General features: G+C 42.6%; 1 protein-coding gene and 1 long non-coding RNA gene across 2 annotated transcripts; one reads left to right on the top strand and one right to left on the bottom strand.

The window, feature by feature from the left end:
- The first annotated feature begins 34645 nt into the window (after nucleotides 1–34645).
- On the top strand, nucleotides 34646–134900 carry LOC117506886 (von Willebrand factor A domain-containing protein 1-like). Its single transcript, XM_034166552.1, has 8 exons — nucleotides 34646–34846; nucleotides 63775–64314; nucleotides 69205–69495; nucleotides 114651–115190; nucleotides 115837–116118; nucleotides 127731–128006; nucleotides 133860–134141; nucleotides 134260–134900. The coding sequence occupies exons 1-8, from the start codon at nucleotides 34768–34770 to the stop codon at nucleotides 134283–134285; spliced, it is 2316 nt and encodes a 771-aa protein (XP_034022443.1). The 5' UTR covers nucleotides 34646–34767; the 3' UTR covers nucleotides 134286–134900.
- Nucleotides 112077–123095, bottom strand: LOC117506887. Its single transcript, XR_004559567.1, has 3 exons — nucleotides 123086–123095; nucleotides 115566–115570; nucleotides 112077–112168 (listed from the first exon to the last, which is right to left on the bottom strand). It is a non-coding gene; the product is annotated as an uncharacterized LOC117506887 (long non-coding RNA).
- Nucleotides 134901–144179: the final 9279 nt, after the last annotated feature.

The raw sequence follows: 144179 nt of genomic DNA, 5'->3' as shown, positions 1-144179 counted from the left end.
GGCGGCTCCAGTATTCCCGGGGTTCGGTGGCGGACGAAATCGTGTGGTTCCGGTTCTGCTTTGGACAGACGTCTCTTATCTTCGAGCCTGCCCACGTGACACATTTTGTGAATTGACTTCTTTGTCTATTGTTGTAATCTGTTGTGTTTGTTGTGCTTATTCACAACAGTAAAGTGTTGTTATTGACTTCCTCCATTGTCCGTTCATTTGCGCCCCCTGTTGTGGGTCCGTGTTCCTACACTTTCCCAACAGAATGCTTATGACAGGATACAGAGATATATTTTGGGATTTTATGAGAAAGTTTAGAGTGGCAGGGAATCACAGTTTGTGAAGGTGGTACATGATATTCAAGTGGCAGTGGTAAGATGTGCAGTATCATGTTCAGGTTCAGGTGACTTTATTTGTACCCATAGCGAGATTTGTCTTGCAGCACAACAACAAAGGGTATCCGTGTTAGTCAGACAAAACATTGACAACAATAACACTGACAAAGAAAATGTATATGCAAAACAAAAAGTGACAGACACACACGGGTACTCACAAGCTTACTAAAAGACTAAAAACAGGAATCAAGAGAAACCACTAAAAGACCGCCAGCATAAAATCAGTGTGCAAAAAACAAATAAATAGTTCCATAAATAAATAAAAATAAATATGAATGATGTAAGTATGAACGATGGCCTATTTTGAGGTGGATCTGGGGTTTTATAAGGTAAAGGCTTTTTTCTCAGGCTTTTCTTGTTTGCAGTGGAGATGGACAAGTTGACAGAGCAGATCAGACAGGAGTCTCCATGGACTATGATGTTTGCAGACAACACTGTGATCTGTAGTGAAAGAATTTTTCAATTTCAATTTATTTTTTCTTTTATATAGTGCCAAATCACAACAGAGTTGCCTCAAGGCACTTCACACAAGTAAGGTCTAACCTTACTAACCCCCAGAGCAGCAGTGGTAGAAGGGAGAAGGGAAAGAAGGAAGTAGGTTGAGGTGAGCCTTGAGAGGTGGAGATATACTCTGGAGCGAAGCGGAATGAAAGCACTGTGGAATAGTAAAGTTGCAAATAGAGGTAGCGAAGGGTGATTTAAATACTTGGATCAAATGTTCAAAGTAATAGAGAGAGGGGTAGAGGTGTGAAAAAGAGAGTGTAGCAGGGTGCAGTGAGTAGAAAAATATAGCCAGAGTAAATTGTGATGGAAGGTTATCTGCAAGACTGAAAGGGAAAGTTTACAAGAAGATAGAACAGCTGTTGTTTGGCTTACAGGCAGAGCTGAAGATGATACAGTTCTTTTGAAGAGTAACAAGGGTGGACAAAATCAGAGGAGTTTGGTTTCTCATTCACCCGGGTTAATGATTCGAATCTTCATACTGAAAATACTGAATAAGTTGAGGTCTCCATTAACCTGGATCCCGAGTACTCTGGCTACCTGCTGTTAAGTACAAAAGGCGACTTAGCTGACTCACAGAAGACAGTGGACTCACATGATTTGGTTCACTGGCTTCACTCCAGTCAGTGAATCTATGTAATAAGTTAAATATTATGAGCGAAGCGCCGCACTGCGGCACGAAGCTCACTCATGGTATGGGGTGTGCTAAACAGGAAGTGCCAATTTTCAAATCCACAGTAAAACAGGAAATGTTCAAATGTCAAACACTTCCTGGATTGACAGGCGAGATACCATGGAATCTCACGGGAACTCAGTGGCAAGCTCACACTCAAACAGGAAGTGCCGAATTCTCACTCACAGTGAAACAGGAAATGTTAAAATGTCAAACACTTCCTGGCATGGGTGGAGCTAGAGTGGAGGCTGGGGTTTCACTGGACTTTACTCAAATCTGATTGGACACAGATGATTGACATGTCACGGCACCACACGTCTGGTTGAAAGAGCAGCATTTTCAAATCAGTGAGTCACATTGACTGCTAGGTTCCTCCTGTCCAGTAGTTTGTGCTGTGTACCACAAAAAGTTCTAATCCACCTCAGAAGAAGAAAAATGTTTGCATCAGATTTGAACTGAACACGTCGTTTGAACTATGGACTTCTAATCACACCAAACTTATATTGGTGAGTAAAGGACCGTATTTTATGACAGAAATGAGGTCCAGGTTGTTAAAAACAGCATTTCTCCTTTAATTCGGGTTGCCTTATGTACACATTTTTAAACTAAGACAGCAGCTTGTTCATTTTGTCTTATTAGTGCAGCAAATAATATTCAGTCACAGATTGTCCAAACTGTACCGTTTTTAGAATCTTTATGATCAGTCTAATAATGTGGTGTAGTTTTCTATATGATTGGAGCATCTTTTAATTTAGACCAGGGGTGACAAATTGTTCCAGAAAGGGCCAAGAGGGTGCAGGTTTTCTTTGCAGCCACTGACTCCACCCGGTGATTAATATCACTTTGAGCAGATGGAATCAGTTAATGAGTGAAATCACCTGGTGGAGTCAGTGGCTGCAAAGAAAAACGGCACCCTCTTGGCCCTTTCTGGAACAAGTTGCCCACCCCTGATTTTGAGCCCCGTGTAAGTCTTCAACAGCCGCCACAGGAAAAACACCTCCATTGGAAGCCTTAAGGACAAGTTGGAACATGTCCAGCTGTTAAACAATTTCTCAGATACTCAACTGAAAGCCATCAAAAGCCGCCTGGTTTTTACAAATGGTTATCAACACGGAGGTGTTTTTCCTGTGCCGCAGCACTGCGCTGGCTGCGTCCCGATGCGCGGACCCGTCCGCACGTCTTTCATTAATAAAATCTCCTTTAACAGTAGAATGTCTGGATAAACTGCTGATCCCGACCTCTTCTGAAAGTTCTCTGTTCTGTCACGACGTCCTGGGTCAACAGAGGCTTAAATTTGGAAGCTTTCAGCTCGAAACAGGCAGACAGCGGCGGCTCAGGGCGCGTCGCGATGTCCCGCTCCATGGGCAGTCCTTAAAGCAACAGCAACAGTCCATAATCTCTCATCAGCCATTAAAATTTTCACAGAAAACCAGCTGAATTTCTCGAATGGTGTCCACTTCGATGTGCCTCACAGTCTTTGAAAAAAATTTTGATCAAGCAAGCGTCAGTCTCTCAGGAAGTTCTCAGACAAAGATTCCGATGGGAGGGGTGGACCACTCCTCACTCAAAGCCAGCCCACAGGCGAATGACGTAACCGACAGGGGTGAAAAAACTCATGCATGCGCACGAGGGTTCAAGGTTGTCTGATGTAATCGCACGTGATTCAAATCCATATAGTTTTTGAAAAAAATAAAAAGGTACATTAGTTTTATCACAGACCTCGTATAAAAAGTAAGATGCTGCTTCTCAGTGTTTCTCAGTTGCCCTCAAAAGTATTGGAACACTTGGTATTTCACACATTTTAATTTGTTTATTCTATTTCAAATACATTTTTTTCTAAAACTGTCTTCCTTAACTCAAACTGAAAGCAAATCTCTACAGCTTGATATAAATTAATTAAAAATATAAAATCAAGCTTCCTGATGAAGTGGTGTGGAGGAGGATTTTCTTAAAAAGAAGACCTGAAAGTTCAGCTACAATTTGACAGAAACTACATTTCAGATGAAAGCCTAGATTTGATGTTTTGGTGAAAGAAACGTTTGTACGAGATGTCTATCTCGGCTTTCAGTGCTTAACAGTCCAGTAAGTATCAGTGAAATTGTGGAGAGCTGGACATGTCCAAACTTGTCCCATGACATGCCGAAACGGAGGTGTTCTTTTGTCTCGCTTCCAAAGCGAATCGGTCTTTACGCGTGAAGCCTCTGCATGGCTTTCCATGACAAAATCTCTTGTTAAAAGTGAAATCTGCCGGAAAATGGCTGATGTCCAGCTCTTGTGATAACCACAGAAAGAGCACACGACGGTCTCATATCCACAGAGCCATCCGTTTAGAAATGGTCCGGTGGCTTGTGCCGCGTCATCGCAGCTCGGAGCGTGGCGCGCTGAGCGTCCTTAAAGGGGTCCTTAAAGCTGTACTAACAGACCTTATTCTCTGTGAAGCCCGTAAAATTTTCACCGAAAGCCAGATAAATTTTTCGAATGGTTTCCAGGTGCCAGTCTCTAACAGCTTCTGAAAAAATTCTGATGGAAAAAACCCAAATCATTCCGCCATTTCCAGACAATGAAAATCCGACAACGGGGCGGGACCACTCCTTCCATAAGGCGTGCTCACAGGCGAATGATGTCACCGACAGGCGTGGAAAAACTCACGCATGCGCACGAGGGTTCAAGCATGTCTGACGTGAAAACATATGAATCAAATCCATATAGTTTAAAAAAAATAAAAAGGTACGATACTTTATGGACAGACCTCGTATTTCTTCATAGTAAGTCCCTTCGGCTGCTCCCTTGTTTTCACTCAGGGTCGCCACAGCAAATCCCAGGTGGATCTGCATGTTGAATTGGCACAGGTTTTACGCCGGATGCCCTTCCTGACGCAACTCCACATTACATGGAGAAATGTGGCAGGGGTGGGATTTGAACCTGGAACCTTCTGCACTGAAACCAAGCACATTAACCACTTGACCACCACCCCTGTGTTTGTATTTCTTCATAATTGATGTAAATACGAGGTCTATTAGATAATAAACTGACCCTTTTATTTTTTTTTTAACTATATGGATTTGAATGACGTGCGATTACACCAATCATGCTTGAACCCTCGTGCGCATGCGTGAGTTTTTTCACGCGTGTCGGTGACATCATTTCCCTGTGGGCAGGCCTTGAGTGAGATGTGGTCCTGCCCTCTCGGCTGAATTCCTTTGTTTCACACGCTGCTCGAGACGGCGCGCGTTGCTTTATCAAAATTTTTTCTGGACCTGTGAGGAATATCCGAGTGGATACTATTCGAGAAATTACGCTGGTTTTCGGTGAAAAGTTTAACGGCTGATGAGAGATTAGGGGTGTTTCTGTCGCTGTAAGGACTTCCCATGGAGCGGGACGTCGTGCAGCGCTTCCAGGCGCCGTCGTCGGCCTGTTTCGACCTGAAAACATCCTAATTTAAGGCTTAATTCACCCAGGACGTCGTGAGAGAACAGAGAAGATTCAGAAGAGGCCGGCATGAGGACTTTATGCGGACATTCTACTGTTTAAGGACATTTTTTAATGAAAGACGTGCGCGCAAATTCGCCGAGTCGTTTCCGTGACGACTCGGCAAATCTGTGTGCGCCGCGACAGGAAAAACACCTCCGTGTTGAAAACCATTTGTAAAATTCAGGCGGCTTTTGATGGCTTTCAACAAGTGAGTAACTGAGAAATTGTTTAACAGCTTGGGCATGTTCCAACTTGCCCGTTAAGGTTTCCAACGGAGATGTTTTTCCTGTCGCGACCCCCCGCGGTCGGGTCCGGCCCGACATGCGACTCTGCCCGCACGTTCTTTCATTACAAAATGTCCTTTAACAATGGAATGTCCAAATAAACTCCTCATGCCGACTTCTTCTGAAAGTTCTCTGTTCTCTGATGACTTACTGGGTCAACAGAGCCTGAAATGTGTAAGTTTTCAACTTGAAACGGCGAGACGCTGCCGCCTCAAAGCGCAGATCGCCATCAGGCACCGTGGGCCATCCTTAAAGCGACACTACCAGACCAAAATCTCTCATCAGCCGTTAAAATTTTTTACCGAAAACCAGCTGAATTTATCGAATGGTGTCCACTCAGTTGTGCCTTACAGTTTTGAAAAAATTTTGATCAAACAAAGCAGCAGTCTCTGAGCCATTCCTAAACAATGAAAAAACAACGAGAGGGTGGGTGACTCCTCACTCAAAGACTGCCCACAGGCGAATGACATAACCGACAGGCGTGGAAAAACTCACGCATGCCCACGAGGGTTCAAGCATGTCTGATGTAATCACACGTGATTCAAATCCATATGGTTTTTAAAAAAATAATAAGGTCGGATACTTTTCTAATAGACCTCGTAAAGTCCAAGACATATTGTTCATGTTTCCATCCCCTGACTTGTCTAAAGAAACTGGCAATAAAACTGATTATTTACAGGTTTTATCAAGTTTTAGAGATTTGCTTTCAGTTTGAGTTTGAGGAAGATAATTTATAAATTTTAATACTTTTTTTTTTTTGGTATTTCTAGTATTTAAAATGGCATAAACAAATTAAAATGTGTGAAATTCCAAGTGTTCCAATACTTTTGGAGGGCACTGTATCTTTACCTTATGATGAGTGCAAAATGACTGTGGTATTATTACTGTTTTGTTCTGGCTTCATGGATAGATAAAGCTGGGTATCATCTGCTTAACAATGAAAATTTAAGCAATGCTTTCTAATAATACTGCCTAAGGGAAACATGTATAAAGTGAATAAAATTGGTCCTAGCACAGAACCTTGTGGAACTCCATAATTAACCTTAGTCTGTGAAGAAGATTCTCCATTTACATGAACAAATTGTAATCTATTAGATAAATATGACTCAAACCACCGCAGCGTCATGTCAATCATCTGTGTCCAATCACATTTCAGGGAGTCCAGTGAAACCCCGGCCTCCACTCTAGCTCCATCCATGCCAGGAAGTGTTCAACATTTCCTGTTTCACTGTGACTGAGAATTTGGCACTTCCTGTTTGAGTGTGAGCTTGCCACTGTGTTCCCATGAGATTCCATGGGATCTCATCTGTCAATCCAGGAAGTGTTTGACATTTGAACATTTCCTGTTTTACTGTGGATTTGAATTTGGCACTTCCTGTTTAGGACACCCTGTACCATGAGTGAGCTTCACGACGCTTCGCTTATATAATATAAATAGCATTAAAGCTATTTTTGGCAAGAATCAAGATAAATGAGGCACTCATGCTAGAAAGAGGAGTGAGACATGGAGGCACCTGGTCTCCACTCCTCTTCGCTTTATTCCTAGAACCACTAACCCAAAACATTAGAGATAATGGCAAAATTAAGGAAATTCTCACTAACAAAATCAAACATAAAATAGCATGCTATGTGGATGACGTCCTCCTGTACCTTAAAAACCTGAGACATCCCTGCCGGAGGTCATGACATTCTTAACAAACCTAGGTTCTATTTTACGACATAACTAAATATCAATAAACTGAAACTCTTTCATATAATTTCAGTCCATGTGAAAAATTAAAAGAAAAATATCCTGTTAACCCTGTCAAACAGAATGAATATGAAACGGTAAAAACGTTAGTGGGAGTGTGGGCTCAGAGCAACACACACACACTGAAGTTAAAAGAAATGAGGTGCGTGGCAGCAGACAGTGTGTGACATTCACAACTTTGCACACGTTTGACAAATACTGAAGACAGGGACCTGCTTAAGAAGCCCTGCAGCTCTAGTTCCAAAATCAAGAAAACACATTAATAATAACAAAAACCATAATTGAATGCGCACATGCCCAAATGTGCCTGTGCTGGTTTTTGTTTGGAACAATTACATGACTAAACTATTTACTCATAAAACAGTCACCCGTCACACATCATGCCAGCTTCTAGCCCGTTCTAGTCTAATGGAATGTGGAATTCTGTCCTAACAACAGAAACAAATTCATCATGTGACAGCACTTTTATAGCAATATGTGTGCAGTCAGTAGCTCTGATTACATTAGAGAAACTGGGTTTTGCTGCAAATTATGCTTTAATGTTGGAATGTGATGTACCTGAATGACATTCGGATGACTGCGTTCCACAACTGGCATCGCTCAGCACAAGGGTTACAGACACACTCCTGACTGATCGGCCAGCCCCTGCTGACAGGAAGCACAGTGTGGTCAGCCCCTGTGTGGGCACAGACAACCCCTGGCTCCTCACCATATTGCGCTCTTGGGCCAGCCGCAGTTCAGCGCCCAACTACAGTAACAACAGCATTAGTACACAAAATCAGCTTATGACTTAATTCTCGTCATTTGCAAGTAAATCTTTGTGTTCCGTGAATACACACTCATGTTGGATTAGAGTATTTGCAAGGTCTTCTAACAACACTAACGCAGCCATTGTTAGTGCCTTTTTCCTCATCACTTTGCGCATGATTTTATAGCCACCCATAAATTGCAAACACGTGGTGGTCATAAGTGTGTCTCTGATGTGCACATCACTCTGATGACTTCTTGTTTTCACACTATTAATGGTTCCCAGCATCACCTCTATGTGTTGGCAGTGGACCAATAGCTGTAGAAACGTGCATACGCCAGTCATGATTTGTGCGTGACACACCGCACATTTCACTTTGATACATCTGAACGTTAGTGTGGAGACAGACATACGTCATGTTTTCATGCGTACGCATGCTTTGTACATGAGGCCCCGGGGGGGGGTGTCTGTTTCTCAAGGTAAAGGCCCGGTCACACTGGGGAGAGGATTAATTGCACATGAATTGAGTATACAGATGTCGGGCGTTCGTTGTCGTCCGCCACCAAATGATCCGCCAGAAATGACAAATTACTCAGTATGACTTACGGATAGTAAGTCATTAATAATATAATAATAGTATATTAATAATGCATAGCAATATATGTTGAAGAATCACGGATGTATCACACATGTATTGAGGAAATGGTCAGACGCATGCAATTATCACAGAAATATTACAGATTTATTGAGAATGCATTGCGCACGTGTTGTGGAAACAGCGGTTGTATTGCACATGCGCGGCATCTGCATTGCGGTCAGAAAAGAGACGCACTCGGGCCTTTCAGCATCGCTATTCACACCAACACCACAGCCTCTGGAGCAATTACTGGATTTGGACAAGTTGATTGGTATGTTGTTGGATGGCAGCAACTATCACACTACGTCTTTGGGGATCCAAAACTACATCTGTACGACTGGCAATGACTGGCAGGTATGTCGATTTCTACCACATATAGTACTTTGGTTTACGTGAAGTGTTTGTTATGCATTCGCAAATTGTCCGCAAATCAGATGCAAAGCAGATGTAATACAAACGCTTTATTCGTGGCCAATCTGTATGCATTCGCTACAATTTATTTTAGTCCGTGATGTGGACGTGATAGGCACGCTATATATTCATTTTACACACTGTCCCAGTCCGCTGCCAAGCCGCAATTCCCATCAGTTGCGGATATCAGCGGATAATGGTGGATATACAGCGCATCGATTGAATATGTATTGAGTATGTATTGCGTATGTAATGCAGTTGTCAGCTGCAACCAAAGTTTTGTGCAGCTCAGAAATCCTGGCAACTGAAAAACATGCCTCTGCGGATAATTGCGGACGTGTGCAGATGTCCGCCAACGCATACAAGCATGTTTCACAGATATTGCTGATGTTCAGCAATATAAACTAATTGTGTGTGCAATTCATGCGCAAATCTTCCTAAACGCCAGTGGGACCAGGCCTTAAAACTAGAATTGTATCAGGAAGGGCATCCGGTGCAGAAGCGCAGGTCTGTGCCAGATGCATTGTGGTGACCCCGCTCAAATGGGAGCAGCCAAAGGACAAACAACAACATGCATCTGCTTATCATGGCTTGCTGCCAGTTTGAGAGTTATCACTCAGCTCCCAGTGCACAAGAGTGTAACGCCCTGAATGTACCGCCCATCGCTTAGCATAAACAGCATTAAGACATACTGGGAAAACAGCTGCAAGCAGCTAGTCATAGACTGTGATTTGATGTGTGTGTGTGTGTGTGTGTGTGTGTGTGTGTGTGTGTGTGTGTGTGTGTGTGTGTGTGTGTGTGTGTGTGTGTGTGTGTGTGTGTGTGTGTGTTGGGGGTTCACAGTTCAGTCTTTAACAGTTTCAGCTGAAGGTAACATTTCTTTAACCATTTCACATAAAATTCACAGTGTAAGCCAAAGACAACAAAAAGGTATTTTTTCCACTCACAATTTCTTGGGAGTTCAAGTGAGTGAACGAAAAAAAAAAGTACTGGACATAAAATGTCATACAAAATTCAAAAACTAGGGTGCAGCTAAGAGTAAGACTCAAGTTACTTGTGGCAGCATGAGCTGGACCTGCATGTCACTGCATCCACAAAACTAGAGAACCACCTTGGGTCCTGGGTGGACAACTGATCCATCCCCATTTCTCAGAAGTAACCATCTGTCTGCCACAGCCAGGAGAAGTGCGGGTGTCCCCTTGGCCTTCTCCAGCCACTGGTGTCCTCAACACTGAGGCACCACTGTGCTGCATCGTTCCCGATGTTAAATGTTGAAATGCTGAAGTTGACAATGCAAGTGATACTTCTCATCTGGGGGTGTCGCTCAATAACTGCTCGTTTGATGCAAAATCATTCCAACTATACCCAAGGATCCTCCAAAGAGACCTAGTAGCAATGGCATCCAGTCATCGCTTTACTTCACTGCTTAGTGTCCAGTCTCCCAACCATAAAGTAAGACAGGAAGCACCAGGACCCTACAGATTTGGACCTCTGTTCTCTTGCAAAGACATCAGTATCACCAGTCTTGTATAAAGTACCTCAAAGTGATACTTGAGTGAAAGTACAAGTATCTTACCATAAAATTACTTTGGTAAAAGTTAGTCTTCTTTAAAAATACTACTTGAGTAAAAGTCTTAAAGTATCTGACATTTACTGTACTTGAGCATCAAAAGTAAATTTCTCATATAAAATGTACTTTAAAGTATTGAGTAAATGTAAAATCCAAAACGAGTGGAGACTGAAACGGTGACGCGAAAAGAAAGCCAGTGTGGCATCTGGAGAAACCGGGGGGGCCTCAGCCCCTATAAAAGGCTGGATCCGCCTCTGACAGAGCAGTTGGTGTTGGTGACTGGATGTGAGAAACAGGTGTATATAAAGAAACTTGCCATTCTTTTTCTGAAGACACAGTCTTTTTCCTGGAAGACCCACACGACGTTTTTGTTAAACACAACAGTCAGGCTCTTGTGAAACAGAACAGTCATTTATAGCTACAAAGTTGTGCCAAATTTAAGGTAAAGTTTTTTAAAAAATTAACTTTCACAGCATCACCACCACCAACCACTGCAAAGCAACCAAACGTGGTGCTCTTTGGGCTCTCAAATCCAAAACGCAGCACTGCTTTTAGGCATCGCTTCTCTGTGAAAAAGTCAAATAAAATAAATAAAACAAACAGCTACCCCGGCAAGTTTTGTTAGTACTAAAGTTTTCCCCTTAACTCCGATCGTGTGTTGGACTCCAGCGGGAGCCAATCCATGTGTATGCATGTACATCAGCGTGTGCACATGGAGTCCAAAGCGCAGATGGTTTTCACCCTCCACAGTCTTGGGGGTGCAGAATCAACCTGTCATCTTTTATATTTTTTCTGTTAAACTTGTTTAATGTCAAACATGGCACTTGGTGCCGCCGGGGTGGAAAGCGCTGTGCTCCAACTGTAGATGACTGTATCTCTTCCCGTGTACAGCTGCACTCCGGCTTACTTTCAACCTCTGCAAACAGCATTGCCCAATCAAATTTCTTCTACTTTTATATTATAGTAACGAATAACAAAATGGTTCAGGGAAAAGTACACATTTTATTGAGGAAAAGTAGTGGAGTAAAAGTGAAAGTCACCAGAAATGTAAATAATGAGTAAAGTACAGATAGATCAAAATTCTACTTAATTCCAGCAACGAAGTATTTGTACTTTGTTACATTACAACACTGCTTATCGCCAAACACGCCCGTTTAGACACGTCATGACTCCATAGGCTCTTGCCAGTCGTCTTGCCAGTCGTCTTGCCAGTCGTCGCTCTCTCTCAAAGATCAAGGACCCAGAGCCATGAATTTCACTGCTGAGATAAGTGAACATCTCTACAAGTGTGACACTTTTTCTGCATACAGATAAACCATGTGGTGGGAGTATGACTGACAGGGACATGTAACCTCAGAGAGAACGCTGAACACATAGTGAAGCCTTCACGGAAAAATAAGAAATCTAACATTCAGTTGAGTCTCTGGACACATTTCTGACAAAAAATAATGTGAAACTCTGCAATAAAAACTTGGTTCAATATGGAAATATTATTTGTAGAATAAAAATTGCTCTCCCATTGAAATTTGCAGTTTATGTGAGACTATAAATTCAAATGTTCAAATGATGATGATGCAGTGATTTTTCTAGCTCCTGTGAGAATATTTTTTCAGACACCAAATGACCAAAAACTCTCAACCTAAACTCAGGAGATACCGGCTTCTAATGTTGTTTACTGCGCCGCAATTATCTGCACAGTTTTCAGTTTGCCCTTCTGCTGCCCAAAAAAATGTTTTATGTGTTTTGGCATTTTCACCAAATGGTGCACAAACATAAATTCATGTGCCTCCCGTTGTACCAGAAGACAGGAAGTACCCATAAAACATCCTCCTCCTCCTCCTGTGTAATTTGTGCCGCACCGAGAGGAGCGGCAGGCTCCTTGGGGACACATAAAAGAAATGATGCTGATGAAGAGGAAACAGTTTGTTTGTGTCAAAAAGCAAGGTGACAGTGTGAAGCTGAGAGGAGAGAAAGGTCAAATGAGAGGAAAGGTCAGAGGAGATGGAACATACAGTAGTGTTCAGAATAATCGTAGTGCTATGTGACTAACAATTAATCCAGGTCTTGAGTATATTTCTTATTGTTACATGGGAAACAAGGTACCAGTAGATTCAGTAGATTCTCACAAATCCAACAAGACCAAGCATTCATGATATGCACACTCTTAAGCCCATGAAATTGGGTTATTAGTAAAAAAAAAAAAAGTAGAACAAGGGGTGTTCACAATAATAGTAGTGTGGCATTCAGTCAGTGAGTTTGTCAATTTTGTGGAACAAACAGGTGTGAATGAGGTGTCCCCTATTTAAAGATGAAGCCAGCACCTGTTGAACATGAAAGCCTGAGGAAAATGGGACGTTCAAGACATTGTTCAGAAGAACAGCGTAGTTTGATTAAACAGTTGACTGGAGAGGGGAAAACGTATACGCAGGTGCAAAAAATTATAGGCTGTTCATCTACAATGATCTCAATGCTGTAAAATGGGCAAAAAAACAGAGACGCGTGGAAGAAAATGGAAAACAACCATCAAAATGGATAGAAGAATAACCAGAATGGCAAAGGCTCACCCACTGATCAGCTCCAGGATGATCAAAGACAGTCTGGAGTTACCTGTAAGTGCTGTGACAGAAGACGCCTGTGTGAAGCTAATTTATTTGCAAGAATCCCCTGCAAAGTCCCTCTGTTAAATAAAAGACATGTGCAGAAGAGGTTACAATTTGCCAAAGAACACATCAACTGGCCTAAAGAGAAATGGAGGAATATTTTGTGGACTGATGAGAGTAAAATTGTTCTTTTTGGGTCCAAGGGCCACAGACAGTTTGTGAGTTGACCTCCAAACTCTGAATTCAAGCCACAGTTCACAGTGAAGACAGTGAAGCATGGTGGTGCAACCATCATGATATGGGCATGTTTCTCCTACTATGGTGTTGGGCCTATATATCACATACCAGGTATCATGGATCAGTTTGGATATGTCAAAATACTTGAAGAGGTCATGTTGCCTTATGCTGAAGAGAATATGCCCTTGAAATGGGTGTTTCAACAAGACAATGACCCCAAGCGCACCAGTAACCAAGCAAAATCATGGTTCCAAGCCAAAAAAATTAATGCCTCGCAGATGTGAAGAAATCATGAAAACTGTGGTTCTACAACTAAATACTAGTTTAGTGATTCACAGGATTGCTAAAAAAGCAGTTTGAACATGATAGTTTTGAGTTTGTAGCGTCAACAGCAGATGCTACTATTATTGAACACCCCCTTTTCTACTTTTTTTTACTAATAGCCCAATTTCATAGCCTTAAGAGTGTGCATATCATGAATGTTTGGTCTTGTTGGATTTGTGAGAATCTACTGGTACCTGGTACCTTGTTTCCAATTTAACAATAAGAAATATACTCAAAACCTGGATTAATCTTTTTAGTCACATAGCACTACTATTATTCTGAACATTACTGTATGAAGCAAATACTGCAAATAAAAAATAGAATAAATGAATCACATATGGCAGCGAAATCTTTTTGTGTGGTGTGTGTGTGTGTGTGTGTGGTTTTGAAGCTTGAGAGCTTTCTGGAAGTCACTGTGGTAAACCACAATAAATAACTCAAAGTGACAAAACGGCAAACTGCGGCATTTAAAACAATTATGGAAGCTGTTGTAATGTGACCTATTAAAATGAGAAACACCACATTCTTTTTAAATTCCTCTTCAATACCACTTACTCCAGCCTGCAATTTTCCACAGCAAACTGTTGTACAACTGCATTATGTATTTACATTTAGCATTTTACATACTTTTCTGTTTTTTGTTTGTTTATTTTTGCATATTTGTATTTTGTATTTTTTATAAGGACAACTTGAAACATGAAAGATCTGGAGAAGGTCGTATGGAGGAGTGGACCAAAATCCCTGCTGCAGTGTGTGCAAACTTGGTCAAGAACTACAGGAAACGTCTAACCTTAAAGGTTTCTGTACCAAATATTAAGGTCTGTTTTTCTATTGTATCAAATACTTATTTCATGCAATAAAATGCAAATTCATTATTTAAAAATCATACAATGTGATTTTCTGAATTTTTGTTAGATTCTCTCACTCACAGTTGAAGTGTATCCAGTGGTGGGCACAGATAACCAAAAAAATTACTTCAAAGATAACTGATAAGTTATCTTTGATCTCTTTTTTCAATTTTTTTTCAATTTATTTGTATTTATATAGCGCCAAATCACAACAGAGTTGAATCAGAGCGCTTCACACAGGTAAGGTCTAACCTTACCAACCCCCAGAGCAGCAGTGGTAAGGAAAAACTCCCTCTGAGGAAGAAACCTCAAGCAGACCAGACTCAAAGTGGTGACCCTCTGCTTGGGACATGCTACAAACATAAATTACAGAACAATTCACAGAACAATTCATGGACGAATATACAAGAAATGCTATTGGTGCACAGGACAGGAGAATTGCCAACACAAATACAACTCCCATCTCTGGATGGAGCCGCACCTTAAACAGAGAAAAAACAGAATCAGGCATCAGAAAGACAAAAAATACTGTATAATTTGCCAGCAATAAACAACAAGAAAAAACAGAGAAATACTAAGGTGATCACCGGCCACTAGCCCTAAACTTCACCAAAAGACCCAGAATTTATGTCATGTTTTTTTGTTGTTGTTGTTGTTTTGTTTTGTTTTAAACTTTGATGTCTCCCATTGAGAGTTTTTGTAAATTAAGTTTGAAAAAAAAAGCTTACGGTTTGCTTCTGGAAACACGAGTCGACGTGTGGTTTTTGAATGTACAATGTGTGTGAGAACATAAATCGGGTGCTCTGAACTTTTACACCGTGGGGTTCTGTGGTACAGATTGAACTGAAACCGAGTACAGTGATTAAAAATATCATACAGTGTCTGCCCAGCTTCAGGACGAATACTGCCATGAACTGCCATGAACACTACTGGCCAGTAGATGGCAGTAGAGACCGTGAAAACTTGCCAAAACAAAATTCCAGATAATCTGTGTCTGCTACATTTAATATGCGTGGAATTTAACAAACGCAAATACAGTAACAACGTCTATAAACCCAGAGATATATTCACAAGAGTTTTAGGCACTAGAGTTTAATGCTGTTGTCCGTGGAGCCTGAACAGAGTGTCTGAAATGCATTTGTCCTGTCGTGAACGTACTGAGATTACCCTATCCTACCCATAATGCACTGCTGGGCACAGCATGTGCTCACTAAAACCTTAAAAATTAGCGCATTACTTTAAAACTAAAACATATCTGATATTTTCACTTTATAAAACTTCAGATGTGACAGTAATTTTAAATAACTTGTCCGAAATTAGTTTGGTTATTATTTGTACCATAAGTTAAAAATGCATGCCTCTGGATGACTTGGGAGATACTGCCAGCATTTCAGTACGGTGTTAAAAAAATGATTTTTTTTTTTTTATTAATGTGACTGGTTCTCTTTTGCCTGCAGAGGATAGAGCAGTTTCTCATAGAAGCAGCTCTTTTCTGTTTGTAGAGGGTAGAACTACACATCTGTTAGGAAGCTTTTAACAGGTAGGTACTCAATGATTTTAAATTTTAAAAATGTTTGTTGCTGTTCAGCTTTGTTTACTATGGTATCGTACAAAATGTATCGGAAGATAATTAGTCCGATAATGGTTTTTAAAGTTATCTAAAAATAATGCAATATCGATAAGATATCGATGCGATAAGATAAACCTCTTTGTTCTTTGTAGTGGGAAAACTTGCTAAATTGATAGTGGATCACTTATTTCCCCCACTGTATATACATGTATGTAGACCGCTCCTCAGCAGTGCTCGTTAAGCTCAGTGATATGTCGGCAGGTTGCCAGTGAGGCAGAGTCAACTGTTGGCTCTGCCCCACTGTTGTCAGCTTCTTGTTCCAACAAGAAATGCATCTAATTTTAAGTACAATATCAAACGATGCAGATCTATTTGTAGGTGTCATATAAACATAATGAATGTTTCTCATTCATGCAGTGGAAAGAATATTTCCATGTGTTGAAAGCTGGAACATCCCATTCACCTCACTGAATGGAATGTTCCATCTTTCAACTCGTAAAATATCTTACCACTGTACTCATGAACATGAATGTCGAAAAATTAACCTTCTGTCTGAAACAAAGAATGAATGAAGCAACATCAGAAACAAATTGTTGACAGACAACTTCAGAATCTTTATCCCGCAACATAATGCAGGGGGGTCAATGACAGCAGCTGTAAACTGTAAGACATCAAGAGAGCAGCTCTGCAGGATGTCTGTCAAAGCAACTGAAACACTGCAGCACTGCTTAGTCTTAGTTTTTAAAGAATGTTGGCCAATGATGATGGCCTTTTTGTTTTTGTTCATTAACAACAAAGTGAAAACAAACTAAAATCTCATTAATCTAATAACACTCATGGAAGTGTTTGAGTCTGTTCCATTTCAGTAATTCTGTTTTTCAGCTGTGTGACCATTGCAGCAGAAATGGAATTTAGACAAATCTGTGCTGGAACATTACACGGCTGAACACATTTGTGAAATAACATTAGAATAAGCACATCTAACTGTTGTGCACAAACCTCATAGACTGTGGACAGTAAATGTGAAGAATGCATGAAGGTCCCCGAGGCTGGCTGTAACCATTAAAGTGAGCAGATGTTTCAGACCCAAACCGTATGTGATACATGATACAGAAACTTGACGTTGTGAGAGTGTGGGAATGTCCTTAACCAGACCTCCAATCTGAAATGCTGATGTGTCAGTTATGATGGAACTCATGCCTGAACAAAAACAATTCTGTTGAATAACAGGAAATACTACCCATTTAAAATTGCTTTGTTAAAACGGCTTTACAAAGAACATCCACATTAGGCTGATCAATAAATCTATTTAAAATTTTATACTTTGTTGATGCACCTTTGGCAGCAATTACAGCCTCAAGTCTTCTTGAATTGATGCCACAAGCTTGATGCACCTATCTTTGGGCAGTTTTTCTCATTCCTCTTTGCAGCACCTCTCAAGCTCCATCAGCTTGGATGGGGAGCGTTGGTGCACAGCCATTTTCAGATCTCTCCAGAGATGTTCATCAGATTCAGGTCTGGGCTCTGGCTGGGCCACTCAAGGACATTCACAGAGTTTCCTGAAGCCATTCCTTTGATATCTTGGCTGTGTGCTTAGGGTCATTGTCCTGCTGAAGATGAAACGTCAGCCCAGTCTGAGGTCAAGAGCGCTCTGGAGCAGGTTTTCATCCAGGATGTCTCTGTACATTGCTGCATTGATCTTTACCTCAAACCTGACTAGTCTCCTGGTTCCTGCCACTGAAAAACATCCCCACAGCACGATGCTGCTACCATCATGCTTCACTGTTGGGATGGTGCTGGTTTCCTCCAAACATCACGCCTGACATTCATACCAAAGAGTTCAATCTTTGTCTCATCAGACCAGAGAATATTGTAAAATCTAAAAAAATAAAAACACTTTTTCCACATTGTCATTATGGGCATTGTGTGTGGAATTTTCAGGGAGAAAATTAATTTAATCCATTTTGGAGTAAGACTGACATAAAAAAAAAATGTGGAAAAAGTTCAGCGCTAATTTCTGGATACACTGTGTATTGTCTCAGTCCACCCAGCTGTCAGTGGAAACTGTCAGGATTTGGTATGTGCTTGTGTTTGTTTTTAGTTATTTTAGGTGAATGTTTACTGTGGGTGTTTATTCTCTTGCTGGTCTCTTTCCTGCTTGGGCTTTCTCTGTCCCTATCTTTCTTGTCTGTCTCTTGGTGCTTGGTGGTGGGCGTGTCACTCTGTTTGGCCACACCCTTGTTCTGGTGCTTTCCACACAACTGTTCCTAATCTGTAGCTCATCACCTGGATGTACTCCACTGGTTGCACTTATCTCTCGCCAGATTGATACGCCTTGTGCCTTCTCTCCAGCTCTGTTCTCGTGTTTTCTCTGTCAGTCTCATCGTGTTTCGTCTCACCAGCCTATTTGTTTAACCACGCCCTTGCCTGATCATTTTTGTACTGTGGCTCAAACAGTGGCTGAAGTGTGATGAACAGAAAACAACAAGCTATGACAAAGGCAAAATAAAGAGATGATTACAAAAGCAGACAAAAAGAAATCAATAAAGAAATTCAGAAAAGCATAACGATCAAAGACTGAGCAGGGGAAAATCATGACAGTACCCTCTGCACTGCTCGTTTTTGCATCGAACACCTTGATCGAGCCCTTACTCTCAAATATTCCCAGCATCATTTTCTGACAAACTCTATTTTTCTTCATAATTCTTTAACTAAAATTATAACTGGTAGACATTAAACCCAACTATACATTTTTGACTGCTTCAGCAGCTAAATGACAAAAATAAGTGAAACCTGCTCAGATCATTTCCACTTCAGTGAGATAAATCAGCGTCACAACAAATTGGTTTCAGGCATTCTCTCTGAGTGCGCTTTCAATGTAAGTAACTGTCAAGCTGCCTTTAGTCGGCCATTCATGATGTGTTTTTCTGCGTTTTATGAGGCTCATCTCATTTCCCCACAGAGCTCAGAATCTGGTGATTTCCCTGTAGGTGCTCCCATTCATTCCCCTCACAGTGTACAATACTGCATGTACATCAATAACAAAGCCATAAACACTTTGCAGAAACACAGCTGGGCAAACTCACAAGAATTGCAGAATTTGTCTTCCATTTTTTATTATTTTCCCTTTTTATCTTTCTATTCATCACTGTATCCATGTTCATCTGCAGTGGTCTTGTGTCTTTTTGTAAAAATAATAAAAGTGGGTTTTCATATTTCACAGGTCAACATATTATAATTAGAGAAACGTTTGTTTGATCCACACCCCCTCCAAGGTGCTTGAGTTAATTCCCCCAAACTTGCTCAATGAATCTACGCCGACACCAGAATTGCCCTTAAAGGGTTTGTTTTGACAAAGGTCAAGGTCAAATGTCAAAATTCTTGTTTTTCACACCAGTGTTTACCAAATGGCACACATATGTAAGTCTGCACAGGAATTGCCCAGACCAAAGGTTAATCAATGGGGTCAAGGGTCAAAATGTGTTAATTTTTTTCCATGCAGATTTGCACCAAACTTGGTTCATATATGGAGGTGGGTTCTGGAATTGCCTAGATAAGGTCAAATTTGAAAAAAAAAAAGGTTCACAGTCTTCAAGAAACATTTTTTTCAAACTCCAGTTTGTTTCAGACTTGGCACACATATGAGGGTGGGTTCCAGAATTGCCCACCAAGGTCAAATTTGCCAAAGATCAACCTTTGAGGTCAAGGTCATGTCTGCCTGTTTGTTTTGTTTTGTCATTTGCCCAGATCCATTTTGGTATGTCAGTGAAGTTTGGCCCTGATATTGTCATTAGAAAATGTATTTTATCAAAGTCAAGGGCAAGGAATGTGATTTTCAACCCGATTTGAGATAAATGTGGCACACGCTTACCCTCAGAAGGTCAGCCAGAGGTCAATCATTTTGGTGAAAGTCAAGGTTATCTGGGTCAAAGGTCAGGTTGCTGTACACTAGGTATTATTCCACAACTAGGTATTACACACCTAGAACCTCAAAAACCAAAAAGGTGTTTTAGAATTATTTCAGTTTACTGCGGTGCAGGGGCGGTGGCCCAGCATTTAAGTGTGCTTGTTACAAGTACAGAAGGTTCCTGGTTCAAGACCACCCCTGCCCATTCTCCATGTAACGTGGAGTTGTGTCAGGGCATCCGGTGTGAAGCTTAGGCCAAATTCATGTGCAGAGCCACCTTGAATCTGCTGTGGAAAAACATGGGAGAAGCTGAAAGGGCTTAGTTGACATTTCAGTTAACTGCGAAGTTCAACAAACATGTATACACAAACTCGAGAATTACACACACATTTTGCTCATATCCAAGAAAACAGAAAGACTTTTGCTCAACTGTTCTTCATAGGAAATTCCAGTTGTCTGTCTTATGGGAGAGCCAGTAATGGTGTGGGCCCAGACATGCTCCAGACGGCAAACGATTAAGGAGATGGAAGAAAGACTCCATCCTTATTAATCTGACATCTGAGTCAGTGCCTCTAATCAATACCTTAGTTTAATGTGTGTTAGTCTGCTTTTACAAGGCAGACTTTCCACTTCAAAGCTGCCCTTAAGGGCTTTTCTTTTCCGCAAGCATTCAGCATGAATGAAAACACACTGACAGCTCAAATATTTACAAAATGTTAGCAAGCTGTTCAGATAAATGATACAGGCAGCTGCGACATTCATGTGATGCATTCCACATGAGGTTACGTTTAGCAAACACACCATTGTCGTGTGGCCTTTATCAGCTGCTCTGTGCTGGGGATTTTGCATTGCAAGGCTGCATGTAAGCAGGCCTTTGACCCATGCAAAGAAGGCACTTATGAGTTTATGTTTTGACATGCAACCATCCCCACTCTGAACCATGGGAGGTCTGGGAGGATTAGACCCCATATTTTAAGACGTGGTCCTCCTCAAAAGAGCTAAAAACAACAGTTTGGGAGATAATATAATATATAATATATAAAAAATAAAAAATAGATAAAAATATTACAATATATTGCACACAGGGGTGGTGGCCAAGTGGTTAATGCACTTGGTTTCAGTGCAGAAGGTTCCGGGTTCAAATCCCACCCCTGCCACATTTCTCCATGTAATGTGGAGTTGCGTCAGGAAGGGCATCCGGCGTAAAACCTGTGCCAATTCAACATGCAGATCCACCTTGGATTTGCTGTGGCGACCCTGAGTGCAAACAAGGGAGCAGCCGAAGGGACTTACTATTACAATATATTGCGCATATTACAATATATTGCCCATATTCATGATTGAAAGAAATCAATTTTATTTATAGCGCCAAATCACAACAAACAGTTGCCCCAAGGCGCTTTATATTGTAAGGCAAGGCCATACAATAATTACGTAAAAACCCCAACGGTCAAAACGACCCCCTGTGAGCAAGCACTTGGCTACAGTGGGAAGGAAAACTCCCTTTTAACAGGAAGAAACCTCCAGCAGAACCAGGCAGGGAGGGGCAGTCTTTTGCTGGGACTGGTTGGGGCTGAGGGAAAGAACCAGGAAAAAGACATGCTGTGGAGGGGAGCAGAGATCAATCACTAATGATTAAATGCAGAGTGGTGCATACAGAGCAAAAAGGAGAAAGAAACACTCAGTGCATCATGGGAACCCCCCCAGTCTAAGTCTATAGCAGCATAACTAAGGGATGGTTCAGGGTCACCTGATCCAGCCCTAACTATAAGCTTTAGCAAAAAGGAAAGTTTTAAGCCTAATCTTAAAAGTAGAAGGGTGTCTGTCTCCCTGAAATGTGTAATATTATTTCAGATACCCCTAAACTGGATTATACCATTAATGTTCATTGAACATCTTGTCTGCCTGCCTCACTCTTGTCACTGCAGTGACGTCTGTGATACCGCATGTGGCACGTCAGAGGACATTGTATTGGGGTAATGTAAGTAGCAGCTATGTAGCTTGTTTAATCAATTTTACATTCTTACCTTCACAGGTTCTGGATTAAATTACCTCATGTGTACAAGACAATGCTCACATTAGGTAGTTTCTGATTTTTTTTTTTTTTTTTAAGTTGAGTTTGACTTACTAATGTGAGCTAGCTATTCTCAAGGTCGGTCATCCAGGCATGTAACCTCGAGGGGACGGTTTTGGCGGTGAACACTCGCCGATCTCAATACAGATACAAGTAATTTGGTCACTTTTCAAAGGGGTCAGACTCGTCAATAAAGCCAATTTAATGTACAATGGTTCATGTCAGGTCAGCTTGGTGTATAAATCCCACTGATCTAGGCAATGAGACCTGTCAGCTGGTAGTTAGAAGCAAGTTAAAGACAATAAAAAACCAGCTGATTTTAATATAACAACATACAGACCAAGCATGTTTTCACCAAGTGGCCAGTCACAGAAAGCACAAATTCTCACCTTCGGATTGGACTGCCCCCTAGTGGTCCATAAATATATCAAATTAATGTCATAGTTTAACTTAAAAGTGTTTCTCAAGCAGTTTCAAAATTGCTCCAAAATCTAAAAGATAGTAATATGCAGTGGTGGGCACAGCTAAACAAAAGTTAGCTTTGATAACAGTTAATCCGCTAACTAAAAATTTAACTTTTAGAAAGCTAAACCAATAAACCCCTATAAAGTTTAGTGGAAGTTACAGCTAAAAGCTAAACTGAAAACTTTTAGTATTGACTCCAGTACATTACATTACAGTACTGGCAGCTACTGACACAACGAGCCAGTATTTTTTCTCACATCAGCCTTCACTCAGCAAAAGAGACCTGATGACCACAGAGAAAGAGAGGGGGGCGCGGGCGCGCACACACACACACACACACACACACACACACACACACACAAGATCATTTATTTTCAGTCATACAGACTTGCAGGCAAAGTTTGTACAGCAAGATAGTTTTGACTAGGGATGAGTGAGTACACCACTATCTGTATCTGTATCTGTTCAACCAAATAAGCAAAGTGCGCATCTCAGGCCGATGCATTATGGGTAGGCTAAATTTTCAGCTACCAACCCACAAGCTATGGCGGCAGAAAGCAGCGAGGAGTGCTATGATTTGGATCATTTCAACCGCTGGAAAGTTGATGATTTAAAGCGTTTTGTAAGCTCCGCGGATTGCCTGTTACAACCAGGACTACGTACGGCAGTGGACAGAAATGGAAAGAAAAGCTGGTTGTGCTTGCGTGTGCTGCATCTGTACAGAAAGTACCGTTAGTGCCGACGAAGGAGGAAGAGCACACTGCTGTCGAAAATGACCGGTCCTTGTTGATAGTTGGAGACAAACAAATTTCTGACCCCTTGAAGGCAACTGACGGATGGTTAGACAAAGTCCAGAGACTGAAACTGTGGATATTGCAGAATATTTACTAAGCAGGGATGAGAAATCGCTACTCTACCGGCTTCGTAATGATGACAATGAAGGTGGGTCTCACATATAACCTCTTTGGTGTCACCTTTGTTTTGATAAGTTGACAGACATACAGTGATATGTGCATGCATGCAGTTCGTTTATAGAACATGTCAATTTTACAATATTACGCACCACGTCATTCATGGCGCGACATTACAGTCATAAGCCGATGCACGAAAACAGCGGCACGGTTTCAGGATATTGACAAAATAAATGTGTGAAACTTACAATTTTAGTCCGTCTTTTACGTCCGTCTGGATCTTTCTTTTCTGTGGCGAAATTGTGTAGAATGAACGGAGGTTTACAACCACATTTCTTCTTCTTTCCGTCTTTGTTTGGACTCAGCGGAGCTTTGCAAATGTGTGTTTTCAGCCAACTTTCAAGCCTATAAATTCCGTTCGAGCATTTGAAAACAGCACAATGCGCCCCTGTCATTAATGTATGTGTCGCTTAAGGCTTAAAGCCTTTGAAACAATCCCTGTAAAAGCCTTAACTTTTACAGTCCGCTAATGCTACTGTATACGAAATTCAATGGGAGCAGTGTGAGTGTGGTAGCTGGGATTTTTGCCCCCGTTTGACCCACGCATGCGCAGATGCAATGTGCACTTCGCTTATTATCTGTATCTGTACTCAGAGTGGGTGGGGCCTAAACCAAAAGTGGGCGTGGTTTAACCAGATATGGGTGGGGCTTAAATTGTTACATTATTTTAAGGCTGAAATTGATATAGATTGATCAGAAGTTGCTATATTTATTGTTTATTTGAAAACTATTTACAGAACAGCCTCAAAATTGAGATTCAAATTGTTTACAGAAGAAGTTTTTATGAACTCAGAACATGAATATTCTTAAGTGTATAAATGAATATTTACAGAACAGCCTCAGAATTGAGCTTCAGTGATTTTGATCACAATAATAAGGGAACTATTTTACAGAACAAGTTTTTTATAAACTCAGAACATGAATATTCTTAAGAGTATGAATGAGGAACAGAACAGCCTCAGAATTGACATTCAATGTAGTAGGAAATTATGAACTACTAAGTATGCACGAACAAGACTTGTCATACTCAGCACAACTTTTTTTTTTATTTATGATCAAACTGTGATTTTTTTTTCAATAATTTATTTATTTTTAGTACCTAACGTTCTTGGCATTTTGATTAAGGTGTCTGTGCGTGTGTATCTGTGTGCATGTGTGTGTGACTGAGTGAGAGGGAAAGAGAGAGAGGTTGTTCGAAGACTGTTTATTTTTTAATGATCTGTGTGAATTTGGTGATTCATGCAAACATCTAGTGATGGCAAACAGGGAAATAATATGTCAGAAAAGAGAAGGGAGGCACACACAAAAAGCACAGCGTTCAGTACAAGCAAAGTTTTCCAACTGACTTTATATTACCAGCCAAACTAAGAGCAAACAATTGGTTTAAAAAAAACCTGACCAGAGTGGAGGCAGTGACCAACACAACACAAGCCGTTTTCAGCTCTGTCTACTGCACCACATACGATACGAAGAAAACCTAAGGAATACTGAGAGAGCAATGTGAGGTAGAATCAAGCCAAGCACACAGAGAGATAAGTGTGTGTGCGTGCATGCGTGCGTGCGACTGAACAGCCAGTCACAGAGTGTGAATACAGTCAGTTAGCCAATCAAGATTTTCCAAGCATTTGCATTTCCAAGCATTATTGACAAGTTTTAATTGTATCATGCTCATCAAAATGCTTTATCCGTACCGGATACTCATTTGGCTCAACCCTAGTTTTGACTTATGGTTTACATTCTAAACAAGCTAATTCCGGACAAGGTACTGACATTAAAGTCACCTCTGTCATTTTACAAAGTGAAAATATCAGCTATATGTTTTGTTTTAAAGTAAGGCACTAATGTTGAAGGTTTTAGCATTTACAAACACACATGCTGAAAGGCATTATGGGAAAATTAATTTCCTGTCATCAGTGGTTGGTCAGTATATGTAAAAAACCAACACATGTAACATGTTTGTTGGTTTTTACAAATAATCTGTATTTGTAAATATGTATTTTTTTTAATTGTTAAAAAAAGGCCATTTGAAAACTAAAAATTCTGTTTAAGTGATTCAGCATTTTTAGCGAATGTGTGACAGTTGCCATGAACACTGCCATCTACTGGATGGCAGTAGCTGGCCATCCCCAGACCGCGGCTTTTTTAAACATTTGTATTTAATTGCATGAAATAAGTATTTGACCCCCTACCAACCAGCAAGAATTCTGGCTCTCACAGACCTGTTAGTTTTTCTTTAAAAAGCCCTCCAATTCTGCACTCTGCACCTGTATTAATTGCACCTGTTTGAACTCGTTACCTGTATAAAAGACACCTATCCACACACTCAATCAATCACACTCCAAACTGTCCACTATAGCCAAGACCAAAGAGCTGTCTAAGGACACCAGGGACAAAACTGTAGACCTGCACAAGGCTGGGATGGACTACAGGACAACAGTCAAGCAGCTTGGTAGAAGACAACAACTGTTATGATAATTTATTAGAAAGTGGAAGAAACACAAGATGACTGTCAATCTCCCTTGGTCTGGGATTCCATGCAAGATCTCACTTTGTGGGGTAAGGATGATTCTGAGAAAGCTCAGAACTACACAGGAGGACCTGGTCAATGACCTGAAGAGAGCTGGGACCACAGTCACAAAGATTACATTAGTAACACATGATGCTGTCATGGCTTAAAATCCTGCAGGGCAGCAAGGTCCCCCTGCTCAAGCCAGCACATGTCCAGGCCTGTTTGAAGTTTGCCAATGACCATCTGGCTCATCCAGTGGATGAGAGAAGGTCATGTGGTCAGATGAGACCAAAATAGATCTTTTTAGGATCACCTCCGCTCACCGTGTTTGGAGGAAGAAGAAGGATGAGAACAACCCCAAGAACACCAACCGTGAAGCATGGGGGTGGAAACATCATTTTTGGGGGTGCTTTTCTGCAAAGTGGACAGGACGACTGCACTGTATTGAAGGATGGATGGATGGGTTCATGTATCATGAGATTTTGGCAAACAACCTCCTTCCCTCAGTAAGAGCATTGAAGATGGGCCGTGGCTGGGTCTTCCAGCATGACAATGACCCCAACCACACAGCCAGGGCAACTAATGAGTGGGTCTGTAAGAAGCATTTCAAGGTCCTGGAGTGGCCTGGCCAGTCTCCAGACCTGAACTGCTTCTTACAGAGCCCCTCCTTAGTTGCCCTGGCTGTGTGTTTGGGGTCATTGTCATGCTGGAAGACCCAGCCATGACCCATCTTCAATGCTCTTACTGAGGGAAGGAGGTTGTTTGCCAAAATCTCACAATACATGACCCCATCCAGCCTCCCTTCAATACGGTGCAGTCGTCCTGTCCCCTTTGCAGAAGATCACCCCCAGAGAATGATGTTTCCACCCCCATGCTTCACGGTTGGGATGGTTTTCTTGGGGTTGTTCTCATCCTCTAAACATGGTAAGTGGAGTTGATTCCAAAAAGCTCTATTCTGGTCTCATCTGACCACATGACCTTCTCCCATGCTTCTTCTGGATCATCCAGATGGCCACTGGTGAACTTCAAATGGGCCTGGACATGTGCTGACTTGAGCAGGGGGACCTTGCTGCCCTGCAGGATTTTAAGCCATGACAGCATCATGTGTTACTAATTTTAAACCTTTTTTTGTTGTTGTTATATTATGTCTCTCACAGTGAAAATTTCAGACCCCTCCATGATTTCTAAGTGGGAGAACTTGCAAAACCGCAGGGTGTTCAAATACTTATTTTCCTCACTGTATACATACAAAATCCTTTCCACAGGGTTGTGAGAATTTTGGAATGTAACCACTGTGAAACAATCAGTAAATAATTTCACACATGAATGCAGCAGATGTATTTTTTTAGATTTTATTGAATTAATCGTGGACAAAGCTAAACCTGGAGCAGAGATGGTTATCAACAGGCTGCATTTATGACTCATGGCCATGTAGTTGCAAATAAACCTTCTTGGAGCTTTTACCGTGACTACACCAAAATTAACAGTTATCGCTTAAAAACGAGTCATCATAACACGACATCACACTTATGTCAACTTTGGAATTAGTCCTGTAACTCTGTTCTTAATGTTATCAGCTACATTCCATTGAAGCGCATGCTGGAGCGCTTCTAGTTGCAACATCAATTGTCGGAAACACCTGAGTACTCACGAGCACTTTGTTTTTGGAAGCCTCCATAGCAGTTTGCTTCGATGCCATATATTTTGAAACCGGACACAGAAGTGCACAAAGTAATCCCGGTCGATCATCGGATGATCACTAACAGCCTAAATCTAAAATCGTTATGATTTTGGTGCGACATGTCCTTTAATAGTTAACACGGCATTGGCTTTATGCAGAAATAGATTCAAGTGACCATTGATGACTAAGTTTTCATTTAGCTATATGTTGCTTTAAATAAATCCAGTTTTTACATGTATGTGCAAAAAAAAAAATATGAACTGATTTGAACTTTACATATACTTTTTGTCTCTGTGAACAGGATGTTTTCTTTCACTGTCTGCAGATTCCAGATACAGATCTGGTATGGCAGCAAATCATGTATCAAGTCAGAATCAACACCACAGGAAGAGACAAAACATCTTGATATCGTTCAGTCTCTCTGCCTCCATCCCCGCCTTCCCACAACATGTCTGGAAAACTGGCATGAAGCATGTGGCAAATACACTTCATCACTCACTCATCTTCAACCACTTACTCCCATTAAGGGTCACGGGGGGGCTCGATCCTACACAGCAGTCATAGGGCATGAGGCAGGGTTTACCCTGGACTGGACGGCAAGGGCCACACATAGACAAACAAACACATTCACACCCGCACACACACCTACGGACAGTTTAAAGTGTCCAATCCACCTAACCTGAATGTCTTTGGATCTGGAAGGAAGCCAGAGCCCGGAACCCACGCAAACACGGGGAGAACATACAAACTCCACACAGAAAAGCCACAGGTGGGAACTGATCCCATAACCTTCTTGCTGTGAGACAACAGTGCTTACCACTAAGCCACCATGCTGCCCAAATACACTTCATTTCGTTTTATTTTTTTCAGTCAGACAGCAAAAGTTCGATTTTGGCAGCTTGAGACCTTTAAATTCAATATGTTAAATTCAGCTGGTGAGCTTCATTTGCACACCCTTTCAGCCTAAGTTGGGAGACACACAGATGGACAGAGCTGTAGTGTCCAGGCAGTAAATGTATATGTATAGGGTGCATGTCATCCAAGTTCAGGCTGGGATAAGCAGCTGTGGAATTTACTGTAATCCAGTTTAATTTTTTCCCCCCATATGTTCCCTAAGTAGCTTCCAGTTTCTGGAGTTCTTCCAGATTGTGTTGTACAGATATTTATTTCTCCAGGATGAATTGCAGAAAGACAAAACTGAAACAATTTGATCAGAAAATTGACAGAAAAGCAATCATCAACTTGGCATTTATCGAGAAACAAACTCTAAAATTGGCTTCTGCTATTTGACTGGAAAATGTATGACAAATGGACTGCATTTATATAGCACTTTCCCATCTGCATCAGACGCTCAAAGCGCTTTACAAAAATGCCTCACATTCACCCCCAATGTCAGGGTGCTGCCATACAAGACGCTCACTGCACACCGGGTAGCAATAGGGATTAAAGACCTTGCCCAAGGGCCCTTAGTGATTTTCCAGTCAGGCTGGGATTTGAATTGAGGATCTTCTGGTCTCAAGCCCAGTGCCTTAACCACTAGAACATCACCCCCCACCTGACGCAATTGTCATTTTTATCCCCATTATCTGTGACCGGCATCATCAGGGGAGGTGATGGTCTGGTCGTTAAGGGCAAGGGTCATTTAATCCCCTATTGCTCCCAGTTTGTAGTGAGCTGCCTTGTATGCAGGCAGCCTGACATCAGGGGTGATGTGAGGGATTACTGTAAAGCACTTTGAGCGTCTGATGCAGAGGGAAAAGCGCTATATATGAGGTCTGTTAGAAAGTATCCGACCTTTTAATTTTTTTAAAAAAACCATATGGATTTGAATCACGTGTGATTGCATCAGCCAAGCTTGACCTTCGTGCGCATGCGTTGAGTTTTTTTCACGGCTGTCGGTTGCGTCATTCGCCTGTGAGCAGGCTTTGTGTGAGCACTGGTCCACCCTCTCGTCGTTTTTTTTATTGCGAATAAATGTCTGAACGATTTGGAGCTTTGCTGCATCAATTTTTTCCAGAAACTGTGACAGACGTCCAGGTGGACACCGTTCGGAAAATTAATATGGCTTCAGGGACGATTTTGTGGGGATTACACAGATTAAGGAGGTTACTGCCGCTTTAAGGACGGCCCACAGCATCTGAGAGCGGGCCGCGCTCTGAGCGCCGATCGACAGGCTCACACCCCGCTGAAACAACCAGATCATTTCCAATGTGAAGGCCTTGTTGATCCGGGACGTCGTCTGACTTTCACAAAAAGGCAGGAGACGTGGACATCAGCTCTTTTTCGGCACATTCCACTGTTACAGGAGTTTTTTTCATGGACAAGAAAAGCGGAGGGACGCGCCACGGAGCCGCTCATTGCGCGGGACAAAACCACCTCCGTGTTGGTCTCACAGGACGGCTTTCAGGTGGATTTCAGAGCAGCTTCTGGTTGCTTTTCAGTCGTGTGATTATCCGAGAAACTGAGCATGAGCGGACATGCCCCAACATGTCCTGTGAGGCTTCATCACGGCGTTGCTTTGCATCATGCAGCTCCACAGTGACGCGCGGAACTCCTCGCTTTTCTTTCCATGAAAAAAACTCCTGTAACAGTGGAATGTGCCATTAATTTCTAAACTGGATGCTGTCTTGATCCGGTATGTCATCTGACTAGCACAGGAATTGCGGAAGACGTGGACTTCAGCACTTTTGTCGGCACATGGAGACAGACATGCGGAGGAGTTCCGTGCGTCGCGTGGAGCCGCATGGCGCAAAGCAACGCCGTGAATGAAGCCTCACAGGACATGTTCTGGCATGTCCAGGCTCATCCACAATTTCTCGGTTAGTCACCAACTGAAAAACCACCGACAGCCGTCTGAAAAGCCATCTCAACAGCCGTCCTGATGAGACCAACACAAGAGGGGTTTGGTCCGGCAGCCATGAACGGCACGGTGGTCACAATCCTCCGTCTTTTGGAATGTGGTGGCAGGGTTAAAAATGCTGGAAGTATAACTGACATAGGAAATGAAGTCTGCAGTGAAATAAAAGTCAATGTAAATGTAGAGATCACTTTTACTTTATTTACTACTGTTGTTGTGGTGGTGTAGCCAAGTGGTTAACTGTGCTTGTGTCTGGTGTGGAAGTTTCTGGTTCAAACCTACACAAGCCCACTCTGCAATGTAGCATTTCATCAGGAAGAGCATCCCGTGTAAACTGCTGCCAAATCCACCTCTGAGCCTTCCTGTTGTGTTACGGTGGTTTGGATTGTAGCTGAAGCCTACAACAGAGCCTCGCTTATACTAGGCGTAAACGTGTCAAACATATCAAATGTGGGCATTCTCCCTCCCTGCTATCCCTCTACTAAATTGTTAGCTTCAAATTCAAATGTTAATTTCATGCATTTAATAATAATTCATGTGGTAGTTCTGATTACTCTGTTTTTAGACAACATAGATTAGATGCCCCAGGTGGTGGAGTATTGTTAGCAGTCCGTAGTTCATTTAAATGTAAACTTGTTTTCACGTATTCTGCTTACCGCTGTGAAGGTCTTTTTGTTGATGTTGAAATGAGCAATGCTGTGTTTCTACGAACTGGTGTAGTGTATAGACTGCCCAATGCACGTCTTGAAGGCTCCACACACTTATTTAACTTTGTATATGACAGTGAAATCACCTGGTGGAGTGAGTGGTTGCAAAGAAATCCTGCACCCTCTCGGCCCTTTCTGGAATGAGTTTGAGACCTCTGCACGAGAATGCGTAAAATTACACAACATAGCTGGCAGAGATATTGTAAAAATAGAGATGTTTTTAAATATGCAAAGTTTAAGGAGAGTGCAAATTTGTGCAAGCAAGAGTTTTACGGTCTAAGTGTGACTTTGAAAAGAAATTGTTGATGTCAGTGCATCTAATCCTAAGACCGTTTTATATTATATACGCAAGCAGAACACTGTATGTTCTTTAATACCATGTACTGAAAGGGTTCTGAAAATTCTTTAGCCACTTCTGATGCCGAAAAGGCTGATTGTTCTCTCAATAGTTTTCTTCGTGTTTGTACATGACAATGGCACCATACCTGAGTCTAATATTAGTTATGATACCAGGTTTGAAAAATTTCATTGTGATGTTAAACCCATGATAAAATTTGTTAAGAAGTTAAAGGTCCAAGGGCCCTTACCAGAACAGATAAGTTACACCTTTTTCTTCAAAACCATAATTGCTATAATTGCAAGCCTTTATGTGGTTTGTATAATAAATGTCTAGATGAGGGGTATGTCCCATCTGACTGAAGGGTGCATATATCATACCTATTTACAAGAGGGTGATACTCAGTTACCCAATCATTTACAGACCGGTGAGTCTGGACTCGGTGTTATGTAAAGTACTTGAAAAAGTGGTCGAGAACAAATACTGAATTAGTTGTTTGAAAATGGTGTTATTGTAATAACCAGCATGGGTTTTACCCAAAAGGTCAACTGTAACAAATTTACCTCGAATGCCTGGAAGACTGGACTTCTAGTTTTGATAAAGCAATACAAACCGACATTGTATACTTCGATTATTCCAAATGTTTTGACACTGTAGTACACTCTAAGATACTTTACAAGCTGAATAGGTATGGTTTTCAAGGATCTGCCTTGAGGTGGATTGATAATTGATGTCACTTATTGGTGACAGCTTATCCACATATAGAAATGTCATTTCTGGGGTTCCCCAAGGCATGGTTCTGGGACATTTGCTTTTCCCTGGGTGTTCATCAGATATAAATTCTGAGATCTACCGTATGTATGTGGATGATACCAAGGTTTATAAATCTGTTAGGCTCTATAAATGATTGTGAAATGTTCCTAGTTGATCTTTCGAGAATCCTTGAATGGGCCACCAGCTGGCAACTAAAGCTAAATGCAAGTAAAACAAAACACTTAAGAATTGGTAATGCCAGATATGTATATTTCTACCAGATGGGTAACTCTGTGATTATTGTAGAATGGAGACACGTAAACATTTCTGGTCAAATAGAATTGTAAATATTTGGAACAAACTAGATACAACCATTGTTAATTGTAAAAGTATCACTTTATTTAAAACTGCTGTAAAAAAGTTAAAATTTTAAGTTACAGTTTTAAGGTGGGGGGGTTACATTTTTATACACCCCTAGTTTTTATGTTCTGTTTATGCTTATGGTGAATAAAATATTATCTCTGTTATCTCTCATTCTCTCTCTCTCTCTCTTTCTGATCTGGTGTGGCAACCCCTGAGTGAAAGCCAGGAAGCAGCCTTGTTATTTATTTATTCTGCATTTTTTTGTATCATCACCAGTGACGCCGGTATTGCATTACTTAGTAACAACATTACTCTAATCTGACCGCTTTTTTTAGTAATGAGTAATGTGACGCGTTATCTTTCCAAATCAGTAATCAGATTAAAGTTACTTCTCCAAGTCACTGTGTATTACTATTATTTTTGTATTGCGCTTGACTATAGCATTAAAACGGACCAGTGAGTGGAGGTTGGAGTTCGGTTACTGTCAACTTCACCCACTTTCAGCGAGCTGCGAGCACAGAGCCATATCCGCTGTGCAGCAGCTCTGAGTTGGAAAAAAACAGTTGTCTCTCAATGCACAGTGATGCTCAGAACTATGGTTTTACAAAGATGTTTTTTACCCTTTTTTCCCCACTGTGTGTCTCCTCGCTAAAAACAACTAATCCGTGATGCATTATCAACAAATATTAACGCTTTTTTTCCAAACAAATGCACTGAAGGTGTCTTTCTGAGGATGGCATGACATGAAAAACGCTGATAAAACTTTCTTACCTGTCAATCTGGTGGTGCTTAGTGCATAAATAAACATTATCCATTCTTCTGCTGAAACAGCAAACCAGGGCCGAATCCATGCCGGAAAGGGGTGTTGGTGTGTGTGGGGGGGGGGGGCTCCCCACACACCCATAGATTAAAGGTCCACTTTTTAAGACATTTTTTCATACTATTACTACTACTAATACTACTTATAATAATAATAATTTCAACAACTAAAATATTTAGAAAGAATATAAATGTTAGAAAAAATGTTGGGAAGAATTTAATAGTTACATTTAGAAACAATGTTGGTTAGAAATTGTAAGTTCTACCATTACAGTGCTGTCAACAGTTAAATATGAGGTCAAGAAAGATGTCTCTATTTTATTTTTTATAAAAACACGTATTTATGTTCATTGAAGGCCAAAAAAGGTGACTATAAAGTGGGTATTGGCAAACAGGTTATCATTTTCATGTTGAAGTGGCAGAGGGGTGTTGTCTGTGGCTGCTGAAAGTAACTAATAAAATAACTAGTCATTGAACTTTGAGTAAGCAGTAAAGTAACTAAGTTACTTTTTCAAGGAGTAATAAGTAATAGGATTACTTTTTCTAAGTAACTGACAACAATGATTGCCACAACCTTTTTTGATTTGGAGTTGTAACACCACCACACTGTGTGCCTTGCATGCTCCTGTTTGCATGGATTGACAGGTGACACTCTGGTTGATGTTACAATATGCCCACAAAATGCCTACAGAATAGCCTTAAATAATTTAAAGCATTAATCCAGAACATGCACCCTCCAGATAGAAATGTGACATTCCGTAAATGCATTTGCACCATGTGTTTTTGACCATGTTTTTGACCTCAAAATATGACCCAAACCTGTGTGGAATTGATTGAGTTCATACTGTGCAGACAGGAAACCGTGTGTTTTCTATCATGGCATTCCAGTAACTTTTCCATTGTTAGATATGGCAGGCCCTTTTGTTGTTTTCTCTGTACAGTATACAGAACCACATTTTCCACATCATCACCTGTACCTTCTGAGCAACCTTTCATTGTTATGCTGAGGATACACACGCTTTATATGCTGATAAATGTAGGCAATGTCTCTCAGATTGCACATAAGCAACAGATCGGGTCACATAAAACCAGACACCGAGCAAAAAAAAAAACAAAAAAAAACACAAAGATTTTATCTCATGAGGAAGTCTGAGATAGAGGTGCACCATAGAAATGATTCCACAGGGCACAGTTACTGGGGAAGAGTTCAAACTGCCACAGATCCACTCAGCTGTGTGAAGGGATGTTATGAGAAAAGATACAGTGGTTATTTCACCAAACTTTAATTGGAGGTTTTTTGCTTTTTGGTGACAAAGAATGAAAGGCTTTTTGGCTGAAGGGCTTTTTCTCTGGATGATATTCCAGCAGGGCAACACACAGATGAGTAGAACTGAAGGTAAGTGAACCTCTCAGTGCAAAACAATATTAAAATTATTGTTTGTATAAAATTACAAATTAGACTTTATGATGATATAGCTTATCTACTGCACCAGAAAATTTGCGGGAAGGAAGTGAAGTTGAAGGCTGTGGCCACTAGGGGGTGCTTAATTGGATTATGGTATGTATTGGTGGCCTAAATAAATTAGCATAAAAGTAATGAAATTAAACATATCATAGTACAAAGATATTATATATAATTTAATTATTTCAATTCCAAAATATTTTGCAACTTGTTTTGTTGCATTTTAAATAGTAACTGAATTGCTTGATACTTTGATGAATTAAGTTGTTCATAATTGTAGACGTTCCTATCATGCTCATGCAACAAACAAGACAAAAAAAGCCAAAACTTAAAATGAGTAATGATTGACGCACATCCGCAAAGATTTTCAATTGAAATGCTAGTTATTTTGGGACAATTCTTCAAGGGTTTTGTCCAACAGGTGGCGCCAAAGTATGCTAATGATGCATTTTTTTTTAAATAAAAGGTGGCATCCCCTAGTACCCAACTCCTTTAACACCCCAAGGATATTTCTGCTGCAATAGCCAGTATGTCATCCCTGTCACTGGTGAGTACAGATTGGAAAGATGAGGCACTTTGCATCCAAAGCCCTTGGAAAACAACAAAAAAGTGTTATACTGCCACCTATAGTGCTGTGAAAACATTATTGCCCCTTGAGTTTTGACATGTTTGAAATTTTTTAGGACATCAAAAAAATAAAACAAAAATTCAGGGCCAGGTATGCACTAAGAGAGCTCCTAACTTAGCCTAATGCTGCATTTACACATAGGCAGGACCGTTACAAATGTCATAATTGTGTCATTCTTGGCGCATACTTGAAATTCTTAATGTGACATAACGCATCTGAATAGGTTTTTAAAGGTGCATTTACACATAACGAAGAAGCGTACGAATGTCATTTTTCTGTCATTCGTGACACATTCCTGACATTCTTAATGTGACTTAATGCATCTGAATAGGTTCTTAATAGTGCGTGTTGGTGCATGATATTCTTGATATTCGTGGAGCATGTTTTTGCCTGTCAAAAAATCTTCCACGAATGTCACACACCACCTTCATTTCGTCTCACGTCGTGGAGGTCGCAACTGAGCGTATTGATCCGTCTTGATGAGAGTGATCCTTAATAGAACGTGACAACGTTCGTAATGATTCCTGTGATGGTTCTTGGAGCCCAAACTGTCACACGTTATTACGAAGTGACACGGAAACTGTCAAGTTTTGACACAACTCGAAAGTGGCGCAGTTTTCTGTCACGTGCGCACAATTAAACTCGGCTCCAAATGTCGTTCCACAGTTCCTGCTGAAGCTCCTCAGGATGCCCCTGCCGGTGTTCCACCTGCTGTTGTAACCGATGAGCAGGAGAACAAGTCTGAGCCAGAGGAACCAGAGAGGACTCACGTGCAGCCAGACATCTCTGCACCTCCTCCAGTCCAGCGGAAGAAGAAGCGCGCGCACAATTAAACCCTGCTGCACCACCACATTCACTTTGATTGCTGACACCAAGTCGGCTAAAATTCTCATTTCAGTGCTCTTCAGCGCGCTCCTGCAGGTGTTCCACCTGCTGCATGTGCCTGATGTTTGGGAAAATGCGCAAGACGACAGCCACATGAAGCCACACATCTGGCTCTGTCCTCCCCTCTCTGCGCCACTCCATGGCACAGACCCCAAATATGCATGCAGTCACAAAGTTCTTCTGAAAAACTGGAGCGATCTGAATTCGGTTGGATGAATATGGGTGTGTGGAGACAATTCACCTCGTTCACAAGGTGACAGAAATTAACGATGCGCTGTTACGCGCAATAGCGCGCAACAACGCGGAACACTATTCTTGACCGTGCGTATAATAATTGATATGTATGATAATTCTCCAGCAACACGTGCCATTAATCGTAATGCGTGGTAACAGGCTGCCAGCAACACGTGCCATTAATCATAATGCGTGGTAACAGGTTGCAGCAGTTCCTGAGGACACCTGACACCTCTGCCCCGAATCATCACATTCGTGATCAGCGGCCAAGAATGTGTACTTTGTGGCATTCGTGACTTGTCATCATTATGTGTAAACGCAGCATTAATAGTGCATGTTGGTGTGTGATATTGTGATTTTTATGGAGCATGTTTTGGCGCGCAACAGCGCAGAACATTATTCTTGACCATGTGGAATGGTTCCTGATAATTTGCCAGCAACACGTGCCATTAATTGTAACACATGGTAACAGGTTGCAGCAGTTCCTGAGGACACCTGACACCTCTGCCTCAAATCATTATATTTGTGATCAGTGGCCAAGAATGTGTACTTTGTGGCATTTGTGACATGTCGTCGTTATGTGTAAATGCAGCATAAAATTTCCTGGCAAGGAATCTTAGCTTAGAGTGAGCCAGGAGGTGTCTGACAGCAACTCTGAGAAAGGAGACTGAAACTCCTATGTTAGTGAGGAGGCATTGTTGACCCCGTTGCTAGGTATGACGTGGTCCTGTAAGGGCTGTGACTGGTTGTCACGGAAAAGGAAGGGGAAATAAAAATAAATAAATGCACTCTGCACTCGTACATATGAATGAGCAGTAAAATCAACCAATCATATAACTGCATTAAGAAATGCATAATCGTGAAAATAATTTAATGTCATGATGATGATACTCAGCAAAATTAAATTGGAGCGATCGCCGGGCTAGTCGCTAAACCTGTAAATTCTTGTGCAGCAATGCATTATTGGAGTTCTGGGTTTGGGGGTTTTAAATGTTGTTACTGTGGTTCAAGTTAGTTGAAAAATGTTGTTAGTGTTGTTGATTTATTGTGTTTTGTAGTTCAATTGGTTTAGTGAGTTAAGTGTTACCGTGTTGTCACCATAAGTGAAATGTGTATTGTGTTTGATGCCGTCCCTGTGTTGTTTTATCTGATAAATAAGTGCTGATTAGACACAATGATTAATGCACAGGTGTGCCTTAGTCTGCCCACAATAAAAGGCCACTCTGAAAGGTGCAGTTTTATCACACAGCACAATGCCACAGATGTCGCAAGATTTGAGGGAGTGTGCAATTGGCATGCTGACAGCAGGAATGTCAACCAGAGCTGTTGCTCGTGTATTGAATGTTCATTTCTCTACCATAAGCCGTCTCCAAAGGCGTTTCAGAGAATTTGGCAGTACATTCAACCAGCCTCACAACCGCAGACCATGTGTAACCACGCCAGCCCAGGACCTCCACATCCAGCATGTTCACCTCCAAATCCAGCATGTTCACCTCCAAGATCGTCTGAGACCAGCCACTCGGACAGCTGCTGAAACAATCGGTTTGCATAACCAAAGAATTTCTGCACAAACTGTCAGAAACCGTCTCAGGGAAGCTCATCTGCATGCTCGTCGTCCTCATCGGGGTCTCGACCTGACTCCAGTTCGTCGTCGTAACCGACTTGAGTGGGCAAATGCTCACATTCGCTGGCGTTTGGCCCGTTGGAGAGGTGTTCTCTTCACGGATGATGCGAAGGAGATGTGTTGCACTGCATGAGGCAAATGGTGGTCACACCAGATACTGACTGGTATCCCCCCCCCCCAATAAAACAAAACTGCACCTTTCAGAGTGGCCTTTTATTGTGGGCAGTCTAAGGCACACCTGTGCACTAATCATGGTGTCTAATCAGCATCTTGATATGGCACACCTGTGAGGTGGGATGGATTATCTCAGCAAAGGAGAAGTGCTCACTATCACAGATTTAGACTGGTTTGTGAACAATTTGAGGGAAATGGTGATATTGTGTATGTGGAAAAAGTTTTAGATCTTTGAGTTCATCTCATACAAAATGGGAGCAAAACCAAAAGTGTTGCGTTTATATTTTTGTTGAGTGTAGGTGAGACTAAGCAACCTTTACACAAAAGGCTATCCAGCACCGCAGAGAGGGCGCCAGTGGACCTCAATCTGCAGTTCATCTCCACCTTAAAGAGACTAACCACACGTTTGAGGACAAGGAAGTTTAAATCTTAGCCAGAGAGAAGAAATGGTTTGAGAGAGGGGTCGAGGAGGCATTCTATGTGTAAAAGTTGAAACCCAGCCTTAACCAGGGAGGGGGTCTGAGACATGCTTTGTCCCCTGTTTACAATGGGGTACTCAGGTCAAAGCAGTTTCAGTCTTTTGTTCATGGTAATGAGTCATTCACATCATCAGGAGAGTTGTCAAGAGAGCCATCAGGAAAGGCGTCCGTCCCATCATTAGGAGGGACAGCTGCCCTGTCATTAGGAGGGTGCTAACTAGAGCACAATAGTTGCTCATTAGAGCTATTGTTTAGTCACTAGCCTATAGCAGTCTGCCTCTTGGTAGGAGGGGTCTGGTTAGGTTTAAAACTCCAGCTTTTGTGGCTTCTGTTTATTCTTCTCTACAAGACAAGACAGAAGTCAGACTACCTGAGGAAGTTTCTGCGATTTGAAGCGTAACGTCCTCGCGTCAAGCAACCCAGTCCAGTCGAAGATTCAAGTTTCTCTACTATGCACTGCAGCATGTGTGTCTGTCCAAAGACTAAAACCTTCAACATTAGTGCATTACTTTAAAACTAAATCATATAGCTGATATTTTCACTTCATAAAACACCAGACGTGACACTAATTTAAATAACTCTCTGGAATTAGTTTGGTTAAAATTTTAACCATAAGTTAAAACTGTATGCCTGTTGATGACTTGCGTGATATGCCGGTGAGTCTCTATGGTGTAAAGAGAAATTGTCTTTATTGTCTCTTTGCTGTCCCCTTCTCTTCCTTGGTCACTGGATGTCTTTGGCTGAGAGAAAGCTAATCTGATACAGAAGCCCTGGCTCGTTGCTATGTCAGTAGCTACCAGTATACTGAAATCAATACTGAAAGTTATCAGTTTAGCTTTTATCTGTAACTTCCACTAAATTTTTTAGGGTTTTATTGGTTTAGCTTTATAAAGGATAACTTTTTAGTAAGCAGATTAACTGTTATCAAAGCTTACTTTTTGGTTAGCTGTGCCACTGATTGGTGATGCTGGTATGCCACAATGGGTGTTCCACAGTTGTCAGATGTTCCATCATGCGCTGACAGCAAACACACACTGCACTGCAGCTACCATTCGAGCCTTTGCCACCTCACCCGCACCTCGACAATGTAGGCTTGTGGTGCACTCGCATGCATTTTATGTTGCTTGTGGGGAGGGGGAATGGTACACTCACACGTCATTTGTTTGCTGGGGGGAAGCAGCACACTCACGGAGCACTTAGAAAAGGTGGGGCCATTCCGGCAGCCAGCTTGAAAGTGGTCGCCTGCGCTCTACTCATGCTGGCTGCGCAAATGACCCCGCCTTTCTAACTGCCCCAAGAGTAGTGCTGGATGTTCGTGGGTGGCACCTGGACTCCGAGCGAGAATGGGTCGAATGGGCACTCGCCCCGCCATTCACCATCATTTGGCCACTGGTGTGAAGGCTGCCTTGATTCGACCAGGGTTTGATGTGGCCGATGATTTCGTGCAGCCGCTTGGCCGCAGCACAATTTGTCCGGCCTGCCTTTGACATGCCGTGTGAATGTTGCAAGCACAATCAAATGGCAGCGTGACCTCATCTTGCCCGTCATTCAAATGGGCTTCCAGCACAACCGACACGCAAATGTGGAGTACATGTGCTGTGCCCAAATGGGTTTGGCGACTGCTGTATGAGGCATTCGAGTGCAGCTCCAATTTGTCACGAGTGCCATTTGAATATTCTAATCCTACTTTGTGCGCCATTTGGCCTCATTCATATTAAGTGTGAATGGGCCATTACAATAACCAGCATTCTTCGCATGGTGTGAAAGCTTGGTTTTCTTAAAATATATAGCTTTTTTGAATTCTATGCAAAATAAAATGTGCCCTTTCATGCAAACTTTCAAGATGCTTCCTCCATCAGCATTATCCATCTCCATCAATACCCTCTGTGTCAAATTCAGAGCAATGCCAAATTTTCACTTCCAACAAAGTAAACACTTCCCTATATCTTATGCGTTTTTGCCCAGTTTTTTAGAGGATGATTATTATTACTGTATTTTGAAGGACAATATGCCTTCTGTTGTTCATGCTCATTTTTGTCAAAGCTCTGTGCCCGCTCACCTAATTAAAAGTAATGTTGTGACTTAATATGGATGTTAGACATTCTGAAACAGCTCACAAGGAATGTGTGCAATTTTTTGTAATTTACTGTCACTCATTTCAATGTCCATGGGCCAAATTTGACCTAATTGGTTCCACCTAAGTCTGCAAAGCAACACTAACAATCCAGTGTCAGCATACAGGGGCCAACACAAAAATGTAAAGAGAATAGTTTACACCATCTGTTGCATTTAGTCATAACGTTATGGTGGCAGACCACTGTAGGTCAAAGGTCACAGGATCAGTTTAGAAAAATTCAAAACAGCCAAGACTATGCAAGCACTTTCAGAGCTCAACCAATAATTTGCATCACTTTTTAAGCAAACTGAAATGTTTCAATAGCTGAAGAAGGAGTCGTACTTATCTTTGTTGGTAGGTGGGACCCCAGAGGCAGCTGACAGGTACCGGCAGGCTAGCGTGCCGCAGCCCATGCGGTCGCAGAGGCAAAAACTCGGGTCTGGGAGGAGTTTCGGGGAGGCTATGGAGGAGAACTATCGGTCGGCCTCGAAGAGATTCTGGCAAACCATCCGACGCCTCAGAAGGCGGAAGCAGCTCTCCACCGGCACTGTTTACGGGGCGGGTGGGGAGCTGTTGACCCTGACTGGGGATGTTGTTGGGCGGTGGAAGGAGTACTTCGAGGATCTCCTCAATCCCATCGTCACATCTTCCGAAGAGGAAGCAGAGACTGGGGACCCAGAGGCGGACTCATCCATTACCCAGGCCGAAGTCAACCGAGGTGGTTAGAAAGCTCCCGGTGGCAAGGCTCCTGGGGTGGATGAAATCCGTCCTGAGTACCTTAGTCTCTGGATGTTGTGGGACTGTCTTGGCTGACACGCCTCTGCAACATCGCGTGGCGATCGGGGACAGTGCCTCTGGATTGGCAGGACCGGGGTGGTGGTCCCTCTGTTTAAGAAGGGGGAACCGGAGGGTGTGTTCCAACTATAGGGGGATCACACTCCTCAGCTTCCCCGGTAAGGTCTATTCCAGAGTACTGGAGAGGAGAATTTGACCGATGGTCGAACCTCGGATTCAGGAGGAGCAGTGTGGTTTTCGTCCTGGTCGCAGCACACTGGACCAGCTCTACGTGCTCCATCGGGTGCTCGAGGGTTCATGGGAGTTCGCCCAACCAGTCCACATGTGTTTTGTGGATCTGGAGAAGGCGTTCGACCGTGTCCCTCGGGGCACCCTGTGGGGAGTGCTCCGGGAGTACAGGGTCCGGGTTCCTTTGCTAAGGGCTATCCGGTCCCTGTACGACCGCAGCAGGAGCTTGGTTCGCATTGCCGGTAGGTAAAGTCAAACCTGTTTCTAGTGCAGTTGGCCTCCGCCAGGGCTGCCCTTTGTCACCGGTTCTGTTCATTATTTTTATGGACAGAATTTCTAGGTGCAGCCAGGGTGTAGAGGGGGTCTGGTTTGGGAACCACAGAATCTCGTCTCTGCTGTTTGCGGACGATGTGGTTCTGTTGGCTTCGTCAAATCAGGACCTTCAGCATGACTGGGGTGGTTTGCAGCCGAGTGTGAGGCGTCCGGGATGAAAATCAGCACCTCCAAATCCGAGGCCATGGTTCTCGTCCTGGAAAAAGGTGCTTTGCCCTCTTCAGGTCGGTGAGTGTCCTTGCCTCAAGTGGAGGAGTTTAAGTATCTCGGGGTATTGTTCACGAGTGAGGGACGGATGGAGTGTGAGATCAATAGACGGATCGGTGCAAGCGTCTGCAGTGATGCGGTCGCTGTATCAGACCGTCGTGGTGAAGAGAGAGCTGAGTAGGGGGGCAAAGCTCTCCATTTACCGATCGATCTACGTTCCGATCCTCACCTATGGTCATGAGATTGGCTCATGACCGAAAGAACGAGATCGCGGGTACAAGTGGCCGAGATGAGTTTCCTCCTCCGCAGGGTGGCTGGGCGCTCCCTTAAAGATAGGGTGAGGAGCTCGGTCACTCGGGAGGAGCTCGAGTCGAGCCGCTTGCTCCTCCATGTCGAAAGGAGTCAGTTGAGGTGGCTCGGGCATCTTTTCCCCCGGATGCCCCCTGGACGCCTCGCTGGAGAGGTGTTCCGGGCACGTCCAATTGGGAGAGGCCCGGTGAAGACCCAGGACACGCTGGAAGGATTACATCTCTCGGACTGGCTTGGGACTGCCTTGGGTTCCCCCGGAGGAGCTGGGGGAGGTGTGTGTGGATCGGGAGGTCTGGGCGCTTTGCTTGAGCTGCTGCCCCCGCGAACCGACTCCGGATAAAGCGGAAGAAAATGGATGGATGGATGGATGGATGAATGTTTCATTACATGTCAGTACCAGATGGAGGTTTGAAATAGGAAGACTGTCACACAAAAATCAGGGAGGGAGATGGATGGCGGTAAAGAGATGCTGGATAAAGGACAGCTGGTGAAAAGTGGTGAGAGGCAGTCAGAGCTGGACAGAGGAAGGGAGACCAGGAGACATCCCACTAAACATCAGACATCTTATGGATGTTCTATGGAACCCTACATACGCAACATAGACATGATCTGCATGTCAATAAGATGTCTAATGTCTAGTGGGATGGTGGTGAAAAGAGGAAGCACAGAAAGTGTAAGGGGATAGAGTGGCAAAAAGGAATTTGGAATAGTCACAGAGGTGAAGCAGACAGCATTACAAGCAGATGTGGTGAAAGGTAAAGAGAGCCGTGACAAAGACTAACAAAACAGTATGGTGAGCTTTATGTGACCTTTGAAAAGGACTTGTACCAATTTGTTAGGCAGAGGGACCAAACTGGAAAGGATTTGCAGGACGTTAGGATGATAAGGATGCAGATGGAAATGTGCTGACAAGTGAGGAGAGTTTGTTGAGAAGGTGGAGGAAGTACTATGAATGTACTATAAATGAAAGCGAGAAAAGGCTGCACAATGTGGACAAAGTGAATCAGGAAGTGCAATGGATTAGTAAGAATGAAGCAAAGACAGCTAGAAAGGGGGATGAAGAGTGGAAAGGCAGTTGGTCCAGATGACATACCCATTGGAGACATGGAAATGTTTATGAAAGATGGCAGTGGGGTGTTTTAACCAGATTGTTTAATTAAGTCTTGGAAAGTGAGAGGGTGAGAGGGTGCCTGAGGAGTGGAGAAGAAGTGCCTTGATTCTGATTTTTTAAGAACAAAGGTGATCAATCAATCAATTTTTTTTTATATAGCGCCAAATCACAACAAACAGTTGCCCCAAGGCGCTTTATATTGTAAGGCAAGGCCATACAATAATTATGTAAAACCCCAACGGTCAAACGACCCCCTGTGAGCAAGCACTTGGCTACAGTGGGAAGGAAAAACTCCCTTTTAACAGGAAGAAACCTCCAGCAGAACCAGGCTCAGGGAGGGGCAGTCTTCTGCTGGGACTGGTTGGGGCTGAGGGAGAGAACCAGGAAAAAGACATGCTGTGGAGGGGAGCAGAGATCGATCACTAATGATTAAATGCAGAGTGGTGCATACAGAGCAAAAAGAGAAAGAAATGGGAACCCCCCAGCAGTCTAAGTCTATAGCAGCATAACTAAGGGATGGTTCAGGGTCACCTGATCCAGCCCTAACTATAAGCTTTAGCAAAAAGGAAAGTTTTAAGCCTAATCTTAAAAGTAGAGAGGGTGTCTGTCTCCCTGATCCGAATTGGGAGCTGGTTCCACAGGAGAGGAGCCTGAAAGCTGAAGGCTCTGCCTCCCATTCTACTCTTACAAACCCTAGGAACTACAAGTAAGCCTGCAGTCTGAGAGCGAAGCGCTCTATTGGGGTGATATGTGATGTGCAGAGCTGCAATAACTACAGAGGCATACAGTTGATCAGCCATAGCATGAAGTCATGAGAAAAAAATAGTGGAAGCTAGGCTTAGAAAAGAGGTGAAAACGAGTTGAAGAAATGCATGTTTTCATGCATAGAAAGGGCACTACAGAAGGAGTTGCATTGTGTGTTTGTGGATTTAGAGAATGTGTTGTGTGGGCCGCTGAAGAGGAGGTACTGCTCGCCCACCACCACCAGAGGGCGCCCTGTGTGGAGTGCGGGCTCCAGGCACCAGAGGGCGCTGCCGCCTCACAGGAGCAGCCGGGGTGACAGCTGTCACTTCTCAGCCTACGACAGCTGTCACCAATCATCTGATCAGCAGTGGTATATCAGCAAGACGACATCTCCACCTCTTTGCCGAGATATCGCTCTACCTAGGAGGTACAGTACTCAGCCGACTGTGTTGTCTTTTGACATTAACACTTTGTTACTTTTGTGCGTTAAATAGCAGACATTCTTCCGACGAGAGGTGGAGGTGGTTTTCCCGCCATACGGGTTGCTGGGTGCAAACGCACCCACATTTAACTGTTTTTGTTCCTCGCCAGCAGTACCAGATCCGACACGCGGAGGCAGTGGCCACCTGGGAGTTCGGGACTTGGCGGCTCCAGTATTCCCGGGGTTTGGTGGCGGAGGAAATCGTGTGGTTCCGGTTCTGCTTTGGACAGACGTCTCTTATCTTCGAGCCTGCCCACGTGACACATTTGTGAATTGACTTCTTTGTCTATTGTTGTAATCTGTTGTGTTTGTTGTGCTTATTCACACCAGTAAAGTGTTGTTATTTGACTTCCTCCATTGTCCGTTCATTTGCGCCCCCTGTTGTGGGTCCGTGTTCCTACACTTTCCCAACAGGATATCTCGGCCAGCGTCATGGACTCCGAGGGGCGTCACCCGGCTGTTGAACGACCAATGGGAGAGCAGGGAGCACAGGCGTCTGCAGGAGACGTGATTGGTGAGCTGCAGCACATTCTCACCGCCTTTACGGCTCGGTTGGATCAAATGACTGAGCAAAACATCCTCCTGAAACCGCAGGGTGGAGGCTCTCTCTCCGCACAGATGGCGGCGAGCGCTCAGGGCGCTGCTGCAGCTCGTCCTCCTGCTGACCCTGTGCTGGATATAAACGTTCCAGTGGTGGTTCAACAACCCCTCCCACCATCCCCTGAAGCATACATAAGCCCTCCTGAGCCATACGGAGGTTGTGTGAGACTGTGCGCGGATTTTCTTATGCAGTGTTCGCTCGTCTTCGCACAACGTCCCGTCATGTACGCGTCAGATGCTAGTAAATAGCTTATGTGATTGCTCTGCTTCGGGGTAAAGCACGCGCCTGGGCTACGGCGCTCTGGGAACAGAACTCACGGTTGTTATCAGCATACACTGGGGTTGTGGGGGAGTTCAGAACAGTGTTTGATCACCCTAACAGAGGAGAGACCGCTTCAACCGTGCTGCTGTCAATGAGACAGGGACGCGAGAGCGCAGCCGCTTATGCAGTCAACTTCCGCATCGCGGCTGCGAGGTCCGGCTGGAATAATGTTGCGCTCCGCGCCGCCTTCATAAACGGACTGTCGTTGGTTCTGAAGGAGCAGCTGTAGCTAAGGAGGAACCGCGGGATTTAGATGGGCTTATCGATCTCGTTTATACGGTTAGACAATCGGTTGGAGGAATGCCGTCGGGAGCGAGGCGAAGGACGTGACCGGATACGCGCCGCCCCTCTCCCTTCCGGGTTCGAAAGGGGCCGCCCTCCCCACGCTCCACAGCCGCAGCGCTTTGTGGGGCAACAGCTCCCCCTGCTGACGTTGTTAGGGAAACACACAGGGCCAAAATGGGGAGGCTGATCCGTGGAGAGTGTTTTCTCTGCAGCTCAACTGAGCACACACAGAGAACTGCCCCAAATGGCCAAAACGACAACACTCGCCCTTAGAGACTGGGCTAAGGGGGGGTCAAAACATTCAAGTGAGACACACACAAATTGCCACACGACTCCCAGTCACAATCCTGAGCGGGGATTTAACCCTTCAAGGCCCGAGCACTGGTGGACACGGGGTCAGAAGGGAATCTGCTAGACAGCAGATGGGCAAGGGAGGTAGGGCTCCCTCTGGTGGCGCTTCCTTCGCCGTTGCAGGTGCGGGCACTAGATGGCACCCTCCTCCCTTTACTCACACACAAGACACAACCAGTAACTCTGGTGGTTGTCTGGAAACCACCGGGAGGAGATTGAGTTTTTTGTAACTCCTTCTACCTCCCGCGTGATTTTGGGCATCCCATGAATGTTGAAGCACAATCCCGGATTGATTGGCCGTCTGGGGTGGTGGTTCAGTGGAGCAAACCTGCCATCGGGGGTGTTTAGGATCCTCAGTTCCTCCCGGTTCACAGGCTAAGGAGGAGGTCAAAGTCCCTCCCAATCTGACGGCAGTGCCGGTTGAGTACCACGATCTTGCTGACGTCTTCAGTAAGGATCTGGCACTCACCCTTCCCCTGCACCGTCCGTACAATTGTGCCATTGATTTGGTTCCAGGCGCTGAGTTCCCGTCCAGCAGGCTGTACAACCTCTCACGACCTGAGCGCGAATCAATGGAGACCTACATCCGGGACTCATTAGCTGCCGGGCTGATCCGGAACTCCACCTCCCCGATGGGGGCAGGTTTCTTTTTTGTGGGCAAGAAAGATGGCGGACTTCGTCCATGTATTGATTACAGGGGCTGAATGAGATTACGGTTCACAACCGATACCGTTGCCATTGTTAGATTCCGTGTTCACCCCCCTGCATGGAGCCAAAATCTTTACTAAGCTGGATCTTAGAAATGCGTATCACCTGGTTCGGATCCGGAAGGGAGACGAATGGAAGACGGCATTTAACACCCCATTAGGTCACTTTGAGTACCTGGTCATGCCGTTTGGCCTCACCAACGCCCCCGCGACGTTCCAAGCCTTGGTTAACGACGTCTTGCGGGACTTCCTGCACCGATTCGTCTTCATATATCTGGACGATATTCTCATCTTTTCTCCGGATCCTGAGACCCATGTCCAGCATGTACGTCAGGTCCTGCAGCGGTTGTTAGAGAACCGACTGTTTGTGAAGGGCGAGAAGTGCGAGTTTCACCGCACGTCTTTGTCCTTCCTGGGGTTTATCATCTCCTCTAACTCCGTCACCCCTGATCCGGCCAAGGTTGCGGCGGTGAGAGATTGGCCCCAACCAACAAGCCGTAGGAAGCTGCAACAGTTCCTCGGCTTCGCTAATTTCTATAGGAGGTTCATTAAGGGCTACAGTCAGGTAGTTAGCCCCTTGACAGCCCTGACCTCTCCAAAAGTCCCCTTCACCTGGTCGGATCGGTGCGAAGCTGCGTTCAAGGAGTTGAAACGACGGTTCTCTACTGCGCCAGTTTTGGTGCAGCCCGACCCTAGCCGCCAGTTCATGGTTGAAGTGGACGCCTCTGACTCAGGGATAGGAGCCGTGCTGTCCCAGAGTGGAGAGACCGATAAGGTACTTCACCCGTGTGCCTACTTTTCACGCAGGTTGACCCCGGCTGAACGGAACTATGACGTCGGCAATCGAGAACTCCTTGCGGTGAAAGAGGCTCTTGAAGAGTGGAGACATCTGTTGGAGGGAACGTCCGTGCCATTCATGGTTTTCACTGACCACCGGAACCTGGAGTATATCAGGACCGCCAAGCGGCTGAACCCCAGGCAAGCCCGCTGGTCACTGTTCTTCGGCCGTTTGACTTCCGGATCACCTACCGCCCCGGGACCAAAAACCAGAGATCGGATGCCTTGTCCCGGGTGCATGAAGACGAAGTCAAAACGGAGTTGTCGGATCCACCGGAACCTATCATCCCGGAGTCCGCTATCGTGGCCACCCTCACCTGGGACGTAGAGAAAACCGTCCGGGAGGCCCTGGCACGGAGCCCGGATCCCGGAACTGGGCCGAAGAACAAACTTTACGTCCCACCAGAGGCCAGGGCTGCAGTCCTGGACTTCTGTCACGGCTCCAAGTTCTCCTGTCATCGTGGCCCTCCCGAAGCTCCCGACTGCCCAGGAGACAGCGGACCTCCTGGTCCACCACGTCGTCCGGCTGCATGGGATTCCAACAGACATCGTCTCCGACCGCGGTCCCCAGTTCTCCTCGCTAGTCTGGAGGAGCTTCTGCCGGGAACTGGGGGCCACGGTGAGTCTCTCGTCCGGGTATCATCCTCAGACCAACGGGCAAGCAGAACGGGTCAATCAGGAGGTAGAACAGGCCCTGCGCTGCGTGACGGCCGCGCACCCGGCGGCCTGGAGTACCCATTTGGCCTGGATTGAGTATGCCCATAACAGCCAGGTGTCTTCAGCCACCGGCCTCTCCCCTTTTGAGGTGTGTCTGGGGTATCAGCCCCCGTTGTTTCCGGTGGTTGAGGGAGAGGTCGGTGTGTCCTTGGTCCAGGCCCACCTGCGGAAGTGCCGTCGGGTGTGGCGCGCCGCCCGTTCTGCTTTGCTAAAGGCCCGGACGAGGGCAAAAGCCCATGCAGACCGTCGGCGGACCCCGGCCCCTGCGTATCGGCCTGGGCAGGAGGTGTGGTTGTCCACAAAGGACATTCCCCTGAAAGTGGACTCCCCTAAACTACAGGACCGTTACATCGGTCCCTTCAGAATCCTTAAGGTCATCAGTCCAGCCGCAGTGAGGCTTCAGCTTCCGGCCTCACTGCGGATCCATCCTGTTTTCCATGTGTCCCGGATAAAGTCGCATCACACCTCACCCCTCTGTGCTCCGGGTCCGGCGCCGCCTCCTGCCCGGATCATCGATGGCGAGCCGGCTTGGACTGTGCGCCGGCTCTTGGATGTCCGTAGGATGGGCCGGGGCTTCCAGTATTTGGTGGACTGGGAGGGGTACGGACCCGAAGAACGCTCCTGGGTGAAGAGGAGCTTCATCCTGGACCCGGCCCTCCTGGCCGATTTCTACCGCCGCCACCCGGACAAGCCTGGTCGGGCGCCAGGAGGCGCCCGTTGAGGGGGGGGGGTCCTGTTGTGTGGGCCGCTGAAGAGGAGGTACTGCTGGCCCACCACCACCAGAGGGTGCCCTGTCTGGAGTGCGGGCTCCAGGCACCAGAGGGCGCTGCCGCCTCACAGGAGCAGCCGGGGTGACAGCTGTCACTTCTCGCCTACGACAGCTGTCACCAATCATCTGATCAGCAGTGGTATATCAGCAAGACGACATCTCCACCTCTTTGCCGAGATATCGCTCTACCTAGGAGGTACAGTACTCAGCCGACTGTGTTGTCTTTTTGACATTAACACTTTGTTACTTTTGTGCGTTAAATAGCAGACATTCTTCCGACGAGAGGTGGAGGTGGTTTTCCCGCCATACGGGTTGCTGGGTGCAAACGCACCCACATTTAACTGTTTTTGTTCCTCGCCAGCAGTACCAGATCCGACACGCGGAGGCAGTGGCCACCTGGGAGTTCAGGACTTGGCGGCTCCAGTATTCCCGGGGTTCGGTGGCGGACGAAATCGTGTGGTTCCGGTTCTGCTTTGGACAGACGTCTCTTATCTTCGAGCCTGCCCACGTGACACATTTTGTGAATTGACTTCTTTGTCTATTGTTGTAATCTGTTGTGTTTGTTGTGCTTATTCACAACAGTAAAGTGTTGTTATTTGACTTCCTCCATTGTCCGTTCATTTGCGCCCCCTGTTGTGGGTCCGTGTTCCTACACTTTCCCAACAGAATGCTTATGACAGGATACAGAGATATATTTTGGGATTTTATGAGAAAGTTTAGAGTGGCAGGGAATCACAGTTTGTGAAGGTGGTACATGATATTCAAGTGGCAGTGGTAAGATGTGCAGTATCATGTTCAGGTTCAGGTGACTTTATTTGTACCCATAGCGAGATTTGTCTTGCAGCACAACAACAAAGGGTATCCGTGTTAGTCAGACAAAACATTGACAACAATAACACTGACAAAGAAAATGTATATGCAAAACAAAAAGTGACAGACACACACGGGTACTCACAAGCTTACTAAAAGACTAAAAACAGGAATCAAGAGAAACCACTAAAAGACCGCCAGCATAAAATCAGTGTGCAAAAAACAAATAAATAGTTCCATAAATAAATAAAAATAAATATGAATGATGTAAGTATGAACGATGGCCTATTTTGAGGTGGATCTGGGGTTTATAAGGTAAAGGCTTTTTTCTCAGGCTTTTCTTGTTTGCAGTGGAGATGGACAAGTTGACAGAGCAGATCAGACAGGAGTCTCCATGGACTATGATGTTTGCAGACAACACTGTGATCTGTAGTGAAAGAATTTTTCAATTTCAATTTATTTTTCTTTTATATAGTGCCAAATCACAACAGAGTTGCCTCAAGGCACTTCACACAAGTAAGGTCTAACCTTACTAACCCCAGAGCAGCAGTGGTAGAAGGGAGAAGGGAAAGAAGGAAGTAGGTTGAGGGAGCCTTGAGAGGTGGAGATATACTCTGGAGCGAAGCGGAATGAAAGCACTGTGGAATAGTAAAGTTGCAAATAGAGGTAGCGAAGGGTGATTTAAATACTTGGATCAAATGTTCAAGTAATAGAGAGAGGTGGTAGAGGTGTGAAAAAGAGAGTGTAGCAGGGTGCAGTGAGTAGAAAAATATAGCCAGAGTAAATTGTGATGGAAGGTTATCTGCAAGACTGAAAGGGAAAGTTTACAAGAAGATAGAACAGCTGTTGTTTGGCTTACAGGCAGAGCTGAAGATGATACAGTTCTTTTGAAGAGTAACAAGGGGTGGACAAAATCAGAGGAGTTTGGTTTCTCATTCACCCGGGTTAATGATTCGAATCTTCATACTGAAATACGAATAAGTTCAGGTCTCCATTAACCTGGATCCCGAGTACTCTGGCTACCTGCTGTTAAGTACAAAAGGCGACTTAGCTGACTCACAGAAGACAGTGGACTCACATGATTTGGTTCACTGGCTTCACTCCAGTCAGTGAATCTATGTAATAAGTTAAATATTATGAGCGAAGCGCCGCACTGCGGCACGAAGCTCACTCATGGTATGGGGTGTGCTAAACAGGAAGTGCCAATTTTCAAATCCACAGTAAAACAGGAAATGTTCAAATGTCAAACACTTCCTGGATTGACAGGCGAGATACCATGGAATCTCACGGGAACTCAGTGGCAAGCTCACACTCAAACAGGAAGTGCCGAATTCTCACTCACAGTGAAACAGGAAATGTTAAAATGTCAAACACTTCCTGGCATGGGTGGAGCTAGAGTGGAGGCTGGGGTTTCACTGGACTTTACTCAAATCTGATGGACACAGATGATTGACATGTCACGGCACCACACGTCTGGTTGAAAGAGCAGCATTTTCAAATCAGTGAGTCACATTGACTGCTAGGTTCCTCCTGTCCAGTAGTTTGTGCTGTGTACCACAAAAAGTTCTAATCCACCTCAGAAGAAGAAAAATGTTTGCATCAGATTTGAACTGAACACGTCGTTTGAACTATGGACTTCTAATCACACCAAACTTATATTGGTGAGTAAAGGACCGTATTTTATGACAGAAATGAGGTCCAGGTTGTTAAAAACAGCATTTCTCCTTTAATTCGGGTTGCCTTATGTACACATTTTTAAACTAAGACAGCAGCTTGTTCATTTTGTCTTATTAGTGCAGCAAATAATATTCAGTCACAGATTGTCCAAACTGTACCGTTTTTAGAATCTTTATGATCAGTCTAATAATGTGGTGTAGTTTCTATATGATTGGAGCATCTTTTAATTTAGACCAGGGGTGACAAATTGTTCCAGAAAGGGCCAAGAGGGTGCAGGTTTTCTTTGCAGCCACTGACTCCACCCGGTGATTAATATCACTTTGAGCAGATGGAATCAGTTAATGAGTGAAATCACCTGGTGGAGTCAGTGGCTGCAAAGAAAAAACGGCACCCTCTTGGCCCTTTCTGGAACAAGTTGCCCACCCCTGATTTTGAGCCCCGTGTAAGTCTTCAACAGCCGCCACAGGAAAAACACCTCCATTGGAAGCCTTAAGGACAAGTTGGAACATGTCCAGCTGTTAAACAATTTCTCAGATACTCACTGAAAGCCATCAAAGCCGCCTGGTTTTTACAAATGGTTATCAACACGGAGGTGTTTTTCCTGTGCCGCAGCACTGCGCTGGCTGCGTCCCGATGCGCGGACCCGTCCGCACGTCTTTCATTAATAAAATCTCCTTTAACAGTAGAATGTCTGGATAAACTGCTGATCCCGACCTCTTCTGAAAGTTCTCTGTTCTGTCACGACGTCCTGGGTCAACAGAGGCTTAAATTTGGAAGCTTTCAGCTCGAAACAGGCAGACAGCGGCGGCTCAGGGCGCGTCGCGATGTCCCGCTCCATGGGCAGTCCTTAAAGCAACAGCAACAGTCCATAATCTCTCATCAGCCATTAAAATTTTCACAGAAAACCAGCTGAATTTCTCGAATGGTGTCCACTTCGATGTGCCTCACAGTCTTTGAAAAAAATTTTGATCAAGCAAGCGTCAGTCTCTCAGGAAGTTCTCAGACAAAGATTCCGATGGGAGGGGTGGACCACTCCTCACTCAAAGCCAGCCCACAGGCGAATGACGTAACCGACAGGGGTGAAAAAACTCATGCATGCGCACGAGGGTTCAAGGTTGTCTGATGTAATCGCACGTGATTCAAATCCATATAGTTTTTGAAAAAAATAAAAAGGTACATTAGTTTTATCACAGACCTCGTATATAAAAAGTAAGATGCTGCTTCTCAGTGTTTCTCAGTTGCCCTCAAAAGTATTGGAACACTTGGTATTTCACACATTTTAATTTGTTTATTCTATTTCAAATACATTTTTTTCTAAAACTGTCTTCCTTAACTCAAACTGAAAGCAAATCTCTACAGCTTGATATAAATTAATTAAAAATATAAAATCAAGCTTCCTGATGAAGTGGTGTGGAGGAGGATTTTCTTAAAAAGAAGACCTGAAAGTTCAGCTACAATTTGACAGAAACTACATTTCAGATGAAAGCCTAGATTTGATGTTTTGGTGAAAGAAACGTTTGTACGAGATGTCTATCTCGGCTTTCAGTGCTTAACAGTCCAGTAAGTATCAGTGAAATTGTGGAGAGCTGGACATGTCCAAACTTGTCCCATGACATGCCGAAACGGAGGTGTTCTTTTGTCTCGCTTCCAAAGCGAATCGGTCTTTACGCGTGAAGCCTCTGCATGGCTTTCCATGACAAAATCTCTTGTTAAAAGTGAAATCTGCCGGAAAATGGCTGATGTCCAGCTCTTGTGATAACCACAGAAAGAGCACACGACGGTCTCATATCCACAGAGCCATCCGTTTAGAAATGGTCCGGTGGCTTGTGCCGCGTCATCGCAGCTCGGAGCGTGGCGCGCTGAGCGTCCTTAAAGGGGTCCTTAAAGCTGTACTAACAGACCTTATTCTCTGTGAAGCCCGTAAAATTTTCACCGAAAGCCAGATAAATTTTTCGAATGGTTTCCAGGTGCAGTCTCTAACAGCTTCTGAAAAAATTCTGATGGAAAAAACCCAAATCATTCCGCCATTTCCAGACAATGAAAATCCGACAACGGGGCGGGACCACTCCTTCCATAAGGCGTGCTCACAGGCGAATGATGTCACCGACAGGCGTGGAAAAACTCACGCATGCGCACGAGGGTTCAAGCATGTCTGACGTGAAAACATATGAATCAAATCCATATAGTTTAAAAAAAATAAAAAGGTACGATACTTTATGGACAGACCTCGTATTTCTTCATAGTAAGTCCCTTCGGCTGCTCCCTTGTTTTCACTCAGGGTCGCCACAGCAAATCCCAGGTGGATCTGCATGTTGAATTGGCACAGGTTTTACGCCGGATGCCCTTCCTGACGCAACTCCACATTACATGGAGAAATGTGGCAGGGGTGGGATTTGAACCTGGAACCTTCTGCACTGAAACCAAGCACATTAACCACTTGACCACCACCCCTGTGTTTGTATTTCTTCATAATTGATGTAAATACGAGGTCTATTAGATAATAAACTGACCCTTTTATTTTTTTTTTAACTATATGGATTTGAATGACGTGCGATTACACCAATCATGCTTGAACCCTCGTGCGCATGCGTGAGTTTTTTCACGCGTGTCGGTGACATCATTTCCCTGTGGGCAGGCCTTGAGTGAGATGTGGTCCTGCCCTCTCGGCTGAATTCCTTTGTTTCACACGCTGCTCGAGACGGCGCGCGTTGCTTTATCAAAATTTTTTCTGGACCTGTGAGGAATATCCGAGTGGATACTATTCGAGAAATTACGCTGGTTTTCGGTGAAAAGTTTAACGGCTGATGAGAGATTATGGGGTGTTTCTGTCGCTGTAAGGACTTCCCATGGAGCGGGACGTCGTGCAGCGCTTCCAGGCGCCGTCGTCGGCCTGTTTCGACCTGAAAACATCCTAATTTAAGGCTTAATTCACCCAGGACGTCGTGAGAGAACAGAGAAGATTCAGAAGAGGCCGGCATGAGGACTTTATGCGGACATTCTACTGTTTAAGGACATTTTTTAATGAAAGACGTGCGCGCAAATTCGCCGAGTCGTTTCCGTGACGACTCGGCAAATCTGTGTGCGCCGCGACAGGAAAAACACCTCCGTGTTGAAAACCATTTGTAAAATTCAGGCGGCTTTTGATGGCTTTCAACAAGTGAGTAACTGAGAAATTGTTTAACAGCTTGGGCATGTTCCAACTTGCCCGTTAAGGTTTCCAACGGAGATGTTTTTCCTGTCGCGACCCCCCGCGGTCGGGTCCGGCCCGACATGCGACTCTGCCCGCACGTTCTTTCATTACAAATGTCCTTTAACAATGGAATGTCCAAATAAACTCCTCATGCCGACTTCTTCTGAAAGTTCTCTGTTCTCTGATGACTTACTGGGTCAACAGAGCCTGAAATGTGTAAGTTTTCAACTTGAAACGGCGAGACGCTGCCGCCTCAAAGCGCAGATCGCCATCAGGCACCGTGGGCCATCCTTAAAGCGACACTACCAGACCAAAATCTCTCATCAGCCGTTAAAATTTTTTACCGAAAACCAGCTGAATTATCGAATGGTGTCCACTCAGTTGTGCCTTACAGTTTTGAAAAAATTTTGATCAAACAAAGCAGCAGTCTCTGAGCCATTCCTAAACAATGAAAAAACAACGAGAGGGTGGGTGACTCCTCACTCAAAGACTGCCCACAGGCGAATGACATAACCGACAGGCGTGGAAAAACTCACGCATGCCCACGAGGGTTCAAGCATGTCTGATGTAATCACACGTGATTCAAATCCATATGGTTTTTAAAAAAAATAATAAGGTCGGATACTTTTCTAATAGACCTCGTAAAGTCCAAGACATATTGTTCATGTTTCCATCCCCTGACTTGTCTAAAGAAAACTGGCAATAAAACTGATTATTTACAGGTTTTATCAAGTTTTAGAGATTTGCTTTCAGTTTGAGTTTGAGGAAGATAATTTTATAAATTTTAATACTTTTTTTTTTTTGGTATTTCTAGTATTTAAAATGGCATAAACAAATTAAAATGTGTGAAATTCCAAGTGTTCCAATACTTTTGGAGGGCACTGTATCTTTACCTTATGATGAGTGCAAAATGACTGTGGTATTATTACTGTTTTGTTTAAGAATGTTTAATTTTCACTGTTGCTGCACTTTGTGTCAAATCATAGTCATATCATATATCATATTGATATTAAAATTCAGTAAGGTATACCTTCTATTATCAGGCTTGGGGAGTAACGGAATACATGTAACGGCGTTACCTAATTAGGATACAAATTCCACTACAGTTACAGAAAAAAGACGTATTCAGATTACAGGTATATTTAGTAAAAATGGGGATTACAATTTTAATGCATTTCATGATATTATCCAGGGTTCTAGCTAGTGCAAACTTGTGTTACGGCCCGCAATGCTTATAAAAGCATGTGCAGAAGAACTGGCCCTTGCTTGGTGTCCTGTCTTCCAGCAGTCCGTAGACCTTCATACTGTACCAACCCTCTGGAAAAGATCCATTATTGTTCCAATCGCCAAAAAATCGTGCTCACTTGGAAATAATGACTATAGGCCAATAGCTTTAACATCTGTTGTAAGCAAGTGCTTTGAAAAGATTATGCTATTTTTCCTTAAGACGGTTGTTAACCCTGTACTTGATCCATTCCAATTTGCTTATAGGCAGAGTAGAGGCACTGACGATGCCATTAACAGCTTAACCCACTTTTCACTTAAGCACTTGGAAGATCCTACTGCTTATGCACAGATTTTATTGGTTGATTTCAGCTCAGCCTTTAATACATTACAGCCATACCTGTTGTCCAAGTTAAAGGAAATGAATGTTAACCCACTTTTAATCAGATGGTATCATTCCTTTTTAACTAATAGATTACAACAAGTTAGAGTTAATCAAGCTCTTTCGGTACTCAAATCATCAAATACAGGTGTACCACAAGGCTGTGTCAGTTCTCCTGTTCTCTTCACTCTTTATACTAATAACTGTACAAATAACTACTGCAATAACTTTGTTTTTAAATTTTCTGATGATACAGCTATTTTGAGCCTACTGCACAAAGATTCAAGTCCAACAAAGTACTTCCTTGAAGTGAAACACTTTGTGCAGTGGTGTGATGACAACCACTTGGTTTTAAATGTCAATAAAACCAAGGAAATGATTCTGGATCCACGGACTGTTGGGGACCATACTCCTGTGGTCATACATGGTATTCCCATTGACCAGGTCAACTCATACAAGTACTTGGGGCTGCACATAGACAATACCTTCAGCTGGACTGCACATGTGGACAGTTTGTGCTCCCGATTCCATCAAAGACTTTATTTCCTTCGTAGACTTCGTTTGTATGGAGTCAATCAGAAAATTATGTTGTTGTTTTACCAGGCAGTGTTAGAGAGCCTAGTTAGGTATGGCATGACTGCCTGGTACGGCAATCTTTCTGTACAGTTTAAAACGAAACTTAACAGACAAATTGATGATGCAATGAAGATAATCGGAAAGAAACAATATCAGTCCCTCAGTTCACTCTATGAAGCGTCTGTTTTGAAAGCAGCTCAGAGGATACTGATGGATTCAGTTCATGTTCTTCACGCAGAGTACACTCTCCTTCCTTCTGGGAGAAGGTACAGAGTTCCTCGGAGTAGACTGAATAGATTTAAAAATTCATTCGTCCCCATGTCTATTAAATTGTTAAACAATAATGTTTAAAATTGGAATTATGCAATATTTATGGTGTTTCTCCTGACTCCTGTCATGTTAATTTGTTATGGATGTGGTTGTGTTTTTATCTGTATTGTTTGTTTCTCTTTTCTTGTAAGGCACCTAGCATGAGTCCAAGACAAATTTCCCTGAGGGGACAATAAAGTGTATCGTATCGTATCGTATCGTTATGCTATAATTTCGGACCGTTACGCCTATTTTCAATACAGCGTCTGTAATCAAGCAATGCTTCGATTCAATTGCTCGTGGCTCTTTGATTCGCTGCTCTTCAGAAGCGGTAATTGCGCTTCTTCACCCCTCTGAAAGCCATTAAAATATCACGAGTCACTTTTGTGTGGATTAAAGTCACTAACTGGGACTCTGGTCTTGTTGCAGTCGAGAATAGTCCTCCGTTTTGTCACAGCTTCAAACGCTGCGCGGCTCTCTGAATTAATAACGCTCGGAATTAATAACTTCAAAACGAATCGCCGCTTTAAATAAAATGACACCTCATACAAACACTGCAATACAGACAATAAACTACAATCGACTAAAACGTTTTTTCCTCCAAAAATGACACGTCTTGCATTCTTTGTGTAGCGGGATGAAAGTCCCGGGTCCCAATTGAAAAAAGACGTTCCCGCTAGCTTGGCTAACGGGGAGTTCCCCTTTGGCTGACCTGGTAGAGGAACGGTCTTTTGCGCGAGCCGCGTGGGTTCGATCCCCACCGTGGTCCCGGCCATAAAGGTCCTGCTGCTTCAATCATAAACTTGACCTGCAGCACATCTGCAAGAGCTCAGCTCATAGGTATGGAAAGATATTAATGTCAATAATAATGTCTGAACGGAAATGCTTTTGACAAAAACTAACAGATTTAATTTCTGTTTATGTCCAGAGATCAAGGATCCACCATGTAGAGTTTATTATGTCCAGAGTTTAAGGATCCAGAAACCAATTTCATATTTATTTACTTTAAGACTCAATAAAATGTTGTTCAGTTTCAATTTAATCAGCTTATAAAGTGCCAAATTACAACAAAAGCCATCTTAAGGTGCCTCACATAGAACAGTTCAACATAAAAAATTAAAATAAATAAATAAATAAAAAATTCAAATACCTAATTAAAAACAGAAGTAAAAGAATAAAACATAAAATAAAAACTACTCATAAGAAAGAGAATAAAAATAGGTTTTAAGTTTTGACTTAAAAATGTCCACGGACTCCGACTGCCTCACTGAGGTCCATGTACTGGCTAACCCAGAATGAGATTGCCCACTCAACAAACTTCCCAGCCTTATGGACATGATGAAGGGACTTGGGCTGTCGTACCTGGCTCTTCCCCTTTGGGTACCCCTAGAATGGCCAATTTTTACCTTGAATTTTCAAAAGCTTCCCCCCCTTCCGCACCATCCCCCCCACCCCCTCCCCTTGTCGCTTCGCTCCCTCGACATTACCACTACGCTAAAATTTTATCCTAGCTAGAACCCTGATATCTGTATGTAATATTTTTTTTTCTTTGAAACGAAAAAGTGGACAGCATGACGTCTCCTAACCGGTCAAAATATTGATGAAGTTCCTGGATGTTAATGCATTTTCAATGGAGATTCGTGACTGAACACACTCAGAAAAATGCTCGCAAAATACGTGTAAAAAATGCCATTTTGACCTGGATATCGAGCCAGCAAAATTAAATTACATTAAATTATGTCAGGAAAGTATTAAACTTACTCAGACACACACACATTCCCAAATATTAGTGTTGAAAGTTACACGGATCTGCGCTGTTCAAGCTGCTGAGCTGAGGCGTCCTGCTGCAGTAGCTGCTGTTTAACGCAGCTCCTAAAACCATTACAATACATTTATATATATATTATATTTTTACACAATTATCCTTTATTGACCGAGTTTCATTCATCAAGTCAGTGGTGTGGGTGTGTCTGTGAGCGGCACAGCGCGGGTCATTATAATCTCATTATTTTAAGGTGCAAATAAAAAAAAAATCCGTCTTGTCGAACAATTTCAATCACTAACAACAAGTATATTTAACAAGACGTTGGTCTAGCAGTGGAAAATATCAACTAGACATAAGTGAAGAGTTAATGGTCCATGTCATCGGGCGACACGGCAGGAAACATACAGCTGTTTATCATCTAAATATCACGGACAAAGTGACAAGAAGAACCAAAACCACTTACTTTTGGAAGGAAATATTGTCTCCCTTGCTTCTCCATTTGTGGCTTTGCCAACATGCGCAGCTTTCCAGCATATTCTACCTGTTTGTTGAACTTCTATGCACGCAAATCACTAACTTACCCGGAATTAAAATGGCGATCACGCCTCCTTACTGACAGTATTTACTTAATGGTTTTCATTATGCTTTTGTTCTTATTTTAAAGTTCAGTAAGTGGACTGATATGTTAAACATGGTGCAAATGTTATGTGAAAGGTCTAAAGCAAGATAATTTTATATTTACTGAACAAGTAGCAGAATTTTTTGTTTGTTTGTTTTGTATATTGTTCTGCAAGCCACTTTTAATTACAAATTCATCCGCCCACCGCCTGAGTTTTCATTATCCTTCATTTGTTTGGCATTTTTTGTTGAAAATTTAGCAGGTGAACACTGGGTGTGTTTAAAACAATATTGTGGGCGCTCTTAATTCATAATGTGAAGTAAAACAGAGCATGCCATGTAAAAGAAACAGTTGTATTTTTGCTTAATAAACTGTACTATGTGGTCAGGACTATTTCTATTTAGTTTCTTTTGTCTGTATTAGCATATTTGATATTGGAGTAATCCAGAAGTAATTGAAAGTAATCAAATTACATTACTTTAATATTATGGTACTTGGATTACGTTACTGATTACATTTTTCAACAGGTAACTAGTAACTATCGGAATACATTTTTAAAGTAACCCTCCCAACCCTGTCTATTATACATTCCAAATCTAAAGTGGAACTCTACTAGTGTTTACTAAGGTACACCGAAATATCTTTAAAAAGAAAAAGAGAGAGTAGAGCCACTTAGGTGCCTGGTTTTGAGAACCAGGGATGGTAGGTTGAAAAGCTTTTTTTATCCCATGGGAACTCTCCCTACCCACCTAAGCAGCTCAAGAATATGGACAGCATGTATAAGTGACATTTACGTGACAATTTGTAAACAATATTGAGATATGATAATTTGGCCATATTGTACAGCCCTACTGTCAACTCACTGAAAACTTTGAATATTAATTTATATCTACAATAAAAAAATGCTTAAAGTGGAAGGGGGTTAAGAGGGCTGTAATTGGGGGGTCAGCTGAAAAGCAAAAATGAAAAATGCTTAAAAAGGTGGGGAGTATAGGGGGCAGAGCCCCCCAGAAGCTGAAAGCTTTTAGTCATGCTCATGCTCCCAAGAACAATTTCACTGAAAAAGTCTGAAGGACCTAAAGGACATGGTTAGATAGCGAGGAGCTTTTACAGGTATGTGAGAGGCAAAGAAAGAGAAATGCTTAAAAAGGCAGGGGGTGTGGGGGGGCACAGTGCCCCCCAGCATCTGAAAGGTTTTTACCATGCTAATGCTCCCTTGAAGCATTTACTCAAAATAAAGTCTGAAGGACCTAAATGACATGGTGAGATGCTGATGAGCTTCGCTCATTCATGTCCTCGAGATATGCATATTAAAATAAACAAGTGGTTCAACACACTGGTGTTCGTTAGGTGGGTGATGTATATTATCCACGTGATGATGATGATGAAGTTGATTATTACCAATATTATTGTAGTGGTACAGACTAGTGAGGCAGCATATTTTATTGTAAGTAAAACAACAAGCTATAGTTATATTGCAATGATAATTGTTAGACAACAAACAAAAATGCTTACAGGCTCCTGTAGTACAGTACCACTTAAGGAGTATCATAGCCCTTCCCCCATGTTAACTTATTGACTGTTTATTCTGGTGCCACCAACATACGAGGTCTGTCCGTAAAGTATAGGTCCTTTTTATTTTTTTCAAAAACTATATGGATTTCATTCATATGTTTTTACGTCAGACATGCTTGAACCCTCGTGCGCATGCGTGAGTTTTTCCACGCCTGTCGGTGACGTCATTCGCCTGTGAGCACTCCTTGTGGGAGGAGTCGTCCAGCCCCTCGTCGGAATTCCTTTGTCTGAGAAGTTGCTGAGAGACTGGCGCTTTGTTTGATCAAAATTTTTTCTAAACCTGTGAGACACATCGAAGTGGACATGGTTCGAAAAATTAAGCTGGTCTTCAGTGAAAATTTTAACAGCTGATGAGAGATTTTGAGGTGATTCTGTCGCTTTAAGGACTTCCCACGGTGCGAGACGTCGCACAGCGCTCTCAGGCGCCGTCATCAGCCTGTTTCAAGCTTAAAACCTCCACATTTCAGGCTCTGTTGATCCAGGACGTCGTGAGAGAACAGAGAAGTTTCAGAAGAAGTCGGTTTCAGCATTTTATCCGGATATTCCACTGTTAAAGGAGATTTTTTTAATGAAAGACGTGCGGGCGGATTGCAGCGTCGGCTCGCAGCCGCCGCGACACTCCGCCACAGGAAAAACACCTCTGTTGGAAGCCTTGAGGACAAGTTGGAACATCTCCAGCTGATAAACAATTTCTCATATACTCACTCCACTGAAAGCCATCAAAAGCCAACTGGATTTTACAAATGGTTATCAACGGAGGTGTTTTTCCTGTGCCGCCGCGCCGCGTCGGCTGCGTCCCCGTCCGCACGTCTTTCATTAAAAAAATCTCCTTTAACAGTGGAATATCCGGATAAAATGCTGAAACCGAATGAAATCCATATAGTTTTTGAAAAAAATAAAAAGGACCTATACTTTACGGACAGCCCTCGTATAGGTGGTAGTAGCATAGGTGGTACACATCATTTATGCACAAATGATGTGTAGGTTGTGCACATTTTTGTATGCATTTTTGCATAAATAATAATATGCATAAATAAATAATTATTTCCTTATTCGAATACTTGTAAAGTTATACTACTTCTTGTGGTGAGCTTGTTAAAGCTTTTTTCTGTTTTGTTAAGATTGTATCCACCAGTGACTGTGATGTCTAAGTTAAGAAACATGTGACACCATAAATGAATGGTTTTACATTTGGTTGTCCAATTCTTGAATAAGCATTGTCAAATAAAACCTTAAAAATGAAGACAAGCAGTCACAGCTATGTAATCTATGGTACCTTTACACGAAAAGATTAAAGACAAGTGAACTGATTTATCATACGAGGAGTGTATTCCAAATTATGTAAGGTTCCTTCAGCTGATGTAGTTTACATGATAAATATAATTAGAAAAGTAAAATTTAATGACCTGAAAAGTGTGATTATTAGACTGTAGTTGGTGGCCAGGTCGTTCATGGACTGATCAGGAGCTTTGTTAGACAGTTGTATGTTTTGCTTCTAGATGGCACTGGGAACCAGCATCTGTGTTGTAAATGTCAGATTTTATAAAATTACAAGAAAAAGAAAATTACAAGAAAGAAAAGCTGGCTGTTTTGCTCTGAGCAAAGCAAAGTAAATCCTAATTAGGAACTGGGAGTCCGCTTGGGAACATCAGGAACAGTGACCATGTTTCTCCATGTACAGAACACATAATACAAGACTAAAAACTCCTTGAAGCATCTATGAATCAAAACTGGTGCAAGATTGGCACAGGATCCACATTTTAAAATGACTTCTTTATTTTGCCTCTTCTTATGCACAGAGTCGAATTGCTGTGAAGGGGACATTCTAATCCTGCTGGACTCTTCAGGAAGTGTGGCAGACTACGAGTTTGCACATCTGCTGGGTTTCCTCATCGAGCTGCTCCACCCTTTCTCTTTGGGCCGCGGTTCCTTGCGAGTCGCGCTCCTGCAGGTGAGCACCAGTCCTCACTTTGAGTTTGGCCTGGATGTCCACAACAATTGGGCAGATTTGCGGGACGCTGTGAGGAACACCAGGCACCTCAAAGGAGACACCAACACTGTGGCAGCACTCAGCATGGCCCATCAGCTGCTGACAGAAGAGGATGTTGGTGTGCCAAGGATACTGCTATGGTTGGCTGACACTGTGCAGCCTGGAGATGTGGAGGGTCCGATGTTTGAGCTAAAGGCGCTGGGGGTTTCTGTGTTAGCAGTTTATGTGGGACACACCAACTACCAGCTGCTAAAGCGTGTGGTGACACCACCCATCACATCCCACCTCCACTTTGTGGCCATAGATGACATCAACATCATCAAAGAAAACCTGACGAACGCCATCACTGGTGTGTAAGGCACACACTTTAAAGTGATCATCTTGCTTAAAATCAGTTTGTAATCTTTTAAATTTTCCCCAAAATGGCAAAAAAATTCTTATTTTTGCAAATTTAATAAAAATAAAAACTAAAATCAATACTCAATACTCCCCACCCCCCGCCTCTGCCCTGCCGCTCTCCCTGAACTCACGGCTGTGTGGGACACTGCCCCCCCCCCCCACTCACATTGCCTCAATTTGGATGACTGTCTTAAAGCTTAGCGTACATAAACAATCAAATGTATGTGTATGGTTGTTTTAATTCTGATATGTGCCATTATTACATTCAACTTGTAATAATTGTGGATTAATTGTATTTTTGTCTGAGGTGATTGAGTGTGAAGAAATTTCATTGCATTTGTAATGACAATAAATCTAACTATCCATCCATCATCCATACTTTGTTGATGCACCTCTGGCAGCAATTACCACCTCAAGTCTTCTTGAATATGATGCCATAAACTTGGTGCACCTATCTTTGGGCAGTTTTGTCCATTCATCTTTGCAGCACCTCTCAAGCTTCATCAGGTTGGATGGGGAGCGTTGGTGCACAGCCATTTTTAGATCTCTCCAGAGATGTTTAGATTCAGCTCTGAGCTATGGCTGGGTCACTCAAGGACATTCACAGAGTCACTGCTTTGATATCTTGGCTGTGTGCCTGGGGTCATTGTCCTTCTGAAAGATGAACCGTCACCCCAATCTCAGGTCAAGTGCTCTGGAGACGATTTTCATCCAGGATGCCTCTGTACATTGCTGCATTCATCTTTCCCTCAATTCTAGGGTGATCATATTTTGACTTCCGAAAAACCAGGACACTCCACCCGGCAATGAGTTACTCAAAGTTTAATTAAAGATGGCTTATAATTTCAATACATTTAAAGTGTGCTTCCTCTGTTTTGATAGAAAATTGTTATATTACAAAATACAGTGAGGAAAATAAGTATTTGAACACCCTGCGATTTTGCAAGTTCTCCCACTTAGAAATCATGGAGGGGTCTGAAATTTTCATCTTAGGTGCATGTCCACTGTGAGAGACATAACCTAAAAAAAAACTCCGGAAATCACAATGTATGATTTTTTTAATAATTTATTTGTATGTTACTGCTGCAAATAAGTATTTGAACACCTGTGAAAATCAATGTTAATATTTGGCACAGTAGCCTTTGTTTGCAATTACAGAGGTCAAACGTTTCCTGTAGTTTTTCACCAGGTTTTCACACACTGCAGCAGGGATTTTGGTCCACTCCTCCATACAGATCTTCTCTAGATCTTTCAGGTTTGGAGTTTCAGCTCACTCCAAAGATTTTCTATTGAGTTCAGGTCTGGAGACTGGCCAGACCACTCCAGGACCTTGAAATGCTTCTTACGGAGCCCCTCCTTAGTTGCCCTGGCTGTGTGTTTGGGGTCATTGTCATGCTGAAAGACCCAGCCATGACCCATCTTCAATGCTCTTACTGAGGGAAGGAGGTTGTTTGCCAAAATCTCGCAATACATGACCCCATCCATCCTCCCTTCAATACAGTGCAGTCATCCTGTCCCCTTTGCAGAAGAGCACCCCCAGAGTATGATGTTTCCACCCCCATGCTTCACAGTTGGGATGGTTTTCTTGGGGTTGTTCTCATCCTCTAAACATGGTAAGTGGAGTTGATTCCAAAAAGCTCTATTCTGGTCTCATCTGACCACATGACCTTCAGCCATGCCTCCTCTGGATCATCCAGTTGGTCACTGGTGAACTTCAAACGGGCCTGGACATGTGCTGGCTTGAGCAGGGGGACCTTGCTGCCCTGCAGGATTTTAAACCATGACAGCATCATGTGTTACTAATGTAATCTTTGTGACTGTGGTCCCAGCTCTCTTCAGGTCATTGACCAGGTCCTCCTGTGTAGTTCTGAGCTTTCTCAGAATCATCCTTACCCCACAAAGTGAGATCTTGCATGGAATTCCAGACCGAGGGAGATTGACAGTCATCTTGTGTTTCTTCCACTTTCTAATAAATAATCATAACAGTTATTGTCTTCTACCAAGCTGCTTGCCTGGAGTCCATCCCAGCCATGTGCGGGTCTACAGTTTTGTCCCTGGTGTCGGTAGACAGCTCTTTGGTCTTGGCTATGGTCGACAGGTTGGAGTGTGATTGATTGAGTGTGTGAACAGGTGTCTTTTATACAGGTAACAAGTTTAAGGTAAAGAGTGCAGAATAAGAGAGCTTCTTAAAGAAAAATTAACAGGTCTGTGTGAGCCAGAATTCTTGCTGATTGGCAGGTGTTCAAATACTTATTTGCAGCAGTAACATACAAATAAATAATTTAAAAAATCATACATTGTGATTTCCGGATTTTTTTTTTTTTTTTTAGATTATATCTCACAGTGGACATGCACCTAACTCAAACTGAAAGTAAATCTCTACAACTTGATATAAATTAATTAAAAATATAAAAGCCAAAAATGATGGGTTGCATAAGTAATCAGCCCCTTTGGTATAATACCTGGAAATAATCAGTTTAATTGCCCGTCTTCTTCAAACAAGTCAGGGGAAGGATACATGAACATTTCCAAGTCACTGAATATGTCTTGAACTTTATTTACATCAGTTATGAAGAAATACAAACAGTATAACACTCTATGGTAAATCTGTGTAGAGTAGATAGTTCTCAAAAACTGACTGTACCACTTCATCATGAAGCTGTATAACTGGGGATACAAATTGCAAAACATGCACTGTGCACAATTTCTCCAATCACAGCCACAGAAGCCTAAAACCTCTTCTGGGTTGTCTGGGTGTCTTGGTGGCTTTCCTCACTCTTCTTCTTCTTGCACAGTTACTCAGTTTTTGAGAACTTTCTACTCCATACAGATTTAAAACAGAGTGCCATACTGTTTGTATTTCTTCATAACTAATCAGCATCTTTGTGCTGATTACTTATGCAACCCATCATCTTGGCTTTTATATTTTTTCAATTTGAGTCTAAGGATGATAATTTTGGAAAATTTTATATTGAGAAGCCTGATTTCTTCGTCTTTCGGCTGTTCTCGTTAGGGGTCGCCACAGCAGATCAATCCTTTCCATCTCACCCTGTCCTCTGTATCTTCCTCTGTCACACCAACCACCTGCATGTTGTATTTGAAATGCCATAAACAAATTAAGTTGTGTGAAATACCAAGTGGCTGAATACTTTTGCAAGCCACTGTAACCAAAGACACAAAGTCTGATTGGGTTCTCAGAGAAACCAGGACATATCCTGAGAAAACAGGATGTTTGGTCACCCCATTCAATCCTGGCTAATCTCCCAGTTCCTGCCACTGAAAAATATCCACACAGCATGATGCTGCCTCCACCCATGCTTCATTGTAGGGATGGTGCCTGGTTTCCTCCAAACATGAAGCCTGGCATTCATACCAAAGAGTTCAGTGTCTCATCAGGCCTGAGAATTTTGTTTCTCTTGGTCTGAGAGTCCTTCAGGTGTCTTTTGGCAAACTCCGGGTGGGCGGTCATGTCCCTTTTACGAAGGAGTGGCTTCCGTCTGGCCACTCTACCATACAGGCCTTATTGGTGGATTGATGCAGAGATGGTTGTCCTTCTGGAAGGTTCTCCTCTCTCCACATGCGAATGATGGAGCTCTGACAGAGTGACCATCGGGTTCTTGGTCACTTCCCTGACTAAGACTCTTCTCCCCCAATCGCTCAGTTTAGATGGGCGGCCAGCTCTAAGAAGAGTCCTGGTGGATCCAGACTTCTTCAATTTACAGATGAGTGGAGGCCACTGTGCTCACTGGGACCTTCAAAGCAGCAGAAATGTTTCTGTACCCTTCCCCAGATTTGTGCCTCTAGACCATATTTGTCAAACTGATTCCAGACAGGGCCAAGAGGGTGCAGGTTTTCTTTGTAGCCACCAACTCCACCAGGTGATTTCACTGATGAACTCTTCCCATCTGCCCAAAGTGATGTTCATCAGTGAAATCACTTTCTGGAGTTGGTGGTTACAAAAAAAAACCTGCACACTCTTGGCCCTTTCTGGAATCAGTTTGACACCTATGCTCTAGACCAGGGGTGGGCAATCATGTGCCATAAAGGGCCGAGACACTGCAGGTTTTCCATGCAACCAATCGCCTCAGCAGGTGATTTCATTAAAGATCAGTTGTTTCAGCAGGTGATTTCATTGACAACCAGGTGTTTATGTTCAGAGCAGAAGCTCATCAGCAACCCACCTGCTGAGGTGATTGGTTACACGGAAAACCTGCAGTGTCTCGGCCCTCGATGCCCACCCCTGCTCTAGACAATCCTGTCTCGGTGGTCTATAGACAATTCCTTTGACTTCATGCTTGGTTTGTGCTCTGACATGCACTGTCAACTGTGGGACCTTATATGTAGACAGATGTGTGCCTTTACAAATCACATCCAGTCAACTGAATTTACCCCAGGTGGTCTCCAATTAAGCTGTAGAAGCATCTCAAGAATGATCAGTGGAAACAGGATGCACCTGAGCTCAATTTTGAGCTTCATGGCAAAAGCTGTGAATACTTATCTACATGTGATACCTTAGCTATTTTTTTATTTTTATTTATTTATTTATTATTTATTTATTTTGTGGGGGCTAAATTTGCAAAAATCTAAAATAAATAAATAAATAAACTTTTTTCTCATCGCTATTATGGGTTATTGTGTGTGGAATTTTGAGGGAAAAAAATAATTCATCATCCAAGTTTGTGAAAAAGGTTTATACAAGTAATATGAGAACTTTTACATGGTAGAATCAGGAGCATCAAAGAAATATCCATCTAGACTGACCTGAAAAAAGGTACTTTCAGAACACAATATTTGCATTTTATCTTGCTGTCTGTCACTGTCTCCTTTGTCTTTTCTACAGCAATTATATGTGCAGAACGAATGAACCAGCAGCTGCGTGTGGCCCAGTTGACGTGTCATGCTGCCATGCTGCAGTGGCATCCTGCTGTGACAGGAGATGAGGGTTACTATGAACTGCGGTACACTTCTGCTGGATCCAGAAATGGGCAGCACCACAGGCATATTCTCCCAGGTAACTCTGTCCAGGTAGAACTGAACAACCTCCAGCCTCATACAAACTACAGAGCTTCCCTCTACCCTCGGTCCATCCTGAAGCAGATTAACACCCTCTGTGTTACCTTCACAACTCCTGGTGAGCAGCTTTTCCTTTAAATATAAATGTATGCATTATGTACAGTATTTTTAAATGGGCCTAATTAGAAGAATTAGTTCTTTTGTGAAGAATTTGTTGGCCAGAGCAAATACACAGGGTTGAATGAAAGACAAACTTCAAAACAGGCCAGACTGCTATAAACACTAAAAAAAAGGCTGTACACATAAATGAACAATTTCAGAAGTATGAAAAGTATTGAGGCAGTTTATAGCTGCCAATTTCTCAGTGTTTTTTCCCTGCAGATTGTGCATGCATGCATCCATGCACCAGTCATGCTTTCTTGTGCTCATCATACGTGACCATAATTTTGGGGGGGTTTTCATCCAGTTTGAACTGGATATCCTGGAGTGAGGGAAATACACTAACTGCTTGCCGCACCGTGCAATGCACTGCTCAGTATAACTAATCTGTTTTACCCTATGGTCTAATCAACTTTTAATAGACATAATATTTTTCCAAACTGTTAGATTAGGTAAAATGACCATTATGTTAACGCATTGCCATGAATAAAGCAGCCCAAAGACCCCTGCAATGTGATATGTAATTCATCACATTTTAAATTTATTTCCCAGTGACAAGGTGACACAAATTATTATTGCACTTGCTCCCCCCCACTGAATATCCCTGGTTCAAGGCTGGCCATACACTATTCTCCTTGTACAACTGACTATATGCTAGAAAAGCCAAATCAACATGGGGGCACCATGAGCAAGCTAGAAGAAGCCCAGTGAAACCTCATTGAATGGGATGCAATTAGAGACATTTAAATTGTACAGAAATAATTAGTTTAAAACAGCAGCATTGCGTTCTTTCAACAGAGAAAGGCTGCTTGTGGGTCATAGAGCCTTCTTTTATTGTGCACCTGCTTTGTGGAATGGTCTCCTTGCATCAATAAAACAGTCAGATTCTGTAGAGACTTTCAAGTCCAGACTTAAAATGCACTTATTTTCCCTTTCGTATGGCTAGCATACTGGCATAATATGCCAGTATGCTAGCCATGGTATGGGGTGTCCGAAACAGGAAGTGCCAAATTTCAAATCCACAGTAAAACAGGAAATGTTCAAATGTCAAACACTTCCTGGATTGACAGACGAGATCCCATGGAATCTCACGGGAACTCAGTGGCAAGCTCACACTCAAACAGGAAGTGCCAAATTCTCACTCACAGTGAAACAGGAAATGTTCAAATGTCAAACACTTCCTGGCATGGGTGGAGCTAGAGCAGGGGCCGGGGTTTCACTGGACTTTCCTGAAATCTGATTGGACACAGATGATTGACATGTCACGGCACCACACGTCTGGTTGAAAAGAGCTGCATTTTCAAATCAGTGAGTCACATTGACTGCTAGGTTCCTCCTGTCCAGTAGTTTGTGCTGTGTACCACAAAAAGTTCTAATCCACCTTAGAAGAAGAAAAATGTTTGCTCCAGATTTGAACGGAACACGTCGTTTGAACTATGGAATTCTAATCACACCAAACTTATATTGGTGAGTAAATTACCGTATTATATGACAGAAATGAGGTCCAGGTTATTAAAAGCAGCATTTTTCCTTTAATTCGGGTTGCCTTATGTACACATTTTTAAACTAAGACAGCACCTTGTTCATGTTGGCTTATTAGTGCAGCAGATAACTGAAACAATCCTTCAAATGGTGATACAAGCAACAAATTGTGCACAAATACAGCTGGAGTAAAATTAATGGAGCAACTTTAACTTTTGACCCCTGTACAAACTGAAACTGACCTTTGTCACCATTCTTGCTACAGTGAGGAAAATAAGTATTTGAACACCCTGCAATTTTGCAAGTTCTCCCACTTAGAAATTATGGAGGGGTCTGAAATTTTCATCTTAGGTGCATGTCCACTGTGAGAGACATAATCTAAAAAAAAAAAAAAATCCGGAAATCACAATGTATGATTTTTTTAATTATTTATTTGTATGTTACTGCTGCAAATAAGTATTTGAACACCTGTGAAAATCAATGTTAATATTTGGTACAGTAGCCTTTGTTTGTGTTACGAATGTAATCTTTGTGACTGTGGTCCCAGCTCTCTTCAGGTCATTGACCAGGTCCTCCTGTGTAGTCCTGAGCTTTCTCAGAATCATCCTTACCCCACAAAGTGAGATCTTGCATGGAATCCCAGACCGAGGGAGATTGACAGAAATCTTGTGTTTCTTCCACTTTCTAATAAATAATCATAACAGTTGTCTTCTACCAAGCTGCTTGCCTGTTGTCCTGTAGTCCATCCCAGCCTTGTGCAGGTCTACAGTTTTGTCCCTGGTGTCCTTAGACAGGTCTTTGGTCTTGACTATGGTGGACAGGTTGGAGTGTGATTGACAGGTGTCTTTTATACAGGTAACAAGTTCAAACAGGTGCATTTAATACAGGTAAAGAGTGCAGAATAAGAGGGCTTCTTCAAGAAAAATTAACAGGTCTATGTGACCCAGAATTTTTGCTGGTTGGTAGGTGTTCAAATACTTATTTTAATCACTGTACCTCACAACTCCAGAACATTCAGTCACAGATTGTCCAAACTATACCTTTTTTGGAATCTTTATGATCAGTCTAATAATGTGGTGTAGTTTTCTATATGATTGGAGCATCTTTTAATTTAGACCAGGGGTGGGCAACTTGTTCCAGAAAGGGCCAAGAGGGTGCAGGTTTTCTTTGCAGCCACTGACTCCACCTGGTGATTTCACTGATTAATATCACTTTGAGCAGATGGAATCAGTTTATGAGTGAAATCACCTTGTGGAGTCAGTGGCTGCAAAGAAAACCTGCACCCTCTTGGCCCTTTCTGGCACAAGTTGCCCATCCCTGATTTGACCCCTGTGTAAGTCTTCAATTGACCCCTACTTGGCTGCCTATTGAAAATTCAAGTGGCCAATTAGTTTTATTTATTTAGGGTTTTTTTTAAGAGTTCATGTCTATGGATTATTTGTACCAAATTTGATGTTTGTATCACCATTTGCAGGATTCCACTCTAAATATTATATTGGAACACTTGGTATTTCACACATTTTAATTTGTTTATTCTATTTCAAATACTTTTTTTTTCTAAAATTATCCTCCTTATCTCAAACTGAAAGCAAATCTCTACAACTTGATATAAATTAATTAAAAATCTAAAATACACCTTCCTGTTGAAGTGGTGTAGAGGAGGATTTCTTAAAAAGACCTGAAAGTTCAGCTATAATTTGACAGAAAGTACATTTCAGATGAAAGCCTAGATTTGATGTTTTGGTGAAAGAAACTTTTGTATTTCTTCATAATTGATGTAAATAAAGTCCAAGACATATTGTTCATGTTTCCATCCCCTGACTTGTCTAAAGAAAACTGGCAATAAAACGTATTATTATTTACAGGTTTTATCAAGTTTTAGAGATTTGCTTTCAGTTTGAGTTTGAGGAAGATAAATTTAGAAATTTAATTTTTTTTTTTTTTTTTTTTTTTGTATTTCTAGTATTTAAAATGGCATAAACAAATTAAAATGTGTGAAATTCCAAGTGTTCCAATAATTTTGGAGGGTACAGTATCCTAACCTTATGATGAGTGCAAAATGAGTGTGGTATTATTACTGTTTTGTTTAAGAATGTTTAATTTTCACTGTTGGTGCACTTTGTGTCAAATCATAGTTATGTCATACTGATATTAAAATTCATTAAGGTATATCTTCTATTATACATTCCAAATCTAAAGCGGAACTGTACTAGTGTTTACTAAGGTACACATAAATATCTTTAAAAAAAAAGAGAGAGAGTAGAGCCACTTAGGTGCCTGGTTTTGAGAACCAGGGATAGTAGGTTGAAAAGCTTTTTTTCCCATGGGAACTCTCCCTACCCACCTAAGCAGCTCAAGAACATGGACAGCATGTATATCAGTGACATTTACATGACAATTTATATGACAATACTGAGATAAGATAATTTGGCCATATTGTACAGCCCTACTGTCAACTCACTGAAAACTTTGAATATTAATTTACATCTACAACAAAAAAATGCTTAAAGTGGAAGGGGCTTAAGAGGGCTGTAATTGGGGGGTCAGCTGAAAAGCAAAAATGAAAAATGCTTAAAAAGGTGGGGAGTATAGTATATTCCTGCAAAGGTAATAACTGTTTTATAGAATTATTCTTGCAAGCACAGCTGTCAGTTTTTTGTCCATGAAAACTAAATCATTTTTTATACATTATACAAAACAAAAATTGAAGATTGTGTGAGAGTAAAGCATGGGATGACATCAACAGAATTCTGAGGAATTATTGAAAAAAAATCTACATATGACTCATGAATGACATATTTTGCTGTAGAAAAGTTGTTTGCTTGATTGATTAAATGAGACTTTCATTGCCCTAAAAATATGATGATCCCTGAAGTGATGTTCAACATCAGCAAGCATCTGTCTTTACTCAGGAAGGTCCCAGAGAGAGAGAGAGAGATTTTATCTCCTGCGGTAAGAATGGGAGGTGGAGTATGAGGAGGAGGGATTTGGGAAACTGTGCACAGACAAAAACAGAGGCACACCGCGGAAATGATTACGCACGGCGCAGGTGTTTGCTGATAAAAAAAGATCAGACTGTGCTGAAGAGGCCACAGAGCTACACTCAGCTCTGCAATGGGAACGCCGCTGGTTATTTCATCAAACTATAATTAGAAGGTTTGTTTTTTTGTTTTGTTTTGTTTTTTTTTGGTGCCAAAGAATGAAAGTCTTTTTTGTTGGAGGGCTTTTTCTCTGGTCGATGTTGCAGCGCAGCAACACGCACATGTGTGCACCTGAAACAGGTGAGTGCAATCCAAAACCATTTGAAAAAAGTGTAAATTGAACCCAGGAAAACAGTTTAAAGTCCAGTTTTCTCTGTGTGATGAGTAGTATGTGCTGTATATTTTAACAGTAATACCTAAGTGACTGATATTTATGATATTTAGAGTGACTCTTCTAGGATTCACACCTTGTTAGAATGACAAAAATAAAACTGTTTCTACGTTATTCCAGGAAAATGGTGATGGTTTCTATAGCATGTAAATCATAACCTGGAAGTTGATGAACATGAATAATACTCTAATAATGACTTAATGCCTTCCACATTACATCAGTTGTACTGTATATAGTAGTAATAATAGCAGTACGCACAGCGATGTCCCATGGGACAACTGGATTGATTGGCCCTGGAACAGTCCAACTTGTGTGTAGCAAACTTCTGATCATAGATGAACAGACGTGGTTGTCTTATAGTTTTCCTTCTTGCTGTCTTCTCATCCCAATTGTGCTGCCATTAATATTCAAAGATTTGTAGACCCACCTGGATTGTGTATTTCTCCTTTGTTTGGCCGAGGTTTCCCAGGTGTCTGCTTGGATGTTTGTAGCATTTCAAGCCTTGTTTGCATTGATCTTTGTAGCATAGCTGTAGCTGATACTGATAGTCACCATAAAGGACGTCCTTTGGAATTTTGCAATCCTTTGTACACTGATGACCAAGCCTGTACAGGAGACACTGTGAACACTGGATGAAAGCCTGCACACTAGTCTGGCTAATTATATAAAGCCAGGATATCTGAGTCAAAGTTGCAATAGCCAGCATCAAATGCAGGTTTAAAAGTTTTTCTTCAAGCATATTCTTAACAAAGTAAACTAAAAGGAGACCTTTTAGGATGTTTCACCCATCAGTAATTATCAAGTTCCCTCACTGCTTCTCTCGTTTAAAGTCATTCCTACAGAAGGATGTCCTATAGGCAGCTGAGGCCCAGTGGTGCTCTTCTCAGATACTGTAGCATAAAGCAGATGAGTCTACAACTCTCCCTTGAAGGGACGCCAGTCAAACACAGGTCACTTCCCCTTTTCAGTTGTGTGGACTGACACAATGCAGATGAAGTTTCGTCTCCACGTAGTCAATGTGTCAGTAGTCAATTTTGACATAATCATTACCATTTAAAGGACATATATCAGTCCAATCCACACTATAAAAATTCTATACCAGATTATAAATCATTCCAAGTCTTTAATTTGTGCAAGCCCTGATATACAGTAGTGTTCAGAACAATAGTAGTGCTATGTGACTAAAAAGATTAATCCAGGTTTTGAGTATATTTCTTATTGTTACATGGGAAACAAGGTACCAGTTCTTTGGCAAATTGTAACCTCTTCTGCACATGTCTTTTATTTAACAGAGGGACTTTGTGGGGATTCTTGCAAATAAATTAGCTTCACACAGGCGTCTTCTAACTGTCACAGCACTTACAGGTAACTCCAGACTGTCTTTGATCATCCTGGAGCTGATCAATGGTTGAGCCTTTGCCGTTCTGGTTATTCTTTTATCCATTTTGATGGTTGTTTTCCATTTTCTTCCATGCGTCTCTGTTTTTTTTGTCCATTTTAAAGCATTGGAGATCATTGTAGATGAACAGCCTATAATTTTTTGCACCTGTGTATAAGGTTTCCCCTCTCCAGTCAACTTTTTAATCAAACTACGCTGTTCTTCTGAACAATGTCTTGAACGTCCCATTTTCCTCAGGCTTTCAAAGAGAAAAGCATGTTCAACAGGTGCTGGTTTCATCCTTAAATAGGGGACACCTGATTCACACCTGTTTGTTCCACAAAATTGACGAACTCACTGACTGTATGCCACACTACTATTGGGCAGTCTAAGGCACACCTGTGCACTAATCATGGTGTCTAATCAGCATCTTGATATGGCACACCTGTGAGGTGGGATGGATTATCTCAGAAAAGGAGAAGTGCTTACTATCACAGATTTAGACTGGTTTGTGAACAATATTTGAGAGAAATGGTGATATTGTGTATGTGGAAACAGTTTTAGATCTTTGAGTTCATCTCATACAAAATGGGAGCAAAACCAAAAGTGTTGCGTTTATATTTTTGTTGAGTGTACAAATAATGAATGTTTGAGTTCAACGGTACAAATATTTCATGAGGTGAAAGCTGGAACATACAATTATGGTATGTTCCAGCTTTCACCAAATTAAATATGCATTCCATTGAAAGAATGGAAAAACATTCATTATTTGTTTTATATAATGGCTAAAATATACAGTAGTGTTCAGAATAATCATAGTGCTATGTGACTAAAAAGATTAATCCAGGTTTTGAGTATATTTCTTATTGTTACATGGGAAACAAGGTACCAGTAGATTCAGTAGATTCTCCCAAATCCAACAAGACTAAGCATTCATGATATGCACACTCTTAAGGCTATGAAATTGGGCTATTAGTAAAAAAAAAAAAAAAAGTAGAAAAGGGGGTGTTCACAATAACAGTAGTGTGGCATTCAGTCAGTGAGTTCGTCAATTTTGTGGAACAAACAGGCGTGAATCAGGTGTCCCCTATTTAAGGATGAAACCAGCACCTGTTGAACATGCTTTTCTCTTTGAAAGCCTGAGGAAAATGGGACGTTCAAGACATTGTTCAGAAGAACAGCGTAGTTTGATTAAAAAGTTGACTGGAGAGGGGAAAACTTATACGCAGGTGCAAAAAATTATAGGCTGTTCATCTACAATGATCTCCAATGCTTTAAAATGGACAAAAAAAAAAAAACAGAGACGCATTGAAGAAAATGGAAAACAACCATCAAAATGGATAGAAGAATAACCAGAATGGCAAAGGCTCACCCATTGATCAGCTCCAGGATGATCAAAGACAGTCTGGAGTTACCTGTAAGTGCTGTGACAGAAGACGCCTGTGTGAAGCTAATTATTTGCAAGCAATCCCCACAAAGTCCCTCTGTTAAATAAAAGACATGTGCAGAAGAGGTTACAATTTGCCAAAGAACACATCAACTGGCCTAAAGAGAAATGGAGGAATATTTTGTGGACTGATGAGAGTAAAATTGTTCTTTTTGGGTCCAAGGGCCGCAGACAGTTTCTGAACACTACTGTACGGTGTATCCAGAAAGTATTCACAACACTTCACTTTTTCCACATTTTATGTTAGCCATATTCCAAAATAGATGAAATTAATATTTTCCCTCAAAATTCTACTCACAACACCCCATAATGACAACGTGAAAAAGGTTTGGGTTTTTTTTTCCAAATTTATTCACAATTAAAAAAACTAAGAAATCACATGTACAAAAGAATTCACAGCCTTGGCCATGAAGCTCAAAATTGAGCTCGGGTGCATCTTGTTTCCACTGATCAGCCTTGAGATGTTTCTACAACATAATTGGAGTCCACCTGGGGTAAATTCAGTTGATTGGACATGATTTGGAAAGGCACGCACCTGTCTACATATAAGGTCAATCAATCAATCAATCAACGTTTTCTTATTATAGCGCCAAATCACAACAAACAGTTGCCCCAAGGCGCTCCATATGTAGGCAAGGCCATACAATAATTATGAAAAACCCCAACGGTCAAACGACCCCTATGAGCAGCACTATTGGCAACAGTGGGAAGGAAAAACTCCCTTTTAACAGGAAGAAACCTCCAGCAGAACCAGGCTCAGGGAGGGGCAGTCTTCTGCTGAGACTGGTTGGGGCTGAGGGAAAAAACCAGGAAAAAGACATGCCGTAAAGGGGGGCAGAGATCGATCACTAATGATTAAATGCAGAGTGATGCATACGGAGCAAAAAGAGAAAGAAACAGTGCATCATGGGAACCCCCCCACAATCTACGTCTAAAGCAGCATAACCAAGGGATGGTCCAGGGTCACCCGATCCAGCCCTAACTATAAGCCTTAGCGAAAAGGAAAGTTTTAAGCCTAATCTTAAAAGTAGAGAGGGTATCTGTCTCCCTGATCTGAATTGGGAGCTGGTTCCACAGGAGAGGAGCCTGAAAGCTGAAGGCTCTGCCTCCCATTCTACTCTTACAAACCCTAGGAACTACAAGTAAGCCCCGCAGTCTGAGAGCGAAGCGCTCTAATGGGTAATATGGTACTACGAGGTCCTAGATAAGATGGGACCTGATTATTCAAAACCCTATAAGTAAGAAGAAGAATTTTAAATTCTATTCTAGAATTAACAGGAAGCCATGAAGAGAGGCCAACACGGGTGAGATATGCTCTCTCCTGCTAGTCCCCGTCAGTACTCTAGCTGCAGCATTCTGAACCAACTGAAGGCTTTTAGGGAACTTTTAGGACAACCTGATAATAATGAATTACAATAGTCCAGCCTAGAGGAAATAAATGCATGAATTAGTTTTTCAGCATCACTCTGAGACAAGACCTTCTGATTTAGAGATATTGCGTAAATGCAAAAAGGCAGTCCTACATATTTGTTTAATATTGTGCTTTGAATGACATATCCTGATCAAAAATGACTCCAAGATTTCTCACAGTATTACTAGAGATCAGGGAAATGCCATCCAGAGGAACGATCTGGTTAGACACCATGCTTCTAAGATTTGTGGGGCCAAGTACAATAACTTCAGTTTTATCTGAGTTTAAAAGCAGGAAATTAGAGGTCATCCATGTCTTTATGTCTGTAAGACAATCCTGCAGTTTAACTAATTGGTGTGTATCCTCTGGCTTCATGGATAGATAAAGCTGGGTATCATCTGCGTAACAATGAAAATTTAAGCAATACCGTCTAATAATACTGCCTAAGGGAAGCATGTATAAAGTGAATAAAATTGGTCCTAGCACAGAACCTTGTGGAACTCCATAATTAACTTTAGTCTGTGAAGAAGATTCCCCATTTACATGAACAAACTGTAATCTATTAGACAAATATGATTCAAACCACCGCAGCGCAGTGCCTTTAATACCTATGACATGCTCTAATCTCTGTAATAACATTTTATGGTCAACAGTATCAAAAGCAGCACTGAGGTCCAACAGAACAAGCACAGAGATAAGTCCACTGTCCGAAGCCATAAGAAGATCATTTGTAACCTTCACTAATGCTGTTTCTGTACTATGATGAATTCTAAAACCTGACTGAAACTCTTCAAATAGACCATTCCTCTGCAGGTGATCAGTTAGCTGTTTTACAACTACCCTCTCAAGAATCGATGAGAGAAAAGGAAGGTTGGAAATTGGCCTATAATTAGCTAAGATAGCTGGGTCAAGTGATGGCTTTTTAAGTAATGGTTTAATTACTGCCACCTTAAAGGCCTGTGGTACATAACCAACTAACAAAGATAGATTGATCATATTTTGTTAGCAAAGAAAGTCATGAAGTCATTACTAGTTAAAGTTAATGGAATACTCAGCTCAATAGAGCTCTGACTCTTTGTCAGCCTAGCTACAGTGCTGAAAAGAAACCTGAGGTTATTCTTATTTTCTTCAATTAGTGATGAGTAGAAAGATGTCCTAGCTTTACGGAGGGCTTTTTTATAGAGCAACAAACTCTTTTTCCAGGCTAAGTGAAGATCTTCTAAATTAGTGAGACGCCATTTCCTCTCCAACTTACGGGTTATCTGCTTTAAGCTACGAGTTTGTGAGTTATACCACGGAGTCAGACACTTCTGATTTAAAGCTCTCTTTTTCAGAGGAGCTACAGCATCCAAAGTTGTCTTCAAAGAGGATGTAAAACTATTGACGAGATACTCTAACTCCCTTACAGAGTTTAGGTAGCTACTCTGCTCTGTGTTGGTATATGACATTAGAGAACATAACGAAGGAATCATATCCTTGAACCTAGTTACAGCGCTTTCTGAAAGACTTCTAGTGTAATGAAACTTATTCCCCACTGCAGGGTAGTCCATCAGGGTAAATGTAAATGTTATTAAAAAATGATCAGACAGAAGGGAGTTTTCAGGGAATACTGTTAAGTCTTCTATTTCCATACCATAAGTCAGAACAAGATCTAAGATATGATTAAAGTGGTGGGTGGACTCATTTACTTTTTGAGCAAAGCCGATAGAGTCTAATAATAGATTAAATGCAGTGTTGAGGCTGTCATTCTCAGCATCTGTGTGGATATTAAAATCGCCCACTATAATTATCTGAGCTAAGCACTAAGTCAGACAAAAGGTCTGAAAATTCACAGAGAAACTCACAGTAACGACCAGGTGGACGATAGATAATAACAAATAAAACTGGTTTTTGGGACTTCCAATTTGGATGGACAAGACTAAGAGACAAGCTTTCAAATGAATTAAAGCTCTGTCTAGGTTTTTGATTAATTAATAAGCTGGAATGGAAGATTGCTGCTAATCCTCCGCCACGGCCCGTGCTACGAGCATTCTGACAGTTAGTGTGACTCAGGGGTGTTGACTCATTTAAACTAACATATTCATCCTGCTGTAACCAGGTTTCTGTTAGGCAGAATAAATCAATACGTTGATCAATTATTATATCATTTACCAACAGGGACTTAGAAGAGAGAGACCTAATGTTTAATAGACCACATTTAACTGTTTTAGTCTGTGGTGCAATTGAAGGTGCTATATTATTTTTTCTTTTTGAATTTTTATGCTTAAATAGATTTTTGCTGGTTATTGGTGGTCTGGGAGCAGGCACCGTCTCTACGGGGATGGGGCAACGAGGGGATGGCAGGGGGAGAGAAGCTGCAGAGAGGTGTATAAGACCACAGCTCTGCCTCCTGGTCCCAACGCTGGACAGTCACAGTTTGGAGGATCCAAGAAAATTGGCCAGATTTCTAGAAATGAGAGCTGCTCCATCTAAAGTGGGATGGATGCCGTCTCTCCTAACAAGACCAGGTTTTCCCCAGAAGCTTTGCCAATTATCAATGAAGCCCACCTCATTTTTTGGACACCACTCAGACAGCCAGCAATTCAAGGAGAACATGCGGCTAAACATGTCACTCCCGGTCTGATTGGGGAGGGGCCCAGAGAAAACAACAGAGTCCGACATTGTTTTTGCAAAGTTACACACCGATTTAATGTTAATTTTAGTGACCTCCGATTGGCGTAACCGAGTGTCATTACTGCCGACGTGAATTACAATCTTACCAAATTTACGCTTAGCCTTAGGCAGCAATTTCAAATGTCCTTCGATGTCGCCTGCTCTGGCCCCCGGAAGACAATTGACAATGGTTGCTGGTGTCGCTAACTTCACATTTCTCAAAACAGAGTCGCCAATAACCAGAGTTTGATCCTCGCGAGTGTATCGTCGAGTGGGGAAAAACGGTTAGAGATGTGAACGGGTTGACGGTGTACACGGGGCTTCTGTTTAGGGCTACGCTTCCTCCTCACAGTCACCCAGTCAGCCTGCTTTCCCGACTGCCCGGGATCTGCCAGGGGGGAACTAGCGGCGGCTAAGCTACCTTGGTCCGCACCGACTACAGGGGCCTGGCTAGCTGTAGAATTTTCCACGGTGCGGAGCCGAGTCTCCAATTCGCCCAGCCTGGCCTCCAAAGCTACAAATAAGCTGCACTTATTACAAGTACCGTTACTGCTAAAGGAGGCCGAGGAATAACTAAACATTTCACACCCAGAGCAGAAAAGTACGGGAGAGACAGGAGAAGCCGCCATGCTAAATCGGCTAAGAGCTAGTAGCTACGCAACCTAGCGGATTCCCAAAAACACACAAAGTGAATAATGTGTAAATAATTTAAAGGTGATTCAGCAGAAGGAGTGCCCCAATCAAGGCACCAAACAGGCCATGAAGCAGCACAGGCAACGCACGACAACAGCGAACGCACGACAACGGTGCTAAAATAAAATAAAAATCAACTAAACACGCTGTGGAGCAGCACAGATAACGCACGACAACAGTGCTAAAAGAAAAAAATAAAATAAAATAAAAAAAATTACAAAAATAAAAACGAAAGCGTTAGCAAGCTAGTTAGCTTGCCAACGCTGATGAAAGTTAGCTGATAAAAGTGCTCCGTCGCGATGTTTCGACCGTTAGAGGTCTTCCTTAGGCGTTGGAGCACAGTAAAAAAGTAAAAAAAAAGTAAAAAAGTCTTGAAAAAGACTGTTAATTCAAGTCCAAAGCAGCAGGTAGCAGTCTCTGTGTAAACAGTCCCAACAGAGAGCCAAAATTCTGATGCCAACACGTAAACCTACACGATGGTCCTACACGATGCATATAAGGTCTGCATCGTGCAGTGTACATGGAGTAACAAGCTGCGTTTAACATCTCACAACCACCTCCTGATCGCCAATCGTATGATCAAATGAAAATCAAACCTGTTTGATATTATTCTGGTCGGCCGGCGTGAGGGTATCCTGCTGCTGAAGAGCAACAAGCGTCCAACCGCTCACACTGTGCATGTGCAAACACCGCAGAGCTGTCTTGTAATGTTTTTTGTTGTTGTTGTTGTTTTGTTTTTAAACTTAATTTGTAAAAAGATAAAAGCTATTTGCAAAGCCAAAAAGTTGATTTGACAACCATCTGATATAACCGGGGTCAAAATAAATAGGACACTGCCATCTACTGGTGCCCAGATGCTTAGTACTTAGGGCGAATACTGCCATGAACACTACTGGCCAGTAGATGGCAGTAGAGGCCTTGAAAACTTGCCAAAACAAAATTCCAGATAATCTGTGTCTGCTACATTTAAGATGCGTGGAATTTAACAAACGCAAATACAATAACGTCTGTAAACCCAGAGAATATATTCACGAGAGTTTTAGGCACTAGAGTTTAATGCTGCTGTCCGTGGAGCCTGAACAGAGTGTCTGAAATGCATTTGTCCTGTCGTGAACGTACTGAGATTACCCTATCCTACCCATAATGCACTGCTGGGCACAGCATGTGCTCACAAAACCTTAAAAATTAGCACATTACTTTAAAACTAAAAAATATATCTGATATTTTCACTTTATAAAACTTCAGACATGACAAAATTTGAACCATAAGTTAAAAATGTATGCCTCTGGATGACTTGGGTGATATTGCCAGTGTAATAGTATAGGGTTAAAGAAAATGTTTTTTGTTTTTTTTGTGACCAGTTCTCTTTTGTCTTCAGAGAAGAGAGTGATTTCTCCTGAAAGCAGCTCTCTTCTGTTTGCAGAGGCTAGAACTATATATACATTTCTTTGGAAACTTTTAACAGGTAGGTCTCAAATGATTTTAAATTTTAAAAATGTTTGCCGCTGTTCAGCTTGGTTTACTCCGTTATCGGTCTAAAAGTTATGGATGACAATTTATCGGAAGATAATTGGTCCGATAATGGTTTTTAAAGTTATCTAAAAAGATAATCCGATAATGAAAACAAAATCTTCGATAGTTATCTGTTATCGGATTATCGGAAGTGTGCCCGCCACTGACTGTGCCCACCACTAAATTTGACCTCATGCTAATCACCATTTCCCGCAGACTTACAATTCCGATAGTATAAAATTAGTAGGTGAAATCAAGCTAAATTAGCATGTTTATGGCTCAATATCTCAGGACATATTGCACCAAAAATAAAACACAATACACCAATGTTTTCATAATTCTATGTATTATAAATAGTCAGCTCAATCTGACATTTCATTGACCAGAGATATGCGCTTTAAGGGAGCTAAATGACACTTCCAATCCAGCCTCATTATTAGACCATGGGCCAAGCAATGGAAATCCTTCTAGTTTTTACTTTTCGTGATCTACACTTGGTAACTACTTGAAATTTTGCATGATCAGAGATATAAAATCACTGAACCAGAATTCACAACTTGGCAAGGCCAAAAGTTGCACACTAAGTATTTGTAATTGATAATAATCAACTATATGAACAGCGCCCTCTTGTGTCAGGGAATGAAAAACCATGTACAAATATATGGAAAGTTACACAGCAACATTTATTAATTGTCTGTGAACAGAGAACAGGAATTATAAGAACCTCCACCCACACATGTTCCCTGCACAATGAAATGTGTTTACTGCATTTTTACCCATCCTAGTTGCCAGTTAGGAGCAGAGGTCGCCTTTTTTGGCGCCGGGGACCCAGCTTCAGATGTACGAGGGCTGTCAATAAAGTAAGGGTCCTTTTTATTTTTTCAAAAACTATATGGATTTCATTCATATGTTTTAACGTCAGACATACTTGAACCCTCGTGCGCATGCGTGAGTTTTTCCACGCCTGTCGGTGATGTCATTCGCCTGTGAGCACTCCTTGTGGGAGGAGTCGTCCAGCCCCTCGTTGGAATTCCTTTGTCTGAGAAGTTGCTGAGAGACTGGCGCGTTGTTTGATCAAAATTTTTTCTAAACCTGTGAGACACATCGAAGTGGACACGGTTCGAAAAATTAAGCTGGTTTTCAGTGAAAATTTTAACGGCTGATGAGAGATTTTGAGGTGATACTGTCGCTTTAAGGACTTCCCACGATGCGAGACGTCGCTCAGCTCTCTCAGCCGCCGTCGTCAAGCCTGTTCAAGCTGAAAACCTCCACATTTCAGGCTCTATTGATCCAGGACGTCGTGAGAGAACAGAGAAGTTGCAGAAGAATTCGGTTTCAGCATTTTATCCGGATATTCCACTGTTAAAGGAGATTTTTTTAATGAAAGACGTGCGGACGGATCCACGTGTCGGACGCAGCCGACACGGTGCGGCGGCACCCGTCCGCACGTCTTTCATTAAAAAATTTCCTTTAACAGTGGAATATCCGGATAAAATGCTGAAACCGACTTCTTCTGAAACTTCTCTGTTCTCTCACGACGTCCTGGATCAATAGAGCCTGAAATGTGGAGGTTTTCAGCTTGAACAGGCTGACGACGGCGGCTGAGAGCGCTGAGCGACGTCTCGCACCGTGGGAAGTCCTTAAAGCGACAGTATCACCTCAAAATCTCTCATCAGCCGTTAAAATTTTCACTGAAAACCAGCTTAATTTTTCGAACCGTGTCCACTTCGATGTGTCTCACAGGTTTAGAAAAAATTTTGATCAAACAACGCGCCAGTCTCTCAGCAACTTCTCAGACAAAGGAATTCCACGAGGGGCTGACGACTCCTCCCACAAGGAGTGCTCACAGGCGAATGACATCACCGACAGGCGTGGAAAAACTCACGCATGCGCACGAGGGTTCAAGCATGTCTGACGTAAAAACATATGAATGAAATCCATATAGTTTTTGAAAAAAATAAAAAGGACCCTTACTTTATTGACAGCCCTCGTATATCCCTGCCCTAGGTCACGAGCAGGGCTAAGCAAACCTTGACCGGCCTCATGACACACTTAACAAACAACAACACACATAATCCGGTCCGGTACATGAACACATATAAAAGCACACACAAGGAAAGAATTGGGAAAAGAAAAACCTCCATTGCTGCTGCGTTGAACTCCCACAGCACCACTGCAGTGCAAAAAAAAACCCATAGCACAGAAAAACAGTCATAACAAAAACAAAAAAACAATCACAACAGACGACAGACAACAGCCGAGACTTGGATGTGTCCAGTGTCCAGACAGACAGCCCAGAAAGGCCGCCCTTGAGGCGCCATCGACAGGCCTTATCTGTCCATCCTTGGGGGGGGGGATCCCAGTCCTGAATCAGTCCAACAGAGTCTCAAGGTCCCACAGTCAACATCTCAGGACTGGGAAGGGAGGGAGGAAGGGGAAGACAAAGAGGTGGGGGAGACGAGGAGCGAGGCTATCAGGAGTGTTCTTTGGGGGGAGGATTTTATCCCAGCGGCCTTGAAGGACAGCTGGTGTTTGTAAACCAAATAGATATCCAGATTAACAGATGCCTGGCAGATTCCACAGTCTGAAACTTCAGAGTGGCTCCCAAATACATCTGAATAGAGGAGATGTGGTCTTACTGACGATCAAAGCGGTTTTCCAGTGCAGCCATTCTCCCCGAGATGGATTCCAATGTGCGGTTGACACCCGCCGACTGAGCTGACACTGCCCTTCCAATCGAATCAATCATGTGGGGCAGCCTGGACGGGCCAATTAATGCCGCCTCCACCTTCTTAATTTTCCGGTAAACCAGTGCTATGGCCGCTCCACACAGCAGAAACCCAGTTACCACAGCTCCAAATAAGTATACATCTTCAACGTCCTCCACAGACAACGTGTACAGGCACATGACTTGCCACCTCCACCAGCTGTCCATCACGTAACCCGCCACATGTGTCCCGGCAGGACAGGTCGGGTCCTCCGCTCCCGAGTGCCTTGTGGGAAAAATAGTATCAATTGCATTCAGAGACCACTTGATCAGATCCATTTTGCCATTTTCCAGAGGAGCACGGCTGGCAGCCTCACAGACAAAACACGCTACAGTAGCAGGAAAGTTGGGGAGGGAGGAGGAGAGAAAAATGCGACCGTCCTGACCGAGAGCAAGAAGGCAAAAAGTTGATATTGAACTGAAGCCCAGCCTGTAGAATCTGAACCACCAATATGCATTTTAGTATACACTATTAATAATTTAATTTCTAGCTTTATAATGAAAACTTACCTCCAACTTCTTTCACCATGATTGTCGTAATGAACATCGAACACCCTGGCAGCTCTGCCTGCGCCTGTACAGAGTCCCAAGCATAGCGGTCTGCGTCGTGTGCTACCTTAGTTTCGACTGTGTTTTTTGCTTGTTTCTAAAGATTAGCACATTCTTTGAATTTCTTGAATGACTTCAACCCAAAAGGAATAATCCTGCTGTGGGTTGAGATGATGTGCATGCAGCAAAATCCAGATAATGTACTTTCAGAATCATCGAAAGATGCACTGGCACTAGCATCGGCATCCCATGACATAGGCGTCGCCATGTTTGTTACTGTTACTGTGTTGAAACAAATTATCTGATTGGCTGTTGCGTACGGGATAGTTTGATGCGTTTATGAAAGGTCTGCTGTGATTGGGTAATTTTTCAGGGCTCTATGTCAAAATGATGGAGGTTTTTCCCACTTTTTAAAATAATGGTGGTGTTATGTGTCGGACGCAGCTCGGAGAACCGACCAGCGTTTGAAGGACCCAGTATGAAATAAGCAGAGCACGGTACAAAGGCTAACTGAATTTAATACATAACAGTGATAATATAATAACAAAAAGTGCGGTCTGGCGTGGTGCGCTCCCAGCAGCGCTAACGGTCCGGAGCCAGAAGCTGTTTCGGACCCAAGGACCCCGCCAACACCCTCCAGGTGGCCGCAACAACCGAGTCTGTGAAAGAAGGAACCATTATGTGAGTCCACACTCTACACACAGAACACTTAAAGGTGTACAAACAGCAAACACTTCCTGGCTTGATTACTGATCAGCTTCCCAACCTGCAGGCATGGAACAATCAGTTCACAAAACTCCACTGCAGTGAAAGCTGATACATGACTAACATACAGCTCAATACAATAAGGTGTGAGGGACACCACATTTACTGACTGTATAAATGTTAGTCACAAAATCTAACGTACCTCAGGAAGCGTGCTGACAGAGCGTGAAACCTCACCCCTCCTCTTTCACAGACTGTGCATCAAACCTGGACGTTCTCAGCATCCGCTGTTGATGAGATGGCTCCCGAGACGACGATCTCACCCGTCTGGTCACAAGGTCGAGTCTCTGGCAAATACACACTGTGCACTCCAGTCTTAAATGCCAACATGTTCTAATCCATCCAGATGCACCACAGCTGTGAGTCCTGACGAGTCGCAGGTGATCAGGGTGAGGTCCTGACAGCCTCAGCAACACAGCCACTCAGTCCCAAACGCACGCCACCTGGGAGGAAAACCAAAAAACAGAAACAAACCGGCAGCCAGGCCTCCCCAGCCATATAACAGTACCCCCACCCTCACGGGAAGCCTCCCGGCGACCACACACACCTGGCCCAGGAGAAACACCCCCCTCCAGGGACCATGGCTGGAAACCGCGTCTGCGTTCATCCTCCAACAGACTGGTTGAACTGGCTGCATCTTTGCCCTTGTTTCTGACAGTCTCTTAGCACAGGTGTGGCCAGGAGTTCTTACACCTGTGCGGTGCAGCCTTTATCCAAACATGTGTAATTAGTCATAAAACAAAACACAAACAACCAAACACCCCCCCCCCCTCCCCAGGGACCGTCCATCAAACCCCAGGGAAAGGGGAGAAAAGAAAAACAACCCAAACTTGAGCTTACAAATAAAAATACTAAAACACACCCCCCCCCCCCCCCCCCCCCACCCCCCAGAGGACCGTTCCATCAAACCCCAGGGAAGGGGAGAAAAGAAAACCCAAACTTGAGTTTACAAACAAAAATGCTAAAATACCCCCCCTCCTCCCCCCAACGACATGTAGGGACCAACACCCCCCAGAGGGCCTCCCGCCAGCATCCAGGAGAATAACCACGACCGAGGTCCCTCTGGGATCCAACGTCCACCACGGGGACTACCAGCGCCTCCAGAGGACCACTCATCAACCCAGGAGACGCCTCCCCTCATGACCAATGGACCCAGCCCCGGCCATCCATGGCTAGATGGGCCTACAGCCCTTTCCCCCCCAGAGGACACCACAGTCAAACCCTGAGGGCGGAAACGGGGGGGGGAAAACAAAAAGATACCCCAAACCCCCCCCCTCCCCTCCCGGGTGCAGAGGCTACCTGGGAAACGCCCAGCACAACCCAACTGCACCCCTCCAGCAATGCCGACACCACGGCACACCCGGCTGGAGTCAGAGGAGAAGAGAGGGCATAACAAAAAACAAAAAAAGAAAAAACAACCCAAGTACCACCCCATCACCCCCCAGGGACCGTTCCATCTAACCCTGGGGATGTGAAACAAAAAGAAATAAAAGAAAAAACAAACAGACCAACACACAGTTGTTTGGGTCCTTTTTTTTTTTTTTTTTTTTTTTTTGTTCTTTTCAGACAGGCTGCAGGGTCACAACCCCAGACAAATAGTGGACAACAAAAAATAAAATCCCACACAAAAACCAACTCAAAAAACACCCACACAAAATGTACTAACACAAAACAAATCAGTGAGTTATACCGTCAAGCTCAACCAAATGGAACACACCTGTTCCTACTCAAGAGCTTGACGGTAACGTGATTCAGTCACCACTAGGGGGAGCCAGAGTGCTAAAAAATGAAAAAACCCCTTTGGCGACAGAAAAAACAAACGAGCTGCCTTTATGTGCGCAGCTGTGTGCAACACACAACCAAAATGTGCTCAACTAAATAACGCCGGAGCTGATACAACAGACGCAGTAGTTACCTTTGTCCGGGTAAACGGGGCTATGACTGTAACACAGGAAGCCCAGCGACCCGTGCTAACAGAGCTCCGCCGTGCGCGTGAACCCATTACAGACACACTCTTGCAGCTCCCGTTTAAACCTCTTATCCGGTCGGAGCGTGACGCGAAGCCGTCGCCAGTCACACTCCACCACGACCCACAGATAAGGCACAACACAGGAACACGGCTGCAAGAGAGCACAAATCAGTATCCAGTAATGGGTTCTCAAACACGCACCTTCCGGGCGGAGAGCACCGCAACTGATCCGGATAACCACTGAACGTCTGCTGCCGCCTTCCCGGCGCGTTACCGTCTCTGCTACCCGCTGGGGTCCGTGATGTTTGGGCCAGAGACTACTGTTGTGTGTCGGACGCAGCTCGGAGAACCGACCAGCGTTTGAAGGACCCAGTATGAAATAAGCAGAGCACGGTACAAAGGCTAACTGAATTTAATACATAACAGTGATAATATAATAACAAAAAGTGCGGTCTGGCGTGGTGCGCTCCCAGCAGCGCTAACGGTCCGGAGCCAGAAGCTGTTTCGGACCCAAGGACCCCGCCGACACCCCCCAGGTGGCCGCAACAACCGAGTCTGTGAAAGAAGGAACCATTATGTGAGTCCACACTCTACACACAGAACACTTAAAGGTGTACAAACAGCAAACACTTCCTGGCTTTATTACTGATCAGCTTCCCAACCTGCAGGCATGGAACAATCAGTTCACAAAACTCCACTGCAGTGAAAGCTGATACATGACTAACATACAGCTCAATACAATAAGGTGTGAGGGACACCACATTTACTGACTGTATAAATGTTAGTCACAAAATCTAACGTACCTCAGGAAGCGTGCTGACGAGCGTGAAACCTCACCCCCTCCTCTTTCACAGACTGTGCATCAAACCTGGACGTTCTCAGCATCCGCTGTTGATGAGATGGCTCCCGAGACGACGATCTCACCCGTCTGGTCACAAGGTCGAGTCTCTGGCAAATACACACTGTGCACTCCAGTCTTAAATGCCAACATGTTCTAATCCATCCAGATGCACCACAGCTGTGAGTCCTGACGAGTCGCAGGTGATCAGGGTGAGGTCCTGACAGCCTCAGCAACACAGCCACTCAGTCCCAAAAACGCACGCCACCTGGGAGGAAAACCAAAAAACAGAAACAAACCGGCAGCCAGGCCCCCCAGCCATATAACAGGTGGGATTCTTACGTTGCCAAGTTACATAGTATGCTTTCAAATATTGTATATTACTTGATGTGGGTCACAAAAGTTAAAAATTCTTACCGGCAGCCCACGGTCTATATACCATGGTTGACACAGAAATGTATTCTGGCCATCTCAGGGTGGTAGCTGTAGACTGTAAAACCACTGTAAAAAAAAAAAGTGGAATTAACAGGGAAATCCTGTAAAATCATGACATAAATAAAACTGAAAAGAAAAACAATGGAGTTGTGTTTGACAGCAGCAATTTGTAAAATGTGGAACAAAAGTGACTGTGAATCTAACAGTACAAACATGATAAATAATATACCATTGCAGAAAATTACAAATTACTTTAAACACAGAAAAACCGTAATACCAAAAACTGTACAATACAGTTAAAATTACAACATAACACTGTTAAAATGTTTTGGGTTTTTCTTTTCTGTTAATTTGAATTTTAATATTGTTTTAGACTTTACAGATAACACTTTTCACAAATACAGTAAAATACTGGAAATTAGGGGTTTGAATAAAGGTGATCTGTCTTTCTGAATTATATTAAACATAAGGTGACCCTTTGCAGAGATTTTATCTTCTAATAGACAATTTATAGTGTATCTGTTCCCTATATTTGCATTGTATTATAACATGCAAAAATAAGGAAGGGATGCATTTTGCATTGTTCTTATTAATATACTCAACCAAAAATATAAATGCAACACTATATTGGTTTTGCTCCCATTTTGTATGAGATGAACTCAACGATCTAAAACTTTTTCCACATACACAATATCACAGTCAATATCAACCATTTCCCTCAAATATTGTTCACAAAACCAGTCTAACAGATTAGACTGGTTTGTTATAGACTGGTCTGTTATAGTGAGCACTTCTCCTTGCTGAGATAATCCATCCCACCTCACAGGTGTGCCATATCAAGATGCTGATTAGACACCATGATTAGTGCACAGGTGTGCCTTAGACTGCCCACAATAAAAGGCCACTCTGAAAGGTGCAGTTTTTGTTTTATTGGGGGGGGGGGATACCAGTCAGTATCTGGTGTGACCACCATTTGCCTCATGCAGTGCAACACATCTCCTTCGCATCATCCGTGAGAGAACACCTCTCCAACGGCCAAACGCCAGCGAATGTGAGCATTTGCCCACTCAAGTCGGTTACGACGACGAACTGGAGTCAGGTCGAGACCCCGATGAGGACAACGAGCATGCAGATGAGCTTCCCTGAGACGGTTTCTGACAGTTTGTGCAGAAATTCTTTGGTTATGCAAACCGATTGTTCCAGCGGCTGTCCGAGTGGCTGGTCTCAGACGATCTTGGAAGTGAACATGCTGGATGTGGAGGTCCTGGGTGTTGGGTATTTTCTCCTCCAAACATTCTTAAAACCTTTGATAAGACAAACAGAGTCAAGGAACACCAGTGAGACAGAAAGTCAAATGAATCACGCGCGGAGTGCGGCCAGGCTGTACACCAAGGCTACACTAAAGTCTGGCCTGTGCTCCCGCTCTTTTTATTAGAGATGCCCTCATTACATCATAAACTTGTCCTAAGGGGGGGGGGGGGGGGGGGGGGGGGGGGGACAACGCGAGACAAGTTTCTTCCCGTAACATAAACCATACGTCAATAGTGCAGCTGTAAGGAAAACAGTTTCTTTCTTTTACTCTTATCGTCGAAGGTCAGCACATCCCATTCGTCTGTTGCAGTTATCAGCTGTTGTGCATCTGCCTGGAGGGTCCTGGTCTTCACACTAAGCATCACATCACAACAGTCAAAACAACCTTCAGGTCTATTACTCCAGTTCAGACTGACCCCGTCATGCTTCACTCCCGTCGTTAGCGCTACAAAAACAAGTTGTATAATATAATAAGTACATCCAGCTCTTCATTCCCAGTTCAGATTGACCCAGCATGCTAAAACAAGGTTGAATAACACATACAGTCTCAGGTTAGGTGCAAACAGCACAACACCGTTCTCATGAGAAAGAAGACAAAAGGTACAAATGTTTAACAGTGATAACATATATATATATATATATATATATAATAAAATCCTTACATTCCCACCTGTTTATCGCCTGTTAAACATATAGTAGTAGTTATCACCTAACTTAGCACTTCTTTCTTGAGATTTCACTAAGAGGTTCATCATGGTACGTAAAGCATCTATTCAGTGTTTTGAGCTGCTACTATTTTTTTTTTTTCTTTTCAGTTACATTCATGAACAGACCCAATCGATAATTCAGTGTTTCAATCATTAATGAATTTTTTTTTTTTTTTTTTTTCCCCACTCCTATCCAGGGGAACAATGAATGTGCTATTTTATCTCCTACAGACCACAATTTTTGGTCCTTTGGTACATCCGAGCCCCACATGTGATCATGGGTAACACATCTGGGTATATCAATCTCCTCCGTCTGGTGCTAGCCATTCTTCTCTGTGGAGGTCCTTGGCACTACCACATATGTATGGTCAGTCACCTGGGTAGGTGCACACACACCACCCCAATTTGGTGGGAGACTCATGTACAGTCTGGAACCACAAAGCCAATAGATGTCATCATACACCGGAGTACCATTTACAGGTGGTAGCAAAAACTTACTAACATAAGCACATGATTAATCCGTTCCCCATGGACAGGAGCCTGTATAATTACATCCCCGTCCAATGTGATGAAGATAAGTACCATCCACATATTATGTTTTCGTTAGGCTTAAATTATTTGATAAAACATACGTTTGGGTACACAGACGTTTCTTAATTTTACCTACAGTTTTATTCCCTGTCCCGTAAAAGCAAATTGGGAATGGCCGTTGTGATGACAATTTAACGTGATGATATTTTTGCGTTTCCCTTCAGTCTAGTCAATGGAGCAGCACTTGGGCACGCTTGTACGTCCTCTGTTGAAATCCCTATCTTATAAGTGTTGCACTGAGCAAGTGGTGTTAGAACTGCCCCCGAAATACAGTTTGATTATGCATCCGTATGATAAGACATTCTGTCACCCTAGCAGGGTACGGTTTAGCCGTCAGAGCTGGGTGTGTTGAGGATATAGGTATTTGCGAACAAACATAACAATTAGTAACGTAATTCCATAGCCAATAAATGAACATCTCTGTACCACAAATTAGTATGGTATATATGAGGGTGTCCATCTGTCTCATTCACATTATGAATAAACCTCTTCTGACGTTGCTTGCGTTGTTCTCTGGCTCGGTCCACAGTGAGCTGCAATTCTTGGGTCAACCACCAGGCCAGGAATCCGAGGAGCACGAAACACACTAAGATCACAACGCAACCGGCTGCCCTACCAACAGTCCGGCAGCGGCGGCGCTGAGCACGCCGCTCCGGGGTCTGCTGTAGTTCAGTCATGATTGCTAGGATACAGTGTTGTTAACCAACCTCACCTAATAGTGCAAGGATCTCCCTGCTTCACTGGCATTGAGACAATCTATTGCTAATTAAATAGACTCCCTTTGTAGCCAGACTTCCCCTTACACTGTGGAGGCAGCCAACACACGCTGTATCTTACAGTGATGTATCCACGTTGATCTCTCCGCTATCTTTACTGCACTTGGTGTTGTTAACAGCACTTGGTATAGACCTTCCCAACGAGGACTGGACCAGTTCTTCCTCTTAATCACTCTGATGAACACCCAGTCTCCTGGCTAGACTACTGGAAGGCCGTCCTGTGGAAGATCAAAATTATTCGGCAGTAAATGTGTTTAGTTATCTCTTTCTGTGTTAATGTCTTTTTCATAAAATTTGCTAATGTTTGTTCCTCATCTGCTGTTTTAGTATCCATGTCAAAATTGGTAGACGATATGGTCGTCCATAAAGTATCTCAAATGGTGTTAACCCTGATGGTGTTGGTATTATTCTCATATACAATTTTACTAGGTCCAAACATTCAATCCAGGTTCGTTTTGTCTCTTCTATACATTTCCTTAATCTTATTTTTATTGTGCCCTTTGTCCTTTCCACTAATCCTGCACTGTGTGGATGATAAGCACAATGATTTTTAAGATTAATCTGTAGCGCTTCTCCTACGTATTGCACTATTGTATTAACAAAATGCGCTCCATTATCTGAATAGACTGTTTCTGGTATTCCAAATCGTGGAATGATGTCTTTGCACAATGCTTTTAGCCACTGTAAGTGCATCTGCATGTTTTGTGGGGAACAATTCTACCCATTTTGAGAACGCATCAATTATGACTAAACAAAATTCTTTTCCTTCATGTTTACTCAGCTGTATATAATCCATATACTTGAAAGGGATATTGTGGTGTTGGAAATTTGCCTCTTTGGGGTCTCAAATTGCCTTGTGAGTTGTGTTTTGCACATATCATGCATGCTCTACAATGCTGTTTTGCATATGCATCGAACCCATAAAGACAAAAAATAGATTGCAATTGCGATATCATACCCCCTGATGAGACATGCGTCACGCCATGGCTCATAATAGCTGCCCATTTAAACATATTTTTTGGCAATATGGGTTTCTTTTGTGGTCATACGTACAAATCATTTGCATACGTTTATCCACATTTGTTTTTCTCTTTCAGTTGCCTGCTGTTGCATGTCAGCAAGCAGTGTACGACCTAAATGCAAATCCGGAGTGGTTTCCTGTACAACAAAAATAGAAGAAGCCGCTGCTGCCTCTTTTGCTGCTCTGTCAGCAAAATCATTTCCTTTTGAAATACTGTCAGAGCCTTTGGTGTGAGCCGCACACTTGCATATAGCAATTTGTTGAGGCAATTTCACAGCTTTCAGTAGTGCAGTTAGGAGTGTGGCATGAGTCACTGGCTTTCCAGATGATGTCACCATTCCACGCTCTTCCCACAGTTTTGCAAACACATGCACTGTGCTGAAAGCGTACTGGCTGTCTGTATAAATTGTTACAGCCGTACCTTTAAACAGATAGCAAGCTGCAGTTAAGCAACTAATTCAGCTGCTTGTGCTGAAAATGACGTGGCAATGAAGCAGAATCCAATACTTCTGAATTTGTGACAACAGCATATCCAGATTGTGTTTGTCCATAAGCATTTTTAGTGGAAGAACCATCCACATACACAATTGTACTGTTTGGGATGGGTGTGTCCCGGAGGTCCGGGCGTGCTTTCGTACAGACTGTAGCTACATCAAGACAATTGTGCGGCTCACCATCCTCAGGTAAAGGTATCAATGTGAACGGGTTCAATGTTGTACATCGCTCTACCGTAAGGTGTGGTTGTGATAATAGCAAGGACATGCACGAAAGATGTCTTGCTGGGGACAAAAGGCTCATGTTTGTCTGCAACAGAAGTGCAGAAACTGCATGTGGAACTTTCAGTGTCAACTGATGGAATAGAACAACATTACTGCTACTTTGAACAGCCATAGAGGCTGCAATAACAGCTTGTACGCATGGTGGTAGAGCACTTGCCACTGCATCCAATTTAGATGAGTAGTAGGCACTGGCCTCAATTTGAGCTAATACACTTGAACCAAAACACTAGTCATGAACTTATTCTTACAATCAACTGTTTGAATGAATGGTTTACTATAATCTGGTAGTGCCAAAACTGTGGATGACACTAATGTTTGTTTTACTTTTACAAAAGCTTCCTCAGCATCTTTGTTCCATTCCAACACGGTTGACATTGAAATATCATCCTTGTACATCAAATCAGAAAGTGGACTAGTCAATTCTGCATAGCAGGGAATCCATGCCCTGCAGTAATTAGTCAGTCCAAGAAATTACATCATCTGCTTTTTGGTTTGTGGTTTTGGAGCGTGCAAAATTGCTTCCTTTCTGTCAGACAGGATCGTGCGCCCTGTGGCTGATAATTCATGTCCTAAATATTTTACTTTATCCCTACACAACTGAACTTTGTTTTTACTCACTTTGTGGCCATTATCAAATAAGAAACATAATAATGCTACTGTGTCAGTTATGCAGTTTTCTCGTGTGTTAGAGGCAATCAAAATGTCATCAACATACACTAATAGTTGGCTATCTGCCGGTGGAACGAAATTGGCTAAACATGCTGACATGACTTGAGAATAAATAGTTGGACTCTCTGCGTAACCCTGCGGTAATCGGGTGAATGTATATCGTTGTCCCTTAAAGGTAAAAGCAAACCAGAATTGACTATCTGGGTGTACTGGCACAGAGAAAAATGCATTACTTATGTCAATTACTGAGAAACTATTAGAATTTGGTCTCAGCGAATTTAACAAGGTGTGTGGATCTGGGACACATGGTGCTCTTTTAATCACAGCAGCATTTACTGCCTGCAGATCTTGAATCATTCTCCACCCCACTGAGGGCGGAGCCTTTTTTACAGGAATATGGGTGTGTTACATGGTGAATCTGGACATGGCACTATTACTCCTGCTGTTATAAATTCTCTATTACTGGCCTGATTCCTTCAATTGCATCAGGTTTCAATGGATACTGTCTTACACATGGTCTGTATTCTGTTTTTGGTCTTATAACTACAGGTGTGCATTTTTATCAGTCCTACGTCTGAAGGACCTGTTGATCCACACATCCTGATGGTACCGAATGAGAGAAAGATCATCTTCTTCAGGACTCAAACTGAAACACTCAGGATTGTGAAGTGGACACATCAATGTGTGTGTCCAGCTGTCAGCACCAATGAGACATTAACTGGCACTTTATACAATTTAAGTTGATGGACTGAACTCCGTTCGTGGTCCAACTCTGCTCAATCATGTGGCTGACAAAGCTGTTATGACTGTCAGTCCCAATTCTTTCCATTCTGTCAAATATGCTTACAACAGTGACACATGCAAAGGCATAACCTGTGAATCTCAATTGTAAAATGTCTTCAGTGGCATCTGTCACTGTTATGACAGCTGTTGAGTTGCCATCATGAATCAAATCGGTCATTGTCAGCTTCACAGGTGAAACGTTTTTCATTTGTTTTCATAGTCACCATCCGGACCTGGAGGATCTTTATGCCACATTGTGACATGCAGGGTCAGGTGGTGACATCTTTGTTCAGGATTTTTAGTAGGGCTGTCGCTTGCAAGACGACTTCTTTACCCCATCCTGCAAGCATCTTCTTCTGAAATGTCAAATGTTAGTAATAGTGGAATGTGGGGTCATCGCTTTCTTCTCTTACCATGTTAACGCCTCCTGTGCGTTCAACACTAATTTCCCTTGTTCCACAATTATGGACAAGCCCAATGCAGTCACTCTGTCTCGTCCTAAAAGGTTAACTGGACATTGTGGCATGTTCAACACTGACATAGTACATGTCAGGCCAAATGGATCTGTCAACGTTATGGGTTTAGTGATAGGGACGTCTGATGTTTGTCCATTTGCAGAGCGAACCCTAAAGATTTCGTTGCTTAATTGATGACAGGTATGTTGTCATTACATGTGGTTCTACATGCTCCTGTATCACAAAGGAATGTCACTGGTCGTCCATTTACCAACAAAGTCACTTCTGGTTTTGGTACCGGATTTCCCAGTAAGGCACACAGATCCATATCACAATCAGACTGCCTATCTGATGTGGAATCATGGATTATGGATTCTAGTCATTGTGGATACTGTGGCTGCGGAGGATTATTCCGTTGTGGATTCCTCCTGCTGCTCCCCTCAGTAGGTGGATTCGGACAATTTCTATACATATGTCCCTCTCTTCCACAGTTCCAACAAATCAGGGGACCACGTGGTGGCCCTCCTGTCTGTGCTGCTGTTGATGGTTGCCAGGTCCTTGACGTTGTGGCTGTCCACCTTGTCTGTTTTGCCATGGCTTTTGGGGGCGTTTGCACTGCTTCTGCTGGTCTTAAGTTACCCTGTTGGTAACATATTCATCATCTCCGTGTGCTACATTACACTCCTTTGTTGCTGTTCCCTGTCTTTTTCTGCTTAAGACTCCTTCTGCATGACAGCAGTGTGTATGTGTTTCTTCCAATGTGCCTGTAGGCAATCCAATCCAATGTTTCTGTATCCAAGCTTTTATATCCTTATTGGAATGTTGGATCAGAGGCGTTTTTCAATTGTTGTTCATACACTGGTGTTCCTGGCAATATGCCACTATGGACCCCTAAATACACTCTCAAAATCTGCATCTAAACTCTGTCCATGGTTCTCCTTCTTTCTGTGTTGTCCTGGTAATTTCAGTATAATTTATCTTTGGTCCTAACACACCTTTTGCACGTGTAATCATAGCTTCCACTCTTGTTTTCAAGACTAGATCATCATGTGGCAACGGTACGCCATCCTGGTCTGCAGGATTCCAGTCTCCGCGTATCTGACTCCATTTAGGGCCACATGCTTTCATCCACACCTGTTGGACTTCAGGTCCATTAAGGTGGTAAGAATTCTAATGTTTTCTATATCCTGCATAAATCCCTCAATATCGACATGTGGCGATGGTATCATGTCCGACTGCTGCTTTGATATCATCAGCATTCCATGTTCGATATACGAGCATGGTTGATCGATGTCCTGCTGTTCCTGCACGAGGATTTGGTACTTCTATCATAGGATAGGCACCTCCCTGGTCACTGTGTTCCACCATGGGAGGGGCTGTGGGCACTTTCGCTTGACTGCGTGTTTGTGGTTTTTCTGGTTTTTCTGGTTTTTCACTTTTTACCTTAGGTTTTACTGCTAAATCATACTGTGGTGGCGGTACAATCGTCATCCTCTGGTAGAGGAGATAAAGGTGTTGTTGTCACCGACGATCCAGCCGGCGGTGGTTGTTGAGGCTGTTCTGGTTCTCTGTGCTGAATTATCACATCTTCTTCTGCCTTACCTACAGCTTTCTTTTCCTTGCTTTCTCTAATCGTCGCTTCTCTGCTCCCTTCTGTCTGTTCTCTGCTTCCTCCTCCCAAAATGCCACTAAATCTGCCCCTACTTTCTGCATCTTTTCTCATCACCTTTATGTTCCTGTTCTAACTCCTTCTTTAGCTTCTGTATACTGATCAGGTTCAGGTCGTCCGTCAAAGTCATGTTTATTTATCCAGGTCTCCAATTTCTTTGTTGCTTTTGGATTTTTTGCTTCCATAATTCCAGTCAGTTGATAAATTTTCCTTATTTTAGACGTCTTACCCCCCATTTTTATTATCCCTTGTTATAATTTGGACTTCAGACGGGGGCACACCTAGGGTGTTCTAAATCTGAAGTTTTCACACTTTCTTTGGACGTGACAATTAAATTTGGCCGTCGTGTGGTTGATTCCTTCACCTCCCGTAGGAAGCGGAATCACTTGCCTTCGCTTCCACACACGGTTGTCACTAACGTTGTCCAAAGTATTACACTTCACACAGTTATTTACACTTACACAAAACACTATTTACACATAGAAACACTTTTAATAATCGTACGCGTATTCTTATGCCAGGGGACCTCGCCCTCCCGTGAAATTTAACTAATGTCCTGCATTAGGGACTCCGCCGTCCCTGCCAAATTTAAACTGCTTTTTTACAGTGCACGTATTTCTACCCGGGATTTCCTTTACGTATTAAAACAGAGGAGTCCGTACCCTCCTTCCGGAATTTAACTACGGGCGTCCCTCGCAACCGTAGAGGAGTCCGCCCTCCTCGCGGATTTTAACTGCTTTGCATTAACAGACGATTCCACGCCATCGCTTATGGAGTTTAACTGTTTTATGTGATCACTTTTATCCCCTACCGGTACGCGTATATAAACAGAGGAGTCCGCACCCTCCTTACAGAGTTTAACTGTGTTTCATTAACAGACGATTCTGTATCATCGCTTGCGGAATTTAACTGTTTATGTGATCTGATCACCACTCACTCAGTACTGTTTACAAAGAAATTTTACTCACTGACTCGACTTCCTGTCTGTCTTCTTCGGGAAAATCTCGTCAACCAGACGATGCCAACGGTGGTCGACAATTGCAGACACGATCAATCGATCGGACCTTGGCCAAGGATTTACGTCTGGACTTGGCGACCCCCGCCGGACACCTCCGGTGTTGTTGAGATCCCGGACGTAGCCCCCAGTCAATGTTGGGTATTTTCTCCTCCAAACATTCTTAAAACCTTTGATAAGACAAACAGAGTCAAGGAACACCAGTGAGACAGAAAGTCAAATTAATCACGCGTGGAGTGCAGCCAGGCTGTACACCAAGGCTACACTAAAGTCTGGCCTGTGCTCCCGCTCTTTTTATTAGAGATGCCCTCATTACATCATAAAACTTGTCCTAAGGGGGGGGGACAACGCGAGACAAGTTTCTTCCCGTAACATAAACACATACGTCAATAAGTGCAGCTGTAAGGAAAAACAGTTTCTTTCTTTTACTCTTATCGTCGAAGGTCAGCACATCCCGTTCGTCTGTTGCAGTTATCAGCTGTTGTGCATCTGCCTGGAGGGTCCTGGTCTTCACACTAAGCATCACATCACAACAGTCAAAACAACCTTCAGGTCTATTACTCCCAGTTCATGACTGACCCCGTCATGCTTCACTCCCAGTCGTTAGCGGCTACAAAAACAAGTTGTATAATAATAATAAGTACATCCAGCTCTTCATTCCCAGTTCAGATTGACCCCAGCATGCTAAACAAGGTTGAATAAACACATACAGTCTCAGGGTTAGGTGCAAAACAGCACAACACCGTTCTCATGAGAAAGAAGACAAAAGGTACAAATGTTTAACAGTGATAACATATATATATATATATATATAAAATCCTTAACACTGGGCTGGTGTGGTTACATGTGGTCTGCGGTTGTGAGGCTGGTTGGATGTACTGCCAAATTCTCTGAAACGCCTTTGGAGACGGCTTATGGTAGAGACATGAACATTCAATACACGAGCAACAGCTCTGGTTGACATTCCTGCTGTCAGCATGCCAATTGCACGCTCCCTCAAATCTTGCGACATCTGTGGCATTGTGCTGTGTGATAAAACTGCACCTTTCAGAGTGGCCTTTTATTGTGGGCAGTCTAAGGCACACCTGTGCACTAATCATGGTGTCTAATCAGCATCTTGATACCTGTGAGGTGGGATGGATTATCTCAGCAAAGGAGAAGTGCTTACTATCACAGATTTAGACTGGTTTGTGAACAATATTTGAGAGAAATGGTGATATTGTGTATGTGGAAAAAGTTTTAGATCTTTGAGTTCATCTCATACAAAATGGGAGCAAAACCAAAAGTGTTGCATTTATATTTTTGTTGAGTGTACAAATAATGAATGTTTGAGTTCAACGGTACAAATATTTCATGAGGTGAAAGCTGGAACATACAATTATGGTATGTTCCAGCTTTCACCAAATTAAATATGCATTCCATTGAAAGAATGCAAAAACATTCATTATTTGTTTTATATAATGGCTAAAATATACAGTAGTGTTCAGAATAATCGTAGTGCTATGTGACTAAAAAGATTAATCCATGTTTTGAGTATATTTCTTATTGTTACATGGGAAACAAGGTACCAGTAGATTCAGTAGATTCTCCCAAATCCAACAAGACTAAGCATTCATGATATGCACACTCTTAAGGCTATGAAATTGGGCTATTAGTAAAAAAAAAAAAAGTAGAAAAGGGGGTGTTCACAATAACAGTAGTGTGGCATTCAGTCAGTGAGTTCGTCAATTTTGTGGAACAAACAGGCGTGAATCAGGTGTCCCCTATTTAAGGATGAAACCAGCACCTGTTGAACATGCTTTTCTCTTTGAAAGCCTGAGGAAAATGGGACGTTCAAGACATTGTTCAGAAGAACAGCGTAGTTTGATTAAAAAGTTGACTGGAGAGGGGAAAACTTATACGCAGGTGCAAAAATTATAGGCTGTTCATCTACAATGATCTCCAATGCTTTAAAATGGACAAAAAAAACCAGAGACGCATGGAAGAAAATGGAAAACAACCATCAAAATGGATAGAAGAATAACCAGAATGGCAAAGGCTCACCCATTGATCAGCTCCAGGATGATCAAAGACAGTCTGGAGTTACCTGTAAGTGCTGTGACAGTTAGAAGACGCCTGTGTGAAGCTAATTTATTTGCAAGAATCCCCACAAAGTCCCTCTGTTAAATAAAAGACATGTGCAGAAGAGGTTACAATTTGCCAAAGAACACATCAACTGGCCTAAAGAGAAATGGAGGAATATTTTGTGGACTGATGAGAGTAAAATTGTTCTTTTTGGGTCCAAGGGCCGCAGACAGTTTGTGAGACGACCCCCAAACTCTGAATTCAAGCCACAGTTCACAGTGAAGACAGTGAAGCATGGTGGTGCAAGCATCATGATATGGGCATGTTTCTCCCATGTAACAATAAGAAATATACTCAAAACCTGGATTAATCTTTTTAGTCACGTAGCACTACTATTATTCTGAACACTACTGTATCTTTGTCATTTGATATTTTATTAATTTATAAACAACAGAAACGAGACTTACATTTTGGTGTTTCACTGGTGCTGAAGTCCAAATTGTGATGTGTAGTCCGGTGATGCTTTGGACTTCCACTAAAAAAAAGAAGACTTTGTGTAGTTCCTTGGTCCCGCCAAAAATCATGTCAGCTTTTCATCTGAACAGTTCTTCATGCATGCAGACGTGTGTGTGTGTGTTACAAGAATTAGCAGCATCAGTTACCTCAATCAAGCAGTCATCTCTGTAGAGTCGTTGTCCCCCATGCGCGTGTACACACAACTGGGTTGGCACTCGTACTACCAACAAAAGGACTGTGTACAGCCTCAGTGCAACATAAAAAAGTCATGTCAGAAATTAGTCCAGCTTTTCATTCTAACTTCCTGCTAATAGCCTGCAGACAGCTCAGTTTTGTGTGTGTGTGCGCGCGCACGCGTTGTGTGTGTGGGGGGGAGCGCACAAGCACATGCGTGCGTGTATGTGGGCATGCGTGTGTGCAGAGTGCAATGGTACCAAACGTATGGAACCAAATTTGCACTATAAATGGAACCAAACTGCACTCTGAATGCATTGCAACACAAATGGGACAGATAATCCATGTCATGTGACATACAAAGCACCAATCAAATGACAAGGATCCACTCAGCCGTTACATAATTATTAATCAATAAGATAGAGACAGCTAGCAGGGGTGGTGACCAAGTGGTTAGTGCACTTGCTTTCAGTGCTGAAAGTTCCCATTTCAAACTCCACCCCTGCCATTCGCCCTTTTCAGGTTTCAAATCTTGCAAAACTTCGAAGAGGTCGTCGCGCTGCAAGATCTCAGTAACACTAAGAACTGCATTGAGATGCTCTGATCATGTTGCACTTTAACTGCTGCACACGGACAACACCATTAACATCGCAACATAAAACTATTTTTATATTGTGCCTAAAACTGCCATGAATATATTCTCTGGGTTTATAGATGTTGTTATTGTGTTTGTTAATGTAAACATGCGAGAATCACAGGCTGTCTCTCCGTTATTTTCAATGGGAGCTGCTGTGAGCTACGCTCGCTTCCTGATCATGTCGTTCTGGGGAAAGTGAAGTTTGCTCTTTAATGTCTTGATTATTGTTCTTTACAACATTGTTTGTCCTCTTTGTTCCAGACTAATATATATATATAATATGTCTGAAATATTATCAGCGTCCGGGATGAAAATCAGCACCTCCAAATCCAAGGCCATGGTTCTCGACAGGAAAAAGGTGCTTTGCCCTCTTCAGGTTGGTGGAGTGTCCTTGCCTCAAGTGGAGGAGTTTAAGTATCTCGGGGTCTTGTTCACGAGTGAGGGATGGATGGAGCGTGAGATCGATAGATGGATCGGTGCAGCGTCTGCAGTGATGCGGTCGCTGTATCGGACCATCGTGGTGAAGAGAGAGCTGAGTAGGGGGGCAAAGATCTTGATTTACCGATCGATCTACGTTCTGATCCTCACCTATGGTCATGAGATTTGGCTCATGACCGAAAGAACGAGATCGCGGGTACAAGCGGCCGAGATGAATTTCCTCCACAGGGTGGCTGGGCACTCCCTTAGAGATAGGGTGAGGAGCTCGGTCACTTGGGAGGAGCTCGGAGTCGAGCCGCTGCTCCTCCACGTCGAAAGGAGTCAGTTGAGGTGGCTCGGGCATCTTTTCCGGATGCCCCCTGGACGCCTCGCTGGAAAGGTGTTCCCGGCACGTCCCATTGGGAGGAGGCCCCGGGGAAGACCCAGGACACGCTGGAGGGATTACATCTCTTGACTGGCTTGGGAACGCCTTGGGGTTCCCCCAGAGGAGCTGGGGGAGGTGTGTGTGGATCGGGAGGTCTGGGCGGCTTTGCTTGAGCTGCTGCCCCCGCGACCCGACTCCGGATAAAGCGGAAGAAAATGGATGGATGGATGGATGGATGGATGTCTGAAATATGGGTGCCAGAATTCCTCTGGCAACCACAGCTGCCAGAATTTTTTTGTGTAAACAACAGAATTTTTTTTACAGTGTATGGGGTCAATAAAAAATTACATAGGGATCAAAATTTAAAAATGCTCCAGTCATATTGAATCGCTGGAGTGACCACAAGGTGCCCTGGCTGAAGGTGACGCAGTGGCCCATGAACCATCTTGCTGAAGGTGACCTCTCTGAGCCACTGAGGTCTGCTTTTGGAAAGCAGTCTTCCATGAAGACAGTTGAAACTGATGGATGGATGCGGACCCTGCAGCCCAGGGTGCCAGTTTGATCTCACAATGCCCTGCCTTTGGTGCCAATGACTGCGTGCTCACCTCAGTTATGCACTTATGTTTTTGATGCTGTTCTGTTTTTTTTGTTTGTTTGTTTTTTTCTGTTTCCTGTTTCTTCACTTGGCAAAATTCTGTAAAAACCTTGAAACTGTTAGAATGGCCTACACAGTGGACAACACTTGAGTCTGGTCTGCTTGAGGATTCTTCCTCAACCTAATCAGAGGGAGGTTTTCCTTACCAGTGTCACCTGTGTGTTTTCTCAGCGGGGTTTGTAAGGTTAGACCTTACTCATGTGAAGCATCGTGAGGCAGCTTTGTTGTCAGTTGGCTCTATATAAATTTTAAAAAAATTTGAATTGAAATAAATTGAAAAATATACCACATTTGTCTGATCATAAAGACTCCAATAACGTATAGTTTGAAGTGTCTTTGACTAAATGTTATGGGGTATAAACAGCAAAAATGTTGACAAAGGTCAGTTTCAGTTCATAGAAGTCAAAATTGCACAATTACTGGTTGCACTAATAGGATTAATCACTAAAATAGTGTTGAATGCTTGTTCTCCAAAGTAATGGTCAAACAAGTTCAACGTCCATTGGATTACGTGACAAATGTTACCTATGATATACTAACTAAGCATGGCAGATGGTGCAAACTGCTTCTAACAAAGCAACTAGTTTCTTCATATTATGTACATTTTAGGTCATTTATTTTCGAGGATAACTCACATTAAAGTATTGGACAAACCATCTGACTTTTATTTTTATGCTCTTTTTATGTCAAATATCAGTGGCCACTAGGATAATTAAAAGTCAGTATGTTTTCTTAATAAGGAGTTTAGACATCCCAAACTAGTTGACATGGAATGTGTTTGAGGCTGGAGCCAATCCCAGTGTTCATTGTGCCAGAGGCAGGGTACACCCTGGACAGGACGCCAGTCAATCTCAGGGCCGACACATATGTAGGCTTTGTTCACATTACAAAATCGTATTTTTAGCATTGTAGATTTTTAGATTGTATCCAGCTTGATTTTTTTTTTTTTTTTTTTTGCAGTCTCAACAGTAAAAAAAAAAAAAAAGTGAGATCTGATTTTTCCAAAGCGGATTAAAACCACATATAAAGGTGGTTTGAAATAACATTCAGAATCAAATTTTTTGCAAATCTGTTTCAATCTGAATGTCTCGGTCGCTCAAATAGGATTTCTAAGTGTCCTTTGTGTGTCTCACAGCGCAACACAAACAAGTAGTAGTAGAGACGGACATTGATTTGAGGCACCATACCTGTGAAGTTGGAATAAGCGGAAAAAAGTTGAAGAAAACTGTCAAAAACAACAGAGCATGGAGGATAATAATGAACAGATCAGGAAATGAAGTGCTTGTTAGCGATCTGGGCTCCACATAACCATTTTGGGCTGAAACTGGCACAGTTTGTTGTCGTCCATGGTTTTCCTGTGAGTAGCCTGTTACCATAGCAATCAATATGGATAAGACTGTCAGTGTGGACACACAGATCAGATCTGGTTATTTGCTATATATAATGTGGACAGTCAATCAGTGAGATCTGATTCGAATCAGATTTGCAATAAATTTGATTTGAACTGGCACTCTAAACTACGCCATAGAGACAGACGAACACATTCATACCTACTTTCAATTTAGAGTCACCAGTTCACCAAACCTGCATCTTTGGAAGTGGGAGAAAGCCAGAGCACCCAGAGGGAACCCATGCCAACTGGGGAAGAACATGCAAACTCCATACAGAATAGACCAGTGTAACGTAACACTCTCACTTCCCCTAACTCCTCCAGTGTCACCCTGCATTTCATGTTCCCATCACAAAATTAATTTGTGCTCACGTCACAAACCAATAGATTAATGTACCTTTTGTGATACCATCATGAAATGAAAATGAAGTGAAATAGGGTTGAAGAGAACCTGGAACCTTCTTGCTGTGAGGCAACAGTGCTATCTTGCATTAGCTTGCATGGGTGTGTTTTCTTTGAGTTGGGGCTACATATATTAGATGGAATCCAATTATTTCTATTGTTATATCAGTTATTTGAGTGTATCATCCAAACAACTGACTCATTGGATGAACTCAATTCAGTTATGTGCAGGATTTCCATCTAATAAATATATGTAGTCCCAACTAAATTAAATTATCTTGCATGGATGCGCTTTATTTGAGTTGGGGCTAGATATATTTTTAGATGGAAATCCTGCTTATAATTGAATTGAGTTCATCCAATGTATCTTTTTTTTTTTTTGAGTGCACAAAGTCACTGTGCCACCTGTAGCTCAACATGCAAAGCTTCATTCTTCTACACCTTCATCAGCCTCTCTCTCGCTGTCTCGCCCCTCTCTTTCTCTGATCTCTATAAGTTTTTGATGTTTCATTTAGCTGTCAGTTGACGCCTCTTAGTCTGATTGCTCTGTTCTCCCTCATTTCCTCTCTGCCTCTTTATTTTCCTCCTGCTTTATTTCCTGTCTCCCTATATAGGTTTAATGATGAAGAACCATTGCTGTGATTTAAAAATATGAGTGTGTTCTGCAGAGGTGATGCAGTTAAAAATAAGTATGGATGACATGGAGAAGTGCAATAAGTATACAGATTAGGAATAAATGTACATGTGTTAGTGAGACGACTATAGTAGTAAATAGAACATATAACCCTGTTTTTAGTCCACATTTCCACAGCAGAACATCACTGCATGCATCGCTGATAGTCATACACAAGAGGAAACCATGTATTCCACAGCTATGGTTAATATTTTAAAAACTACATACAGACCCAAGTTATCTACAGAAATGTGCAAATGTGTTTATTGTAACATGTTGTTGCTGGTTTTGCAGCAGGAACAGACAAGTGACTCAGACAATCAGATACCTGTTGGTCAGAAATCAGATTTTGCAGGATGGTGCATGTAGGCAGCACTGATTCATTTTCTTTGAAATTGTGAGTCACTTCTGAGAAGCCACTTTGCTTCAGTCACGTGTGAGCTCACAAGATTTTATCACGATCGCTTACACTGATCACCATCACATTGTGACTGGTGACAGCATTGATTCTCATTACAATGGCATCTGTCAAGGGTGGTTGCATTAGGCAACACTTTTGGTCCGCAAGTTAAAGTTGAAGCAGAAAAATTTGGATGCATAAAGATTTGAGTGACTTTAACAAGAGCCAAATGTGATGGCTAGATGACTGAGCCAGAGCATCTCCAAAACTGCAACTCTGGTAGAACGGACCCAGTCTGTAGCGGTCAGTCCCTACCAAAAGTGGTCCAGGGATTGAAAACCGGTGAACCGGGGACATGGGTGGCCAAGGGTCACTAATGCACATGGAGAGTGAAGGCTGGCCAAAGTGGTCTGATCCAGTACAAGAACTACTGTAACTCAGATTGCTGAAAAAGTGAATGTTGGTTCTGATAAAAAGGTCTAGTGGAATCTATGCCTTGATGGGTAAGGGTTGTGTGGGTGGCAAAAGGGGGCTCTACACAATATTATAGCCCCTTCACACATAACATGAAGTTGGGCAAATAACACAGAAACCATTTGAAAAAGCCAGAAAAAAAAAATGACTTGGTGAACCGTGAAAAATTCCAGCCGCTGTTGGGAGGGACACATGGTCACACAACCATGTACAATCCAGTAGTGACTGTTGCGTGCATGCACATGAACACAGTACAACCACATGAGAGGTGTGATACCACATCATGCTTACACAGCAGCGAAAGCAATCACATGTTGTCCAAATGTACATAATTCAACGAAAATGTGTAAGGACAAAATAATGAGAGAGCACAGAACATTATAAGAACAAGGACTGTACTGTTTAAATGTAAGACAATCATGTTACTGGTAATGATGTGTAAGTGATGCCTGATAACCTGATGGTCTGTGTTGGAAATGAGGAAACAAATGGATTTCATTTTGTCTGTTAAAATTTTTAATTCCTGTTTCAAAGAGCAGACAATACAGCACTTAACATCCCTCTGTTCCTTCATGTTCGTGAACCATGACCATGGATGTAAATAAGGAATTAATGAACTGACATGAATGAATGCTCATATCATGAACACAGCAGCCGGCTCCATGTGTCAGCTGTCCAGCGCGTTGCACGCCAAAGCACACTGTGTCATGTGGACTATAACTCACGCGGTGGACATGACATTTGGATCACCAGCTGAGTGTTCATATGATCAAACGGATATATTCACTGCAGTGTGCAGTGATGTGCTGCTGAAGGCGTTGCAAAGGTGATATGTGTTTTTATTTTTTACCATCTCAGGAGAGCATGCCAAAATGTGTGCATGGCAGTGGCGTGTTGAGAGGTGATGTTCTACATGGCACGATATGTGTTCTCCAGCTGTGAGTAGCAAAGACACAGCGCTGTGCTGTAGTGGCTCTCTCTGTGTTCTGTTCCCTGTCATCCTTGTTAGTCATCTTTGTGATTTGTCCCCTGTCTGGGTCCCTGTGTTTATGGTCATTGTATGTCAGTTATGTGTCTTCATCTGTTAGTTGTGTTGTTTTCTTGTGTTTGCACTTATTTGCTTCTTTGTTAGTTTTCTGCCTTTGTTTTCTTGGTTTTGTACTTGGTCGTTTTGTGGTTTTCCTTTTTAGTTTGATTACTATTATAAGATGTCTTTGGTTCCATTCACCCCCAGGTTTCTTTTGAGTTCTGAGTCACTTTGTGTGTCAGTGGCGGCTGGTGGTTAAAGAAAAATTCTTGGTGGGGCTGCTGTGCATGTTGGAAAATGACTACAATTCCACAATAATCATTTAATGTTCTTCTCAAAATCAGCAGTTTCACAGATAAAGTTAACCATTTACAGCTATATTAGGCCTCATTTATACTTTGGAAAGGAACAGTATCAAATACAACACTCAAGTTCTTGAGCAAGGAACATTTCACCATTTGACACCAATTACATAGTACACCAAACTGTACTGCACTGCCATTATTTACAGCCAAACAGATCACAGGGTTCACAGTGACACCCCCTTAACAGAATAGAAAATATCACCAAATTTAGACTCTTTCAAAATATGGAAAAATTCTTCAATTGACAAAACAACATTATGTACATACGACAATGTTCACACCAACTTCCAAAAGAGAGAGAGAGAGAGAGAGAAAACTTGAACTATAACGTGTAATTTATTCTGACTGAAGCTGAAGTACGATCCGAAGGCAAATCCGCAGCTGAAAATCTCAGAGGATATAATGACCAGGAGGAGCAGCAATCATAAAGTCCCAAAGTTCTTCAACTTACACCAGCAAAACACACCGCGACAAAAAATAAATACAGCCCAAACATCTGTGGGGTTTCTGTTTCCGCCAAAAACGGCAGCACTTTGATAAAACCACAGGCGACCCAAGCCATTAAATTTGGTGATGCTGATTGGCCAAATATTTATTTTTCCTTAGCAACCACACACAATTGGTCCAGGGACGAAAATATCTCTCGCCCCCAAGCCATTAAATTTGGCGATACTGATTGGCCAAATTTTATTATTTTTCCTTAGCAACATACACAATTGGTCATTTTGCTGCACTTCAAAGGGCTCTTTCAGTGAGTGCCCAAGAAGAGAAATGGTACGTTCTGGGCTTCTGTCTGTGGAAATGCACTGCTGAATGAGAGTCAGTTGGTGGAAATGTTTTAATAATTCAGATTACATGTAGGCACATACTATTAAGTAAAACTGACATTGATAATACTTTTTAAAAAATATATATTTTATCATTTTTTCCCTCCATATCTGGGAAGGCAGGGCCTCAGCGCCCCTATGGGCCAGCTGCCACTGCTGTGTGTGTTAGTTTCTGTGCGTGTGTTGTTTTCCTATTTCCCGTGCACTCCACACCTGTCACTCACTTGTTCATTTATGTTTCAGTATTTAAACCTGCACTATTTCCTGTTTAGTTGCCAGATTCGTCTTTGACTCCTCCCGTGGTTCTGAGTATTGGTATTGGTATTGTGTTAGACTTGTTGTGTGGGCTGCCAGAAGAGGAGGTACTGCTGGCCCACCACCAGAAGGCGCCCTGCCTGAAGTGTGGGCTTCAGGCATGAGAGGGCGCTGCCGCCTCAGGAACAAGCCATGGTGACAGCTGTCACCCATCATCCGTGACAGCTGTCACTAATCAACACATCTGGTATAAAAGCAGGAAGACACCTCCACCAAACTGCCGAGATATCATCTTCATCTGGAGGTAATATCCTCAGCCTTTGTAAATCTGTTTATTGTGAGTGTTTGCAGGAGAACCGGTCGTTTTTGAGGAGGCTGTGCAAGACGGCGCTCCTTTTCAGCTGAGACCGCTGCAACGCGCTGAGTGAGAGGTGGAGGTGGCATTCCCACCAGTGTTACTGGGTGTTCACACACCCACCCTTTGACTGTCTTTTGCTTTCTGCCAGCAGTACCAGATCCGACACGCCGGGAAGGTGGCCACCTGGGGACTCCGGGACTTGGCGGCTCCAGTATTCCTCGGGTTCAGGTGGCGGTGGAAATCGTGTGGTTCCGGTTCGTTTCCAGACGGGCATCTCCTATCGTCGAGCCTGCCCACACGACACCTTTTATTAATTGAATGTTGCACATTCTGATTCTGCTGTGTTTGGTTGTGACATTCACACCAGTAAAGTGTTATAATTTGACTCCTTCCATTGTCCGTTCATTTACGCCCCCTGTTGTGGGTCCGTGTCACTACACTTTCCCAACAGGATATCTTGGCCTTCAAAGTTCTTGTTTGAATATTTGCTACTACCACCAAGATCTGCACCCGCGGCGGCTCCACCCGGGCCCGCGCCCAGGGCTTCCGTGCGCACCGCGGCGACCCCTTCCTGTTCATGCACCCGGGACAGGGCATCCGATCTTTGGTTTTTGGTCCCGGGGCGGTAGGTGATCCGGAAGTCAAAACGGCCGAAAAACAGTGACCAGCGGGCTTGCCTGGGGTTCAGTCGCTTGGCGGTCCTGATATACTCCAGGTTCCGGTGGTCAGTGAAAACCGTGAAAGTCACTGCGGATCCATCCGGTCTTTCATGTCTCCAGGGTAAAACCGCGTCACACCTCACCCCTCTGTGCACCCGGTCCGGCGCCGCCTCCTGCCCGTATTATCGACGGGGAGCCGGCTTGGACAGTTCGCCGGCTTTTGGATGTCCGTCGAATGGGCCGGGGTTTCCAGTATTTGGTGGACTGGGAGGGGTATGGACCCGAAGAACGCTCCTGGGTGAAGAGGAGCTTCATCCTGGACCCGGCCCTCCTGGCCGATTTCTATCGTCGCCACCCGGAGAAGCCTGGTCGGGCGCCAGGAGGCGCCCGTTGAGGGGGGGGTCCTGTTGTGTGGGCTGCCAGAAGAGGAGGTACTGCTGGCCCACCACCAGAAGGCGCCCTGCCTGAAGTGCGGGCTTCAGGCACGAGAGGGCGCTGCCGCCTCAGGAACAAGCCGTGGTGACAGCTGTCACTAATCAACACATCTGGTATAAAAGCAGGAAGACACCTCCACCAAACTGCCGAGATATCATCTTCATCTGGAGGTAATATCCTCAGCCTTTGTAAATCTGTTTATTGTGAGTGTTTGCAGGAGAACCGGTCATTTTTGAGGAGGCTGTGCAAGACGGCGCTCCTTTTCAGCTGAGACTGCTGCAACGCGCTGAGTGAGAGGTGGAGGTGGCATTCCCACCAGTGTTACTGGGTGTTCACACACCCACCCTTTGACTGTCTTTTGCTTTCTGCCAGCAGTACCAGATCCGACACGCCGGGAAGGTGGCCACCTGGGGACTCCGGGACTTGGCGGCTCCAGTATTCCTCGGGTTCAGGTGGCGGTGGAAATCGTGTGGTTCCGGTTCGTTTCCAGACGGGCGTCTCCTATCGTCGAGCCTGCCCACACGACACCTTTTATTAATTGACTGTTGCACATTCTGATTCTGCTGTGTTTGGTTGTGACATTCACACCAGTAAAGTGTTATAATTTGACTCATTCCATTGTCCGTTCATTTACGCCCCCTGTTGTGGGTCCGTGTCACTACACTTTCCCAACAAGACTCCTGTGAGCCCCTTTGAACTCAGTGTGTTTGTTGGACTGAACTACCATGTTTTGGACAATAAATCACCTTTGCAATCACCTAACCTCCCGTTTGGTTGCTGCCTGTATTCATGGGTTCATTCAGACACTATTAACGCAACATACTAGCATGACCAGGATTCAAAACCAGGTTACATCTTGGCAGGTCACCTCCTTATCCACTGAGCTAGCAAATGTAGACTGCAGAGGAACCAAGTCATTAAGAGCTTTGTAGACAGTCATTGGTATTTACTTGATTCGACATGGATGTGTTCAGGCACCTACTCACTGGGTTGGGTTACAGAGTTTAGCAGCTCCGGTGCCTATATTGGTGAGGAAAGGTTTACCTACCTTAACTTCCTGCATTCAGCCATAAGAAGTGTATCTGTTTGTATCGAAAGCATCAAACTTGCTGAGAGATTCACTTCCCTCAGGAGTGACATTCATATCTCTGAGTCCTCAGACTTTGGGATTGAGATGACTGGAAAGAGCTCATGGAGTTGAGAAGGCACTGGACAGAGCACATTCACAATGCCAATACCTTTGCACTAATGTCCAAGTGTGTTGGGTCCTGTTGTTCCTTGTCTTATTGTATGGTTGTGAGACTTGGACACTACTCAGTGACCAAAAGTGACAACTGGATGTCTTTGGTACTAGGCCTTTTCGGAGGATCCTCAGCTACCACTAGAATGGCTTTGTGTCAAATAAACAGTTCCTTTAAGAGACTAAGATGAGGACTACCCCTCGCATTGTGAGGGAATGTCAGCTAAGACATTTTGGTCATGCGACTCTGGACAAGATCCAGCATGTAGGTGCTTCAATGTTGAGGGCTGCAGTGGCTGGAGAAGTCCAAGAGAATTCTCGTATTTCACCCAGCTGTGTCTGAGGTGCCTACTTTTGAGAATGGGGTATGGACCATTTGTCTGTCTGGGTGGTTGACATTCAGTTCCCAAGGTGGTTCCATAGAGAGAGGGATGCTGCAAACATGCACATCAGTGCAAGCTCCCAGATCTGTCCTGACCTACCTGTGTACCACCAGCGTGTTTATAAGTACTGGTGTTGTGTACATTGTTTGTACTTAAGTCTTAATTTATGAAACTGTAAACAGAAAACTTCACAGTCTGTGCCTTAATCCAGTTAGGACTGCAAAATTTTTATCAACTAAGAACTCCTTGAAGCAACTATGAGTCAACGGTCCAAGATTGGCACAAGATCCACATTTTAAAATGACTTCTTTATTTTGCCTCTTCTTATGCAGAGTCGAAATGCTGTGAAGGGGACATTCTAATCCTGCTGGACTCTTCAGGGAGTGTGGCAGACTACGAGTTTGTACGACTACTGGGTTTCCTCATCGAGCTGCTCCGCCCTTTCTCTTTGGGCCGTGGTTACTTGCGAGTCGCGCTCCTGCAGGTGAGCACCAGTCCTCACTTGGAGTTTGGCCTGGATGTCCACAACAATTGGGCAGATTTGCGGGACGCTGTGAGGAACACCAGGCACCTCAAAGGAGACACCAACACTGTGGCAGCACTCAGCATGGCCCAACAGCTGCTGACAGAAGAGGATGTTGGTGTGCCAAGGATACTGCTATGGTTGGCTGACACTGTACAGCCTGGGGATGTGGAGGGTCCGATGTTTGAGCTAAAGGCGCTGGGGGTTTCTGTGTTAGCAGTTTATGTGGGACACACCAACTACCAGCTGCTAAAGCGTGTGGTGACACCACCCATCACATCCCACCTCTACTTTGTGGCCATAGATGACATCAACATCATCAAAGAAAACCTGACAAACGCCATCATTGGTGTGTGACACAGAGACTTCTGTTTTAAAGTTGTCATGGTGCATAAAACCATTCTGTACTTTTTTAAAGACTGTGGTTTAATGTCCCTCAAAGAGCTGGAATTCTGTCTGTGTGTGTAGAGACGCCTGCTATGAGGAAAATTTAAGTGTGAAATGGCTTGGTTTAGACATCCACACTCAAAAAAAATTACTCATTTGATGAACTCAATTCAATTATGTGCAGGATTTCCATGTAATAAATATATGTAGTCCCAACTCAAATTAAATTGAATTATCATGCAGAGTTGGGGCTACATATGTTTATTACATGGAAATCTAGTCCAATGAATCAGATTTTTGAGTGCATTTATGGGCTACTGCTTATACTGTGAATCACTCCTACTGAGCTGGTCTCATCTCATGTACTGTGTGAATAGAAAGTGGGTGTGGTAAATACTACCTCATTTCTATTAAAATCCACACGAAGAGAAATAGGTTGTTTCTTTTGAGACCTCAGTTTTTATTCTTTTTATGCATCACCTCACTGTCGATGAAATATTCCTGATTACAAACTTTACTGTTTGTTTTTAAGGTCTTTGTAAAATGGCTGAACAGGCTTATAATGTGACTTCCTTTCCTGGCTGTCACTGTCTCCATCTTATTTGTAGAGATTACTTGTGCAGAGCAGCTGCGTGTGAAGCACCTGACTTCTAACAGTGTGGTACTGGAGTGGCGTCCCATACTGACTGCAGGCCAGGGTTACTATGAACTGTGGTATACTTCTGATGGAACCACCAATGGGCAACACCTCAAGAGCATTCTGTCAGGTGACTCCACATGGGTAGAAGTGACCGACCTACAGCCTAATACAACCTACAGAGCTTTCCTCCACCCACAGTCCAACCTGGAGCTCTTTAACATCCTCTCTGTTACCTTCACAATTCCTACTGGTGAGCAGATTTTCTTATAAGTATGCATTATGAGCAACATTTTAGGAAACACATGCTGAATTCTTGATTTTTATCCGAGACCATCAAATATGGCTGTCAGGTATTGCGAAGGTTTTGCGTCCATCCATGTTATGGAAGAGATGAATTTGAACCAAAAGTGATCATTCTCCAGACTTAACAGGTTAGGCACCACTTAGAAGATGTTGGTTTGTGTCTTGATAGATAATCACGCGGATCTAAAATGGATTTAAATATAAGCATTCTCAGGTCATACCGTATATGAAGGTGTGCATAATTATGAGGCAGCTTCAATACCTCAGGCAAAATGGGCCCCAAAAAAGATGTAAAATTGTAAAATGTCTTTCAACGGGATAAAACTCTCTTGAAATGGCTAAGCTATTACACTGTAACCACAGAACATCCATTTTCTATACCTGCTTACTCCAATTAAAGGGTATGGGGCAGGGGGGTGGAGTTGAAGCCTATCCCAGCAGTCATAAAGCATGAGTCAGGGTACACCTTGGACAGGATGCCAGTCTAATGCAGGGCCACATATAGACAGGGAAACACATTGACACCTGTGGACAACTAAAAAGTTTCCAGTTCACCTAATCTGCATGTCTTTGGATGGAGCACCCAGAAGGAACCCACACAAACACGGGAAGAGCATGCAAACTCCACACAGAAAGACCACAGGTAAGAAGTGATCCCTTGACCTTTTTGCTGTGAGGCAACAATACTAACTGCTATGCCACTGTGTCGCCCTGATCATAGAACAATCAAAAGTTTTGTTGCAAATAGTAAACAGGGTTGCAAAAAACATAGGCTTAAGAAATGACATGAATTACTATAACTGCAAAAGAGAAGATTGAAACTTGAGGCTGACAAGAACCCATTATCCTCAACTGCCACCATATCCCAGAAGTACAAGATGTTCAGTGCCAAGAGCCCGAGCCAAGGTAAGGGCCCTTTGACACATACCACGACTGAAGCCGACTAGTGCACAAAGGAGGAATTGCATGCCATTCAAGAAGAATCGGAGCCGCCTCTAACACCTCGTACACCTATTGCTATTACCATTCACGCGCACCAGCAGCCAAAAGACAGAGTGCCCTGTGAGTGCTCATTTGATCTCTCTCTCAGCAGATGTCGCCCAAATTCCAGGTGTCACACACGAACATCCAATACCACTCTTGCACTTGGGAAATGTGGTGCAGTTTGCACAGTCAGCACAAAAATAGAGAGCAGGACATGCTCGCTGCTCACTGGAGATGCACACGCTCACTGGACATGTGGAGGCCTGGCTGGACACTCGGGGCCAGCAGATATGGACATGACAAGCGCGCACTGCTTCATTCGTATCTGTGACCATGGGTCATCTACAGAGGAAGAGAAGGTTCATACTTGCATTGTCCACCTGATATGCGGTGTTTGCAGACAAAGGGGGTGTGTCCCCCTACGACCTGCAAGTGCGTGTCACTGCAGGATTTCCCCACATTGTAATAATTAAAACATATCACATTTGCAAAGCAGTCACCAGCGGATCACTGGGAGAACAGTATGTCTAGGGGGAGGCTAACTCCGCTCTTTATAACAAGAAACAAGAATTCAGTATTATAAATTGTGGTGTTTTCTTAATTTTTTGCTCTACTTCTGTGTGCGCGACTTTGCACGTGCTCGCACTGTGTTTGTGCGTGCAAATACAGACATGTACGAAACTGTTGCTGCGGTATCATGCATGCCTGTCCAACCCTGCGTCCCTCACGACAGCAGGTGGAATGTTTCGTGGTCCCCCATTTTGGTTCATGGATTTTCTTCCGGTTTCTGCGTCTTTCATGTTATGTGTGAAAGGGCCCTAATGAAGGCTGATACACAAGACTCACAAGTTGAAATGTCAAGATTGGGACAAGAAATATCTGAAGGCAGATTTTCAGAGGTTTTATGGACACACAATGAATTTAAATTTTCAATTTATTTTCCTTTATATAGCGCCAAATCACAACAGAGTTGCCTCAAGGCGCTTCACACAGGTAAGGTCTAACCTTACCAGCCCCCAGAGCAACAGTGGTAAGGAAAAACTCCCTCTGAGGAAGAAACCTCAAGCTGACCAGACTCAAAGGGGTGAGCCTCTGCTTGGGCCATGCTACAAACATAAATTACAGAAACAATTCATGGACGAATATATAAGAATTGCTGTTGGTGCACAGGACAGGGGGGTTGCCAACATAAATACAGTTCCCATCTCTGGATGGAGCTGCACCTTAAACAGAGAAAAAACAGAATCAGGCATTAGAAAGACAAAAAATACTGTATAATTTGCCAGCATTAATCAACAAGAAAAACTGAAGAAATACTAAGGTGATCGCCGGCCGCTAGTGCCTCTTAGGTGGCATGGTGGACAAGCAGTTAGTACACATTTTTAGAGCAGAAGGTTCCCAGTTCAAGACAGTCTGTGTCCATTCTCCATGTAATGTAGAGTGTTAATAAAAAATAAAAACGTGCCAAATCAACATGTAGATCCATAGCAGGTCTGCTGCTCTCAAGTCAAACAACTTATCTTACAATGAGAATCACTCTTGATGGACCTGTGGCTGGATCAATAATGGACACACAGCACCACTTCAAGTCAGACGTCAGCAAGGTGGAGGAGAGGTAACCGATATGGGCTACTATTATTAAATATGAGCTACTTGGACCTTTCCAGGTTGACGATGGACTTAAATCGACTCTTAAAACCAACTGCCAGTTTTGAGAATATAATATTCATTTAACCAGGGTAGTCCCATTGAGATCGAGACCTCTTTTGCAAAGGAGACCTGGACAATTCTAAAGTTTCCATTCCACCTAACCTGCATGTCTTTAAATGTAGAAGGAAACCGGAGCACCCAAAGGAAACCCACACAAACACGGGAAGAACATGCAAACTCCACACAGAAAGGCCACAGGTGGGAATTGAACTCATGACCTCCTTGCTGTGAGGCAACAGTGCTAACCACTAACCCACCATGCTGCTATGTAACTTCAATTATTTGTACAGAAAAAAAGTCTGCATCATTCAACAAGGCAATGATGTTGTAGGAGTTTTTCTATCTGCCTGAACCTCACCCGGTAGTTTTGTGCGGTGAACGACCTCTGTAACTGACAGGAGACACTTCAAAAAACAGATGTATTAGAACAGGGGTAGGCAACCTGTTCCAGAAAGAGCCATGAGGGTGCAGGTTTTCTTTGCAGCCACTGACTCTACCAGGTGATTTTACTGATTAATATCACTTTGAGCAGATGGAATCAGTTAATCAGTGAAATCACCTGGTGGAGTCAGTGGCTGCAAAGAAAACCTGCACCCTCATGGCTCTTTCTGGAACAGGTTGCCTACCCCTGTATTAGAAGATGCCTACACTGTGAACAGAGTCAACTACAGTGCTGTGGTCTTCCAGAAGCAAAACATCACATGCACTGCTGCAACAGAAAGCCTCAACATTAGGGATGAGCTGCTCTTATTTCTGCAATCGACCCACCCCCAGGTGGGCAGGTCTTGATGTGGTAAGCAGGTGACGTGATCACGTTTGTTCAAGTAGCATGTGTCATATCAAAACGTTGTGATGAATTTTTGTGTCCGCATGATGAGCAATAACGGAATGCTCCATCAGGTGCCATGGTTTGTCCCAGACAGATATGAAGCACTTGGGTTTTATCAGTTTATGGGTGATTCTTTAACTACGGGCACTATTGGCCTTGTAAATGTAATTTCCACCACACCATTGCCTTATAATATAAAGCGCCTTGGGGCAACTGTTTGTTGTGATTTGGCGCTATATACATGTGCTCTGATGTCACTGTTTATCCCCATAGAAACTACCCAAACAATCTTTCATACAAACTGTTTAAAGGGACATTACAGTGTTGTGGTGGAAATTACGGCAATAGTGTGGGACAACTACATTTTGTTTAAAAAAAATCACAACAGTTGTATGACATTCAATACCCCAATTATGTGTTGATTATTTTACTGCTATTTTATTCAGAGATATTTTAAAACATTAGAAAAAATGTTTACCATTCATTTTTAATCATTTTGCATATAATGATGCTGAAAAAAGGTGAAAAAGCCATCATAGACTACTAGAACAAATTTAACACTTTCATTGTAAAGATAACTATAAAAGTGTGAAATTTCCCCTTTTTTCTGTTTTTCATACAATATGATCAAAGGACATAATAAGTGCCCGTAGTCTAAGAATCACCCTTAGACTGCACGCAAATGAAGACATTTGGATGTGCATCATGACTGTACGTAAAGCAGTCAGGTCAAATCCAGTTTGTAATATTAAGCAGTCTGAGGACATTTGGACGTGCATCATGGAACATTACGACAACGTACTCCACTGCTTGAAAAGCAAGCAGAGGCTTCATACAACCCCAATTCCAATGAAGTTGGGAAGTTGTGTGAAATGTAAATAAAAACAGAATACAATAATTTGCAAATCCTTTTCAACCTATATTTGTTATGTGTCGGACGCAGCCCGGAGAACCGACCAGCGTTTGAAGGACCCAGTATAAAATAAGCAGAGCACGGTACAAAGGATAACTGAGTTTAATAAACATAACAGTGATGTGAAAAAATACAAACAAATAAGTGCGCGGTCTGGCGTGGCGGATTTGCGGTGCGCTCCTAGCAGCACAAAACGGTCCGGAGCCAGAACCAGTTCGGACCCAAGGACCCCGCCGACACCCCCCAGGTGGCCGCGACAAACCGAGTCTGTGAAAGAAGAAATCATCATGTGAGTTCACACTCCACACACAGAGAGACCGCTCAAAGGTGTACAAACAGCAAACACTTCCTGGCTTAATTACTAATCAGCTTCCCACCCTGCAGGCATGGAACACCCTGTTCACAAAACTCCACTGCAGTGGAAGCTGATTAAACGACTACATACAGCTCAATATAATAAGGTGTGAGGGACACCACATTTACTGACTGTATAAATATTAGTCACAAAATCTAACGTACCTCAGGAAGTGTGCTGACGAGCGTGAGACCTCACCCCCTCCTCTTTCACAGACCATGCATCAAACCTGGACGTTCTCTGCATCCACTGATGATGAGATGGCTCTCGAGACGACGATCTCACCCATCTGGTCACAAGGTCGAGTCTCTGGCAAATACACACTGTGTACTCCAGTCTTAAATGCCACCATGTTCCAATCCATGTAGATGCACCACAGCTGTGAGTCCTGACGAGCCGCAGGTGATCAGGGTGAGGTCCTGATAAACTCAGCTACACAGCCACTCAGTCCCAAATGCGCACCACCTGGAAGGAAAACCAAAAGACAGAAACAAAAGACACACAAAAGCCAGCCAGGCACGCCAGCCACAACAATATTCAATTGAATACACCACAAAGACAAGATATTTAATGTTCAAAGTGATAGACTTTGTTTTTGTGCAAATATTTAATTTTGAAATGGATGCCTGTAACACATTTCAAAAAAGCTAATTGCCTAATATGGGTGCCTAATTGTGCACCCATATGTATTCATTCACAAAACTGTCTACGAAACTGGGCAGCCTTTCAAATTTTACAAAATGGACAAAATGAATTTTCTACTGATATGCACGCATTATAAAGTTGGCTTATTTTTGACACTCATTGCAAAATCACAGCCCATACCAAATATTTTATTTTCTTAAATTAATGAATTTATTCAGCACACACAGTCCAAAACAACAACAAAAACTTACAACAAAGAAAGGAAATGGCTTAACAGTACATCCGTGTGCCTGAAAGGGTATAGGTGTTGTGTGGGCCGCCAGAAGAGGAGGTACTGCTGGCCCACCACCAGAGGGCGCCCTGCCTGAAGTGCAGGCTTCAGGCACGAGAGGGCGCTGCCGCCACGGACACAACCGGGAGTGACAGCTGTCACCCATCATTTCATCACTCCATAAAAGCCGGATGTCATCTCCACCTCGCTGCCGAGATATCATCTACCTGTGAAGGTAATTCTCTGCTAAACTGAAAACATTGACTAACAGTCTGAACTTCTTTGCAGACGTTTTCCTGTAAGTGTTTCCTTATCTGTGGGATTGGCGTTTGGTGTGATCAGCGACGGCTTTGCTTCACCCCCCAACCAGATAAGTGGTTGACAGGAGCTGCACGTGTGTGTGATTAGAGGTGGAGGTGACTTTCCACCTTCTGTTTTTGTTACTGGGTGTGTGCACACACCCACATCTCACTGTTTGTGCTCCTCGCCAGCAGTACCAGATCCGACAGTCGGGGACGGTGATCACCTGGGAATTCGGGACTTGGCGGCTCCAGTATTCTCCGGGTTCTGTGGCGGTGGAAATCGTGTGGTTCCGGCTCTTATCAGGACAGACGTCTTCTATCCTCGAGCCTGCCCACACGTCACCTTGGTGTATTGACTGCTGTCAGATTCTGTGATTGTCTGTATCATCGTTGTGCACATTCGCAACATTAAATTGTTACCTTTTGGCTTATCTATTGACCGTTCATTTGCGCCCCCTGTTGTGGGTCCGTGTCACTACACTTTCCCCAACAATAGGCAGAAGCAAGGCTTATTAACGCCTACCCCCTTAACCAAAAATAAAATTATCTGGTCCAATATGAGTGGGGGGGTAAAAAAACCCATGTATTCCCACTCCCATTTTCAACCACTTCAAACGCTTCATCTTAAAAGAACAATCTGAATTATACCGAACAAATTTACATTTACAATAGGCAACACACAAAACTTATCCTCCTTCAGCAGATATGTTGTGTGGGCCGCCAGAAGAGGAGGTACTGCTGGCCCACCACCAGAGGGCGCCCTGCCTGAAGTGCAGGCTTCAGGCACGAGAGGGCGCTGCCGCATCACAGGAACAGCCAAGGTGACAGCTGTCACTTATCAACTATGACAGCTGTCACTGATCATCTGCACTTCACCCGAGATAAAAGCAGGATGACACCTCCACCACGTCGCCGAGATATCGTTCTTCTAAGGAGGTAATATTCTCAGCCATAAACTAAACTGTATCTTAGTCTGACCTCTTTTTGCAGCCGCTTTCCTGTGGAGCCTTGTCCGCTGATTGGTGGTTTGTGAGAGTGCCGACGTCTTCGCCTCTCACTCTTTCCAGATAAGTGCTGAAACAGGAGCTGCACAAGTGTGTGATTTGAGGTGGAATTCCCACCGTTGTTGTTACTGGGTGTACACACACCCACACTTGACTGTCTTTGCTCTTCACCAGCAGTACCAGATCCGACACGCGGAGACGGTGGCCACCTGGGGGATTCGGGACCTGGCGGCTCCAGTATCCTTCGGTTTCGGTGGCGGAGGAAATCGTGTGGTTCCGGTTCTTCTTTAGACGGACGTCTCCTATCGTCGAGCCTGCCCACACGACACCTTTATCCATTGACTTTGTATCATTCTATAATCTGCTGTGTATGGTTGTGGCATTCACAACACTAAAGTGTTCAAAGTTGACTCCTTCTATTGTCCGTTCATTTGCGCCCCCTGTTGTGGGTCCGTGTCACTACACTTTCACAACACAGATACATATCTTGAAAACATGTCTTTATATTGCTTTTTAAACTGATTGAAATTTGGACATCATTTGAGTTCCTCCATCAGGTTATTCCATATTCTAGGGCCACACATGGAGACACAGAAACCTTTTCTTTCTTATGGTGTCTTCGGGGGAAGAGCGTGTGCGCACGTGTGAAGTTTTGAAATTACAGGAAGCTACCTTTGGCCTCATGTGATACACATACATGGGGTGTGCACAATAACATCCCTAAGATGTCACTTCAGAGGTGTTACCTAGTCTCAAAAACAGCATTGACCATAAGCAGCTTGTTACTCATTGTTACGAATTAGTGAAGTACTGAGCCCAAAATTGCAGACAACAATCAGATGTGAGTTGTATCTAAACCCAGGTGATTTATTGTACAAGGCAAGTGCAAAAAAATATCCATACAATTCGTGCACAAAAAGTGGTTCCAAAATGAGGTGGCAAAAAAGAGAGAAAATGCTGGAAAAACTAGCACAAGATAAAAGGGCTCACCGACAATATACTCTCAGAAATGTGTGGAGAAGACAGAATCAACCATCAACTGACAGATCAGGTGGTTGTTGTTGTTCATTCGGCTGCTCTCAGCTTTTTTTTGTTTTTTTCGGGGTCGCCACAGCGGATATAGCCCGATCCGCATTGGGAAATGGCACAAGTTTTACGCCGGATGCCCTTCCTGACGCAACTCCAGTTTTACCTGAAGAAACACACACAGGCGCTGGTGTTCCAAAGAGATCTCCCATCCAAGTACTAACCAGATCCTGCTCAGCTTCTGAGATCTGACAGGATCAGGCTGACACAGAGCAGACTGGCTACAACTGACAGAGAGCAGGGAAGTGCTTAACCCCTTAACGCCCATCGTCGCATATATGCTACAATCTCTGACTCAAATATGCAACTTACCAAATTGACCTGTATGCCTGTTGTCGCAAATTTGCGACATACCATCATTATTATTATAACAAAGTCATTACCAGAATACCCAATATTATTATCTAGTTTTTGTGCAAAAGTGAAATTAATAATCTCAACATTATTTACCATCTACTTAAAGGCAAAAACACACAAAACATTTTTTTATATACAGCTATATAAATTCAGGCGTTAAGGGGTTAAATACTAAACAACAGGTGTGTGAAAGTAAGGGAGCCAGAATAACAGACACGTGACAACTAAACACAAGTGTAAAAATATAATATATATATAAATGTATTGTAATGGTTTTAGGAGCTGCGTTGAACAGCAGCTACTGCAGCAGGACGCCTCAGTTCAGCAGCTTGAACAGCGCAGATCCGTGTAACTTTCAACACTAATATTTGGGAATGTGTGTGTCCGAGTAAGTTTAATACTTTCCTGACATAATTTAATGTAATTTAATTTTACTGGCTCGATATCCAGGTCAAAATGGCATTTTTTACACATATTTGGCGAGCATTTTTCTGAGTGTGTTCAGTCACGAATCTCCATTGAAAATGCATTAACATCCAGGAACTTCAATATTTTGCCCGGTTAGGAGACGTCATGCTGTCCACATTTTCGTTTCAAAGAAAAAAAAATATTATATACAGATATCAGGGTTCTAGCTAGGATAAAATTTTAGCGTAGTGGTAATGTCGAGGGAGCGAAGCGACGGGGGGGATGGTGAGGAAGGGGGGAAATCTTTTGAAAATTCAAGGTAAAAATTGGCCATTCTAGGGGTACCCAAAGGGGAAAAGCCAGGTACGACAGCCCAAGTCCCTTCATCATGTCCATAAGGCTGGGGAAGTTTGTTGAGTGGGCAATCTCATTCTGGGTTAGCCAGTACATGGACCTCAGTGAGGCAGTCGGAGTCCGTGGACATTTTTAAGTCAAGCCTTAAAACCTATTTTTATTCTCTCTTATGAGTAGTTTTTATTTTGTTATGTTTTATTCTTTTACTTCTGTTTTTAATTAGGTATTTGAATTTATTATTATTTATTTAAATTTATGTTGACTGTTCTGTGTGAGGCACCTTGAGACAGCTTTTGTTGTAATTTGGCACTTTATAAGCTGATTAAATTGAAATTGAACAACATTTTATTGAGTCTTAAAGTAAAAAATATGAAATTGGTTACTGGATCCTTAAACTCTGGACGTAATAAACTCTACATGGTGGATCCTTGATCTCTGGACATAAACGGAAATAAAATCTGTTAGTTTTTGTCAAAAGCATTTCCTTTCAGACATTATTGACATGAATGTATTTCCATATCTATGAGCTGAGTTCTTGCAGATGTGCTGCAGGTCAGGTTTATAAAGAATGCAGGACATCTCATTTTTGGGGGAAAAAACGTTTTAGTCGATTGTAGTTTATTGTCTGTATTGCAGTGTTTGTATGAGGTGTCATTTTATTTAAAGCGGCGATTCGTTTCGAAGTTATTAATTCGGAGCGTTATTAATTCAGAGAGCCGCGCAGCGTTTGAAGCTGTGACAAAACGGAGGACGATTCTCGACTGCAACAAGACCAGAGTCCCAGTTAGTGACTTTAATCCACACAAATTGACTCGTGATATTTTAATGGCTTTCAGAGGGGTTAAAAAGCGGACTTACCGCTTCAGAAGAGCAGCGAATCAAAGAGCCACGAGCCATTGAATCGAAGCATTGCTTCAAACTGGAGTCGCGCTGCAGAAACGGTTGATTACAGACGCTGTATTGAAAATAAGCGTAACGGTCCAAAATTATAGTGTAACGGGCCGTAACGCAAGTTTGCGCTAGCTAGAACCCTGGATAATATAAAATGCATTAAAATTGTAATCCTGCGAAGTAATCCCCATTTTTACTAAATATACCTGTAATCTGAATACGTCTTTTTTTCTGTAACTGTAGCGGAATACAGTTATCTTTTTTGTATCCTAATTACGTAACGCCGTTACATGTATTCCGTTACTCCCCAAGCCTGCCCAGGATGAACCACAAGGGGACACACACACACAGATGGTGTGTGTGACAGAAGACAATGGACAAACTATAAAGACAGGCAGAGGACATGACACAGATGTGAACAGAGAGCACACACATACCCAACACCCATTTAGTAATCAAATTATGACCAATAGGAAATGTGCACAAGCATTTAAAAATGCCAGTTCTAAAAACTCACCTAACCGCTGCTCACAGTATTTGAAGCAAGTCACTCACAATTTTCAGTTCAACCAGCTTGTAATTTTTCTGAAATCCTCAACGTGACACCTCCCATCTTCCTTCTACTGCCCTTATCGGGGTGGCCCATGATGAATACACAACACAGCTGTGTTGTGTTGAATCTGCTGGTCCACCGAGTTGACAATCCACCTGCTGTCGCTCACATCACAATTCTTGACTCTCTGCTGTTGTCACCACTCATCTCCTGGATTCCTCGCTAAAATGTGCTTTACACCATCACCTCTATCCATTCGGCAAGAGCCAGCAGGAGCTTGGTATGGTCTAGCTGTAGGGAACATGTTACATGATAACCTGGCTAATACATGAATCACGATCTAGCTGCCCACGGCCTGACTCCAACACTTCAGCTCCTTTTGTTTCACAATAAGCCAGTGACCTCACTTGAGAGAACCTGTACAGGTGGCCCTGTATGCTGGTCACCCAGAAACATCTGTCTCTCCCTTTCCTTCAGTCTGCTCATCCCCAGCCAGTGGCCTGGCTTGCAAAGGGCTCTACAGGTGACCTGTACCCTCGTGGACCAGCACACTAATCACTGTTCAGGTGGCCATGGATACTAGTTGCGCAACTAAAAGAAACTGCACAGTGGCCTATCAAAAATTTATTTTTCACTCTCCAAAGACTGTTCTAACATACTCTGTTCATTACCACATTGGATTCAATTATTAACTTTATTGCTGCCTCCTGGGTCTTAAAAACTGATATTTATGAATGGATAAACTGCACATTTATGATTTATATTACATTTGACTTGATGCACTGTGTTTAATGTGTTCAGGAGAAATGTGTGAATTAGTCATTTCTATTCACTGACCCATGACTGTTATCGTGTCACCTTTGTCTCTTGTCCTTGCTCTGTCAACTCTTTCCTTAGATATTCTAAGCCCAGCAGTAGTCTCAGTGTCAGACTCTGGCCCGCATCAGGTCCGTGTGAACTGGGCTCCTCTGCAGCTGGCTCAGGTCCAGAGATACACGGTGGAGTACAGCACGATTCCAAGTGGGCCACTTCACTCTGTGACACTACAGAACCATCAGACCTCTACCTTACTGACAGGCCTGGAGCCAAGTTCTCAGTACCTGATCACAGTCAGCGCACTGTACATCACCGGAAAAGAAAAGGCCATGTCTGTGAGAGCGTGCACGCAGGAAGGTACCTTTCCATTTGGTTTTTTGTTTGTTTGTATGTAGAGACCCCCTGACATGAGCATGTTTTTGATTCACGCAACAGCACGACCTGTGTCGTGATGATCCCACCCACTATGTTCACAGCTGGATGCCGTTCTTTGTTCTGCTGGCTGCCATGTGCTGGATGCTACGTATATAAAATAATTATTTCGTGGTGGAGTAATCTTTTTTCTGCAAATTGGCCATTAAAAGCTGCTCTAATGACTTCCTGAATCACAGAGGAGGCTGCAGCCGGAGATGTTCGCGCGCGTGCACCTAACAAGCTGCAGAAAGCAGTTTGAGCCGTCTCAAAAGGTAATTATTTGGCTTTTTTACATTGTCATGGCTTGATAAAACAGTTGTGTGTTTTTTAAGATTTTTTGAACATTTCAAAATTCTCTGTGCACAATAGCATGCACCGGCGCCCCTCTGGTGTCCTGTCTGCACCAGTTAAAGACGAGTTTACTCTCCAACATGACACATATCGTGCTGTTGCGTGAATCAAAAACATGCTCGTGTCAGGGCACCTTAAGTCTGTGTTCATAAATATTTAAAAGCAAATAGTAATTGTGTACACAGTGCAGACTTCTCACTCCAGTCTGAGGCTATTTACATTTAAATCAGCTAAACAGAATTACAGCACATTTTTTGTGTCATCCTTTTTAAAAGGGACCAAACCTAAGGGCCCTGTCACACTAGAACGCGAATGCCGTACGAATCACACGAACTGGAAAAATCAGAATTCAAGCTGCATTCGTACGGGACAGACATTCGTACAGCCGTGTATGAATTCCATATGAATACCCAGAATGTGGTACAAAGCCGGCGCAAATGATTTGCAGAATTTGGAGTGCAGCAGCTCCTGAATCCAGGTTGACTACCCAGAGTGCAGGTCGAATGCGGACATAAACCTCCCCCACGAAAAAAATAAAAACAGAACAACATGAGATAATGGCAATGTTAAACCTTACACTGGAGTTCCTATGTCTGAGGAAGCAGTCACAGCCATGTAAATTATAAATCAAATTTTTAAAAATGATTTCAGCAAATGGAAAAGTGACAGAACTGCTATCTGGACACAACGTGTCAATGTCCTGGTTTTCACTTTAACAAATGCTCCTCAGCAAACTCACACAAAGTTGTATGACCCCCAGGATCCTGATTTTAAAGATATTATTCAAAGGAAAATCTACCGGCCTCAGAGGATGTTCATTCAGTTGTTTAATTTTGTAGAAAAAAAAGCAGATCACAGACATGACACAAAACTAAAGTTATTTCAAATGGCAACTTTCTGTCTTTAACACTATAAGAAATCAGGAAAAAAAAATTGTGGCAGTCAGTAACGGTTACTTTTTTTGACCAAGCAGAGGGAAAAAATATGGAATCACTCAATTCTGAGGAAAAAAAAATTATGGAATCATGAAAAACAAAAGAACACTCCACCACATCACTAGTATTTTGTTGCACCACCTCTGGCTTTTATAACAGCTTGTAGTCTCTGAGGCATGGACTTAATGAGTGAAACAGTACTCTTCATCAATCTGGCTCCAGCTTTCTCTGATTGCTGTTGCCACATCAGCTTTGCAGGCTGGAGCCTTGTCATGGACCATTTTCTTCAACTTCCACTAAAGATTTTCAATTGGATTAAGATTCGGACTATTTGCGGACTATTAGCGTTTCTGTATGTAAATCCCATTTCCTTTAGGCGGTTTCTTACAGTTCGGTCACAGACGTTGACTCCAGTTTCCTCCCATTCGTTCCTCATTTGTTTTGTTGTGCATTTTCGATTTTTGAGACATATTGCTTTAAGTTTTCTGTCTTGACGCTTTGATGTCTTCCTTGGTCTACCAGTATGTTTGCCTTTAACAACCTTCCCATGCTGTTTGTATTTGGTCCAGAGTTTAGACACAGCTGACTGAACAACCAACATCTTTTGCAACATTGCGTGATGATTTACCCTCTTTTAAGAGTTTGATAATCCTCTCCTTTGTTTCAATTGACATCTCTCGTGTTGGAGCCATGATTCATGTCAGTCCACTTGGTGCAACAGCTCTCCAAGGTGTGATCACTCCTTTTTAGATGCAGACTAACGAGCAGATCTGATTTGATGCAGGTGTTAGTTTTGGGGATGACAATTTACAGGTTGATTCCATAATTTATTCCTCAGAATTTAGTGAGTCCATATTTTTTTCCCTCTGCTTGGTCTAAAAAAGTAACCATTACTGACTGCCACAATTATTTTTCCTGATTTCTTATAGTGTTTCTTAAAGCCAGAAAGTTGCCATTTGAAATGACTTTAGTTTTGTGTCATGTCTGTGATCTGCTTTTTTTCTACAAAATTAAACAACTTAATGAACATGCTCCGAGGCCGGTAATTCCATAATTATTGCCAGGGGTTGTGTGTGTGTACACACACAGTGTATCTAGAACGTATTCACAGCACTTCACTTTTTCAGTGGATGCTCAGATCAGTAGAAACAGGATGCACCTGGGCTCAATTTTGAGCATCATGGCAAAGGCTGTGAATACTTACGTCTGTGGTGGGCACAGTTCCGATAACCGATAATTATCAAAGATAATGTTTTCATTATTGGATTATCTTTTTAGATAACTTTAAAAGCCATTATTGGATCAATTATCTTGCGATAAATTTAGACCGATAACGTGGTAAATAAAGCTGAACAGTTACAAACATTTATCAAACTTAAAATCAGTTGAGCACCTACCTGTTAAATGTTTCATAGCTGATGTGTAGTTCTACCCTCTGCAAAACAGAAGAGCTGCTTTAAGAAGCCGCTCCATCCTCTGCAGACAAAGGAGAACTGGTCCCAAAAAAAGAAATCAAAACTCATTTTTCTTAACCCCATGCTGATATACGGGCAATATCATCCAAATCATCCAGAGGCATACATTTTTAACTTATGGTTCAACTTTTAACCAAACTAATGTTGGACAAGTTATTTAAATTAATGTCATGTCTGAAGTTTTATAAAGTGAAAATATCAGATATATGTTTTAGTTTTAAAGTAATGCACTAATTTTTAAGGTTTTAGTGTGGATATATGCTGTGCCCAGCAGTGCATTATGGGTAGGATAGGGTTCACGACATGAGAAATGCATTTGAAACACTCTTATTAGGCTGTACGGACAACAGCATTAAACTCTAGTGCCTAAAACTCTCATGAATATATTCTCTGGGTTTATAGACATTGTTATTGTGTCTGCACTTAAATTCCACGCATCTTAAAAGTAGCAGACACGGATTATCTGGAATTTTGTTTTGGCAAGTTTTCAAGGTCTCTGCCATCTACTGGCCAGTAGTGTTCATTCACCCTATTGACATATCCCATAATCCCTTGCGTGCCAGAGAGTCACTGCAGTCAACATAGAGAATCAACACGATGACAGTTGTAAATTAATATTATACTACAAAAATGTGTTTTTTTATGCATTTCGTCATGTTAGTAAGAGACTGCATGCATGATACCCTGAAAACTTGCTAAAACAATTCTAACAAATAATCCGTGTCTGTTACGTTTAATCTACGTGGAATTTAATAAAGGCAAACAGAATTTCAGACATATATATTAGTCTGGAATAAAGAGGACAAATAGTGTTGTAAAGAACAATAATCAAGATGTTAAGGGGGGACGGTTAAAGTACACCGAGATCAGAGCGTCTCAATACAGTTTTCAATGTTACTGAGATCTCGCAGTGCGGCGACCTATCCAAGGTTTTGTGGGATTTGAAACGTCAATAGCGCGAATAGCCAACATTTATGTGTCAAGACAATACTGAGTGCATGTTTTACAATATAATAAAACGTGTGCGCATTCTCTCCACATGCAAAACATTTTGCGATGACACTTCCAGGGCTCTGTAAAAATGCCTGTTTTTACAAATAAAAAATGAATATTTTACAAAAGCACATTTATCTGTAAACACCAACACACGACACACCTCACATTAACATGTTGCTTTACATAATGAAAAAAGGAATATTTTACAAAAGCACATTTATCTGTAAACACAAACACGTCACATTAACGTGTTGCTTTACATAATGAATGACTGAACCAGTCAGTGTTTAGCAGAGGCACATTTTACCCAGAATCCTTTGCGAGCTGTCAAAACCTTACAAAACCTGCAGGGGGCAAGATGTTCAAAGACAGAAGTGTGGGCTCATTGTTTGGGTTTGTTGTCACTTTTGATGCTACCAGAAGCAATCGTGGTGTTAAAACTCAAATTCAGTTTATTAGTAGTTGCAAATGTATGAGACAATACTGGAATTTATCGGTTATCTGTAACTTCTGATACATTTTTGGGTGGTTTATCATTTTATTTTTATCAAAGATAACTTTTCAGTTATCTGATTATCTGTTATCGAAGTTAATTTTTTGGTTATCTGTGCCCAACACTGACTTATGTACATGTGATTTCTTTTCTCTTTTTTTTCAGAAATTTGCAAAAATCTAAAAAAATAAAATTAAATCCAAAAAAGCTTTTTTTTTACATTGTCCTTGTGGGGACTTGTATGTTGAATTTTGAGGGGAAAATTAATTTCATCCATTTTGGAATAAAGCTATAACATAAAACGTGGAAAAAGTGAAGTGCTGTGAATACTTTCCGGATGCACTGGAAAGACAAATGCATGTAATGGAAAGATGGAGCTGCCTGTAGCAGTGATGCAACAGAGCAAAGCAAAAATGCCATTAGTGTAAACACATGCAAGTGCAAGCCAGTTCAGCAGCTCATGAAAAAGGTACAAAGGGTTCAGCCTGAAGAAGTACAACTCAAAAACAGGCTAGATTCCCATAGATGCTTAACAGGCTGCACATATAAATGAATGATTTGGAAAGAGGATTATAAACTCAGTGTCTCCTCACTTGGCATGTCTGAGTTCCAGAATTTGTGCTGTTCGCTGCAAGGCATTTACAGCCAAATTTATGAAGTTTGTTTAGTTACCTTTGGTCCTTTCAAAGGGTGTTGGGGGGAGCATGTGTAGCAGCATTGTTTCTTATGTTGACCATCCTATAAATAGTTTAAAATTAAAACTGAACATCTACGAGGTCTGTCAATAAAGTATAGGTCCTTTTTATTTTTTTCAAAAACTATATGGTCCGCACGTCTTTCATTAAAAAAAATCTCCTTTAACAGTGGAATATCCGGATAAAATGCTGAAACCGACTTCTGAAACTTCTGTTCTCTCGCGACGTCCTGGATCAATAGAGCCTGAAATGTGGAGGTTTTCAGCTTGAAACAGGCTGACGACGGTGCCTGAGAGCGCTGCGCAACGTCTCGCACCGTGGGAAGTCCTTAAAGCGACAGTATCACCTCAAAATCTCTCATCAGCCGTTAAAATTTTCACTGAAAACCAGCTTAATTTTTCGAACCATGTCCACTTCGATGTGTCTCACAGGTTTAGAAAAAATTTTGATCAAACAAAGCGCCAGTCTCTCAGCAACTTTTCAGACAAAGGAATTCCGACGAGGGGCTGGACGACTCCTCCCACAAGGAGTGCTCACAGGCGAATGACGTCACCGACAGGCGTGGAAAAACTCACGCATGCGCACGAGGGTTCAAGCATGTCTGACGTAAAAACATATGAATGAAATCCATATAGTTTTTGAAAAAAATAAAAAGGACCTATACTTTATTGACAGCCCTCGTACATGAACTTTCTTTCCAACTCCTATATGATGTCATAACATTTCAGTAATGCTGTCCAAATATTTATGGACTGGGTTTGTTACCAATTTTTACAGCTACACTCTTGAGCTGTTTTTGATCAGATGGTAATTTCTACACTTCCATGTTTCTCCAAAATAATCTGCTGCAGTGCTGCCAGCTCTGATTGACCTTCGGCTGCGCCCAGTGGAGGAACAGGGTGTGCAGGTCGCATGGCAGGGCCATCAGCAGAATCTAAGAGGCTATTGGCTCAGCTGGGAGAGGGAAACCCCCAGCAGCGTTTCAAAGCCATCCATCTCCTCTGTGTACTTGCCACCCACAACTGTTACAACACAACTTGCTCACCTTTCCCCTGGGAGCCGGGTCTGTGTGGCCCCAGTCTACAGCTCAGGCCGAGGAGACGGGATATGCTGCAATGCAAAAACCAATGCAGGTTAACTGGGCTGAGTATTAAGATTAGTTATTAAAAGTGTTTTTAAGTAATTAAATTCATACATTAGAGAAAATGCACTGCTGGAGAATAATTGACACCACCTTTCTTTTTCTGAGAGATTCCCATCATTGGGTTTATTCCTGAGACTCTGCAGTAGTCTGAAAAACCTGGAAGACTATCCTTCAAATTCTACATCTACTTGATCCTTTTAGTAGGACAGAATTTTATTTTATTAGTCCATTACCCGCACCAGGGTGGGTTTGATTCAGAGGCTGAAATGAAAACTTCATCTTCACCAACAAAGCTATCACCTCCCACCTATCCTGGATTCCAGAGAACTTTTATGGTGTGACTAAAGCTGTCTCAAGAAGAGACAGCTGCTATTACCATTACTATTGCTACGACTGTGCTACTGCTTAGTGCTTATGCTTACTTGCAAAAATGAAGAGGTAAAAAGTTCTAAGGAAAAAAAAGAATAGAAAACTATGATACCCTTTAAGCACACTTGCCAATGATGATGATGCAGCACAAAAGTGTCTTTCCCCTTAACTACTACTACTAAAGTGCTACATTAGCTTATGTCACTCCCCAGATGCCAAAGTACGTGCCATGTTTGGCTCAATTCTACGGTGCCATTTTGACAGGAGAGGGACACACACACACACAGTTGTCTTAGTATTTATACTCAACAAAAATATAAACGCAACACTTTTGGTTTTGCTCCCATTTTGTATGAGATGAACTCAAAGATCTAAAACTTTTTCCACATACACAATATCACCATTTCCCTCAAATACTGTTCACAAACCAGTCTAAATCTGTGATAGTGAGCACTTCTTTGCTGAGATAATCCATCCCACCTCACAGGTGTGCCATATCAAGATGCTGATTAGACACCATGATTAGTGCACAGGTGTGCCTTAGACTGTCCACAATAAAAGGCCACTCTGAAAGGTGCAGTTTTGTTTTATTGGGGGGGGATACCAGTTAGTATCTGGTGTGACCACCATTTGCCTCATGCAGTGCAACACATCTCCTTCGCATAGAGTTGATCAGGTTGTCAATTGTGGCCTGTGGAATGTTGGTCCACTCCTCTTCAATGGCTGTGCGAAGTTGCTGGATATTGGCAGGAACTGGTACACGCTGTCGTATACGTCGGTCCAGAGCATGCCAAACATGCTCAATGGGTGACATGTCCAGTGAGTATGCCGGCCATGCAAGAACTGGGACATTTTCAGTTTCCAAGAATTGTGTACAGATCCTTGCAACATGGGGCCGTGTATTATCCTGCTGCAACATGAGGTGATGTTCTTGGATGGCACAACAATGGGCCTCAGGATCTCGTCACGGTATCTCTGTGCATTCAAAATGCCATCAATAAAATGCACCTGTGTTCTTCGTCCATAACAGACACCTGCCCATACCATAACCCCACCGCCACCATGGGCCACTCGATCCACAACATTGACATCAGAAAACCGCTCACCCACACGACGCCACACACGCTGTCTGCCATCTGCCCTGAACAGTGTGAACCGGGATTCATCCGTGAAGAGAACACCTCTCCAACGTGCCAAACGCCAGCGAATGTGAGCATTTGCCCACTCAAGTCGGTTACGACGACGAACTAGAGTCAGGTCGAGACCCCGATGAGGACGACGAGCTTGCAGATGAGCTTCCCTGAGACGGTTTCTGACAGTTTGTGCCGAAATTCTTTGGTTATGCAAACCGATTGTTTCAGCAGCTGTCCAAGTGGCTGGTCTCAGACGATCTTGGAGGTGAACATGCTGGATGTGGAGGTCCTGGGCTGGTGTGGTTACACGTGGTCTGCGGTTGTGAGGCTGGTTGGATGTACTGCCAAATTCTCTGAAACACCTATGGAGACGGCTTATGGTAGAGAAATGAACATTCAATACACGAGCAACAGCTCTGGTTGACATTCCTGCTGTCAGCATGCCAGTTGCACGCTCCCTCAAATCTTACGACATCTGTGGCATTGTGCTGTGTGATAAAACTGCACCTTTCAGAGTGGCCTTTTATTGTGGGCAGTCTAAGGCACACCTGTGCACTAATCATGGTGTCTAATCAGCATCTTGATATGGCACACCTGTGAGGTGGGATGGATTATCTCAGCAAAGGAGAAGTGCTCACTATCACAGATTTAGACTGGTTTGTGAACAATATTTGAGGGAAATGGTGATATTGTGTATGTGGAAAAAGTTTTAGATCTTTGAGTTCATCTCATACAAAATGGGAGCAAAACCAAAAGTGTTGCATTTATATTTTTGTTGAGTGTAGAAATGCTCATCAAATAACTATCATATATCATATAACTACCAGTATGTTGATCATAAAATGAACATAATTTAGTGTTAATGAAATAAAGCTAACTAAAGTTTAATTTAAAAAAAGAAAGAAAAAATCCAATTGAATCTAAAACTAACTGAATTTTTTTTGGATTGCAGTCTGAAAATTAACTGAAGATATATATATATATATACACACACACACACACACACACACACACACACACACACACACATACATATGCTAGCTAACCGAATTTGAAACCCAAAACTAAGCTAAAAACCTATTTAAGATTAAACTAACTGGCTTATTTGAGCTGGGTGTTACAGAACAAGTCACCCTTCTTGTAATGCCTCAGTGGGCAGCCACAACAGAAGAGGATGGCTAGACTAAGGTAAGCAGTTATCTGTAGAATCAGTTTTTAAAACTTTATTTATATTTTATGTGGTAAATGTGTGCAATTTTAGCTCTGCATGGACATGGTTCATGCAACTGGGTATGTTTAATGTTTTTGCCTTTTCAGTGGAAACAAGAAATGGTTTACTTTGAGTTATTGCCCTGTCCGATAACATTAATTAGCCCATTAGCTTCAGCTTGCTGCAGCAGTGTTCGGACTCTAAAAAAAAATCATCAAGTATAAAAGGCAAAATTTCAACAGAATGTTAAATTCCCAGTAATACTAACTTTATTTCAATAACTGCTGTAGTCCTGATATTTCCACTGTTACTGTTTGATTGCACAATGTAAATATCCAAACTTTCCATAATTAGCATTTCTGTCTTCACACATTCCTCATCAACAACTTCAAATAACTGTTTCGCTCATTCAGTCAGACAAATATCAGTTAATAGCCAATAAAAATATGGTTAAAAATATGTAACCCTTCTTCAAGAAGTCATTTAACACGTGTTATCATAATCTGTCACAGTTTGCAATATCTACATGTAGTCTTTCATAATTTCAGGTGCAAGTCCTTGAATTGCTTGAATGTCCCTGTTCTATGAAACTATCCTCACATTCATATCAGTATCAGAAACACCTCTTATCAGACCCAAATATAAAATTGTGTTGTTTGCTAAGTCTGCTTTCACAAGCTGTGCTTGTTATTTCAGAGAGCTTTGGTTACTGTGTTTGAAAGTAGATGTGTAGTTAAGATAAGCTTCAGACAGTTTCACATTTCAATCCAAAATTTCCTATGTCACTGTGAAACTGGACCCTTTAATACCGTGAAGCTAACATATCAACTGTAGGTTTTACTGCAACAGTTCCTTATTAATAATTATTTAAAGCTTTTTTGAAAACTGTATGACTATCATAATGCTGTCTTATACACATTTGAATTTTCTAACAGTGATTGAAATTGCCCTGTGACAGACTGGTGTCCTGTATACCGTGCCTCATACCCTGACTACTAGGATAGGCTCCAGCACCCCTGTGACCCTTAATTGCAGTAAGTAAGCGGGTGATTGTGAAATTGGGGCCATCATGCATGAGCTGAGGGCCTAAGAAAATTATTACTGGGTCATCAGTGGCTCTGTACATTGGTGCATTCATCTTTCCCTCAATCCTGACTAGTCTCCCAGTTCCTGCCGCTGAAAATCATCTCCACAGCATGATGCTGCCACCAACAGGGATGGTGCCTGGTTTCCTCCAAACATAACGCATGGTATTCACACCAAAGAGTTCATACTTGGTCTCATCAGACCAGAGGATTTTGTTTCTCATGGTCTGAGTGTCCTTCAGGTGCCTTTTGGCAAACTCCAGGCGGGCTGCCATGTACCTTTTATATAGGTGAGGCTTCCATCTGGCCACTCTAGCATACAAGCCTGATTGGTGGATATGCTGCAGAGATGGTTGTCCTCTCTCCACAGAGGAATGCTGGAGCTTTAACAGAGTGACCATCGGTTTCTTGGTCACCTCGCTAACTAAGGCCCTTCTACCCCGATCAGTCAGTTTAGACAAGTGGCCAGCTCTAGGAAGAGTCCTGGTGGATCTGAACTTCTTCCATTTATGGATGATGGAGGCCACTGGAACCTTCAAAGCAGCAGAAATGTTTCTGTATGCTTCTCCAGATCGTGTCTCGGCTTCATGCTTGTGTGGAGAAGCGGATGAGTTATCTTTTAATCATGAGGCAATTACCAGTCATGAATAAACATAAGGCAGACTTCTGATGCCACCCTGAGAATTTCATCCAATGCTGTTGTTAAGTGTGACGTAACGCATCATGTTATTTTCAACATCGGGCTCCAAACAAAAAAGGCACGCTGTCATTAACATTGAGAACTGCACTGAGACGATCTGATCAGGCTACACTTACACCGTTGCACACAGACAACAGCATTAACATCGCAACATAAAACTCTTTGTATATTGTGCCTAAAAGTCTCCGGGATATATTAACTGGGTTTTTAGACATTTTTAGTGCGTTTGTTTTATGTAAAAATGTCAGAAGCTCAGGTTGTTTCTCCGTTATTTTCAATGGGAGTTGTGAGCTGCAATCGCTTCCTGTTCATGTCGTTCGGGGAGAAAGTGAAGTTTGCACTTTAACATCCTGTTTATTTAAATAAATAATTTTTATTAACAGATGTATATTTTACCTGTGCATAATAAAATATGTAAATATGTAGAACCAGACGAATGCGGTTAACGGAGGTGGAGGCGGAGAAGGGAGGGACGGAGGTTTGCGCACACTGTAAACACAAACTAAACTTAAACTGTAAATCCTTAAAAGGATCAAACAGACATAACTTTAATTGTAAACGTGGAGGTCTTTGGACCCGGAAACAGATTTATCACGTGATGTGTTACGTCAGCGCTTAACAACCAGATTAGAATAACTCCAATGTTAGGGACGGCGGTGGAATTGAACCCCAGACTGCTCGCACTAAAGACCAGAACTCTACCAGGTCAGCCAAAGGGAAATTCCCCATTAGCCAAGCTAGCGGGAGCATCTTTCCAATCCAAACTTCATCTTGCTACAGTTGCAAACTAGACAGAGTAGGAGGTTTACTTACAAAACAGAACTTACTTATTTAAAATAATTTATTATACAAACACAGACATCATAAAACATTCAAACATCAATTACAGTCCTCATCTGCAGGTGGCCTCTCTGAACACCAGAGGGCACCATTGCACCACAACTCTGCAAACAGGCCTAATCACCAGGCTGACAACACATCCAGACAGCTAGCAGCAGACGTCAGGGCCGAGCAGCAGACGTCAGGGCCGAGCAACTGACTCATCTCCAGGCAAAGCAGCAGTGACATCTGCAGAGCTCACTCAATTTCCATCATGAACCTGTAACTTTAACAGCATGAACATAAGTGATGCACAAATGTTTGAAGGAGGAACCCAGGCCACCAAAACATACCACTCCATCAGTCCCAGCCAATACAGCACAAGTCGAGGAATCAACACTGCACCAAAGCGTCCAACAGTCACCCGGCATCATCCATGCCAAGCAGTGCACAACCAGCGTCAACTCCCACAGGTCTCTATCAATGAAACCATTCGCATAAGCACCTTAACAGTGCAAACATTACAACACAAACAGCCGTGGCCAGCACCTACCTCCCTTCACAGGAACATGATAGACAAAACATCAAACACCTGCAGCAAACCTCTACAAGCAAGAAAAAGAAGAACAGTCACTGGCCCATTTTATAAGAACACCCTCCTACACTGATTGGCTGAAATCCTATCGCCAACTGAAGATAATTAAGCTCAGTCATACTGCTACACAACCACCAGCTGAGAATCACTAAGATATAAGCTCAATCATACTGCTACACTTGGTTTGTGCTCTGACATGCACTGTCAACTGTGGCACCTTATATATAGACAGGTGTGTGTCTTTCCAAATTATGTCTAACCAACAGAATTTTGCCCCAGGTATTTCCATTAAGCTGTAGAAACATCTCAAGGATGATCAGTGGAAACAGGATGCACCTGAGCACAATTTTGAGCTGCATAGCAAAGGCTGTGAATACTTATGAGTATGTGATTTCTTAGGGATTTTTGTTTGTTGGTTGTTTAAATAAATTTGCAAAAATCTAAAAAACAAAAAACTTTTTTCATATTGTCATTATGGGGAACTGTTTGTAGAATTTTGGAGAAAAAAATGAATTTCCTACATTTTGGAATAAAGTTGTAACACAACAAACAAAATGTGGAAAAAGTGAAGCGCTGTCAATACTTTCCAGATGCACCGTAAACCAACCACTGTGCTAATCTGTGTTGATAGCACCACTGGTATAGCAGCAGTCAACGTATGGTGTAATTCATATTTACCAATGACTTTGTTCTGCCCCCTTCCTCCCTCCAAAAAAGGGGGGCCCAGCTCTCAGTTTGTGAAGCACTGAGCTTTATGATGACAGACTAACATGGTGATCAACATGTACGGTAATTTTTTTTTAACCTTCAGTTTTTCCGATCTTGATGATAAAATTTAGTTTTGTATTACCATTCTCAGCCTGAATCCAGGGAATGTATAAATTCAAAGTTTTTTGTGCATTCACTACTACCGTGGAAGCTTTTTTTGCCCCCACATGGCACACTGACACACTAAAACCACAGTCAGTGTGTTTGAGTGATGCAATAGAGGAAATGTTTTATCTCATTCTGGGTTATTTCAGGCCTCAACAAAATCTGACACTGGATCAACAACCATTGTCTGTAAAGCACTTATAATGTACAATGAAGTACTGTAAAAATGTTTAGTTTAAGAACAAATTAACGTAACATGGTACTAAAATGTATCAGGTGTTTCTAAATAAATGTGTTTCTTGTCCATTAAATGACGATAACAAATAATTCTCTTGGAAAAGTGTGTTTTCTGAAACTGATTAAACATTAGACTTCTTCTATGGATATACTATAATATGCTTGTACCACCATCTAGGGGTTGATTGCTGCAAACAAAACATGAACTGCAAAAGTGGAACAAATTATTTTGATTTTGTTCGCTGTGGCTTTTTTAAATCAAGTACATGCATAACCTTTTTTTTTTTTTTTTTTTTTTCATTGAGTAATGATGGGTTACTGGGGAGGCGGTTGTCTAAAGATTAGAGAAGTAGGATTGTGACCATAAGACCATGGGTTCAATTTCCCAATCAGACAAGAATATCAGTGTGGTGCCCTTGAGTTAAGGGCTTTAATTGCCTTAATTACCAAATTGCTCTCGGGGTGCAATGATACTGACAGTTGTGTGTGTGAATGGGTGAACCTGAGATATCATTCTGAAGCACTATGAGAGCCTGCAACAGTTTGAATATGTATTGATTAGTCATAACACTGTGACCACCTGTGTAGGTCCCTCTTTTGCCACCAAGACAGCCCTGACCCATCATGGTATGGACTTCTCTACACCTCTGAAGGAGTGTGGTGGTATATGGCACCAAGACATTAGCAGCACATTCCTTCAATCCTGTAAGATGTGAGGTGGGGTCTCCGTGGAGCTGACATGTTTTTCTAGCACATCCCACAGATGATCAGTTGGCTTGATCACTGATTTTCCTTCCTTGGATTACTTTTGGTAGGCACTGATGCTGACAGATCGGGGCCAATACACAAGAGCTGCAGTTTTGGAGGTCCACCAGCCCAGTTGTCTAGCCATCACAACTGGGCCATTTTTAGTTACTCAAATCTTTGTGCATCCCCATTTTTTCCTGCATCCAGCACATCAACTTTGAGATCAAAATGTTAATTGCGGCCTCATATATCCCACCCACTAACAGCGCCATTGTAATGAGGTAATCAATGTTATTCACTTCACATGTTAGTGATCAGAATGTTATCAGTGACCTCTTTTCAGTGATCATACAGTCTCAAGGTGCTGGACTTCAGGAGGAACTCTCCATACCATTTGTCTCTTATTGTGGCCTTCTTGTTATCCCAGCAGATGTCTTGGATCTTAGTTCTATCCCTGAGCTTGGTTCTCAGTAATTGCCTTATTTTCTGGAGGTACTTGGCTGTGTCTGTCCTCTTGGCTTCCTCATCAGTGTTGACCTCCCAGGAAACAATTTGAAGTTTTTAAAACATCTTAGAAACATTTTGGTATGGTTGGTAAAATATTTTGGGAAAACGTTTTGAAAACATTAAAGTGTAGACTCTTCGAAACATCTTGAAAAGGTTTTGTGGCAGTATACCCATCATATTTTGGGGAAACGTTTTGAAAACAAAGTGTATACTCTCCGAAACATCTTGAAAATGTTTTGTGTCAGTGTACCCAACACATTTTGGGGAAAGGTTTTGAAAACATTAAACTGTAGACTCTCTGAAATATTTTGATAACGCTTTGGAAAATGTTTTGTGGCTATGTTTCCAAAACGTTTTGTGGCAACATTTCCAAAATGTCTTGTAAACCTTCCTAAAACCTTTCTAGATCAATATTTCAATAATAAAATCTCATTGCATTATTGATATATGCCTTTATTATAGCCATTTATATACAGCTTTACAATAAAATTCCCAATCTGCACTTATGTATGTATTGTGAGTATTGTCTCCACTGGGATATTAGTTTGTCTATATTGTGTAGCGCATGGCCTCAATTCGCCCTAACTAAATAAATACATTAATGCTGTCTCAACAAAATCCTGAGTTTTGAACTGAAGACACAGACTGTGTTTTCACTCTCAGTTGAGAAATTCCTAAGTCCATCTGGAGATCTGAAGATAAGCTTGGAGACATCCCCGTGGGCCCACACCGTGGCTCACAGCAAAAACAGAACGGTAACTCAGAGTTCTTCAAAAGGAACCCTTGCCTGTTTATTGGTTAAATTTCAGTCCCGATGAATTACATGACATTATAATGGCTTCACGTCAGAATCTGAAATTGCCCAGGCCCGAAGACCCCACCTTTATGGCCTCACGCCAAAGCCAGAACCTCTCAAGACTGTAAGAGGCTCTCCCCTATGATAAGACAGGACCATAAAACCAACTAATATCTTTAGGTCTAAGTGAAAAGAAAGACCTTTGCTTAAATAAAAAATGCATCAGTATTCTTTTATTCATATATCAAAACTTCTAATGTTGTTTGTATTGATTATTCAAGCAAATGCTTTGCATGTACTCCATTTTATTGACATGTTTCTTGTAACTGATGTGTGTTTAAGTGTGATCTTTCTGCATTATCAATATGTTGATGGTTACGTATTCTGTTTATCCAAAGGATGTGTTTAAGTAACTATTAATAATGTATATCCATTCGAGTGTCTTAGAACAAATACAACCCCTGGCAAAAATTATGGAATCACCGGTCTCGGAGGATGTTCATTCTGTTGTTTAATTTTGTAGAAAAAAAGCAGATCACAGACATGACACAAAACTAAAGTCATTTCAAATGCTAGCTTTCTGGCTTTAAGAAACATGATAAGAAATCAAGAAAAAAAGATTGTGGCAGTCATTAACGGTTACTTTTTTAGACCAAGCAGAGGAAAAAAATATGGACTCACTCAATTCTGAGGAATAAATTATGGAATCACCCTGTAAATTTCCATCCCCAAAACTAACACCTGCATCAAATCACATCTGCTCGTTGACATTGACCCTATGTCATGAAATTGACCCTATGTGTCTTTTTGCAAGGAATGTTTTCACAGTTTTTGCTCTATGGCAAGATGCATTATCTTCTTGAAAAATGATTTCATCATCCTCAGACATCAGAAAAGTGTCCAAAATATCAACGTAAACTTGTGCATTTATTGATGATGTAATGACAGCCATCTCC

Source organism: Thalassophryne amazonica, chromosome 3, assembly GCF_902500255.1.
Source record: "Thalassophryne amazonica chromosome 3, fThaAma1.1, whole genome shotgun sequence".
In the NCBI taxonomy this organism is placed as follows: domain Eukaryota; kingdom Metazoa; phylum Chordata; class Actinopteri; order Batrachoidiformes; family Batrachoididae; genus Thalassophryne; species Thalassophryne amazonica.
The sequence above is the reverse complement of the archived record's forward strand: the minus strand, read 5'-3'. Positions and strand labels throughout refer to the sequence as shown.

Coding starts and splice junctions, on each gene's coding strand:
- LOC117506886 (XM_034166552.1), top strand. CDS start 34,768: ATGAAAGGCTTTTTGGCTGAAGGGCTTTTTCTCTGGATGATATTCCAG. Junction 34,847..63,774: donor ACAGATGAGTAGAACTGAAG/GTAAGTGAACCT, acceptor TCTTATGCACAG/AGTCGAATTGCTGTGAAGGG. Junction 128,007..133,859: donor GAGAGCGTGCACGCAGGAAG/GTACCTTTCCAT, acceptor AATCTGCTGCAG/TGCTGCCAGCTCTGATTGAC.